Source organism: Salmo salar, chromosome ssa20, assembly GCF_905237065.1.
Source record: "Salmo salar chromosome ssa20, Ssal_v3.1, whole genome shotgun sequence".
NCBI classification, from domain to species: Eukaryota; Metazoa; Chordata; class Actinopteri; order Salmoniformes; family Salmonidae; genus Salmo; species Salmo salar.
Window position 1 is genome coordinate 60,336,503 of NC_059461.1, and position 139,997 is coordinate 60,476,499.

Sequence of the window (139,997 nt, forward strand, 5' to 3'; positions counted from 1 at the left end):
GAGAGAGAGAGAGAGAGAGAGAGAGAGAGAGAGAGAGAGAGAGAGAGAGAGAGGAATCCTGCAGCCTGCTCTAACAGATGCAGCTCTCAGTCAGTCTGGCTGGCTGGTGATGATATAAGAGCAGAGTTATCTGAAGAATGATATGGTTATTTAATTCAACAGCCTGAGGCAAGCTATTAGAACATCCAGCTTCTTCCATAAACACAACACTGATTCAGGAGGAACACAGATAACAGAAAAAAACAACTGTTCTGTCAGGGTCCGTGCACAGAACAGTTAGGGTAGGGACATCCCAAGGACCCCAGATAGCACTGAACATTCTGTCAGGGTACGCACCATGGATACACTGTCTGCAAACCTACACACATTTCGCAAATACTCTAAAACAGCCGTGTTTTCTATATCAATATGACATATTTATGAACAGGCTATAGGCCTATAATACAACTGGGGGTGGCAAGAAGTGACCTGATTGCTGACTTGTTTCCCCCCTGGATCTGAACATTGTTTCCCCCTGCTCAACCCTTCATCTGGTCTTCAATCCTTCATCTGGGCCTCAAACCTTCATCTAGGGCCTCAACCCTTCATCTGGTCCTCAACCCTTCATCTGGGCCTCAACCCTTCATCTGGTACTCAAACCTTCATTTCGGCCTCAGTCGGAAGAGACGTGGATGGACGGGTGAGGAAAGTGCGCATGGAGAGTGGATCGGACACAGGATGTGACCTGTTGGACTTGCACTTGCCTCTGGATGACCGTGGAAGAATTGTCAATAGGCTAACTGAAATGTTTTGTTTTGTTGTTTTAAGAGCAACTCTTGATATTCTTGCTGTAATGAAAAGCGCTATACAAATTAAATATATAATTATTACAATGACCGGTCATTCGTTCCATACCAAATAAATATTATAAACTCAATGTGGAGCAAAAGTAGTAGGCCTACATATACTGAACAAAAATATAAACGCAACATGCAACATTTTCAAAGATTTTATTGAGCTACAGTTCATATAAGGAAATCAGTCAATTGAAACTGTCAAGGCTGTGGGTACTGGTGAAAGGAGTCAGGCGCAGGAGAGCTGAGACGCGTGGACAAGGTATTTAATACAAGAAAAAACACCAGTATAAACACAATACTGTGGCGCTGGAAAAATACCGGTACCACGAAATAAACGGGCGTAATAACAAAACCCGGTGTAACGGGCGTCGTATAGAGGGGACCAAAACGCAGCGTGTTGAGTGCTCATTATGATATTTATTAACTCAAAAATACTAAAGACAAAATAACAAGAGGCAAACGATCAGAAATACAGTTCTGTCAGGTACAAAGACTAAACAGAAAATAACTGCCCACCAACACAGGTGGAAAAAAAACCCTACTTAAATATGATCTCCAATCAGAGGCAATGAGGACCAGCTGCCTCCAATTGGAGATCAACCCCAAAAAAACATCATAGAAATAGAAAAACTAGAACTTAAACATAGAAATAGAAAACATAGAAAAACACAAAACACCCCCTGTCACGCCCTGACCTACTCTACCATAGAAAATTACATCTTACTATGGTCAGGACGTGACACCCGGTAACAATATACCAGCCGTCAGATACAGCCTTACAATAAAACAAACACGCACACAAACATGGGGGAAACAGAGGGTTAAATAATGAACATGTAATGGGGGAATTGAAACCAGGTGTGTAAAAAACAAAGACAAAACAAATGGAAAATGAAAAGTGGATCGGTGATGGCTAGAAGGCCGGTGACGTCGACCGCCGAACGAACAAGGAGAGGGACCGACTCCGGCGGAAGTCGTGACAGAAACAAATTAATTAGGCCCTAATCTATAGATTTCACATGAGTGGGAATACAGATATGCATCTATTGATCACAGATACCTTCAAAAAAACAGTGGCGGGATGGATAAGAAAACCAGTCAGTATCGGGTGTGACCACAATTTGCCTCATGCAGCGAGACACATCTCCTTTGCATAGAGTTGATCAGGATATTGATTGTGGCCTGTGGAATGTTGTCCCACTCCTCTTCAATGGCTGAGCAAAGTTACTGGATATTGGCGGAACCTGGAACACGCTGTCGTACACGTCGATCCGGAGCATCTCAAACATGCACAATGGGTGACATGTCTGGTGAGTATGCAGGCCATGGAAGAACTGGGACATTTTCAGCTTCCAGGAATTGTTTACAGATCCTTGTGACATGGGGCCGTGCATTATGCTTAAACATGAGATGATGGCAGCAGATGAGTGGCATGACAATGGGCCTCAGGATCTCTTCACAGTATCTCTGTGCATTCCAATTGCCATTGGTAAAATGCAATTTTATTAGTTTTCCAAAGCTTATGCCTGCCCGTACCATAACCCCACCGCCACCATAGGGCACTCTGTTCACAACGTTGACATTAGCAAAACGCTCACCCACACAACCCATACACGTGGTCTGCTGTTGTGAGACTGGTTGGACATACTGCCAAATTCTCTAAAACGACGTCGGAAGCGGCTTATGGTAGAGAAATGAACATTAAATTTGCTGGCAACAGCTCCAGTGGACATTCCTGCAGTCTGCATGCCAACTGCACGCTCCCTCAAAACTTGACACATCTGTGGCATTTTGTTGTGACAAAACTGCACATTTTAGAGTGGCCTTTTATTGTCCCCAGCACAAGGCCCACTTGTGTAATGATCATGCTGTTTAATCAGCTTCTTGATATGCCACACCTCTCAAGTGGATGGATTATGTTGGCAAATGAGAAATGTTCACTAAAAAGGGCTGTAAACAAATTTGTGCACAGAATTTGAGAGAAATAAGCTTTTTGTGTGTATTTCAGCTCGTGAAACATGGGACCAACACTTTACATGTTGTGTTTATATTTTTGTACAGTGTAAATCTCCAGAGGCATACCTACCAAGAGAAGCTGAAGATGTGTAGCTCTGTCTGATAGCGTAAGTCTCTTTCTCACCCATTACAGGCTGTCATCATGAGTAAGGTTGAGAAACGATTTGTTAGCACCATCTAATGGCCAAGCCCATTCGTTACTGTGGGTGAGAAATAGTAGGCTATTGTTAGAGATGGGGTTCCCAAGTGTAACCCAGGTGACCTACAAATTGATCTAATTTAATGTATTATCCCCAAAGGGGAACTTTGTCTGGGACAAAGAGAGACATCATCTGGTGTGCATCATCTGATTTTAACCAGTTATGAGTAGGCATTGCCCGCTATTGTTTTGCAGACAGAGATGCAATGAGTCAAAACGATTCCTTCTCAAATTTCTGATAGAATACAATAAAGAAAATCATAATCCTAATATTTATAATATGAACTTGTAGGAAACAGAAGGGACAGACATACAGCACCAGTAAGAAGTTTGGACACACGTACTCATTCTTTGGACACTGTGCTAACAAACCTCCAAACGAGCTTCAACGCCATACAACACTCCTTCCGTGGCGTCAAACTGCTTTAAATGCTAATAAAACTAAATGCATGCTCTTCAACCGATTGCTGTCCGCACCCTCCCGCCCGACTAGCGTCACTACTCTGGACGGTTCTGACCTAGAATATGTGGACAACTACAAATACCTGGGTGTCTGTTTAGACTGTAAACTCTCCTTCCAGACTCACATTAAGCATCTCGAATCGGTTTCCATTTCGCAACTAAACATCCTTCCCTCATGCTGCCAAACATACCCTCGTAAAACGAACTATCCTACCGATCCTTGACTTCGGCGATGTCGTTTACAAAATAGCCTCCAACACGAATTGCAAAAATCCCTGAAGCTGGAGTCTTATGTCCCTCTCTAACTTCAAGCATCAACTGTCAGAGCAGTTTACCGATCACTGTACCTGTACACAGCCAATCTGTAAATAGCACACCCGACTACCTCATCACCATATTATTACTTACCCTTTTTCTCTTTTGCACCCCAGTATCTCTACTTGCATATCATCATCTGCACATCTTTCACTCCAGTGTTAATGCTAAATTGTAATTATTTCACCTCTATGGCCTATTTATTGCCTATCTCCCTACTCTTCTACATTTGCACACACTGTACATAGATTTTTCTATTGTGTTATTGTCTGTACGTTTGTTCATGTGTAACTCTGTGTTGTTGTTTTTGTCGCACTGCTTTGCTTTATCTTGGCCAGGTCGCAGTTGTAAATGAGAACTTGTTCTCAACTGGCCTACCTGGTTAAATAAAGGTGAAATAAATAAAATAAAAAATTCAATCGTTTTTCTTTATTTTTTCTACATTGTAGAATAATAGTGAATACATCAAAACTATGAAATAACACATATGGAGTCATGTAGTAACCAAAGGTGTTAAGCAAATCAAAATATATTTTATATTTGAGATTCTACAAAGTAGCCACCCTTTGCCTTTATGACAGCTTTGCACACTCTTGGCATTCTCAACCAGCTTCATGAGGTGGTCACCTGGAATGCATTTCAATTAACAGGTATGCCTTGTTAAACGTTAATTTGTGGAATTTCTTTCCTTCTTAATGCGTTTGGGCCAATCAGTTGTGTTGTGACAAGGTAGGGTTGGTATACAGAAGGTAGCCCTATTTGGTAAAAGACCAATTCCATATTATGGCAAGAACTGCTCAAATAAGCAAAGAGAAATGACAGTCCATCACTATTTTAAGACATGAAGGTCAGTCAATCTGGAATATTTCAACAATTTTGAAAGTTTTTTCAAGTGCAGTCGCAAAAACTATCAAGCGCTATGATGAAACTGGCTCTCATGAGGACCGCCACAGGAAAGGAAGACCCAGAGTTACCTCTGCTGCAGAGGATAAGTTCATTAGTTACCAGCCTCAGAAATTGCAGCCCAAATAAATGCTTCAGAGTTCAAGTAACAGACACATCTCAACATAAACTGTTCAGAGGAGACTGCGTGAATCAGGCCTTCATGGTCGAATTGCTGCAAAGAAACCACTACAAAAGGACATCAATACAAAGAATAAACTTGCTTGGGCAATGGACATTAGACCGGTGGAAATCCGTCCTTTGGTCTGATGAGTCCAAATTAGAGATTTTTGGTTCCAACCGCCTGTGTCTTTGTGAGACGCAGAGTAGATGAACGGATGATCTCCGCATGTGTGGCTTCACCATGAAGCATGGAGGTGTGATGGTGTGGGGGGGTGCTTTGCTGGTGACACTGTCAGTGATTTATTTTCAATTCAAGGCATTCTGCTGTGATACGCCATCCTATCTGGTTTGCGCTTAGTGGGACTATCATTTGTTTTTCAACAGGACAATGACCCAAAACACACCTCCAGGCTGTGTAAGGGCTATTTGACCAAGAAGGAGAGTGATGGAGTGCTGCATCAGATGACCTGGGCTCCACAATCACCCAACCTCAACCAAATTGAGATGGTTTGGGATGAGTTGGACCGCGGAGTGAAGGAAAACCAACAAGTGCTCAGCATATGTGGGAACTCATTCAAGACTGTTGGAAAAGTATTCTAGGGGACTACCTCATGAAGCTGGTTGAGAGAATGCCAAAAGTGTACAAAGCTGTCATAAAGGCTGTCATGGGGTGGCAGGTAGTGTAGTGGTTAGAGTGTTGGGCCAGTAACCGGAAGGTTGCTAGATCAAATCCCTGAGCTGACAAGGTAAAAATCTGTTGTTCTGTCCCTGTTCCTAGGCTGTCATTGTAAATAAGAATTTGTTCTTAACTGACTTGCCTAGTTAAATTGAAAAAAGGCAGGTACTTTGAAGAATCTCAGACATGTTTAACACTTTTTGGTTACTACATGATTCCATATGTGTTATTTCATAGTTTTGATGTCTTCACTATTATTCTACAATGTAGAACATAGTAAAAATAAAGAAAAACCCTTGAATGAGTAGGTGTCCAAACTTTTGACTGGTACTGTACATCTGTATTATCCAGGGGGGGAGGGGACATGGAGGAAGACATGAGTCCGTTAAATCTAAACCAGCTTCAGATTGGATTATACAGGGTTGTATACATTGTACAATTTTTTTTTTTTTAATCTCTGAAATTATGTTCTGAAATAGTTTCTTAAAAGTACACCAAAGAAAAAGAAAATGTAACATTGAAAGCAATAAAACAACATGTGCACAAATGAAATAAGACAAAGTATTGATCAGAAAACATAAAGCCCACTTAAATGATCAGTAGTCATCAGGTTAAGCATTACAGGGCAGTACAGGGCATTAAGCCTAATTTACACCCTACGCAAGCATGCAACACAAGCAATTAGAAATTTGCGTTCTTGCATTGCGTGCATGCGTAGAGTATACAGTTCACATTGAGTTAGAGATTAGAACACCTCCTTTATAATGAACGTTTGACCAACATGTTTCTGATGTTCGTCTGTTCATGTGTTTTAAGGTCTGGAGCCACGGTGGACATAGCACTCAGAGGCACTGAGGCACGCAATGAGACACATCAATGATGGGCCAGATCGGGTGTCTGTTGTTCAGAAGCTAACAGACACCAGTATGACGGTAACGTTGTCGGCACATCCTCTCCTCACTGCCTCGTTGGCCAGTCTCTGACATGCTGCTTCATAGTGGCCCTCTTCCTCAGTCTGTCCCTCCTTCTTCTCAACACTCCCATTCTGAAAATACCCGCAAAACAGTGTCACACACCACAGCAAACACACATCCTGTGAGCTCTTTTTTCCATAAACACACATTGTGAGCATGATGTATACCTGCAAGATGTTGAGAATGTATTTAACAGCTTCCTCTGCAGAGAACACTTTAAACAGACCATCACAGCCCAGGATAATGAACCTGAGAGAGAGAAAAAGAGAAAGAGAGTTCACCCATCACTCCTCCAACAAATTCAGTTAGCTTTTCCAAGCCCATGTCATGTCAGTTCAGTGACTACTTCAAGGAAGAAAATGCATTTACAAAGTATTGGAACAGGGCTCGGCTGGGAGTACCTGGCATAGTGTTACCGGTCATTGGTTGAAACCGTACATGTCTTACCGATCATTGGTTGAAAGAGTCAGTGTCTTACCTGTCATTGGGTGTAAGCTGACAGCGCCTGAGGTCAGGTGTGGATATGACTCCAATGCGTTTGTACTGTCCATCACCTATAGACCTGGACACTTCCAGCACCCCAAGGACTCGCCCATCCCTGCAGCAACATTCACAGTAGCAACCATGGATAAAGAGTTGATTAAATAGTTATTCCTCCTCACAGAGCAGGTCAAGGACATCATTAGTACTTATCAAAGATTATTTTTGTTGTTGATGTTGTTTTCCAGGCACAGATCTACAGAGAAAAGATATGAAAGCCCAGTACCTCACGGTGCCCCCCGCCCGCTGGATCCTCATGCGCTCCTCGTAGATGGTGGGGTTGTGTTCCTTACTGAGCGCCAGAGTGACACACTTCCTATCTCCGCCCTGCATTTTCTGTTCCATCCGACAGAGAACCGCCTACAGAGACACAATGTTACAGGTGAGGAAATTTACTACAACGCAACAGAATAAAAAAAGCAGCTTCCTTTGGCAATATCATCATTGATGATGGTTAAATAAACAGGTTAAAACTAAGGTTACTATAAAATTGCACCCTATACCCTAGTCCATTACTTTAGCCCAGGGCCAATAGGGCACTGGTCAAAAGTGGTGCACTATATACGGAATATGTGAGCAGAGCAGCACCTTACCCTGCTGTCTCCCAGGTTGGCTACATACACCATGTCATCCACCACTAACATACAGGTGGCTGTAGAGCCATCCTTCCAGGCAGGCTTCCTGTGGGACCAGACCAAACACAGTGTACACATCGCTTCATACATTCATGTAGAACAGATTAGCTCATCAATTTATAAGGCTTCTAAAATACTCCCAAATGGCACCCTATCCCCTACATAGTGCACTACTTTTGATCAGGGCCCATTTGAGATACACAGCTATGTAGGGAATAGGTTGTAATTTGGGACTTAACCATAGTAATGCACAGACATTCAAAGCACTTACTAGACATCCGTGTTGCCTCCCACAATGTTTCATTGTTCCGGCTTAACACGTCTGTACGTAATAGAATGTCAGTCTGGTAAAGAGGAACTACGTCACTACCTACATCACTTCCTTATCCGCTTGAATAAAATACCAAATAGTAGCTAGCAAGATGGAGATCACAGATTTTTTATGAGTGCATTTTGCAAGTGGCTAGTTTACATCAACTACCAACTCACTGAAACCACAAACTTTGGTTTTGAATAATGACGTTCTGGCATGTTTGCCTCGTGATTTGTTGGGAGAGTTGTCTGTCTGAAGAGGACCCACCCCATATTTTTTTTTCTTCCCTTATCGTAGTTACCAAGAGAGTGCGTCATATCTACCAGAACCTAGTCACTGCTGTTGCCTAGTGTCGAGTTTACAAGACTAAGCACTTACTGGCTGGAGGCTTTTTTCAGGAAGTCTTCATCTGTTTGTCGGAAGGTGTCTAGTAGGCACTTCTTCACGAGTTTGTCCAGGTTCTCAGTTTCTACTGTGGGAGGAGACACACAATATGCATGAGGAATTGATGAATCTTCTAGAATATTGTGAAGAGATAATACCACGAGAAATGAAAGCCACGTTTTTTGAGGATGAATAGGCATGTGATCTGAGTCCTTTTTTAACCAGGCAAGTCAGTTAAGAACAAATTCTTATTTACAATGACAGCCTACCCCGGCCAAACCCAGACAACGCGGAGCCAATTGCACACCGCCCTATGGGACTCCTAAACACAGCTGGTTGTGATACAGCCTGGCATCGAACCAGGGTCTGTAGTGATGCCTCTAACACTGAGATGCAGTGCCTTAGACCGCTGCGCCACTCAGGAGCCAAATCTCAAGAATTAACTGATGTACACTGCTCAAAAAAATAAAGGGAACACTTAAACAACACAATGTAACTCCAAGTCAATCACATTTCTGTGAAATCAAACTGTCCACTTAGGAAGCAACACTGATTGACAATAAATTTCACATGCTGTTGTGCAAATGGAATAGACAACAGGTGGAAATTATAGGCAATAAGCAAGACACCCCCAATAAAGGAGTGGTTCTGCAGGTGGGGACTACAGACCACTTCTCAGTTCCTATGCTTCCTGGCTGATGTTTTGGTCACTTTTGAATGTTGGCGGTGTTTTCACTCTAGTGGTAGCATGAGATGGAGTCTACAACCCACACAAGTGGCTCAGGTAGTGCAGCTCATCCAGGATGGCACATCAATGCGAGCTGTGGCAAGAAGGTTTGCTGTGTCTGTCAGCGTAGTGTCCAGAGCATGGAGGCGCTACCAGGAGACAGGCTAGTACATCAGGAGACGTGGAGGAGGCCGTAGGAGGTCAACAACCCAGCAGCAGGACCGCTACCTCCGCCTTTGTGCAAGGAGGAGCAGGAGGAGCACTGCCAGAGCCCTGCAAAATGACCTCCAGCAGGCCACAAATGTGCATGTGTCTGCTTAAACGGTCAGAAACAGACTCCATGAGGGTGGTATGAGGGCCCGACGTCCACAGGTGGGGGTTGTGCTTACAGCCCAACACCGTGCAGGACGTTTGGCATTTGCCAGAGAACACCAAGATTGGCAAATTCGCCACTGGCGCCCTGTGCTCTTCACAGATGAAAGCAGGTTCACACAGCACGTGACAGACGTGACAGAGTCTGGAGACGCCGTGTTGAACGTTCTGCTGCCTGAAACATCCTCCAGCATGACCGGTTTGGCGGTGGATCAGTCATGGTGTGGGGTGGCATTTCTTTGGGGGGCCGCACAGCCCTCCATGTGCTCGCCAGAGGTAGCCTGACTGCCATTAGGTACCGTGATGAGATCCTCAAACCCCTTGTGAGACCATATGCTGGTGCGGTTGGCCCTGGGTTCCTCCTAATGCAAGACAATGCTAGACCTCATGTGGCTGGAGTGTGTCAGCAGTTCCAGCAAGAGGAAGGCATTGATGCTATGGACTGGCCCGCCCATTCCCCAGACCTGAATCCAATTGAGCACATCTGGGACATCATGTCTCACTCCATCCACCAACGCCACGTTGCACCACAGACTGTCCAGGAGTTGGCGGATGCTTTAGTCCAGGTCTGGGAGGAGATCCCTCAGGAGACCATCCGCCACCTCATCAGGAGCATGCCCAGGCGTTGTAGGGAGGTCATACAGGCACGTGGAGGCCACACACACTACTGAGCCTCATTTTGACTTGTTTTAAGGACATTACATCAAAGTTGGATCAGCCTGTAGTGTGGTTTTCCACTTTAATTTTGAGTGTGACTCCAAATCCAGACCTCCATGGGTTGATAAATTGGATTTCCATTGATTATTTTTGTGTGATTTTGTTGTCAGCACATTCAACTATGTAAAGGAAAAAGCATTTAATAAGATTATTTCTTTCATTCAGATCTAGGATATGTTGTTTAAGTGTTCCCTTTATTTTTTTGAGCAGTGTATATTGAATATGTGAAGAGATAACACAACAAATAAATCCAGCCCAGTATTTTGACAGTGAAGAGGGGATCTGAGTCTCTCCATTCACCTTTAGGGAACTTCAGGGCCAGAGTGTGGTGAAGATGTTCTGCAGCGAAGCGAGAGGCTCTAGCTCCTCCATGGCCGTCGAACACAGCGAAGTAGGCCAGACGAGACCTTCAACACAGACAGTAGTGTACGTCACTTCACTGGAGCACACCATCACACCTTCCAGGTCCTAACAGACTGACACTCCCCTATGTTAGAGAGAAGGGGACTTAGGATGTCTCCCAAAATACATATTCTTACCTATATAGTGCACTACTTTTGAAGCCCTATGAAGGTCTGGTCAAAAGTAGGACACTACATATGACTGGCAATAGGGTGCACTTTGGGACTCATCCTGACACTCCCCTGCGTCAGAGAGGGGACTTACACTGTAGCTGGAAGGATGGACAGGCAGGTTTTCATGTCAGATAGGAGAATGTGAGCATCCTGCATCTCCTCTCTCTCTCCCCTCCGAGCAGCTACATACCCCTTCAGTATAGGCACACCTGGGGACACAGAGAGTGATCACTTTCACTCAGAGATTGATCATCTGGGGACACAGAGTGATCTCTCAGAGCTAGTAGTAACTCCAGACACAGACAGACAAGACAGACAAACATAAAATAAGTGACATACTGCACATTCATGTGGAAATGTCGAAAACCTTTACAAACTTTCTTTTCTTCTAGTTTTTGTTCTTCCACCACCTCATCATCATCAGGTGCCTCTCTTTTCCTCTTGGCCCCCCTGTCTTCCAGGGGTGATGGACATGTCTTCTGTACCGAGGCTTCACCTGATGCAGGTCGAACCGGGACAGACAATGAAGGGAAAAGATAATATTCAGTCATCCACTGCTAACTGTCAACTACCCAGCTTAGCTGTAACAGTTTAGCTGTTCCAGCTTAGCTAACAAGTAACGTTTGATAGCTAGTCGGGAAACCCACTGCACTGGGCCTATTAAATTAATGACTAGCTATTCTTATAAAAAATTAACTGTTAGATGATATTTGTTCAGGTAACGTTAGCTCGATAGACAGAGAGAGCAACCAAATCTGTCTCTTTGCTAGATAGCAGTTGGCTAGCTAACGTCACATAATTGGCTAATGTAATGTTAGCAAACACGTTATAGCAGAGGCTGGGTTAGCATTAGCAAGCTAACGTTATTTGATTACGACACCATGAAACATGTTAAATGTGTAATTCATGAAACGTGTTTAATGTGACATATCAAGTTATCTACCTGCGGTTTGGGTTGGTTCTGGAAGATCGTCGAATAAATCCATATTGAAGAAGGCGCTTTCGCTGGTTTGCTGCTTCTGACTTCATTCAGGGGCGCTCACAAATAGTATTTAGCTTATGAACAACATTAGCAACATTAGCACATCTCCATTATTTAATCGTGACGTATTTTCAAAAAGTTAGCCTATTTTCTATGAAAATGTAGCTAATTAGCTAGTCTGATATGTATATGGTCAAATTAACATTTTTTTTTTAACTTTTCTAATTACAGAAAACATCACAGTTATTACTTCAAATATGATCATGTTTTACAGTGACTTTATGTCAGCGTTGGTGGTATAGTGGTGAGCATAGCTGCCTTCCAAGCAGTTGACCCGGGTTCGATTCCCGGCCAACGCAAGTCGTTTTGTAATACTGTCTGATCCCGCATTCTATGTGAAAGCATTTTGACTATAAGCTATATACAAACCATGACATTTTTTTCCCCAAACAATAACCGGCACAAAAGTGCCAACAATGTAACATTGAATGAAGATGTTCAAAAAGGGTTGTAATGTAGCCTTCAACCCACCTGGCGACGCCCGAAGATTTTGGTCTCTAGTCGAACTCGGAAGCTATGTCAAGCCTTGCTGTAATAGCATCACGGCAGCACGGTTAAGACATCCGGTTTTCGTATTATGCCTTCAAAATAAATGTCCGCGGTGAAAACTATGTGTATGATACAAAATCAATATTTTTTGCATAGTGCATAATGTTAAAATGATGTAAAAAAAAAAGGTATAACAACATGGGGTGAAATTTTTTACCAAAGAGAATTACTACATTATATACGACAAATAATATTATGAAGTGGAGTACATTGAGAAATGGTTGGAGATTAAGTAAATGATTGTAAAGAACATACAGTAGTAATAGCCTACCAGTAAAACACAAAATATAGGCCTAAATTGACCATTTAAAAAAAATGACCATTATTTTGATTGTATGATTATTGTTCATTTACTGCTGCTATTGTTCAAGGGTGCAATTTAGAAATGTAATGTTTAAGAAAAGTCTTAGTTTATATTTGTTGTGTTGCACGAACAAATTGCACTTCACAGAAAAAACTACCGATTGTGTGTCCATAAAACCATTGTCCAGTTTACTCACTAGTGTTCATCCCTATTATACAAAAAAAAATAATTTGAACAAAAAGCTAGATCATAGGAAGTGTTGCTGCACTTTTACCCGTGTCAGATAGGTTTGAATGGAGTAACTGGACACTATGGCACAAATATAGCACTGTACAGGCAAAATGATCGATTGTGTGTCCATAAAACCAGGGTCCAGTCTACTCACTGTCCCTAGAATACAAATCAGGTGCTCATCAGCATTGGGATAATATAGGTCATTTACAGGTATGCCAATCAGTTAACACCCCATCCACTGATCACATTGTTGTCCCCCACGATGAAATCGGGGAGGGGACTGTGGTCTGTCTCCGTCCATTCGTTAGTCAGATGCAATATTTTAGACAGCATTGTTCAATCTTCGCTAACGAGAACCAAGAGGGGCCTAGCTTCCTCCTTCATGACTGGGAAAGGCCTCAATTCTAGGCCGTAGAAAATCCTACATCCATCTCATTAGATCAGAACAGGATGGATCAACAATGATTCATATTACTTGCATCCTAAAAAAAGACTAGTTGTGTTTTGCTGCAGAACACACTTACATTATGTGTCTACCCATATGATGTAGAGCATTGTCAGGTTATTAGATGTATAAGCTTCAGTAACAAAATAACACCATGGTTGTTACAACACTTTAAACAGATACTTTTTGTGTACAATATGTTTGTCTTGACTCCACACTGGTAAGTTAACTTATGTAAATTAGACAGTCACAGAGGATTTTCTTCTGAATAACTGGTCAGGGCATAGCACTTTCCATTCAGCTTCAGGCAACTTTAATGTAAGGCTTGATCACACCTGTAATGACTACTTCTATCCATCACACCCATTGTTGCTTATCCATTGTATCAGTTCATACAGTGCCTTCAGAAAGTATTCAGGCCCATTGACTTTTTCTACATTTTGTTACGTTACAGCCTTATTCTAAAATGTATTAAATTGTTTTTTCCCCCTCATCAATCTACATACAATACCCCATAATGATAAAGCAAAAACAGGTTTTTAGAAAGGTTTGGCACACATGTATTTGGGGAGTTTCTCCCATTCTTCTCTGCAGATCCACTCAAGCTCTGTCAGGTTGGATGGGGAGCGTCACTACACAGCTATTTTCAGGTCTCTCCAGAGATGTTCGATCGGGTTCAAGTCTAGGCTCTGGCTGGGCCACTCAAGGACATTGAGAGACTTGTCCCGAAGCCATTCCTGCGTTGTCTTGGCTGTGTGCTTAGGGTTGTTATCCTGTTGGAAGGGGAACCTTCACCCCAGTCTGAGGTCCTGAGCACTATGGAGCAGGTTTTCATCAAGGAGCTCTCTGTACTTTGCTCCGTTCATCTTTGCCTCAATCCTGACTAGTCTCCCAGTCCCTGCAGCTGAAAAACTTCTCCACAACATGATGCTGCCACCACAATGCTTCATCATAGGGGTGGTGCCAGGTTTCCTCCAGACGTGATGCTTGGCTTTCAGGCCAAAGAGCTCAATCTTGGCTACATCAGATCAGAGAATCTTGTTTCTCGTGGTCTGAGAGTTTTTAGGTGCCACACTGTGTCGAGATAGCCTCGGCCTACGCTACTGCTGAAATGTGCTGAATTAATTGAGGAACATGATAATGCTCTGAAGTTATGAATGGCCTGTTTTGAAATTCACAACAATGTCATTGGTGATCAAAGTTAGGCCTACTCTATTATTACTTAATATCAGTGTCACTTGCTGTGAAATCTTTACATGATGGTGCAGCCTCAATGTGGCCCAGCGATAATCTCAGCTCGTTACCTGTATAAAAGACACCTGGGAGCCAGAAATCTTTGAGAGGGGGTGAAATAATTATTTCCCTCATTAAAATGCAAATCAAATTTATAACATTTTTGAGATGCATTTTTCTGGATATTTTTGTTGTTATTCTGTCTCTCACTGTTCAAATAAACCTACCATTAAAATTATAGACTGATCATTTCTTTGTCAGTGGGCAAACGTACAAAATCAGCAGGGCGATCAAATACTTTTCCCCCCCACTGTACCATTTCATACGGTGGCATTCATTTGAGAAAATTTTGATTGCATTTGACAAGAGGAAGTGAACAACCACTTTGTATAGCAGCTAAAAGAAAATAAAACTAATTGCTGTGAAAAGTATTTCAGATGTTTATTTGAAAAGTATTTACATTTAGGAATGTATGTATTCATCCTAGCTTGTTATGGTCTTCAAAATGGATATAATGAATGTACATCTGTGGTGCCTGATGCACATCTGTTAACCCCCCCGCACAAATGAACAGTCTGATCTGGAGGTACACATCCTGGGGAGAACGGTCAAAAGCAGTGCACTATATAGTGAGTAGGGTGTCATTTGGGACTCAGTGTCCTTCTGTGTGAGTACCGGAGACCAGTATATTCTGACAGAATGGGTTTAGGTTAGAATAGGCCAGATGAGGAGGAATTGTCCTCAGTACTGGAAACTTCTCTTGGTCTGAATGTCATCAAGGATTTGCTGCAGCTCCTCATCCTCAAACCGACCCTCCACACTGCAAAGATAACAAACAGGTTTCAGAACAAAACAGCACAACTACTGTCACTAAATGTATAATTAAATGTAACATTTATTTAACTAGGCAAGTCAGTTAAGAACAAATTCTTATTTACAATGACAGCCTACCAGGGAGCAGTGGGTTAACTGCCTTGTTCAGGGGCAGAACGACAGATTTTTACCTTGTCAGCTCGGGGATTTTATCCAGCCACCTTTCAGTTCCTGGCCAAATGCTCTAACCACGAGGCTACCTGCCACACAGTTTGGTTATACCAAACGCTTAAGCCCGATTTCCTGATCAAGAGCCGACTGCTACCCAATCAGAGACAAGGTTTAGAGTCTGGGTTAGAGCAGGGGTTTCTAAAGTTTTTCACTCAGGCCCTCCTTCCAGCATTGGGGAACATCCCGTGCCCCCCTGCGTAGGCACCACATCTACTTCTATGGGCACAAGCTCTGTTCATGGCACAAACTGTTCACAACCCTCTTGTTGGCAGAGAGAACATGTTGAAGGTTTAAAGCTTAATTCCTGCAATTGTACATATTTTGTCATGGGGTGCAAAGAAAATGTTGCTGTTTTAAAGCACATTTTCTTCAAATTCTTTAGATTTTTCCCTGTATAATGTGTATTCATGTGATATGAGTGACAAACATTACAACAAGATATTTAGGCAAAAAACATGCTTTAAAAAGTTAACTGACATGGGATAGTTGATCTGGACATTCTTGACAAGTTAAAAATGGCTCTCTAAGGTATGCAATGACTGACATGACAAGAGGAACTGATGATACACTACCCAACTTCAAAATGACACCTTGTGCACCTTCTAGAGTAAGTTGAAAGCCGGACTGAACCCCCTGGCAGTTTGGGAACCACTGGTTTAGAGGGCTGAGTATGATGATAAGTGAGGAGACAGTAACAGCAGGTCTTACCTAGGGATGAGGGCTTTGGCCTCCTCTGCTGCTTCTGGACAAAGGTTGGCCAAACTGGCTAACTCAAACTTATGCAGTTTCTTCTGCAAGAGCAAGCTGTGGGATACAGGACAATAATTTCAGTCAACATGAAAAGTTAATGAAAACATTCACCACCATATAAATGTACATTGAATTTTATAAGGTATTGACATTTGTTTTTGGTTGTGATCGTGACAACAGTTACACTGACCTGCGAACACTGGCGATAGTTTCTCTGTTTTTGAACCGGCTGAAACGTGCAGTATAATTCAGAGTTTTCATGAAGACCTCAGATAGCTCTTGTTCGTCCTCTGCACTCTCGTTCTGCTGCTTGCGATGCTCCAGAAGCATGTGTACCTCAGAGTTTAGAAGCGTTTCCGCATTCTCGAACTCTGAAGAAGGCAGGGGAGGGGTGGGTTTTAATTAAGCAATAAGGCCTGCGGGGGTGTGGAATATGGTCAATATACCACGGCTAAGGGCAGTAAAAATACCCGTAAGGGCTGTATCCAGGCACTCTGTGTCTGGACAGAGCCCTTACGGGTATTTTTACTGCTCTAATTATGTTGATAACCAGTTTATAATAGCAATAAGGCTCCTCTGGGTTGGTAATTTATTGCCAATATACCAGGCTATGGGCTGTGTACAGGCACTCCGCGTTGCGTCTTGATGAAGAACAGCCCTTAGCCATGGTATATTGGCAAATGAATCACCAACCTCTTGAGGAGCCTTACTGCTATTGTAAAAACTGGTTACCAACGTAATTAGAGCAGTAAGAATACAACTGGTATACGGTCTGATATACCAGAATTCAGGGCTCAAACCACACAGTTTATGATGTGGAATATAGTTAGATAGCTACCTTGGTACCTTAAGTGAAGCGTTATATTCAATCTAGTTAACATAAATACATTTGGATACGAACCTTTGGGAAAAAGTAGCTGAGAAGCGTCCTCCTCGATATCTCCGACAGTTGTTGTTGAACCGCCACTGGACGCCATGCTGCTTGTCACAGTGAATGAACTAGCCTTCCTAGCTGCGGGTACAGTTTTAAAAAATTGATAAAAAAAGAAACAGCTGGTATCCAGTTGCTTGTTCTGAACCAAAAATGTCGTATATCGGCGCCTTATAATTGTTTGCACAATTGTTTCGGCATTACAAAAACATTAGCAAGACGAATCTCCAAATTCAGCCAGGAAGGAAGGTGCTAGCCGAAAAAAAAATAATGTGTACCAATCAGCGTCTCGTCAGAAACAGAAAAAAAGTACTTCTGGGTCACGGAATTTCAGAGACTTTCAAAATAAAAGTCCCCCAACGTAATAGCAGAAAGGTGTCAAAAACCTGTATTGTTCATGATATAACAAATAATTGTCTAAACATTAACAATGATAAATATTTGTTCATATTTAAGTGACATTGGGGTTTTAAAACATGTTCAAAGGTCAAATAAATGACCCCAATGCGAATCAATGTACATATATTACATATTGGTTTATAGATTAAAAACTATTCTGGGTGCGACACAAAGTATTGCAGCGAATACTCAGTAGGGTCTGTAGAATGTATAGGCTATTTTATCTCACTTGGTGCTTTCAAGACAACTTGGAGTTTCGACTTGGAATTCCGAGTTGAAAGACCTCTCAAAACTATTTTTCCCAATCTGAGCTCGTTTTTTCCCCGAGTTCCCAGTTGTCGTTAAGGCGGCGACTGATGCTAGACATGTTCAGGACATGTCCGATACACAAAAACACAGACACACACGCAGCAGCAGCAAACCAACAGGATGAATCTGACGTGCTTGTCATGAGATAGTGAGTCACGTAGTAGATACTCAATTCCACCTTAGAACCAGTTTCACTTTCATACACAGCTCGAGACTAGACAGAACTTCATCGGGTAAGCGTAACAAATAGTTTGCGCAATACCATTATTGCCTGTAATGTAATAGAAAAGTAGAGTAGGACAATGATGTCCTCAGTTTATACGACCGTATAGCCTATTGACATAGGTCTGCTGTATTCTTTCTAAAACTATTCATTTGAAACGGCCAAAAACCTAAAAGGGTTCTTCAGCTGTCCCCATATGAGAACCTTTTTGGTTCCAGTTAGAACCCTTTTGGGTTGTACGTAGAACCCTTTCCACAGAGGGTTCTACATGGAACCCAAAAGAGTTCTACCTGAAACCAAAAAGGGTTATCCTATGGGGACAGCGGAATAACCCTTTTGGAACCATTTTTTTCTAATAGTGTTGGATTGCAGGAAATTTGCTTCTGGACCAGAGTCAGGAATATAAATATATAAGTATGTGAAGGGTGTGTATTGACAGTATGTGAATATAAAATGTGTGTACATCAGTAGTTGTATAGGACGAGCCATAGAATACATTACAGTTGAAGTCGGAAGTTTACATACACCTTAGCCAAATACATTTAAACTCAGTTTTTCACAATTCCTGACGTGTAATCCTAGTAAAAATGACCCGTTTTAGGTCAGTTAGGATCACCACTTTATTTTAAGAATGTGAAATGTCAGAATAATAGTAGATTGATTTATTTCAGATTTTATTTCTTTCATCACATTCCCAGTGGGTCAGAAGTTTACATACTCTCAATTAGTATTTGGTAGCATTGTCTTTAAATTGTTTATCTTGGGTCAAATGTTTCGGGTAGCCCCCCACAAGCTTTCCACAAAAAGTTGGGTGAATTTTGGCCCATTCCTCCTGACAGAGCTGGTGTAACTGTGTCTGGTTTGTAGGCCTCCTCACTCACACACGTTTTCAGTTCTGCCCACAAATTTTCTATAGGGTTGAGGTCAGGGCTTTGTGATGGCCACTCCAATACCTTGACTTTGTTGTCCTTAAGCCATTTTTGCCACAACTTTGGAAGTATGCTTGGGGTCATTGTCCATTTGGAAGACCCATTTGCGACCAAGCTTTAACTTCCTGACTGATGTCTTGAGATGTTGCTTCAATATATTCACATAATTTTTCATCCTCATGATGCCATCTATTTTGTGAAGTGCACCAGTCCCTCCTGCAGCAAAGCACCCCACAACATGATGCTGCCACCCCTGTGCTTCATGGTTGGGATGGTGTTCTTCAGCTTGCAAGCCTCCGCCTTTTTCCTCCAAACATAACGATGGTCATTATGGCCAAACAAATCTATTTTTGTTTCATCAGACCAGAGGACATTTCTCCAAAAAGTCCGATCTTTGTCCCCATGTGAAGTTGCAAACCATAATCGGGCTTTTTTATGGCGCTTTTGGAGCAGTGGCTTCTTCCTTGCTGAGCGGCCTTTCAGGTTATGTCGATATAGGACTCGTTTTACTGTGAATATAGATACTTTTGTACCTGTTTCCTCCAGCATCTTCACAAGGTCCTTTGCTGTTGTTCTGGGATTGTTCTGGGATTGATTTGCACTTTTCACACCAAAGTGCGTTCATCTCTAGGAGACAGAACGCGTCTCCTTCCTGAGCGGTATATTGACTGCGTGATCCCATGGTGTTTATACTTGCATACTATTGTTTGTACAGATGAACGTGATACCTTCAGGCGTTTGGAAAGGATGAACCAGACTTGTGGAGGTTTTGGCTGAGTTATTTTGATTTTCCCATGTTGTCAAGCAAAGAGACAGTGAGTTTGAAGGTAGGCCTTGAAATACATCCACAGGTACACCTCCAATTGACTCAAATGATGTCAATTAGCCTATCAGAAGCTTTTAAAGCCATGACATCATTTTGTGGAATTTTCCAAGCTGTTTGAAAGGCACAGTCAACTTAGTGGTTGTAAACTTCTGACCCACTGGAATTGTGATCCAGTGAATTATAAGTGAAATAATCTGTCTGTAAACAATTGTTGGAAAAATTACTTGTCATGCACAAAGTAGATGTCCTACCCGACTTGCCAAAACTATAGTTTGTTAATTAACAAGAAATTTGTGGAGTGGTTGAAAAACAAGTTTTAATGACTCCAACCTAAGTGTATGTAAACTTCCGACTTCAACTGTATATACTTACAGTGCCATTCGGAAAGTATTCAGACCCCTTGACTTTTTCCACATTTTGTTAGCCTTATTCTAAATGGATTAAATAAATCAATTTCCTCAGCAATCTACACACAATACCCAAAGCAAAAGCAAAGCAAAAAGAGGTAGAGAAATTTTAGCAAATATATTAAAAATAAAAAACAGAAATACCTTATTTACATATGTATTCAGACCCTTTGCTATGAGACTCGAAATTGAGCTCAGGTGCATCGATCCCCCTTATACAACTTGATTGGAGTCCACCTATGGTAAATTCAATTGATTGGACATGATTTGGAAAGGCACACACCTGTCTATATAAGGTCCCACGGTTGACAATGCATGTCAGAGCAAAAACCGAACTATGAGGTCGAAGGAATTGTCCGTAGAGCTTCGAAACAGGATTGTGTCAAGGCACAGATCTGGGGAAGGGTACCAAAACATTTCTGCAGCATTGAAGGTCCCTAAGAACACAGTGGGCCCCATCATTCTTAAATAGAAGAAGTTTGGAACCACCAAAACTCTTCCTAGAGCTGGCTGCCCCCGGCTAAACTGAGCAATCGGGCTAGAAGGGCCTTGTTCACGGAAGTGACCAAGAACCCGATGGTCACTCTGACAGAGCTCTAGAGTTCCTCTGTGGAGATGGGAAAACCTTCCAGAAGGACAACCATCTCTGCAGTACTCCCCCAATCAGGCCTTTATGATAGAGTGGCCAGACAGAAGCCACTCCTTAGTACAGGGCATATGATAGCCTGCTTGGAGTTTGCCAAAAGGCATCTAAAGACTCTCAGACCATGAGATACCAAGATCGAACTCTTTGGCCTGAATGCCAAGTGCCACGTCTGGAGAAAACCTGGCACCATCCCTACGGTGAAGCATGGTGGTGGCAGCAGCATCATGCTGTGGGGATATTTTTCAGCGGCAGGGACTGTTCTCCCTGTTACCATCTCGAAGGTGGAGACAGTACAGGTGCATCAAAGCTGGGACCGAGCGACTGACAACGCAGGAGTGGCTTTGAGACAAGTCTCAATGTCCTTGAGTGGCCTAGCCAGAGCCCGGACTTGAACCCGATCATCCGTGGCTCAGGTGGCTGAGGTACTTGATAATCTTCTCAGCCTTCCTGTGACATCGGGTGCTGTAGATGTCCTGGAGGGCTGACAATGTGCTCCCGAGAATGCATTGGGCTGACCGCACCACCGTCTTGAGAGACCTGCGGTTGTGTGCAGTGCATTTTAAGTACCCTTGCTGTGATATTTCCCGACAGAATCCTCTCAATGGTTCATCTGTAGAAGTTTGTGAGGATCTTAGGGGCCTAGGAAAAATGTTCAGCCTCCTGAGGTTGAAGACGCATTGTTGCGCCTTCTTCACCACACTGTCGGTGTGAAGGGACCATTTCAAGTCCTCAGTGATGTGCACACAGAGGAACTTGAAGCTTTTGACCTTCTCCACTGTGGCCCTGTCAGTGTGGATGGGGGCATGCTCTCTCTGCTGTCTGCTGGAGTCCACAATCAGCTCCTTAGTTTTGTTGACGTTGAGGCAGAGGTTAGTTTCCATGGCAGCCAGGGCTCTCATCTCCCTGTTGTGTCGTCAGCAAACTTGATGATTGATTTGGAGATGTGCGTGGCCACACAGTCATGGGTGAACAAGGAGTACAGGAGGGGGCTGAGCATCCACCCCTGTGGGGCCCCCATGTTGAGGATCAGCTTGGTAGAGGTCGAACTGTCAGGAAGTCTAGGACACACTTGGACAGGGAGGGGTTCAGACCCAGGGTCCTGAGCTTAGTGATGAGCTTGAAGGCTGAGCTGTAGTCCATGAACAGCATTCTTACAAAGGTATTCCTCTTGTCCAGGTGGGATAGGGCCGTGTGCAGTGCAATGGCGATTGCATCATCTGTAGATCTGTTGGGGCGGTATGCAAATTCTAGTGGGTTTAGGGTGTCGGGTAAGGTGGAGGTGATCCTTAACCATTCTCTCAAAGCACTTCATGATGACAGAAGATAGTAATTTAGTTCAGTTACCTTCGCTTTCTTGGGTACAGGAACAATGGTGGACATCTTGATGCAAGCTGGGACAACATACAGGGATAAGGAGAGATTTAATATGTCCGTAAACACTCCAGCCAGCTGGTTTGCACATGCTATGATGATGCGGCACACAGTCCTTGTGAGCGGTGGGGGCTCACATCGTCGAAGTGGGCGATGAAAGTGTTTAGCTTGTCCGGGAGCGAAGCGTCACTGTCCCCGACTTGGCTGGCTTTCCCTACCACATGCGTATCATATCCGAGCCGTTGAATTGCGACTCCACTTTTTCCATGTACTGTTGTTTTGCCTCATTGATTGCCTTACGGAGGTCATAGCCTGTTTGTTTGTACATGTCCATGTCCCCAGTCACCTTGCCGTGGTTAAATACGGAGGTTTGTGCTTTCAGTTTTGTGCGAATGCTGCCATCTATCCATGGTTTTTGGTTTGGATAAGTTCTAATCGTCACTGTAGGAACAGAACATTTCCCTGTTCGAGTGATCAAAATAGTCTTGAAGCTTCCTGCTTAAGTTTCTGCCTTTAGGCGGGGAGGAGCAGCATGGAGGTGTGATCTGATTTGCCAAAGGGAGGGCGGGGGAGGGCCTTGTAACCGCCCCGGAAGGGAAAGTAACAATGGTCAAGCATGTTCTCCCCGCGTGTAGCACAGGAAATTTTCCTCTGATTTTCTTTATTAACGTCCCCAGCTACAATAAATGCGGCCTCAGATATGCGGTTTCTAGTTTGCACAAAGTCCAGTATAGTTCCTTGAGAGCCATCACAATGTCGGGCTTGTGGGGGAATATACACGACAATAACCGAAGAGAATTCTCTCGGGAGGTAATGCAGTGGGCATTTGATGTAAGATCTTGAGTGGATGGCTGAGCCTGGAGTCTGAGTCTGGAGAAAGAGAGAGTTGAGCTGACCAACAGCTCACACGGTTGTGTGTGTGGCAGCCAGCCTAACGCCGCGTTCACGGCATGTCGGGAACTCTTAAATACGACCCACCTACTAGGAAACATGGGTATGATCTCTGGACCCTGATCCTTCCCACATGCTGAACTCAGACTTCATACACCACTGAAAATTGCAACAAACATGGCAATTTACTAAGAACAGTAAACCATGCCACACATAGCATGTCCAGATCTAGGAATAGGACATAGGAATGGTTTACATGCCACAGTATCTTACCTCCTCTTTTTTTGTATTGAATTTACAGAATACTAACTTCTTGAAACTCATGGAACCATGAGTCGCAGAAAGACAAGCAAAAATGGCTCTCACGCTGACAGCTCAGCCTTAAAGAGCCCACCGAAACAAAGGTATATCATCAAAGGTTCCACCCTAAATCCCTCTAATGGCTCAGGGGACTCAGGAACCAGCAGAGCGACGGCCAGCCAGGCCAGGGAAGCAGGAGCAAATACAGACACACGTTATGCCAAGAAGAACATCCCTACTGTCAGATATCATCCTGACATCGCACAGAAGAGACCTGAGGCTCATCAGCATAGTCATAGCCCTGACAAGAGCAGTCAGGTCAGGGGTAAGCCTGTGGTCTCTCCCCCCAGGACCAATCAGGATCAAATAAAATCGAATAAAATCAGCAGAGCCATGGCCAGCCAGGCCAGGGGAGCAGGAGAAAAGACCACAGACACACGTTATGCCAAAAGGAACATCCCTACTGTCAGATATCATCCTGACATCGCAGAGAAGAGAGCTGAGGCCCATCAGCATAGTCATAGCCCTGACAAGAGCAGTCAGGTCAGGGGTAAGCCTGTGGTCTCTCCCCCCAGGACCAACCAAGTTGGGGGGAGCTCCATGGTCTCTCCCCTCAGGCCCAAAGCACTGCCCCTGGGATTAGGTCAGAAAGTAGAGGTGGAGGCGGTGGAGCTCCAGACCCGGGGCCAGAGAGAGAACCCCAGCTGGTTCTCCTGGCGTCAGAACCGAATCACAGCGTCGGTCGCTCACCGACTCGCCCATAGCCGCTTCGTTACTGGCAAGAGCACGACCCCGCCGGCTTCCTACCTGGCCGCCATCACAGGCCGCGGCGCCAACGTCAAAACCCGCGCCATGACCTGGGGCATTGAGCGGGAAGCCGAGGCCGTGTGGAGGTACCATCTACTTTAATTGTTCTGCGATTGTTTTTAAATATTGTATTAAATGTTGTATTCTGTGGCTGTAATAAAGTACAATCTCATCTCATTTTATCTCAGATATCAGAGCCTGAAGAGCAAGGCCCTGGGCCGGGCGGTGAGGGTGCAGGAGTGTGGCTTGTTCATCGACCCCCAGCGCCCCTGGCTAGCAGGCAGTCCTGATGGCATTGTAGAGGACCAACGGACCGGCCAACGGCTGCTCTGCCTAGAGGTCAAGTGTCCCTACAAGCACCGTCAGAACACTGTAGCCCAGGCCTGTAGAGAGGACCCAGCCTTCTGCCTGACAATACAGGACCAGGGGGAGGAGGGGGGACAGGTTAGTTAAGACATGTTGTATCATTGTACCCCCTGACTTGGGCTATACCAAGCTTTATTTCTTTTTTGTTCAAGCATACTATCATAATAAAGGTATTTTAATTATATTTAGAGTGCCTTGCCTTGGTCCCCCTTGTTTTTGATGACCAGTTAACCCCTTAACCAAAGAGCACCTTCAATCTATAAAGATCTACCTACTTGTGTATTCTAGCAGCACTTCCCAATTCTTCTTTTCTCTACAGGTGAGGTACCATCTGAAGCCAGACCACAGCTATTTCACCCAGATCCAGTGCCAGCTGGCGGTGACAGGGTTAACCCAGGCTGACCTAGTGGTGTTCACCCTGAAGGAAACAGCCATCGTCCCTGTGACCTTTGACCCTCTGTTCTGGGACGACACCCTGGCCAAGCTGGAGATGTTCTACACCGATGCTGTCCTGCCCTACATCAGAGACGTACCAGATATGAGGCCGGTGGAGTAGCTAGCATGCCTGGACACTGTGGTAGAACCATGTGGCTAGCTGGTTCAGGATGTGACTAGCTGGTTCAGGATATCAGATATGGAAGTCCCGAGACAAACTGTAGTTGTGTCTGTGGTAAAGGACTGGTCTGGGTTGTGTCTGTGGTAAAGGACTGGTCTGGGTTGTGTCTGTGGTAAAGGACTGGTCTGGGTTGTGTCTGTGGTAAAGGACTGGTCTGGGTTGTGTCTGTGGTAAAGGACTGGTCTGGGTTGTGTCTGTGGTAAAGGACTGGTCTGGGTTGTGTCTGTGGTAAAGGACTGGTCTGGGTTGTGTCTGTGGTAAAGGACTGGTCTGGGTTGTGTCTGTGGTAAAGGACTGGTCTGGGTTGTGTCTGTGGTAAAGGACTGGTCTGGGTTGTGTCTGTGGTAAAAGGCTATGGCGACTGCAGGCTTGGAGATTTTAACCTATTACTTTACTGTCAAATATTTGAATGTAAATAAACCATGCCTGCCTTACGACATCTCAGATACCTGGAGCTGATTTCATGTGAGCAGAGATCATCCTATTACTGAACAAAACTATAAACACAACATGCAACAATTTAAAATATTTTACTGATTTTATAGAAGGAAATCTGTCAATTTAAATAAATTATTAGGGCCTAATCTATGGATTTAACATGACTGGGCAGGGGTACTGCTATGGGTGGGCATAGGCCCACCCACTTGGGAGCCAGGTCCACCCACTGGGCTGCTGTGGTTACACGTGGTCTGCAGTTGAGGCCAGTTGGACATACTGCCAAATGATCTAAAATGACGTTGGAGGCGGCTTATGGTAGATAAATGAACATTAATTTCTCTGGCAACAGCTCTGGTGGACATTCCTGCAGTCAGCATGCCAACTGCACGCTCCCTCAAAACTTGAGATATCTATGACATTGTGTTGTGTGACAAACCTCACATTTTAGAGAGTGGTCTTTTATTGTCCCCAGCACCTAGTGCACCTGTGTAATGATAATGCTGTTTAATCAGTTTCTTGATAGGTGGTTGGATTATCTTGGCAAAGGAGAAATGCTCACCAACAGGGATATGAACAAATATGAGAGAAATAAGCTTTTTGTGCATATGGAAAGTTTCTAGGATATTTTATTGAATCTCATGAAACATGGGACCAACACTTTACATGTTGCGTTTATATTTTTGTTCAGTATACATGATCAACAGTAGTGTGGCAGCTGATAGGAAGTTGTGCTGGAGATCGGTTGTTTAAATAGGCACTGGAAGAATACTTGCTTAATAATGGTGATGCTTTTTAAATTTATTGAACCTTTATTGAACTAGGCAAGTCAGTTAAGAACAAATTCTTATTTACAATTGTGCCACCCTATGGGACTCCCAATCACAGCTGGATGGGATGCCATCTGGACTCGAACCAGGGACTGCAGTGATGCCTCTTGCACTGAGATGCAGTGTCTTAGACTGCTGCGCCACTCGGGAGCCTTGCTCCATTAAAACCAGACAAAACCATATCTGGTCTGGTGACTGATGTTGTGTAGAATATGTAAACAGTACAGAACACCGATGAGACTAATGAGTTAGTTCTTTACCTTTATTACTACATGTGTCACATATAAGATATAATAAACAACTCTAAAAAGCAAACTATTTACATCTTACTAAAGGTTTACCATCTGATATACACTGAGTGTACAAAACATTATGAACACCTGCTCTTTCCATGACAGACTGACCTGGTGAATCTAGATGAAAGCTATGATTCCTTATGGATGTCACTTGTCAAATCCACTTCAATCAGTGTAGATGAAGGGGAGGAGACAGGTTAAAGAAGGATTTTTAAGCCTTGAGACATCTCAAACATGGATTGTGTATGTGTGCCATTCAGAGGGTAAATGGGAAAGAAAATATTGAAGTGCCTTTGAACAGGGTATGGTAGTAGGTGCCAGGCACACCGGTTTGTGTCAAGAACTGCAAGCTGCTGGGTTTTTCACGCTCAACAGTTTTCAGTGTGTATCAAGAATGGCCCACTACCCAAAGGCCATCAGCCAACTTGACACAACAGTGGGAAGCATTGGAGTCAACATGGGCCAGCATCCCTGTGGATCGCTTTCAACACCTTGTAGAGTCCATGTCATGACTCGACTGTTCTGAGGGCAAAAGGGTGAGAGGGTGCAACTCAGTATTAGGAAGGTGTTCCTAATGCTTTGCACACTCAGTGTACATATATAACATGTTTGGAAGAGAGGCAGGCATCCACTGGCAGTGTATAATAATACAACTGAGTCAGAAAGTTGAAGGCGTGACAATCTTATACATCAAATGGCAACAACTGTGGAAATAACTGAAAATGCATATTTTGAGAAAGTAGTCCCCAGAAACCTGTCCATGGGTCTCAAATGGCACCCTATTCCCTACATAGTATGGTACTAAGTAGTGAATTGAACATACTAGTATAGATGAGCCAAGGCAAGCCCTTAGGTTCAGTGATGCACAAATGAAGAGATGGGTGGAAGGAGGGAGTAATGAGTGGGTGGCAGAATGGAGGGGTGGGGGTAAATGAGATTAGCATGTGAGAAGATGTTATGTTCTCACCACAACAGTAACAGCAGACCGTTACCAAACACATTCCTCTTTCACCCCTGCCCTCACTCCATCCCCCCAATCCCTCTTTTTCACTCTCCTGTAGCCCCTCATTCCTTCCTGAGTAGACATGATTGTCTGTGAATGCATGGACATTGTACTGTTCTGGGGAGAGTGATAGGATCTTACAATGCCTGGATAGGTATTAAGTATCAGCTAGCCACATCATATGTTATAACAATCTGGTGCCGATGGCACAGTTGATGTGGCACGCAACCATTGGCTGATGAATGTAACATCTGAGCAGGGGAACACAACCATGGCTTGGTTGCTGATGGCAGTGTCCTGGGTCGTGTTCATTAGGCACAAAATGGAAGAAAAAGGACCGAAACAGGGAGGACTACCTGGACTTGTCCAATAACAGAAGTTAATTTACTTTTTCTGTGTCTTACTGAACACAACCCTGGTGGCGGTTTTTGCAGAGCGACAAAATCGACCAGCATAGAACTTGATGCTCAATAGTGGTCATCGTCCCAAATGGCACCCTATTCCCTACATAGGGCTCTGGTCAAAAGTAGTTCACTATATAGGATACCTAAGTCAGTTGCACAACTGAATGCATTCAACTGAAATGTGTCTTCTGCATTTAACCCAACCCCTCTGAATCAGAGTGGTGCGGGGGGCTGCCTTAATTGACATCAACAGCGCCCGGGGAGCAGTTGTTGTTTGGGGTTGCTACATAGCTGAAGGGCAGAACAGCAGATTTTTACACCTTGGGGATTCAAACCAGTGACCTTTCGGTTACTGGCCCAATGCTCTAAACCACTAGGCTACCTACTGCCAATTGGGACGCAGCCAATGAACCAGCTGGTGCCATCTAGTCTTTAGTCGCTGAAGCGTTTGCGGGGGGCGATCCGCGCCCGGTTGGAGCGTCTGATGTTGGTCTTGGTATCTCGGCAGGGCTGGCAGATGAAGACTTCAGGAACATGGGTGCGGCGGATCTTAGCGCAGGACAGGTGCACCCAGGTGCCACACTCACTACACTCTATCATGGGCCGACCCGCGAATGGCTTCAGGCAGAAACAGGTGATCAGGTCCCACGAGTCATCCTCATCTGAGAAAAGAGAGAAATAGAAGAGAGACGTAATATTAAACACAGTCTCTGTTTTAAACTATCAATGATGGCTGTAGATAGTGATGAGGTAATGAGTGAGCTGTGTCCAAAACTGCACCCTGTTCCCTATTACATTTGACCAGAGCCCTACTAGGGTCCTGGTCAAAAGTAGTTCACTATATAGGGAAAATGGGCCCTGGTCAAAATGTATGCAAAGGACAGCGTGCCATTTGGGATGCTTCTTTAGTCTCAGGTGGGGTTCCTCTACTCACCCTCCATCTTGCGGTTGTCTGCAGACGTGTCCTCTCCATCGCTCCCTCCATGGTCCCGGTCCTGGTCGGGGCTGCTGCCCTCCTCTGTGTGGTAGCCTGTCTCTTGGTCTTCAGCTAGCTGACCTCTCAACCTCCTGTCCATCACCATCCTCAGGATATCTGACCTCTGACCCCTGTCTATGCCTCCTTCACTCCCAGACCCCTCCCAGCTCTCCTGCGACCCCTTCTCTTCCTTTCTTCTCTTTTTTTCTCTGTCTCCCGGCCTGTGAGGACTGCTCCTCTCCGTCTCACAGCTTGTCATTGTCATGTCAACTGGCTGCTCTGTCACTTCCTGTTCCAGTTCTTCACTTCCTTTCTTCTGAGGGGTTGTAGCATCGCTCGTCTTCCCAGCCGACCCGTTGGGGTCTGGTGTGTCTGTCTGACCGTTGTTGGTCTTGTTCCTGTGGTCAGACAGAGAGCTGCTGGGGGTGGCTTCAGGGAAGAGTTGAGTCAGGGAAGATTGGGGAAGTTTACAGTCATGGTCACGTTTGGGATCCGTCAGATGATGTGTTTTGTTGTCAGTAGGACAGCTGTTGTGGTTGGTCCATCCAGACTGGGGCTGGTGCTGCTCATGGATCTCTGGCGTTCTGTTGACCGTTGATCTAGGGGCAGCCTGTTTCGTATTGGGAGACTTCTTGGCACTTCCTCCTCTAGGCTTCTTCTCCCCCTGACCAGGCCCAACTGGCTTCTTATCTGACCTCCTCTTCACCTCCTTCCCTTCCTCCTTCTGGCTCCGAGCAGAGGAGCCACAGTCTGAGGTAGGAGAGGTCTGGTAGGCCCATGGACTGGTACTGTGGCTGGTGCTGCAGGGGTTGTTGTCCCTGGGCTTGCTCTCACTACACCACCACTCCTACAGGGGGATACATCACCATGGAAAAACAACAGCAGAACTGGAGCCATCATTCAACAGAAATATACTGAACAAAAAATATAAAAACGGAACATGCAACAATTTAAACGATTTTACTGAGTTACAGTTCATATAAGGAAATCAGTCAATTGAAATAAATTCATTAGGCCCTAATCTATGGATTTCACATGACTGGGCATACAGATATGCATCTGTTGGTCACTGATACCTTAAAAAAAAAGGTAGGGGCGTGGATCAGAAAACCAGCTAGTATCTGGTGTGAGCACCATTTGCCTCATGCAGCGCAACACATCTCCTTCACATAGAGTTGATTGTGGCCTATGGAATGTTGTCCCACTCCTCTTCAATGGCTGTGCGAAGTTTCTGGATATTGGTGGGAACTGGAACACACTGTCATACACGTCGACCCAGATCATCCAAAACGTGATCAATGGGTGAGAATGCTGGCCATACTGGGACATTTTCAGCTTCCAGTAATTGTGTACAGATCCCTGCGACATGGGGCTGTGCATTATCATGTTGAAACAGGTGATGGCGCCGGTTGGACTTACTGCCAAATTCCCTAAAACAACGTTGGAGGGGGTTTATGGTAGAGAAATTAACATTGAATTCTCTGGCAACAGCTCTGGTGGACATTCCTGCAGTCAGCATGCCAATTGCATGCTCCCTCCAAAACTTGATGTGGCATTGTATTGTATGACAAAACTGCTCATTTTAGAGTGGCCTTCATTGTCTCCAGCACAAGGTGCACCTGTGTAATGATCATGCTGTTTAATCAGCTTCTTGATATGCCACACCTGTTAGGTTGTTTGGATTATCTTGGCAAAGGAGAAATGCTCACTAACAGGGATGTAAACAAATTTGTGTACAACATTTTGGGGATCTTTTATTTCAGCTCCTGAAACATGGCACCAACACTTTACATGTGGCGATTAGATTTTTTTTCAATGTAGAAACAATAAGACCTCAATTAATTACAAGAGCAATTTGGTGTTAATAAGCTACATCTCAGTCTTACTTGAACAGGAGAAAACGGTGTTTTATCAACCTACCTCTGTTTGATAGGGGATGTATCCAGCATAGGCCAACACAAAGGTGCAAAACTGGTTGAAGTCTTCCACAGTGCGTTTTCTCTTTCTCTGCGGAAACAAACAAACACCTTGTTAATATAGACCATTAATAACCACATAACATGTGCCGAGTGCCTCCAATCCATGCAACTGGCCCGTAGCGCCGGGTAGGCAGAGTGTGCACATTTGAGACCATTCCATTGGTCTTGAAAGCAAACTCCGTCTACTCGGTGCACCCAGCGAGCTGAAACAAACGCACCTAAGTGCAATAGTAAACTGCGTGAGCCAAAGCGCAGGAGGCGCTGTCACACCGACCATCCAACCAGTTGTAGGCTAGCCTACACTTCGTTCTGTCGACAACATCAAGACAGTTATGTAACAAACAAACCAGCTGTGTGAAAGCAGGCATCATAGTAATGATACAACGATAGCCAACTGATTTAGAACGTCAGGGCCCACGCCTTCTAAAATGTAAACGTTATTAACCTAGATACATGGTGGGACTGACCCGGTGTGGCCAAGAGAGAATCCTATACTGCAAAAACAGCTATATATCCTAGAAGTGATCAAGCTCAACCAAAACTAGAAAAGTACATTACCTGAAGAAAATGTGGTGTGGTTGTTAGCTTGTTTTAAAGTATTTGTGGTTGTGAAATAAGTTATAGTAGTGGTAGTGACTGCAGTAGTAATGATAGTGAATGGTTATAGTTAAAAATGTAGGTAGATGGAAAGATTGATTGATAGGATAAGATATGATAGCCTGAACATGTGAAAGTTGGTTTGGCGGCTCTAGCTTGATCGGTTAAAGAATTACTGTTTGTGGGATAGTTTACGCAAATGTTTATAGCTAATCAAGATTTTTTTTTTTATGAAATGAGGATAGCCTGAACATTATAAAGTTGGTTTGGCGTGTCTAGCTTGATCGGTTAAAGAATTACTGTTTGTGGGATAGTTTATAGCTAATCAATATATTAGTTTTTTTAATGATTTTTTTTTTAAGGAAATGAGGATAGCCTGAACATTATAAAGTTGGTTTGGCGTGTCTAGCTTGAACAGTTCAAGAGTTGCTGTTGGTGAGTTTTTTTATGCTAATTTATAGACATTTATGTAGCTATAGTTGATAAAGATTTTAAAGAATTTTAAAATCAGGATAGCCTGAACATTTTAAAGTTGGTCTTATAGCTTAATTGGCTAAGGAGCAGGACCATTTTGAATAGCTACCTCTGTAGTCCTATGGTTCTCATTCAAACCCATGTTCATTTATGCAAATCTTAAATGGTTATAGGTGAAAAAGTATCAATATGAAACAAAAAATATATATGTTTAGGAAGGTCATAAAAAACATGATGCATTTATTTCAAAAGAACAGAATAGCATGTTTTGAATTGTATTCATCTGTGCTTTATAGCAGATGCTATGAAATCAACTTGTTCATTTAGCAGACTTATATTCCCTTGCCCTACCACAGTCAACACATATTTTACAGTAAAAATGTAATGGAAACAAGAAAGGATATTTATTGCTGATTGTCGCCAGTACTCACATGAGGAATGCACCGGTATGGAGCCTCAGTTATTCTAGGAAAAAGTCATACTTTGAAACAGACAATCTGCGCAATTTGTAGAGTTGTTTGGCAAAAATAGGTTAATTAAAAACCTTGGAATCTGCTCTTTCCGACATGGTATAGCAATCAAAACGACTCCCCTGCATGGACCTCTGTAGACTGAAATGGAAGTGCTATTTCATAAGCTCCGGTCCCTTCTTTTCCAATGCATTGGTGCATTTGTCATCAGCCTCTTCATAATCAATTGATAACATTGTCACCCATCAGACTATTGGCAATTTAATATTTATTATTATAATATGTTTGAAATTAGTTTCAATATAGTTTAGGTGTAGTTTGGACAGGCTAGAAGGGCAGTCAATTGTTGTCTTAGTCAGAAAATACACTATAATCTTATTTTAGTATTTACAGTCTATGCACCTTTGGATCAATCAATACATTTTCTGTCTAATTACAATTTACATTTGGTGTCCTGAGGTTTCTTATGACCCAATACATTGCTAAATGTATTGTTTATTATGGAATATTTACACAATTGAAATAACAACTGACCATTCTAGTAGTTATGGATTTCAAGCGCGCTGACTGTTAATAATTAATTTTGATTTAACAAGGCAAGTCAGTTAAGAACAAAATCTTATTTTCAAAGACGGCCTTGGAACACTGGGTTAAACTGCCTTCGTTCAGGAGCAGAGCAGAATTGTTTTAACCTTGTCAGCTCGGGGATTCGATCTCGCAACCTTTCGCTCTAACCACCAGGCTACCTTCCGCCCCTTAGCAGTTTAAGCGCTAGAGCGAGTGGAATAATAATAACAATATGAGTATATAAGACATCTAGAGTAGTGCTTTGAAAGAACCCACAACTTCAGGCTAAGATTGTCAAAATAAACTTTGAAAAGGCCTGACACTGGAATGACAAAATGGACAGCCCTTCAAAAACGTGTAGCCAAATAGCCTACAACGCATGAAAATGTAGCCTAGCCCAAGAAAGTCTCGCGAATATTGCATAGACCTGTGTTGATATACATAGCCTATTGCAACACTGTCGCAACTTGCGACTCGATTGGACATTATGTATAACTTAATAGCAACATTGTATCGGAGTGTGTAACGCCGGGGCTAATGGGGGAGGGGAGGAAACGAGGGCTGAAACAGACTGTAGGTGCACCTAGAACAGAAACACTGTAATGAAGCCGGTCTCGATGGTTTCTCGGAGCGCCAAAGGTAGACTAGTCGTCATTTCAACAAGACAACTGTTCGTGTATAGGCTGGCTAGCCGTATTGTCATCATCATCCCATCCGAGATTTGACAGTCAGGAAAAAAAATCAACTTCATGTCTGTCTCTACACCGGGGTCGTCTGCATAGGAAGTGATCAACGCATAACGAGACAAACACTGTTCCCAAAATCAATCAAATAATCCTCTACTGTCCTTAAAAGTAATTGTATCTAAAGATGGCGACGAAGATGTAATTTCATCGTAACATGATTGCTGGGCGGTCACCAGAGAAACATGACAGTGGGTTAGACTGTTGAAGTAGGCTAGTAAAATGTAACCTTCGCTTCTCCAAATAGTTTCTCTAAATTAGAGAGCTTGATCAGATGGCATCCTAGTCTACTCATGGATCAAATTTTTCATTAGCATAAAGTTGCGATTGTAAATCAATGAGTGCCAAATATTTCAGCGACACAATAGAATTCCTCCTGACATGGCTTCTGTAGTCTAGCCTAGGCTAAACACACTCGATGCAGCGCAGGAAAAAAATAAGTTGTGTCAACGTTTTCTGGACACTCAATAAACTACTGGTCACATTTCACACGAAATGCAAATAAAAGAGCATCCATCGTCGTCGATGCTTTTTCCACTGACCATCATTTAAAGGTGTTTGATTCATTCGGCAACGCGGAAAGAACATTGTCGTATCCAAGTCGCGCGCCCTGGACACGCCACAACAAGCTTGTAACCTCCACGGAAACTTGTTTGTTCTTACCACTTTGGAAAACAATGTAGGCTAATAAACCATACATACCTGGGTTAACATTGTTGTAGGTCTCTGTAAATCAAATGCAAACACAATGCTGAGGGTGAGGTCTTGTCCTCCTTGCTCGGCTGTAGCCTTGTCCTGATGATCTTCAATCGATGAAATTGGGTATTTTAGGAAATCAAATCTCGATGTTCTAGTTACAGCAACACGTTCGTTACAACAGACAACATTTAGCTACTAGACATGCTAACATTGTCAGCAACGATGTTGTTTGATTCACAAAATGTTTAATGATAAACCATTGAACAGCTGTCCTAGAATGCAGACTAAGAGCGAAAATGTACTGTTCTTTGGTAGTCTCTCTACGGACAATTGTCTTTGTCGCTGCCGCGCAAGCTGTCCTATGATATAAAAAGCAACGAAAAGTACACTGACTCGTGACGGTGGGAGATCGGCGAAACGATCACATTCTATTAGTGACATCAGTCCCCGTAGCAGGACAGGACCGCTTCAACGCAAAAGAGGAGGGTAACTCCCGTTTCGTAGATGGTTGAACGAATACTATCTAGTATAAGGAATATGCGTTATAAATTGGAGCACAATATTATAATACTATAACACATTTGCATGACGCAACTAAAAATAAAACGTACTACAAATAGCGTATCCTTTGTGGAACACCCCTGTCCAGTCAGATGGTTGAGTCCGTCCGTCATCTAGTAAGACACTGAACAGTAGGATATATTATCATATCTCCCGCGAAAAGTCGGCAACTGATCATGGAGCACAGGTGCCCTCATTTAAAAAAAGTAATAATATTTCACCTTTATTTAACCAGGTAGGCTAGTTGAGAACAAGTTGTCATTTGCAACTGCGACCTGGCCAAGATAAAGCATAGCAGTTCGGCACATACAACAACACAGAGTTACACATGGAATAAACAAAACATACAGTCAATAATACAGTAGAACAAAATAAAACAAAAAGTCTATATACAGTGAGTGCAAATGAGGTAAGTTAAGGAAATAAATAGGCCATGGTGGCGAAGTAATTACAATATAGCAATTAAACACTGGAATGGTAGATGTGCAGAAGATGAATGTGCAAGTAGAGATACTGGGGTGCAAAGGAGCAAGATAAATAAATAAATACAGTATGGGGATGAGGTAGGTAGATAGATGGGCTGTTTACAGATGGGCTATGTACAGGGGCAGTGATCTGTGAGCTGCTCTGACAGCTGGTGCTTAAAGCTAGTGAGGGAGATATGAGTCTCCAGCTTCAGAGATTTTTGCAGTTCGTTCCAGTCATTGGCAGCAGAGAACTGGAAGGAAAGGCAGCCAAAGGAGGAATTTGCTTTGGGGGTGACCAGTGAGATATTCCTGCTGGAGCGCATGCTATGAGTGGGTGCTGCTATGGTGACCAGTGAGCTGAGATAAGGCAGGGCTTTACCTAGCAAAGACTTATAGATGACCTGTAGCCAGTTGGTTTGGCGACGAGTATGAAGCGAGGGCCAACCAACGAGAGCGTACAGGTCGCAATGGTGGGTAGTGTATGGGGCTTTGGTGCCAAAACGGATGGCACTGTGATAGACTGCATCCAATTTACTGAGTAGTGTTGGAGGCTATTTTATAGATGACGTCACCGAAGTCGAGGATCGGTAGGATGGTCAGTTTTACGAGGGTGTGTTGGCAGCATGAGTGAAGGATGCTTTGTTGCGATATAGGAAGCCGATTCTAGATTTAATTTTGGATTGGAGATGCTTAATGTGAGTCTGGAAGGAGAGTTTACAGTCTAACCAGACACCCAGGTATTTGTAGTTGTCCAAGTCAGAGCCGTCCAGAGTAGTGATGCTGGACGTGCGAGCAGGTGCAGGCAGTGATCGATTGAATAGCATGCATTTAGTTTTACTGGCGTTTAAGAGCAGTTGGAGGCCACGGAAGGAGAGTTGTATGGCATTGAAGCTCATCTGGAGGTTAGTTAACACAGTGTCCAAAGAGGGGCCAGAAGTATACAGAATGGTGTCGTCTGCGTAGAGGTGGATCAGAGAATCACCAGCAGCAAGAGCAACATCATTGATGTATACAGAGAAGAGAGTCGGCCCGAGAATTGAACCCTGTGGCACACCCATAGAGACTGCCAGAGGTCCGGACAACAGGCCCTCCGATTTGACACACTGAACTCTATCAGAGAAGTAGTTGGTAAACCAGGTAAGGCAATCATTTGAGAAACCAAGGCTGTCGAGCCTGCCAATAAGAATGTTGAAGTTGCATGTTTTTAACTTTGAAAAAGTCACTATGTGAGCCATGTAAAATCATAATTTCATTATGTTTATGTCAAATGGTTAGCCTTCTGCGCAAGTATTTACAAATATTTCTAAATTACAACATGATGTTTGGCTAGACAAGCCTACTCTGGCACAAAAACATTCCATAGTCTACCAGTAGAGGGTGCTGTAACACTTGTTACCTGGGACAGTAGGCTCTCACTGTCTCACTTTTAAATAGTGAAGGCAGGCCCAGTCCACTTACACTGAAAATAAAGACAGAAAACCTGCACACAGAAAAATGCCATTCTAGAGTTCTTTAATAGATCCTGCCCGCAATAGATGACACGTCAACTGTCTTGGTCAGGTGATCAGACATGTCCAGAAACAACCAAGACAAGTCTGTGGGTCAGAAGACTCAGAAACCTCTACTGTTACTTTGAACCCAAATAGCATTCTTGAGAATAGAAAATGTTAAATAAATATAACAAAATGTGATAAAACTAATAAATACTTGAGATATGACTCAACATAATTTCTTTCATTGATGCGGAGTGCAACTTTTAGTCCCAGTGTGTATATGTGTGTGTTACGTGTCCCTCCCCAGGGGTCTCTGTATCTGCTGAAGCTTATGACCTGAGTGAAACTCTGTCCTTGGTGTCACTTCCCCCCACTCGCCCCACCCACTGTGGTACACCTGAACTTCATCAGTGATCTCATCAGGCGAGTAGTCTCCTCCCAGGATGTAGAGTCGTTTGGCCACGCCCACGGCGCCTGACCCCCCCCCCCCCGCCACACACACGTCTCCGGGACAGAAATTGTACACCTAGACAGAACACAGGAATCAGACTGGTCAGGTGTGGCAAGTTGGTGTTTCGTAAAATTGTTGTTAAGTTTGTTTTAATGACAAAGTCCTAATGTCCTGTATCTATGTCAATAGGACCTGCCTGATTAAATGAAGGATAAAGAAATACAAAGACTTATAGATGGAGACATCCATCAATCAAATACTCATTCAATCAATCAGTCAATCAAGCAACAAGTCAATCGACAAGTCAGTCACCTTATACGTAGATAAGTCACATAGGAGTAGTGTTGACAGACACAGCCTTGACCAAGGTGCCATGGAAAAACTGACCAAACTCTGCCACCAGGTGGCTCTACTGGTCAGAGACGACATCGTAGCGCAGGAAACAGTCCAGCGAAGGGTTGACGGACTCCGATATCTCCACTGATGACTTCAATGTCTAGATGATACAGCCGCACGCACTGGCTTCTGGGTAATATGAGGCCACGGGGAGGGTTAGAGGTATGTGTGTGTGTATGTGTGTGGGGGTTTCTGTATTTTGTGTGCGTGTGTCTGTGTGTATTTGTGTATGTGTGTGTCCCTTACCTGGGTAGTAGATAGCTGTGGGCAAAGGGCTGACGGAGGTCCAGGTGATGACCTCACTGCCACCTCCTCACTGGGCACGCTCAGACTGTCCGAACCCATACATACCTCCAGCACACCCACCTGGGAGGACAGGAAGTAGATCAGTGTTTCCCACCATTAGTATTTAAAAGCAATCCAATGCTTTTAAATCCTTCAGGGGGAGTGGACCCATGCACAATTTTACATGGCTCACATGTAGTGACTTTCTCAAAGCTAAAAGGAGTAACTATCTACTTCAGTGTTTCCCAATGCTGGTCCTGGGGACCCAGAGGGGTGTATTTGCTCTAGCACTAACACACCTGATTCAACTTGATGATGAGTTGATATGTTGATTCAAGTGTGCTAGTGCTAGGGCCCATTTATTTCAATGAGTCTCAATAAATTACAATGGGAACCTATCATAGTGGCTCCTCACAGGTGTAACAGTGTAGGTTCCGTCCCTCTCTTCGCCCCAACCCGGGCTCGAACCCTACTTCAAGTCTCAGAGCGAGTGACGTCACCGATTGAAACGCTATTAGCGCGCACCACCGCTAACTAACTAGCCATTTCACATCGGTTACACAGGCATATCCAGGAAGTCTGGAGTCATTGAGTAGGCGTGAAAGTTCTGAACTACAAACTCATTGGCCCGCTGGAGGAGGGAGGCGGAACCGTATCCCTCCGTGAGGGCCAATAGCATCAGGCAGTTGGAGAGCTCCAGGGTTTCAATCAGGAGCACAGACACCTGGGAAACAGAACACCAGTCAATATATCAACATCACCTCTGAAGTTTCTGTATAGATTTGACATACAGTATGTATCTGACCCAGATCTAGGATTTATTCCAAATGGCACCATATTCCCTTTATAGTGCAATACATTTGACCATGGCCCATAGGGCTTTGGTCAAAAGTAGGGCATAGTGTAGGGTGTAATTTGGGTTACCCCTGATGGGTTACCCCTCCCTCCAGTGGTGTGGGGGCTGTGCTTTGGCAAAGTGGGTGGGGTTATATCCTACCTGTTTGGCCCTGTCCGGGGGCTTCATCGGATGGGGCCACAGTGTCTCCTGACCCCTCCTTTCTTTGCCTCCAGTATTTATGCTGCAGTAGTTTATGTGTCGGGGGCCTAGGGTCAGTCTGTCACATCTGGAGTATTTCTCTTGTCTTTTCCGGTGTCCTGTGTGAATTTAAATATGCTCTCTCCGGAGGACCTGAGCCCTAGGACCATGCCTCAGGACTACATTTTAAATTTAAGTCATTTAGCAGACGCTCTTATCCAGAGTGACTTACAGTAGTGAATGCATACATTTCATACATTTTTTCTCCGTACTGGTCCCCCAACCCTGGCGTTGCAAACACCATGCTCTACCAACTGAGCCACACGGGACCTGGCTTGATGACTCCTTGCTGTCCCAGTCCACCTGGCCGTGCTGCTGCTCCAGTTCCAACTGTTCTGCCTGCGGCTATGGAACCCTGACCTGTTCACCGGACGTGCTACCTGTCCCAGACCTTCTGTCCCAGACCTGCTGGAACCCTGACCTGTTCACCGGACGTGCTACCTGTCCCAGACCTGCTGTTTTCAACTTTCTAGAGACAGCAGGAGCGGTAGAGATACTCTCAAAGATCGGCTATGAAAAAGCCAACTGACACTTACTCTTGTGTTGCTGACTTGTTGCACCCTCGACAACTACTATGATTATTATTATTTGACCATGCTGGTCATTTATGAACATTTGAACATCTTGGCCATGTGCTGTTATAATCTCCACTCGGCACAGCCAGAAGAGGACTGGCCACCCCTCATAGCCTGGTTCCTCTCTAGGTTTCTTCCTAGGTTTTGGCCTTTCTAGGGAGTTTTTCCTAGCCACCGTGCTTCTACACCTGCATTGCTTGCTGTTTGGGGTTTTAGGCTGAGTTTCTGTACAGCACTTTGAGATATCAGCTGATGTAAGAAGGGCTATATAAATACATTTGATTTGATTTGATTTGCTGTATTGTACCTGTAGGAAAGAGATGAGCTGGAACAGCATGTCTACGTTTTCGTGGGTGACGACCATCTCTCCAGAGTGAAATAAGTCCAGGTAGCAGCGTACGGCAGGTTACCCAGGGTTAACATCCCATCCCCACACTCACGCATTTTCAACTCAAACATGGCCCTGCAGACAGAGAACCGTTAGAGCAAACACACACGCACGCACACACACACCAACCTGAAGATGTTGCTGCAGGCTGCCAGGACACAGGGGAAGGTCTGTTCCTGGACTGTTACAGTGAAGTCAAACAGCAGGCCTCTCTCTCTGAATGATCTGAGCATGCCCAGTAACTGCTGGCTGTGAGCCTCCGGCACACACAGCTCAGACCTGTGATCCAGAATATAGGGAATACTGTAGGGAACATAGTCGGTTCCCACGGACTGGGAGTCGGATCCCTCAGACCGTGGGTCCATGATCGCTCCAGAGCCCGGGACAGAATCACAAAAACTTTATTATCAGTTTTATGTTCTAAAGTTGTATATTATGCAAACTAGGGGCATCAACTGAATGAGAAGAGGAGGACAGGTAGAGGATGATGAGGTGGAGGAGGAGAGAAGGAAGAGGAGAGGAGGAGGAGGAATGGCTTTGATAGCAGCAGTGAGTCTATTTAGTTATTAAGTGGGGATCTTCAACGATCATTCTCACAATGGCACATTGGTAGTAGTCAGGGCTGGGTTTGATTAAAACCCTGGATGAGAGACCAAACGCATAGCTGTAGATGAATCAACTGTCCAGTAGGAGGTTCTACCCAGCCTTAACCATGGAATCTCATACCTGAACTTTTATTTACAAATACTGTATTTCTCTAATAGTAATTGTCATTGTTTTTAAAACACAATGTGAAACCTATAAGAAAAACATGTATTTTTTAGAGGTTACATTCTCAGAACATAATTCATACATTTTGTCTCAAATATGTCTTACCATTTCTTTGTAGGAAATGCACCACAATCATGTATTCAATTGTGTATGTCATATAAGTAACACATATACAAATACACCACTGCCATATAAGGAAAAACATACAACATCTTACTAGAGCCTTATTAGATGACTTGGATTTTTGTACAAATAATGTTCTTCTGCCATTCAAGATTCTTATTTGATTTTCATGATTATTTTCCATATGGGGCCTGTGCAAGCTCTATAGCCTAGCAGTCTATGTATAGATCATTCCTGTGGAGCTGGTTAGACAGTTTAGGATTCAGGGAGAGAGATGGAAGATTGATTGACAGAGGGAGAGGGGTAAGAAAAACATTTGCATGCAGTCTACCTTATTATATCTCAGGTCTCTATATCTGTGAACACACGGAGGTTGTGTCTACGTGTCAGTTATTATTTGTCCCAAAGCAGATCAGTAGCATTGCTTCCGTACCTTGTTTAGCATCATAGATGGAGTGAATCACAAAGCAGACTATTAGTTCGCTAACTGCTTATAATAAAGTATTTGACGAGCACTACCTCGGGAAAAGCAACGTTTTTTTGTCCATAGATTTGATCAGCTGATCAGATCCGATGTTTGTTAACAATGTTGTGCGCGTGCTACTAACGGTTTCAGCACCACGGACAGCTCTCTACCCTACCGGAAAAGCGAAGCCACGCGAGGACATGAAGTGAAAAATACTCAACGTGCGACCTCATTCCAAGAATGAAGTATTTCAACTGTCTATGTTTTTTGTTTTGTTGTCTCATTGTATTATTATTTAATCAGGTAATGTTTCACGCATTGAGCCCTGCAGTTAACATAGAAAATGTCTATCTTCATGTGAAAATATCTTGCTTAATTGGGTTTATGTTTGATATCATGAAGACTCACTCATTAAATTGACACACCCCACAATGAATGTGGAATAAAACATGTATTTATTATTTCTCCTGCCAAGTCAACTAGTGGAGAAATATTACAACTAATACAAAACACCTATACTGTACATACAGTTGAAGTCGGAAGTTTACATACACCTTAGCCAAATACATTTAAACTCAGTTTTTCACAATTCCTGACATTTAATCCTAGTAAAAATTCCCTGTCTTAGGTCAGTTACGATCACCACTTTATTTTAAGAATGTGAAATGTCAGAATAATACTAGAGAGAATTATTTATTTCAGCTTTTATTTCTTTCATCACATTCCCAGTGGGTCAGAAGTATACACACACTCAATTCGTATTCTGTAACATTGCCTTTAAATTGCTTAACTTGGGTCAAACATTTCGGGTAGCCTTCCACAAGCTTCCCACAATAAGTTGGGTGAATTTTGGCTCCTGACAGAGCTGGTGTAACTGAGTCAGGTTTGTAGGCCTCCTTGCTCGCACACACTTTTTCAGTTCTGCCCACAAATGTTCTATAGGATTGAGGTCAGGGCTTTGTGATGGCCACTCCAATACCTTGACTTTGTTGGCCTTAAGCCATTTTGCCACAACTTTGGAAGTATGCTTGGGGTCATTGTCCATTTGGAAGACCCATTTGTGACCAAGCTTTAACTTCCTGACTGATGTCTTGAGATGTTGCTTTAATATATACACATCATTTTCCATCCTCATAATGCCATCTATTTTGAGAAGTGCACCAGTCCCTCCTACAGCAAAGCACCCCCACAACATGATGCTGCCACCCCGTGCTTCACCTCCCCCTTTTTCCTCCAAACATAACAATGGTCATTATGGCCAAACAGTTCTATTTTTGTTTCATCAGACCAGAGGACATTTCTCCAGAAAGTGCGATCTTTGTCCCCATGTGCAGTTGCAAACGGTAGTCTGGCTTTTTTATGGCGGTTTTGGAGCAGTGGCTTCTTCCTTGCTGAGCGGCCTTTCAGGTTATGTCGATATAGGACTCTTTTTACTGTGGATATAGATACCTTTGTACTCGTTTCCTCCAGCATCTTCACAAGGTCCTTTGCTGTTGTTCTGGGATTGATGTGCACTTTACTCACCAAAGTACGTTCATCTCTAGGAGACAGAACGCGTCTCCTTCCTGAGCGGTATGATGACTGCGTGGTCCGATGGTGTTTATACTTGCGTGCTATTGTTTGTACAGATGAACGTGGTACCTTCAGGTGTTTGGAAATTGCTCCCAGGGATGAACCAGACTTGTAGAGGTCTACCATTTTTTTCTGAGGTCTTGGCTGATTTCCCCATGATGTCAAGCAAAGAGGCACTGAGCTGGAAGGTAGGCCTTGAAATACATCCACAGATACACCTCCAATTGACTCAAATGATGTCAATTAGCCTATCAGATGCTTCTAAAGCCATAACATCCTTTTCTGGAATTTTCCAAGCTGTTTAAAGGCACAGTCAACTCAGTGTATGTAAACTTCTGACCCACTGGAATGGTGATACATAAGTGAAATAATCTGTCTGTAAACAATTGTTGGAAAAATTACTTGTGTCATGCACAAAGTAGATGTCCTAACCGACTTGCCAAAACTATAGTTTGTTAACAAGAAATTTGTGGAGTGGTTGAAAAACAAGTTTTAATGACTTCAACCTAAGTGTATGTAAACTTCCGACTTCAACTGTACACCGGTGAGTCTGTAGATCTGTTAGAATGGTAAGAATGAAATAAAGGAGACAAGGAGATGAGCAGCTATAGACTCTCGCCTAGTAGATCAGATCACATCTTGGTACTCCGTCCCCCCGCCGGTACTTCCTCATTCTGTGTTCTCTGATTCCATGATACCCCTGGGCATTCACCCTCTTCCTCTTCCTGCTCCTCCAAGACCGCCACCACCACTTCTTCATTGATGATGTCATCAAGGTTGTCATAGCCACCCTCCTCCCAGCCCACAGAGGGGGTGATGGGGTCGGCAGGGTTAGGGGTCGTTGCCACAGCGTTGAAGGAGACAAAGCCCACCAGGATGATCACCAGAGACACAATGTACAGACCTGAGAACTACACACACACCAGATGAGCTATATGAGGCCATAGTAGATTACACGTTAACAACAGTCATCAATACACTGAACAGGGACACGGTGACCAGGGGATTTCTCTGCAGGACTAAGATGTTTTAAGATAAGGTCAGCTGTGTCCTGTGATCAGGACAGCTCTACCTCTGTTTCTGGGTACTGATCTTATCACTACTGTCTCCTTGATCTCATAGAGATTAGATTCGACAAGTTTGACAGAGATTACAGCGAGTACAGTCATTGTTTAGCAGCAATCAATCTATCATCCATCTATGGAGTCATCAAATCATTGATTAACTCATCTCTTTATCTGTTCAGAAACACAATCACTAACTGTCAAATGGCTCAACCTACTGTACCCCCTATCCTCAGTGTTTCTGTTGTGTGTGTGTACTAACCGTGTATTGAAAGAGAAACAGGCCACAGAAGAGGCTGAGGAGGTCTGCAGTGAGCAGGGAGAGGTTGACTGCTGTAGCACTTGTCTTCTTGACCACTATGGGCATACAGCTGTACAGGGTGTACATACACAGGCCATAGGCAGCAAACAGCAGGCCTGGGGAGAGAAGAAGTATACATTATAAAATGAACATGCTATACTATACAGTGTTGATCCTTGTTTTCGCAGAGTATGAACGACAACAGCATTTCTAATATGTTTAACTTGGCTCTCTTATCACTCCTAAGGTGCATCTGTCTTTTTAATATTTTATTATGTGTTCTTATCTGAATATTATTGATCCTTGTCTTGTGTTTTGTAATCATTGATTATGCTTGTGGTGATTAAACAATTTCCCAAGTTGGAATCAACAGAGTGCTACTACTCTACTCTCTCTACTCATTCATACAGCTGTTCTGGGTGTAGTCAGAGAACAATAGGCCTGAACAGAAAACACATACAGTCATTATACAGGGCAGAAAGTATTATTAACAAGGAAGATCAACTGTTGCAGCTCCCATAAAACCCAAGATAAAGAGCAGCAAAGAGCAGTATGTGGAAACTGTACTTCTGCAAGCTAACGCAGCATACATTCTGTACTCTCTGTAACCTTGCCACCAAAAACATCTGTAACCACCACCATGTCTGTAACCCTAAGAGAGAGTTAATAACCGGTGCCCTGGGGTGGTCTAGTCGTTTACACTACCGAATCTGCGGACCCACAACTACTTTGTAACAAATCCTCTCCTTACTTTCTTTCTTCTACACTGTCCTGTCTCTTTAATAAAAAAACTAACAAAAATGTCAACAAATATACAGGTAACTGCCAAAATAAAGGAAGCACCAACATAAAGTGTCTTAATAGGGCGTTGGGTCACCACGAGCTGCCACAACATCTTCAGTGCACCTTGGCATAGATTCTACAAGTGTCTGGTACTATATTGGAGGGATGCAACACCACTCCTCCATTCCTCCAGAAATGCCATAATTTGGTGTTTTGTTGATGGTGGTGGAAAACGCTGTCTTAGGCGCTGCTCCAGAATCTCCCATAAGTGTTCAATTGTGTTGATCTGGTGACTGAGACACACACACTTTACACCCCCTATGCACCTTTGAGACCCCTCCTTTAAAGTCACTGAGTTCTCTTCTTCCAGTCATGGTAGCCAAAATAATGTGCAACTGGGCATTTTATACATGACCCTAAGCATGATGGGATGTTAGTTGCTTAATTAACTCAGGAACCACACCTGTGTGGAAGTACCTGCTTTCAATATACTATGAATCCCTCATTTACTCAAGAGTTTATTTTATTTAGCCAGTTACTTGTATATTTTGTTTTATGTGGTACTAACCGATTCTCCAGTCCCATTGGATGTTTGCCACGTTGTTATGCTCCAGAACACCCCTGTAGGAACACAGTAGACCACTCAAATCAACCACATTCCCATTCTACTACCTTCTCCCCGAACATGTACACTCAACACACATCCACACGCATGCGCACACACACGTAAACACACACACTTACAGCTGTATGCCACTGATGAGTGTGCCGAACAGGCCGACCATGCCTAGGAACTCTACACTGCTGAGGTGTTTGACGGTGTACTCCTGACACAAGTTAGACACAGCATATAGGCTGGCACTGAGTAGGACCAAGCCATCACCTAGCAGAACGTCTGAGGCTAGGAGAGAGGGAGGAGAGGAGCGAGATAGGAGAGGAGGATGAGGAAAGAGGTGAGGTTAAGATGTTACTATTTAGAACTGAGAGATTGAATGAAATAATTAATGAATTAACGTAGTGGGTTCTTACTGGATCCCAAGTCTCGTCCAGCCAGTAGGTCAGCTCCCACCATGGCCCCCACCCCCAGCAGACAGACACACACAGATACGTAGTGGACGGGTCTGTAGCATGTCTTCAGGAACCAGCAGGAGAGTATCATCAACACAGGGATCACAAAACAGTCCAGCAGCTGGAAGACGGAGAGACACACCAGAATAGTCACATACATTGACATAACTCAGCACACACACGCATACACACATGCATGCCTGCAGGCATGCAAACTCGCACACACACAAAAACATACAGACATATACACACACCCTCTCGAAGTTCTGACCTGTATACTGGTGAGTGTAGTGTACTGGTAAGCTTTAACCACTGTGTAGTTAGCCTCGACGTCCACCAAGCCTACTAGGAGATACTTCCACCACCTTTTCTTTAAAATCTGAAACATATTGCCATTACCTACAGTACGTTAGGAGAAGGTAGCCTGGAGGTTATGGCACTGCTACACAATTATAACATTTTATATTCACAAGTGTACTATTCTGATGAGGAGCGCCCTGGGGTGGTGTGTGTGAGAGAGAGACTACCTGTTCTTCAGAACAGCACGTTGGTGTGCGTGAGTGTGTGTGTACCTGTTCTGAACAGCAGAGCAGTGGTGTAGGTGAGGCAGAGCAGTGCGTAGCTCATAAAGCTCTGGAACATGGGCGCGTCCACGTGGTAGTCTGAAGCCAGGTACTGGGATGTTACTGCTGTGCCACACATGAGAACAGCCAAACCCTGACCCATGGCTACTGTCTTCACCAGCTGCCTGTTAGGACAAAGCATGAGTGAAGCACAAATTCAGCAACTCTGGAAGACAGTAGACGTTGATAAAGCTGCGTCTTTATTGGTAAAACCAACATGTTTCGGCCCTATAGTCTTCAAAAGGGTTTTATCTCAACTCAGTCCAGGCATCTGTATGGTAGCCGCCAGGGACATTCACAACTACTGGACAGTGGACACCCTCCATTCTTGGACATTGATAGATCTCCACTATGTCACTATCTGTCCGACATGGCACCGTATTCCCTATATAGTGCTCTACTTTCGATCAGAGCCCATAGGGAGCTGGTTAAAAGTAGTGCACTATATAAAGGATAGGTTGCCATATGGGATGCAGATAATCACTGATATAACATCTCTCTCCCTCCAGTTGAGTTTTCTCTCCCCACAGACTCACCATGTAAACACTTCTTTAGGGTTGAACTTCAGAAGCTTCCGGATAATAAGGCATTTTCTATCATAATTATTTCTGGGATCTGTAGCTATAATCCCCTCTGGGTCCTTCTCAGCCATGTTGTGTCGCTGTAACAGTGGGGTCCTGGGATGGGGAATACACTGCTGTGTGCCGCCTGTCCTGGGGCTTTTAAATGTCTACTGTGCTGCCTGGGCTGAATGATTAACAGTGTTCTCTAATCAAAGTGCAAAGACTACTTAGTGTTTTCAGATGATAGGTGTTATAGTAGTGATGAAAGTGTGTGGTACAAAGTGGGTGAAAATGGGTGTGTGAAACTGTGGGAGGGGGTTGGGGGGTATTTAGATAAGTGATTACTTCATTTCAGCCAGGTAATTACTCCACCCAAGGAAGGAAAGGCTTGAATGAATAAAGACAGGAAATAAGAGGAAGGAGGAAGGCTGTGTGGATTCAAACAGGGCACATATCCCTTCTCTATGTTACTTGCTTGTCTCCATTGTCACATAGCTACTGTACATACCATGCACTGACCTTTAATAGAACTCAGTGGTTCCATGGCAGTCAAGCCCATGGCAGCTAAGTTTAGCACTGGCCCAGCCCAGGCAACTGTGGCCTGCTGTATTTACTTTCCAACACCGGCAATATCCTAGTTGGTGCAGTGTCTTATGTGCATCTAGTAGACAAAGAGCAGCTCATAAAAAGAGCAGTTAAAATGTCATGACACAATACTGTAAACTGGACAAATATCTAGCCTTTTTCTCTGTTTATTTTTAAGTCGGAAACTACGTTACCTAATTCCCTCCAACCACACTCTCGCGAGACTGCGCGAGGAGGGCACAAGTTGGAGGAAACATGGCGACGTCTAATTTGTTAAAGGTAAGAGCCTCTTCACTTCAAGATTTTACCTGGATTTGAACACGTAATTATGCGCCCGATGCCCATAGTCTGGATGTAAATAAGTTCATGAATGAGTTAAAAACAAACCCGACCACGAACAGTGTTTGACATTTTTGTTGTTGTTGTTGCATTTAAGGCAACAGAAAGGTCTCTCTTGCTAGTTAGCTAGCAAGGGATGCTAAGACAATTTAGCTAGCCAGCCATCTGGCTAACGTGCAATACAGTTGTCACCGGCATAAGCATTTCGTCTTTTAAATTGATAGTTAATCAATAATATAATTCACAGTTCATTGTAGTAACGGTTGTCTGTCCACGTCAAACTGTAAGAGAATATACAGAAGGCTTGTGCAGGTGGTGGAACAATCAGCTGAATTGGCAAGCTAACATTACATTAGTTCTGTTTGTCAGTTCTCCAGCACAGCAAACTGTACATACAGTCTTGACTGTTATAGATTGATCGGAGTTGGGTACAACTACACTGTTGACAATTTAGTCTGCAGCTTAGGTTTTAGTAGAAGCAGGATTTATTTTAGCGCACACAGTCTTGACTGCTACAGATTGATAAGAGTTGGGTGCAATTACACTGTTCTCTGTAGCTAAGGTTTTAGTTGAAGCCGGATTTATTTTAGCGAACTAAACCATTGTAACGTTATGTTTTAAAGGAATAGAATAGAAAACTACTATTAAACATACAATTTGGTTCAGAACAGCGTCAGTCGCAAGTTACTGGGTAATGGCTTAGTAAGTAGGAACAGTGTTGTTTGTTCTCGTCTGTTTCCAGAATGATTGACTCTAGATACTGGGTAGTGTGGTCGTGACTAGTGTCATCTCTGCAGAGTGAAGGCTCTCTGTAGTCTGAGATACTAAGTAACAGATAGTAAAAGTAATTGTTTCAGTTTCTTCCCAGAATAATGTCCCATTGCAGTTTGACAGTAGTTGTAGTGAGTACTGGGTCATATTCACTAGGCACGAAATAGAAGCAAACAGAGAGTGACTACTTGAAATTGTCCACATAGAAATGCTTGTTTTCCTTTTCTGTTGCCAAACATTTTCCACCGTGTGTACTAATGAATACGACCCTGAGTAGTAACAGTATAGTTGTAGTGAGTTGTAACAGTAGTATCATCTCCCTCCAGAATAAAGGCTCCTTGCAGTTTGAGGACAAGTGGGACTTGATGAGGCCCATCGTTCTCAAGCTGCTGAGACAGGAGGCTGTCACCAAGCAGCAGTGGTTCGACCTCTTCTCGTAAGATGCACACACTGCATCACACCACACCAAACTGCACAGAAGAAACACACACACATACTGCACCGCACACACACAGAAACCCTACGCTTGTTATTGTGTGTTGCAGAGATGTCCATGCTGTGTGTCTGTGGGATGATAAGGGCCCAGCTAAGATCCACCAGGCGCTCAAAGAAGACATCCTAGACTTCATTAAACAAGCTCAGAACGTAAGTGGAACAGTGGGTTACAGGGGAAGGGTTTCAGTAATGGTTGAAATCCCATTTGAGGTTGGAATGTGCCATTCTTCGCACACATACACACACACCTTTCCAGTACAGTGATAACAGTTGTCGGCAAGAGGCTGACCCTTAAACCCCTGAATCCTGACCTCTACCTATGCAAGCTGTCTCTCACCTAACTTCTGACCTGTGTTTCCATGGCAGCGTGTTTTGAGTCACCAGGATGACACAGCGTTACTGAAGGCCTACATTGTGGAGTGGAGGAAGTTTTTCACGCAGTGTGACATCCTGCCCAAACCCTTCTGTCAGCTGGAGATCACACTGATGGGGAAGCAGGGCAGCAACAAGAAGTCTAACGTTGAGGACAGCATCGTACGCAAGGTGAGGAGAGGGGAATGAGGGAGAGGAGGAAGGAGAGAGGCAGGGCAGCAGCAATGAGTCTAATGTAGAGTACAGCATCGTACGCTGGGAGGGGAGAGATGGACAGTGCTCTTCTTTTTGATGGTATGCATCAACTGTCTTGTCCTGCTTTTTCTCTCTCGCTCTCTCTCTTATTTATATATATATATATATTTATTTATTTATTAGAGGTCGGCGATTAATCAGAATGGCCGATTAATTAGGGCCGATTTCAAGTTTTCATAACAATCGGTAATCTGCATTTCTGGACACCGATCATGGCCGATTAAATTACACTCCACTACCTGTTATGCGAGTGCGGCAAGGAGCCAAGGTAAGGTGCTAGCTAGCATTAAACGTATCTTATAAAAAACAATCAATCTTAACATAATCACTAGTTAACTACACATGGTTGATGATATTACTAGTTTATCTAGCTTGTCCTGCGTTGCATATAATCGATGCGGTGCCTGTTAATTTATCATTGAATCACAGCCTACTTCACCAAATGGGTGATTTAACAAGCGCATTCGCGAAAAAAGATCTGTCGTTGCACCAATGTGTACCTAACCATAAACATCAACACCTTTCTTAAAATCAATACACAAGTATTTTTAAATCTGCATATTTAGTTAATATTGCCTGCTAACATGAATTTCTTTTAACTAGGGCAATTGTGCCACTTCTCTTGTGTTCTGTGCAACAGAGTCGGGGTATATGCAGCAGTTTGGGCCTCCTGGCTCATTGCGAACTGTGTGAAGACTATTTCTTCCTAACAAAGACAGCCAACTTCGCCAAACGGAGGATGATTTAACAAAAGCGCATTTGCGAAAAAAAAAAAAAAGCACAATCGTTGCACGAATGTACATAACCATAAACATCAATGCCTTTCTTGAAATCAATACACAGAAGTATATTTTTTTTAAACCTGCATATTTAGTTAAAAGAAATTCATGTTAGCAGGCAATAATAAACTGGGGAAATTGTTCACTTCTCTTACGTTCATTGCATGCAGAGTCAGGGTATATGCAACAGTTTGGGCCGCCTGGCTCGTTGCGAACTAATTTGTCCGAATTTTACGTAATTATGACATACCATTGAAGGTTGTGCAATGTAACAGCAATATTTAGACTTATGGATGCCACCCGTTAGATAAAATACGGAATGGTTCCATATTTCACGAAAGAATAAACGTTTTGTTTTCAAAATGATAGTTTCTGGATTTGACCATATTAATGACCTAAGGCTCGTATTTCTGTGTGTTATTATAATTAAGTCTATGATTTGATAGAGCAGTCTGACTGAGTGGTGGTAGGTAGCAGCAGGCTCGTAAGCATTCATTCAAACAGCACTTTACTGCGTTTGCCTGTAGCTCTTCGCAATGCTTCAAGCATTGTGCTGTTTATGACTTCAAGCCTATCAACTCCCGAGAAAAGGCTGGCTATACTAAAGTACCTATTAGAACATCCAATAGTCAAAGGTATATGAAATACAAATGGTATAGAGAGAAATAGTCCTGTAATAACTACAACCTAAATCTTCTTACCTGGGAATATTGAAGACTCATGTTAAAAGGAACCACCAGCTTTCATATGTTCTCATGTTCTGAGCAAGGAACTTAAACGTTAGCTTTTTTACATGGTACATATTGCACTTTTACTTCTCTAACACTTTGTTTTTGCATTATTTAAACCAAATTGAACATGTTTCATTATTTATTTGAGACTAAATTGATTTTATTGATGTATTATATTAAGTTAAAATAAAAGTGTTCATTGTTCATTCAGTATTGTTGTAATTGTCATTATTACAAATATATATATAAAAACCGTCCGATTAATCGGCAGAGACTTTTTTGGGCCCCCAATAATCGGTATCAGTATTGGCGTTGAAAAATAATAATCGGTCGACCTCTAATATGGTTTTTAGAGTGAAGTACATCGGAAAAAAAGCAAAAGAAAACTGCAAGACTGAAGAGGAGAAAAAACAAGCAACAAACAAAGAAGATAGGCTTTTGAAAAATAACTATTTTTCATAAAATTGTAGTTATCTTAGCTAGCTGAATTGTTTACCAGTTGCTAAGCAGTTGCTAGGGACTCTTTTGGAAGAAGCTAGCTAGCTAGCTAACGAAGAACAACAAAGAATATCTAGTTAACAGAAGAAAAGAAAGAGAAAATCAGGACAGAAGAAAAAGGATATCAAAGTGAAACAGTTCTCTAAAGACACAAGAGACAATAATACAAGAAACAACACTTCTGTAGCTTGTCAACTATGTGTCTGTCTATCCCTGTTCTCTCCCCTCTGCACAGGCCATACAAACGCTTCACACCGCGTGGCCGCTGCCACTCTAACCTGGTGGTCCCAGCGCGCACGACCCACGTGGAGTTCCAGGTCTCCGGCAGCCTCTGGAACTGCCGGTCTGCAGCCAACAAGGCTGAGTTCATCTCAGCCTATGCTACCCTCCAGTCCCTAGACTTCCTGGCGCTGACGGAAACATGGATTACCACAGATAACACTGCTACTCCTACTGCTCTCTCTTCGTCTGCCCCCGTGTTCTCGCATACCCCTAGAGCATCGAGCCAGCGGGGTGGTGGCACTGGAATCCTCATCTCTCCCAAGTGGACATTCTCTCTTTCTCCCCTGACCCATCTGTCTATCTCCTCATTTGAATTCCATGCTGTCACAGTTACCAGCCCTTTCAAGCTTAACATCCTTATCATTTATCGCCCTCCAGGTTCCCTTGGAGAGTTCATCAATGAGCTTGACGCCTTGATAAGTTCCTTTCCTGAAGATGGCTCACCTCTGACAGTTCTGGGTGACTTTAACCTCCCCACGTCTACCTTTGACTCATTCCTCTCTGCCTCCTTCTTTCCACTCCTCTCCTCTTTTGACCTCACCCTCTCACCTTCCCCCCCTACTCACAAGGCAGGCAATACGCTTGACCTCATCTTTACTAGATGCTGTTCTTCCACTAATCTCATTGCAACTCCCCTCCAAATCTCCGACTACTACCTTGTATCCTTTTCCCTCTTGCTCTCATCCAACACTTCTCACTCTGCCCCTACTCGGATGGTATTGCGCCGTCCCAACCTTCGCTCTCTCTCTCTCCCGCTACTCTCTCCTCTTCCATCCTATCATCTCTTCCCTCTGCTCAAACCTTCTCCAACCTATCTCCTGATTCTGCCTCCTCAACCCTCCTCTCCTCCCTTTCTGCATCCTTTGACTCTCTATGTCCCCTATCCTCCAGGCCGGCTCGGTCCTCCCCTCCTGCTCCGTGGCTCGACGACTCACTACGAGCTCACAGAACAGGGCTCCGGGCAGCCGAGCGGAAATGGAGGAAAACTCGCCTCCCTGCGGACCTGGCATCCTTTCACTCCCTCCTCTCTACATTCTCCTCTTCTGTCTCTGCTGCTAAAGCCACTTTCTACCACTCTAAATTCCAAGCATCTGCCTCTAACCCTAGGAAGCTCTTTGCTACCTTCTCCTCCCTCCTGAATCCTCCTCGCCCTCCCCCCCTCCTCCCTCTCTGCGGATGACTTCGTCAACCATTTTGAAAAGGTTGACGATATCCGATCCTCGTTTGCTAAGTCAAACGACACCGCTGATCCTGCTCACACTGCCCTACCCTGTGCTTTGACCTCTTTCTCCCCTCTCTCTCCAGATGAAATCTCGCGTCTTGTGACGGCCGGCCGCCCAACAACCTGCCCACTTGACCCTATCCCCTCCTCTCTTCTCCAGACCATTTCCGGAGACCTTCTCCCCTACCTCACCTCGCTCATCAACTCATCCTTGACCTCTGGCTACGTCCCTTCCGTCTTCAAGAGAGCGAGAGTTGCACCCCTTCTGAAAAAACCTACACTCGATCCCTCCGATGTCAACAACTACAGACCAGTATCCCTTCTTTCTTTTCTCTCCAAAACTCTTGAAAGTGCCGTCCTTGGCCAGCTCTCCTGCTATCTCTCTCAGAATGACCTTCTTGATCCTAATCAGTCAGGTTTCAAGACTGGGCATTCAACTGAGACTGCTCTTCTCTGTGTCACGGAGGCTCTCCGCACTGCTAAAGCTAACTCTCTCTCCTCTGCTCTCATCCTTCTAGACCTATCTGCTGCCTTTGATACTGTGAACCATCACATCCCCCTCTCCACCCTCTCCGAGTTGGGCATCTCCGGCGCGGCCCACGCTTGGATTGCGTCCTACCTGACAGGTCGCTCCTACCAGGTGGCGTGGCGAGAATCTGTCTCCGCACCATGCGCTCTCACCACTGGTGTCCCCCAGGGCTCTGTTCTAGGCCCTCTCCTATCTAGGGTCTCTCCTATCATTGCTATGCAGACGACACACAATTAATCTTCTCCTTTCCCCCTTCTGATAACCAGGCGGCGAATCGCATCTCTGCATGTCTGTCAGACATATCAGTGTGGATGACAGATCACCACCTCAAGCTGAACCTCGGGGAAGGACTGCCCGTTCCATGATCTCGCCATCACGGTTGACAACTCCCTTGTGTCCTCCTCCCAGAGTGCTAAGAACCTTGGCGTGATCCTGGACAACACCCTGTCGTTCTCCACTAACATCAAGGCGGTGACCCGATCCTGTAGGTTCATGCTCTACAACATTCGCAGAGTACGACCCTGCCTCACACAGGAAGCGGCGCAGGTCCTAATCCAGGCACTTGTCATCTCCCGTCTGGATTACTGCAACTCGCTGTTGGCTGGGCTCCCTGCCTGTGCCATTAAACCCCTACAACTCATCCAGAACGCCGCAGCCCGTCTGGTGTTCAACCTTCCCAAGTTCTCTCACGTCACCCCGCTCCTCCGCTCTCTCCACTGGCTTCCAGTTGAAGCTCGCATCCGCTACAAGACCATGGTGATTGCCTCCATACCTTCAGGCTCTGATCAGGCCCTACACCCAAACAAGGGCACTGCGTTCATCCACCTCTGGCCTGCTGGCCCCCCTACCTCTGAGGAAGCACAGTTCCCGCTCAGCCCAGTCAAAACTGTTCGCTGCTCTGGCACCCCAATGGTGGAACAAGCTCCCTCACGACGCCAGGACAGCGGAGTCAATCACCACCTTCCGGAGACACCTGAAACCCCACCTCTTTAAGGAATACCTAGGATAGGATAAAGTAATCCTTCTAACCCCCCCTCCCCCTTAAAAGATTTAGATGCACTATTGTAAAGTGGTTGTTCCACTGGATATCATAAGGTGAATGCACCAATTTGTAAGTCGCTCTGGATAAGAGCGTCTGCTAAATGACTTAAATGTAATGTAATGTAATATATATATATCCCCCTCTGCCTCTCCTCTAGTTGATGTTGGACACATGGAACGAGTCAATCTTCTCCAACATAAAGAGCCGTCTTCAGGACAGTGCTATGAAGCTGGTTCACGCTGAGAGGCTGGGAGAGGCTTTTGACTCCCAGTTGGTTATAGGAGTACGAGAATCATACGGTAGGACATATACACCCTGAGTGGCTAACATCCACACATTTTATATGGGAAGTTTTTGTGAAGTATGGTATGTTTTTGGTATTTTGACAAAGTGTGTGTGTGTGTGTGTGTGTGTGTGTGTGTGTGTGTGTGTGTGTGTGTGTGTGTGTGTGTGTGTGTGTGTGTGTGTGTGTGTGTGTGTGTGTGTGTGTGTGTGTGTGTGTGTGTGTAGTCAACCTGTGCTCTAACCCTGAAGACAAGCTCCAGATCTACAGAGATAACTTTGAGAAGGCCTACCTGGACTCAACTGAGAGGTTCTACAGAACACAGGCCCCATCATACCTACAGCAGAACGGAGTCCAGAACTACATGAAATATGTAAGGACTGCGCTCTATGTGTGTGTTGTGACAATGACTCTCAGTGAGTGTGTATACATTCACTGACTGTGCGTGTGTCTTGCAGGCAGACACAAAGCTAAGAGAAGAGGAGAAGAGGGCAGTTCGATACCTTGAGACTCGTCGTGAATGTAACTCTGTCCAAGCTGTGAGTTGACGGTTTACCCAGGAGGCTGTATATACTGGTTTAAACTCATATTCACAGTCAAGAGATGATGATGTAGATGTCATGTAGACCAATATTAGTCTCTGTTGTCTCTCTCCAGCTGATGGAATGTTGTGTGAACGCTCTGGTGACGTCGTTTAAAGAAACCATCCTGGCCGAATGTCCCGGCATGATCAAACGCAACGAGACAGACAGTGAGTAACATGTTACGTTACTACTGTTACCCACCAACCTTGGGACCGGTTGTAGAAGAGGGTCCTTCTTTGTGTGACGTTAATGTCCTTCACCCTGCAGAGCTCCACCTGATGTTTTCCCTGATGGATAAAGTTCCTAGTGGGATAGAGCCCATGCTGAAAGACCTGGAGGATCACATCATGAATGCTGGGCTGGCTGATATGGTGGCTGCTGCAGAGACTATCACTTCTGTATGTACACACACACACAGACACAGAGCCATGTCTTACTATGCTTGTGAAGACTTTTTGGGGACCAACAATTAATTCCCGTTTAAAATCCTATTTTCCTTAACCCCTAACCCTAAACCCTAACCCTCATTTTAACCCTAAGTCTAAACTGTCCTCACTTCTCTGAATTTTAGTTGGTTTACTATTCTTGTGAGGACTTCTGGTACTAGTAAGTGTAGTAAAGCATGTATATACACACACACACACTCACTCAAAATCTATCTGTATGTTTGTCTTTTTATTCCGGTGTGTAGGACTCTGAGAAGTACGTGGAGCAGCTGCTGACGTTGTTTAACCGTTTCAGTAAACTGGTGAAGGAGGCTTTTCAGGATGACCCTCGATTCCTCACCGCCAGAGACAAGGTAAACACATACACATACAGTACCAGTCAGAAGTTTGGACACACCTACTCATTCAGGGGTTATTCTTTATTTTTACTATGTTCTACATTGTAGAATAATAGTGAAGACATCAAAACTATGAAATAACACATATGGAATCATGTAGTAACCAAAAAGTGTTAAACAAGTATATTTGAGATTCTTCAAAGTAGCCACCCTTTGCCTTGATGACAGCTTTGCACACTCTTGGCATTCTCTCAATCAGCTTCACCTGGAATGCTTTTCAACAGTCTTGAAGGAATTCCCAATTATACTGAACACTTATTGGCTGCTTTTCCTTCACTCTGCGGTCCAACACTTCCCAAACCATCTCAATTGGGTTTAGGTCGGGTGATTGTTGAGGTCAGGTCATCTGATGCAGCACTCCATCACTTTCCTTCTTGGTCAAATAGCCCTAACACAGCCTGGAGGTGCGTTGTGTCATTGTCCTGTTGAAAAACAAATTTATACTAAGCGCATACCAGATTGGATGGCATATCCCTGTAGAATGCTGTTGTAGCCATGCTGGTTAAGTGTGCCTTGAATTCTAAATAAATCGCTGACAGTGTCACCAGCAAAGCACCATCACACCACCTCCTCCATGCTTCTTGGTGGGAACTACACATGTGGAGATCATCCGTTCACCTACTCTGCATCTCACAAAGACTCTGCGGTTGGAACCAAAAATCTCACATTTGGACTCATCAGACCAAAGGACGGATTTCCACCAGTCTAATGTCCATTGCTCATGTTCCTTGACCTAAGCAAGTCCCTTCTTCTTATTGGTATCCTTTAGTATTGGTTTCTTTGCAGCAATTCGACCATGAAAGCCTGATTCATGCAGTCTCCGCTGAGCAGTTTATGTTGAGATGTGTCTGTTACTTGAACTCTGTGAAGCATTTATTTGGGCTGCAATTTCTGAGGCTGGTAACTCTAATGAACTTATCCTCTGCAGCAGAGTTAACTCTGGGTCTTCCTTTCCTGTGGCGGTCCTCATGAGAGCCAGTTTCATCATAGTGCTTGATGGTTTTTGCGACAGCACTTGAAGAAACTTTCAAAGTTCTTGAAATATTCCCCAATGAATGACGTTCATGTCTTAAAGTAATGATGGGCTGTCGTTTCTCTTTGCTTATTTCAGCTGTTCTTACCATAATATGGACTTAGTCTTATTTGGTAAAAGTCCATCTTCTATATACCACCCCTACCTTGTTACAACACAACTGATTGGCTCTGTTAGGTTCTAAATATCAGAGTAAGAAATCGACGGACACTATGAAAGCTCCAACCAATTTTATTCACCCATTGTGTCAATACAGCTACATAAGACAAAGACATAGTTCCACCAGTGGTGGTATATATACACCCCAATTTGGGGTGGAATCTCCTCCTTCTCTCTGAACATTACATCTTTGTTGCTAGGAAAATTAAGTACAGGAAATTAAGTGATACAGGCAATAAACTGTTCCTTCTCCCTTAATCTGACCTGACCCCCTTCCTCACTAATCCACAGCTCTCCACCCTTATCAGTGCCTGCCAACATGTGATCGTCTTCCCGTCACTCAGTACATTCCAAGCTTAACTACATCCACCATATCCATTCCTCCTACAGATACCCATTAACTTCTGGTGTAGACCCTAGACTATGGCACCCCTTATGTCTCTAGTATAACTGATGACTAATAATATTCAAAGTTTAGAAATCCGAAACCATCAGCTCAAACGCATTAAGACGGACAGAAATTCCACAAAATTAACTTTTAACAAGGCACACCTGTTAATTGAAATGCATTCCAGGTGACAACCTCATGAAGCTGGTTGAGAGAATGCAAAGAGTGTGCAAAGCTGTCATCAAGGTAAAGGGTGGCTACTTTAAGAATATAAAATATAGTTTGATTTGTTTAACACTTTTTTGGTTAGTAAATGATTCCATATGTGTTTTTTCATAGTTTTGATGTCTTCACTATTATTCTACAATGTAAAAAAAAAAAAAAAACCTTGAAAGAGCAGGTGTGTCCAAATGTTTGACTGGCACTGTACATGCATACAGCGAGAGAAAAGGGGGTGAAGGGAGGAGACGGAGGGGTGGAAAGAAGGGGGGATGGAGGAGAAAAAAGGGGGATGAGAGGGCAGAGACATTAAGCGAGAGAAAAGGGTTGAAGAGAGCCGATGAATGGAGGGGTAGAGAGAAAAGGGGGATGGACGGAGGAGGAGAAAAAAAGGGGGGGTAGCGGGAGGTTTGACAGTTCTGTATTTCTCTTCAGGCCTACAAAGCTGTGGTGAACGATGCCACCATCTTTAAACTGGAGCTGCCCCTCAAACAGAAAGGGTGAGACAAACCTGGGTTGTATGTTTATATTATATTTACATTTACATTTTATTATATTCCTTGGTTATGGGTCAATATGGCTGCTAGTCCACCCATCACGGAATATGAGCTGCATCCTGATTCTTCACCCTTTTCCTGAGGGGTGCATTTTCACACTCCACATCATGGATTTAAAAGCATATGATTTGTGTAAGCATTGGCTGGAGGAAAGTGTGCACATGTAGACTTCAGAAAAGGGGTGGAGAATTGGGACGCAGCCAGACTTGGATGTGGAGGCCTGTTCTAGTAATTAGATTTCTATGTGTACTATTAATCTGTGTGTGTGTGTCTTTACAGGGTAGGTCTGAAGACCCAGCCAGAGTCGAAGTGTCCAGAGCTGCTAGCTAACTACTGTGACATGCTGCTGAGGAAAACCACCCTGAGCAAGAAACTCACGTCAGAGGAGATAGAACTCAAACTCAAAGAAGTGGTGAGACTCTCCCCAAGTACTGTAGAATGAGCCCTGATTCTCAAGCATTGTATTGGTGTAAGCACTGGCTGTTGTGAAATCCATGACAGGAAGTGTGCACTTTCAGAGAAGGGTGTAGAAATTGGATGCATCCATAGTCTTCTATCCTGCCCCCCCCCCCACCTCTTCTAGTTGTTGAAGTATGTTCAGAACAAGGATGTGTTCTCTCTCCCTCCCTCCCTTCTCTCTCTAGTTGCTGGTATTGAAGTATGTTCAGAATAAGGATGTGTTCTCTCTCCCTCCCTCCCTTCTCTCTCTAGTTGCTGGTATTGAAGTATGTTCAGAATAAGGATGTGATCTCTGTCCCTCCCTCCCTTCTCTCTCTAGTTGCTGGTATTGAAGTATGTTCAGAACAAGGATGTGTTCTCTGTCCCTCCCTCCCTTCTCTCTCTAGTTGCTGGTATTGAAGTATGTTCAGAATAAGGATGTGTTCTCTGTCCCTCCCTCCCTTCTCTCCCTAGTTGCTGGTATTGAAGTATGTTCAGAATAAGGACGTGTTCTCTGTCCCTCCCTCCCTTCTCTCTCTAGTTGCTGGTATTGAAGTATGTTCAGAATAAAGATGTGTTTATGAGGTACCATAAAGCCCACCTGACCAGAAGACTGATCCTGGACATCTCAGCCGACAGTGAAATAGAAGAGAACATGGTGGAGTGGCTCAGGGTATGAACAAACACACACACACACTCTTTCTCCCTCTCTCTCTTTATCCCCTTTTGATTGAGTTTTTTCCCCTGGGTCTGCCTGTGTGTGTAGGAGGTGGGGATGCCTGCAGACTATGTGAATAAGCTGGCGAGGATGTTCCAGGACATTAAAGTATCGGATGATCTCAACCAGGTCTTCAAGGAGATGCACAAACACAACAAGCTGGCTTTACCAGGTAACGAACACTAAGACCTATGGCCTGAGCTTGTGTGATTACTAACCATAGCCACAATACTCCACCAGCTGGTGTACCATAGTAATACACAAATGATCTCTTTCCCTCTCTCTGAGCCTCTGCCTCTTTTTCTGTCTCTCTCTCTCCAGCTGACAGTGTGAATATAAAGATCCTGAATGCGGGGGCGTGGTCGAGGAGCAGTGAGAAGGTGTTTGTGTCTCTGCCTACTGAGCTGGAGGATCTGATCCCAGAGGTAGAAGACTTCTACAAGAGGAACCACAGCGGGAGGAAACTGCACTGGCATCATCTCATGTCCAATGGCATCGTGAGTGGAAGATGCGAGCACACACACACACACACACACACACACACACACACACACACACACACACACACACACACACACACACACACACACACACACAGTAGTTTTTCCATGGATTATATTTCTATCACCTCATGTCCAACGGCATAGTGATCCCCCTCCTCTCCCCTGTTTGTGTGTGGGGGGGTGTGTGTGTGTGTGTGTGTGTGTGTGTGTGTGTGTGTGTGTGTGTGTGTGTTTAGATCACCTTCAAGAACGAAATGGGTCATTATGACCTGGAGGTCACGACCTTTCAGCTGGCTGTCCTATTTGCCTGGAACCAGCGGCCGCGGGAGCGAATCAGCTTCGAGAACCTTAAATTGGCCACCGAGCTGCCCGATGCTGAGCTACGACGCACACTCTGGGTAACACACACACACACACACACACACACAAACAGACTCTGGGTACTTTATACACACACACACTCACACTCTCTGGGATTGAAAAATGAAAGTACACACACCAATATAAACCCAATTCATACACAGAGAAGAGACAGAGAACAAACGAATGACCTCTCCTTTTTCTCTCCCTCTCTCTGCTGTCTCCTCTCTGTCTCTAGTCTCTGGTAGCGTTCCCTAAGCTGAAGAGACAGGTGTTGTCCTATGAGCCTTCAGTCTCCTCCCCTAAAGACTTCACAGACAGCACCCTGTTCTACGTCAACCAGGACTTCTCTCTCATGTACATAGCTTTGAACCCACAACATTGTGTTAGCCCCCTGACCTTAATAAAGGCATTGAATGCACCTGGGGTTGCTAAACTCTGGTAACTTTCCCCAAATTCTCAGATTTTCAAAGAAGTACTAATTGGAGCATTCCAGATTTCCCTGCTTATTCCATCCTGAACCCAGGAATCTTCCCACAGGGATTTCTTGAAAAGCTGGGATTTTTGGGAAAGATGGCAGTTTTTTGCAACCTTAATTGCACCTCACTTCAACCGCTGTTGGCTTACCATGTTGATTCATGCTCTATCTAGTTCATGTAACTGTATGTATTGTAACTCATTATTCATTTTGGGGAAGTTTGAATGTTGATGAAAGCTTTGTTGTCATGGTTTCCTGCTGAGGACCAGGATGGAATGTTGAGGAGCAGTTTCAGGTCTGATGGCTGATCGGATATTGAGTTCTTTAGTCTCTCTGTTTCTCAGTAAAAACTCCAAGGTCCAGAAAAGGGGCAAGATTAATCTGATTGGTCGACTGCAGCTGACCACAGAGCGAATGAGAGAGGAGGAGAATGAGGGCATCGTCCAGCTGAGAATATTAAGAACCCAGGTAACGTTACACATTGAAAGGTCCAACTTGAGGAACCTGAAGTTTCAGCACTTTTTTCCCCCCAAAGACTTTAATGGAGCACTACTGCCTTCCACCCTGCAAGGTTTTATCAATCATAACAATACCAGTTGAATGTGTGCCGCGACATTGAGTAAAGATATAATGCTGTACGTTGTTTGACCCACCCACCCCCCTCCAGGAGGCCATCATCCAGATTATGAAGATGAGGAAGAGGATCAGTAACGCCCAGCTACAGACGGAACTGGTAGAGATCCTCAAGAACATGTTCCTGCCCCAGAAGAAGATGATCAAGGAACAGATCGAGTGGCTCATCGAACACAAATACATCAAACGGGACGAGACAGACATCAACACCTTTATCTACATGGCATAGAACCCCTTTACCTGGACTGGAACCACCTACCTACCGCTTGACCTGGCTGGACCCTCGCTGCTGCAGGAGGAAGAAATGCAGTAAGAGGAGGGAGGAGTGGTTGTTTCAGAAGAAGAGGAAGGAGAATATCTCTGCGGTCGGGGGGGGGTTGGTTGGTTGGCTGTATGAGATAGATGGTGTAGTCTTCAGACTGTGGTGCCCCTCAGGGTCCAGGAGGAGAAGGACAGGAGGACAGTGGGGCTGACTGACAGTCTCAGTATCACAGTAGAGACATTATTAAATAAATAAACTCTCCCTGCCTTACCCTCCTTACGCAGTCCGCACAGAGACAGACAGAAGGACTAACGGACTAGTAGTCTATATCATTATGGAGTAGACACAGAGAGGAGTGTATTTTGCCAAATGTACTGTGTGTGTATATGTGTGTCTGCACCTTGACAGCTTGTTGCTCTGTGGAAGCCTTGCAATCATCTGAGGACCCATCGCGCGTGTGTGCGTGTCTCACTTTCCTCCAGCTCCACCCCCCCAACTGCCACACCCCTCAGAGAAGATCATAACTCCTCACATATCAGCCAGTCGCTGGGTGAGAACAAACGAGAACATCAGCACTTTTCTGTGTTTCAGTGTCTCTGAATGGCTTTATATATCAATTTCATTCTACTTTTCAATGCTCATCATTATTTTTATGAACACTTGTGTGTTGTGTGTATCGCTTGTTAAATGCTGCACAGCGTCATCCAATCGATCAAAGTCACAAAGCTCTCTAGCGATCTTTGATTCTTCTCTCTCCCCCACCTATAGCCAGTGCAGGACAGGACATGACAGGTGTATTATTGTCAGACCATGAGGGGGTGTCATGACTGGTCATGACCCAGGTTTCTTCCCAAATGCCACCCTATTCCCTAGGTACTGCATTACTTTTGACCAGAGCTCTATGGGGTAAAAAAGTTGTTTATGTTCCCTATATAGGAAAAAAATCTATATTCCCTACTAAGGAAAAAATATTTGATATCCTATATATGGAATGGGGTGCCCCAGTAAAATCCCTCCAGTGCAATAGCTAGCCCCTCCTACTAGAGCACTTCCTGTGATGAGGTCATGTTGCTAAAGCAACGGCACTGCAGTGTTGCTATTAATGTACCCTACCCACAACCTTTTACAGAAGACTGTGTGTTGCAGTATGATATGAGTGGGGAGGAGGGAGGGGTGAGGATAGAAGAGAAAAAAAAATGATGTGTTGCGGTCGTATGGGGCTGACTTGTTTATTTATTTCATTTTTATCAGAATGTGGTTTGTTTGTATGCTAGTGTTTGATAAATAGGTCCGGTCTGTAGCGGGCTACTAGGTGTACATAGCCACTTATTGATTTGGAGTAATGTTAAATGATTAAATGTATGAGATGACTTAATAACACTATCCCGCTTTCACTCTTTTTAGTTTGAGTTTTGTAGTGGGATATTACAGTGCGCCCCAAATGGCACCCTATTCCCTATATAGTGCACCACTTTTGACGGCTCTGGTCAAAAGTTGTGCACTATGTAGGGAATATGGTGCCATTTGGGATGCAACCTAGGTGTCAATGTCCTCTTTTTTTCTCACTCTGATTTTAATGCAACCACATTGGAATCAATTTAGACACCTCAAGACAAAGTGATTGTCAGATGATGGAAACATTACTTGGGATTTAGCAGTTATGAATTGTTTGATCATGATGTCATGGCTTTACTTCATCCTACCATGTTTAATTCATACACACTACATACCTACGCAGCACCGTATAGTCCACCATTCTACAGTGGAGGACACCTAAGAGAAATACACTTACACACAATGACTATTGACTGAACAGTTAATAGTTTATTCTACTGGGTAATGTCATGTGTGGATAACTCTACTACCTGTCAACTGGCAATAAGAGGCTCTCCTCCACGTGAACTAGTTACATTTCTCAATCGACTTTAGAACAGTTACTCTGAAGGATATCTATCTTTGTGAATAAAAAGTGTGTGTTTATCATTATTGACAGTTTATGCGGTGATATCGTCCACTGAATGACATTGTGTCCAGCAGGCCCAGGTTTTAGTAACGTTCTTTTTCATGTCTTCCTTCCCTGGTATCTGACATTAGTGGTTACGCATCACTGCTGTAGTTGTTGCATCAAAACAACTTGGAGAAGAAGCCTTTGTCCCAAGTGACACCCTATTTCCTATTTAGTGCACTACTTTTGAACAAGGCCCATAGGGCTCTGGTCAAAAGTAGTGCAGTATATAAGGAATAAGGTGTCATTTGGGACGTATGCAAAGTGTTATTACATTTTAGTAATTCAGCAGACACTCAATTTGCGCATTCTTAAGATATGTTAGAGTAATGTACTTAATGTAACTCAGTCTGATACACTTAGCTATTCTCTAGATTTTAGCCATGTTCAACAATGTTTTAAGATGACACAACTTAGGTCACTTTGAGTAACAACAAATAAACAGTATTAAACTATGACAAACTCAATTTTTGTTGTAACAATTCATGTATTTCTCTGCACAGAAATGTCAGATAGAGCAACTCTTATTGTGCTATGAGACTGACATCTTGCTTCAGTTTAATGTGTTTAAGTGTGTTTGTGATGATTGTAAACAGATGGGTAATCATAAGACACGTATCTCTTCCTCTCCTTCCCTACTTGCATATCTGGAGCCTTGAAAAACGATGTTTTATCGATCATAACATTACCAGATGAATGTGTCCCTACTTTGAGTAAAGATATAATGCTGTACATTGTTTGAATGGGAGTATTCTGGCTGTTGGGCTCAACTACTTAGATGTGCTGCATTATTATTATTTTTTTGTTTGTGACTTTTGGCTTTTTTTGGGGTATAATTTATTTCCTGGCAAATAAAAACTGTACTGTAAAGAGAGAGTCAGTCATCTCCACTGCTCTTGGTTTCCTTTGTCTTCTGATGTTTGTCTATTGGTGACTGTGAAATCACCTCCCCAGTCAGCCTATTGTGTGTATTGAAATTCATATTGCAGCTTTACCTAAGGATTGGGGATCAATTAAATGGTGTATCAGTCTACTCAATACCCAATATATTTCTTTCCCAACGTACTCTTCTAAGTTATCAGACTCCTAAACATCCACGCAGTATTGTTTTTCCATGGGAATAGTGTTCAATGCACATAGGTTGACAATAAATGTGGCTCAATTCACAGTTGTTTCGGAGACCCGCAATAAGAGCTACAACGCTAATGTTCTCTGGGTGTCACTAAGTAGACTGATACCCCATGTCATTGATCCACAATCCATAGGTAAGGCTGTACAGTGAAATAATTATGCCCCCAATGCAATTCTAAAGTATAACACATCCAGTGTGATTTAAAGATTTTGGTCAAATTAACAAATTAACAACCTCGTTTAGCATGATCTATTCAATTACGGCATAATTCTACATTTGTATTCATTTGCATCACTATCAATGACATACTTTTATTTTGAAGGCTAACCGCAAAGTCCACTATTGTGGCTAATCCTTATTGTGGCTAGCTTCACATAGATGGGTCCGACTTCCATTAATCAAATTAGAACTGCTTTATAAATTCGGGTTATTTTAGATGATGACACCAGATTATGTCGTTTTGCTGTGTTTTTGGGGAAGAGCATTGTTTGGATCCTTGAGCAGGCTAGCTTTCTTTTATGTCCAGCACTGTAGGCGCGCGAGACAACTTTACCAGCAACATAGCATACGTATCGATTAATCAAATCAAAATATATTGGTCACATACACATGGTTAGCAGATGTTAATGCGAGTGTAGCGAAATGCTTGTGCTTCTAGTTCCGACCATGCAGTAATATCTCACAAGTAATCTAACAATTTCACAACAGCTACCTTATACACACAAGTGTAAAGGAATGAATAAGAATATGTACATATAAATATATGAATGAGCGATGGCCGAACGGCATAGGCAAGATGCAGTAGATGGTATAGAGTACAGTTTAAACATATGAGATGAGTAATGTATGGTATGTAAACATTATATAAAGTGCCATTGTTTAAAGTGACTAGTGATACATTTATTACATCCCATTTTTAATGATTAAAGTGGCTAGAGATTTGAGTCAGTATGTTGGCAGCTGCCACTCAATGTTAGTGATGGCTGTTTAACAGTCTGATGGCCTTGAGATAGAAGCTGTTTTTCAGTCTCGGTCCCAGCTTTGAATCGTTGTGACATGTGAAATACGAGTAATAGTGTAAACAATGTGTAATAACTACGTACAAAACATAATGAACGGGTCAAATTATTATGTGACGTGCAGTCATATTCGGGTCCTGACTGGTCAACAACCTTATTTGACACGTTAAAAATACTGTTATTTGACGTCTGTTTTGACACGCAAAAATACCTCACACTGTAGGGACATGTGGGAAAGAGATAAGGTGAGAAACAGGCAGAAGACCTGAGGTATTCGTCATTTCTGGTAGAGGGAGGAAGGGGGCGTTTTATTTACACCTAATCGTTAGTTATTTTATATTTCTTACCAATTTCATGCGTTCGATATTATTTTAAATCAAGTACGGTAAAATACATATTCTAATAATTCGACCTGTAATTTGATTTATTTCCATAGCTAGTACGACTCAATCGCGCATCCCTTGAAATCATGTGGTACGTTCCATACCTCTCTGTTGCCCCGGAAGAAAGCAGTTTGATTTTACCACTTGGAAAGTGATCAGCTCGCGAGGTTGCAACCGTAAAAGTACATTATCTACTCGCATAAAAGAAACACAACTCTTGGAATCCAAGGTTTGCATAAAATATTCACATACTTTTAATATCCAAAACTGTGTTGTAAACCCCCCTTGGGTGGATGCACTGACGTAAACCTGTGGCAAATATTTAGTTAGCTACGTTAGCCAACAACGGCTAAATATGTTTTCTGACTTGTTGAGAAACTAAGTTGACTAACGTTAGCATTTCAGCAAATCGTTTCCATTGTTTTGGTCGAATTCGATTGATCTCTTTACCCAATGTATTCTAGCTAACCTTAGCTAGACATGCTAGTTAAATACAGCCTTCTTCGCTGGTCCCACGTATTCGACTATGTTCGCTTTTGAACGTCATCATGACAGAAATAAACTGCGAACTGGCTAGCTAAAGTAGCTGGCTGTTAGCTACCCGCGTTAGTTGGCTAGGTAGCTAGCTTACATTTTTCGTTAACTCGAGCTAGCTAGCTATCTTTCTTGATAACAACAAAAAAGCAGAGCCCCAGTCGTGTGTGTATTGGTGTAATCTTCATGCAGATAATTACTTTTGTGATTAAGATTATTAATCATATGTATAGTCCTGATTCAGCCAGATCAAGATAATGTTGTTTGCTTCACTAAGCTAGCTAACTTACTAACGTTAGTAGGTAATTGATTGCCAAATAACGTTGATCCGGTAATTTTACATTTGAAACTCTGCATCGTTGGGAAAGGTTCGTAAACAAGCATTTCGCTGTGAAGTCTACACCTGTTGTATTTGGCTCGTGTGATGAATTACATTTTATTTCGAAAAGCAATGCATGTTGTGGGCTACCTGTCTAGTTAGCCTTTGCAATCGCAGTTAAGTTGGCTACCTGCTAGCTAACGTTAGTACTCTGACAATATTTCCTATGACAGGTCTAGCCTATCTTTTTTAAATTGGATTTAATAACAACCGTTATAACGTACTTTGGTATTGTATTATAGTTCATATTTAGACAATCTATCTAGCTAGTTACCCAGTGAAGTGGGTTTATGAATGTTTCGCATCGTTCGGCATTACGGTGACGCAGTTATTCTGACCAGCGTTGTTAAACGTTAGTTAGCACCTACAACAATAATTGGGAGAAACTCCTGCATGTGTGTCGATGCATATCGTTATTTGTTGTAGTTCTGTGTACGTTAACTGGGTAACTAACGTTAGCTAACTATTAGAGTAGTGATCATTGATATGTCTGCTGTCTGTACATAAAATAATCCGGTAGAAATGTAACTTTAGATAACTAGACTATCAAAGTAACTTGGATGAAATCTGGCCGCTAGCTCTGATTTGACAATATCCAGTTATTTCACGTTTGTTTATCAGCTTCTAACAGAAAGGTCCACAGGTCTCGAGAAGCCAAGGGGGGTATACCCATCTACCCAGTGGTGTAGTGGGGGCTATGCGCAGTATACTCACTTTTTTTCAGTGGACATTGCCTACATTTTCTGATGTGGTTTAAGCATTGTTGTGGACTTAGAGCATTCCATTTTGGCTGGTCAGCTCTCCCTTCCAGTCTCTAGAGCCTTGTTACCCTTTGGATGGTGGACCATTTTTGATACACACAGGAAACTGTTGAGCGTGAAAAACCCAGCAGTGGAGGCCGTTTATATAAACCTGTGCACCTGAAACCTACTAAAATACCACGTTCAAAGGTACTTAAATCTTTTGTCTTGCCCATTCACCCTTTGAATGACACATACACAATCCACGTCTCAATTGTTTCAAGGCTTACAAAATCTTCTTTAGCCTGTCTCCTCCCTTTCATCTACACTGATTGAAGTGGATTTAACAAGTGACATCAATAAGGGATCATATCCTGGATTCACTTGGTCAGTCATGGAAAGAGCAGGTGTTCTTACTATTTTGTACACTCAATGTATTCACATGTCCGCCGCACACAGCCTAGTTTCAGCAAGAGCACGGCTCTAAACTGGTTGTCGCATGGAGCATCTCACAAAATAACGACATCAGTAGCTGGTAGGGTAGGTAGGAAAGACGTTTCAATTCAGGATATCTACTAGTAAATGCTAACTAACGAAACAATGGGTATGCAAACCAGGTATTGAAAAAGTTTTTTCTGAAGTCCTGGTTAAATCTTTGCCATGTGCAATTCAGCCATCATGCGCTGTTTGAATGAACATTTCTGAAGCCTTTCCTAAAAAGTCTACCCAATTAAATGTTGACTGCAAAGTACGCCTACCTGGCAGAATGATATCTATGATTTGTATCAATCGTGAGGGCATTTGTTTTGCAAACTCTGACATCGCATGTACTGTACTGTAGGCCTACATTGTATGTACAGGAACACCGCTAGTGAAATGGTCCCTTGCTAGGTGCACAATTTAATTAAAGGGCAACTACACCCTCCCCCAAAATATGATTTGATATTCCCAGACCTCATAAATGGTGTCCTGGTGTGGTTTAAGCATTGTTGTAGACTTGGAACATCCAATTTTGGTTTTTCTATCAATAATTGTGATTTTGAGAGTGAATCTTTGAGAGGAAAACTCATAAACTATTGGAAAACATTGAATTTTCAGCACAGTGCGCCTTTCCTTTTAGATAATTAGAGTATACCCACTTCTCCAGACACCACTGCAGCTACTGTCTATTGAATGGGCTAAGGTCCGCATAACTTATGGACCAGATAGCAGCTAGCCAATTAACAATGCATGTATTGGATGAGATCTGTTTGTTTAGACGAGGTAGCTGCTTCCATATACAGCCAATTGGCTAACATTAAACATAGGAGTTATCTGATCTGTGGTTTACGCCTTGTCTGGCGCACAACCGCGAAAACAACTTACACAAGACGAAGCTAGCTTGCCAGTATGTTAGCTAGTATGTCATCTCTCCCTCCCGCTCTCTCTGTCTGTTGCTGTAGGATAGTACACAGTGTTCGTACTGGCTGAGGAGACAGACCTACAGACGGTATCACAGACACTGGACAGATTTGTAAGTTAACAGACTCATGAGTGAACTATTGGGATAACCCAGTACTGTAGCTAGATAGCTAGTTGAGCCACTGCCAGAGCAGGGGCATTCTGGGAGTTGATTAGCTATGTGATGTGACCATACTGTGTTGTCTTTATGTATGCTCTATAATGTTATGGTACTATGTAGTTCATCACCTCAAGTCTCACTGTAAACTGTGTTTTTATTATAGAATCTTATAGATTTGAATGGACAAGGAGACCAGAAATACATAGGTACTTCTCCTATATACTATCTGTAAATAGTATACTGTTTATGGTATGGCTCTCAGCTCGGTGAGCTGACAGACTCTGTGTGTGTGTGTGTGTGTGTGTGTGTGTGTGTGTGTGTGTGTGTGTGTGTGTGTGTGTGTGTGTGTGTGTGTGTGTGTGTGTGTGTGTGTGGACCCAGCCCAGCTAGTTAACCCGTGTGGAAACTCTGCGATGCCTGTGAAGAAAAAGAGGAAGTCTTCAGGGTCAGATGACCCGGGACTCAGGAAGTGTAAAATCACCTGGTGAGGAACCCTTCCTCATCCGTCACCTCTCCTGCTTCTCACCTCTCCTGCTTCTCACCTCTCCTGCTCCTCACCACTTCTCCCACCATCCTTCACTATTGGATGTTTGGTATTTTTCCTCCACCCCCGACACACACCCCATTTCATGATTCCAACCCCTTAACCTGCTGTATTTAGAGCTGTAGTGGAACTCTGCCTCGCCCAACCGTTCTACTGTAGACCTTCCTTCTCCTCACCCATTCCACTGTGTGTGTGTGTTGCAGCTGCTGCTTGCTGGCTTTGCTCTGTGCAGTGAGCCTTGCTGCTTGACTGGGGAACTCAACACTCAGCACATATTTGTCCCCTTATGCAGCACAGACTTCAGTCAGTCCACAGGAAAGGAGAGGGGGGAGGCGTGTGTGTGACACTGAATATCCTAAGAACTCCTCTCATGCATGTGTCTGAGTCTGTTTAGTGACTGTGTTCTATCTCGTCTGGTGTAGTTTCTGACTGTGTTCTATCTCGTCTGGTGTAGTTTCTGACTGTGTTCTATCTCGTCTGGTGTAGTTTCTGACTGTGTTCTATCTCGTCTGGTGTAGTTTCTGACTGTGTTCTATCTCGTCTGGTGTAGTTTCTGACTGTGTTCTATCTCGTCTGGTGTAGTTTCTGACTGTGTTCTATCTCGTCTGGTGTAGTTTCTGACTGTGTTCTATCCCGTGTGGTGTAGTTTCTGACTGTTCTATCCTGTGTGTTGTAGTTTCTGCAGACCCCAGGCTCCAGGCCGGTTGATCAGCCCAGAGGACCAGTTCTCCAATAAGAAATGTCTGGCATGGTTCTACGAGTACACAGGTACAGTGCCTTCAGAAAGTATCCATGCCTAGTTAAAGGTTAAATAAAAATTCCACATTTTGTTATGTTACAGCCTGAATTCAAAATTGATGAACTATATTTTTTTCTCACCCATCTACACACAATACACCATAATGACTAAGTGAAAACATGTTTTTAGAAATATTAGCAAATTTATTGAAAATGAAATATCTAATTTACATAACTATTCACACCCCTGAGTCAATACGTTAGACAATCACCTTTGGCAGCGATTACAGCCATGAGCAATGTTCTCTCTCCAAGTAGGCTTCTGTTGCTATTTGTTCATAATGTAGGCCTATCAGAGTGGTCTACCATAATAAGCAATGGAGAAAATGCATCCCATAACATGTTAACATGGAAATAGCTGTTCTATCATGCAGCCAATGTGTGGTGTTCAATGTAGGCCTACATTCCATAAAACTTAAATAAAATAAAAACTACTTATAAGGATGGACAGTAACCTGTTTATCCGCTTGTCCTTCAGACAAGATGACTGAAAATGTTGTGGTGTTTGATGCAAGAAACCACTTTATTCCCTTACCATTATTATAGAGAATCAGACAAATTATGCTACCCTCTGCCTATTTGCTACTTAGGTTATTCAAGCCTGTCTCAAAATACGACACTGCCCCTTTAAGACAGAAAAAAAGCTCTTTACCCTACTTGCTTTTCAAAGATGTCTAGAAAAGCACACGTTTTGTGCTCTTACAGGAAGCAACCACTCCCTCACTGCTGACTAGAAATTAGCTATAACTGGGCTAAAACTGACTTACTAACAAATGTACACATATGGCTACATGCAGCTCTTGCTTTGATCTCAAAACAAGCATCTACTCCCGACCACTTATGCTGTAAACACAGTTCAAAGTGAATGGAACAGCTCCATATATGGCAACGATCTATTTGCATATAGGGATACTGCAGCTCTGATTGGCTATGGCGCACCAGTCTGTGTAGAGTATGGGCCTGAGTCATGCTTGTCAATGCAATAGAACTCTGTGCTCTACCTACAAGAAAATGTCTTACATAGTTCGTTTTGTTTCAGTATATTGCGTTGATTCGATCACAATTCGCACAGTAGAGGGAAACGTTGAAATAGTTAACTAAAGGGGAAAATTTCAATCTCGTGCTTCTCTGCGTGGGGGGAGCTGCGAGTCTGCACGCAGTTTAGAGGGAACATTGTCTGAGTCTTTCTGGTTAAGTCTCTAAAAGTTTTGCACACCTGGATTGTACAATATTTGCACATTCTTTTTTAAATTCTTAAAACTCTGTCAAGTTGGTTGTTAATTATTGCTATACAGCCATTTTCAAATCTTGCCATAGATTTTGAGCCAATTTAAGTCAAAACAAACTAGGCCACTTTGGAACATTCAATGTCATCTTGTTAAGCAACTCCAGTATATATTTGGCCTTGTGTTTTAGGTTACTGTCCTTCTGAAAGGTGCATTTTTCTCCCAGTGTCTGTTGGAAATCAGACTGAACCAGATTTTCCTCTAGGCGTTTGCCTGTGCTTAGCTCTATTCTGTTTCTTTTTATCCTAAAAAAAACTCCCTAGTCCTTGACGATGACAAGCAGTACTACATAGAGCCATGACTACATGGAACTCTATTCCACATCAAATAAGTGACGCAAGCACTAAAATTAGATTTTAAAAAACAATAAAAAAAACACCTTATGGAACAGCGGGGACTGAAGCAACACAAACATTGGCACAGACACATGCATATACACACGATAACATATGCACTATACATGGATTTACTACTGTAGATATGTGGTAGTGGTGGAGTAGGGGCCCGAGGGCACACAGTGTATTGTGAAATCTGTGAATGTATTGTAATGTTTTTTTAAATTGTATAAACTGCCTTATTTTTCTGGACCCCAGGAAGAGTAGGTGCTGCCTTGGCAGTAGCTAATGGGGATCCATAATAAATACAAATACCCATAACATGATGCAGCCACCACCATGCTTAAATATATGAAGACTGGTACTCAGTGATGTGTTGGATTTGCACCACACATAATGCTTTGTATTCAGGACATAGTTTATTTCTTTGCCAAATTCTTTGCAGTTTTACTTTTGTGCCTAATTGCAAACAGGATGCATGTTTTGGAATATTGTTTATTCTGTACATGCATCCTTCTTTTTACTTTGTCATTTAGGTTAGTATTGTAGAGTAACTACAATGTTGTTGATCCATCCTCAGTTTTCTCCTTTCAAAACCAACCATTAAACTCTGTAACTGTTTTAAAGGCACCATTGGCCTCATGGTGAAATCCCTGAGCGGTTTCCTTCCTCTCCAGCAACTGAGTTGGGAAGGACGCCTGTATCTTTGTAGTGACTGAGTGTATTGATACACCATTCAACGTGTAATTAATAATGTCACCATTCTCAAAAGGGATTTTCGATGTCTGCTTTAGTTTAGTTTTACCCATCTACCAATAGATGCCCTTTGCGAGGCATTGGAAAACGTCCTTGGTCTTTGTGGTTGAATCTGTTTTAAATTTACTGCTCGACTGAGGGACTTTACAGGTAATTGTATGTGTGAGGTACAGAGATGAGGTGGTCATTCAAAAGTAATGTTAAACACTATTATTGCACAGAGTGAGTCCATGCAACGTATTATGTTACTTATTAAGGATAGTGGTACTCCTGAACTTTATTTAGGCTTGCCATAACAAAGGGGTTGAATACTTATTGACTCAAGACATTTCAGCTTTTCATTTTTCATTCATTTGTAAAAATGTCTAAAAACATAATTCCACTTTGACATTATGGGACATTATGGGACACAGCTCAATTTAATCGATTTTAAATTCAGGCTGTAACACAAAAAAAGTGGGAATAAGTCAAGGGGTGTGAATACTTTCTGAAGGCACTGTATGTCATGATGATCATAGATGGCCTATTAACGTGGATACACACTCAGAACTCTTTTTAAATTGCAAGGAACTCAAGCTGATTATTGGTCACTAAGTATTGAGTCATTTATACCATTTTGTGTGTGTTTTTGTACATGCTTCCTGTGTACCAGGTCCAGATGAGGTGTTGGGTCCAGAGGGGATGGAGAAGTTCTGTGAAGACATTGGAGTGGAACCAGAAAACGTTAGTCTTCCTCGTCTTTTCTCTTCATCCATCCATCGTTGATAATTATGATGTATGTTCTCTCTCCATCTCTCTCTTTTTCAGATAATCATGTTAGTTATAGCCTGGAAACTAGAAGCGCCAAATATGGGATTTTTCACTAAGGAGGAGTGGCTTAAGGGAATGACTCTACTACAGTGAGTAACCTTGATTTACCACATCACATGTCTATGTTTCTGATGCTTCTCACTTTATAGGTGTGACTGGGAAACCGTCTGTGTTAGTGACACTACACCCCCCCCCCCCCTATAGGTGTGACTGCATAGAGAGGTTACAGGGGAAACTGGACTACCTGCGCAATCATCTCAACGACACGATCATCTTTAAAAACATCTACAGATACGCCTTCGACTTTGCCAGAGTGAGTCCTCAATCACTGGTTCACAGCCAGGAAATGGTTTGACCTCCTGAGGAGAGGGTCTGGTTGCATTTGGAAAGTATTCAGACCCCTTAACCTTTTCCACATTTTGTTACGTTACAGCCTTATTTTAAAATTGATTAAATGCCCCCCCCCCCCATCAATATAGACACAATACCCTGTAAAGATCAAGAAAAAACTGGATTTTAGAAATGTTTGCAAATTTATAAAAAACTGGAATCACATTTACTTAAGTACTTTGATGGTCCTGAGTGCTCTAGAGCAGGTTTTCATCAAGGATCTCTGTACTTTGCTCCGTTCATCTTTCCCTCGATCCTGACTAGTCTCTCAGTCCCTGCCGCTGGAAAAACATCCATACAGCATGATGCTGCCACCACCATGCTTCACCGTAGGGATGGTGGCAGGTTTCCTCCAGATGGGATGCTTGGCATTCAGGCCAAAGAGTAAAATCTTGGTTTCATCAGACTAGAGAATCTTGTTTCTCATGGTCTGAGAGTCCTTTAGGTGCCTTTTGGCAAACTCCAAGTGGGCTGTTATGTTCCTTTTACTGAGGAGTGGCTTCCCTCTGGCCACTACCATAAGGGCCTAATTGGTGGAGTGCTGCAGAGATGGTTGTCCTTCTGGAAGGTTCTCCCATCTCCACAGAGGAACTCTGGAACTATGTTAGAGTGACCATCGGGTTCTTGGTCACCTACCTGACCAAGGCCCTTCTCCCCCGGTTGCTCAGTTTGGCCGGGCGGCCAGTCCTGGGGTCTGAGTCTCTTCACGGGGGGCTCTGGGTGTTCAGGGGGCTGGCAGTAGCAGCAGTCATGATGGTGTTGCAGCCAGCTCTAGGAAGAGTCTTGGTGGTTCCAAACTTCTTCCATTTAATAATGATGGAGGCCACTGTGTTCTTGGAGACCTTCAATCCTACAGACATTTTTTGGTACCCTTCCCCAGGTCTGTGCCTCTACACAATCCTGTCTCGGAGGTCTACGGACAATTCCTTCGACCTCATGGCTTGGTTTTTGCTCTCATATAGAGCCTTTCCAAATCATCCCCAATCAATTGAATTTACCACAGGTGGACTCCAATCAAGTTGTAAAAACATCTCAAGGATGATCAATGGAAACAGGATGCACCTGAGCTCAATTTCGAATCTCATAGCAAAGGGCTGAATACTTATTATGTAAGTAAGGTATTTCTGTTTTTTATTAATACATTTGCAAAAAAAAATCAAAAACCTGTTTTCCCTTTGTCATAATGGGGTATTGTGTGTAGATTGATGAGGGAAAAACGTATTTTAATCAAAAGGCTGTAACGTAACAAAATGTGGAAAAAGTCGAGGTCTGAATACTTTCCGAATGCATACATTATCTCATCCTCTTTATCATCTCTCTTACCCCTCCCTCTAACTCTCTCTGTTCTCTCCCCTTCTCCCCCAGGATAAGGACCAGAGGAGTCTGGACATGGACACAGCTAAGTCCATGCTAGCGTTGCTACTGGGGAGAACGTGGCCACTCTTCCCTGTCTTCAACCAGTTTCTGGAGGTAACACACACCCTGTGTTGAACACAGCTGTGTGGTTCCTGCACTGACTCGTTCCTAATATCCATCTCCTTTCTCCTCCCCCTGTCTCCTCTCTCTGTCCTCCCCCTATCCCCGCTCCTCTACTGTCTCTTCCTCTATTTTCTCTCCTCCCTTGCAGCAGTCCAAGTACAAGGTGATGAATAAGGACCAGTGGTATAACGTCTTAGAGTTCAGTCGTACAGTCAGCACAGACCTCAGTAACTATGACGAGGATGGAGCCTGTGAGTACGTACACACACACTAAATCATACAAAAACACACACACGAAAAAACACACACAGTCCCTCTCACACTAACACTACTCTCTCTCTGTAGGGCCGGTGTTATTGGATGAGTTTGTGGAGTGGCAGAAAGCTCGACTGGCAGCGTTATAGCTGAGGACACATTCGCCAAACCGCAGGAGGAAAGCGAGAGTGTGAAAGAGAGAAGCACACATGAAGATGTTCTCCCTCCGTTTGAAATATACAGAAACGGCACACACACTATACAGAGACGGCACGCACACACCTTCTATGGACTGTGCACACACACCCATACGGTGTCACGGAGCGTACATACACTTCCAGTGACGGCCTCTGTGCTTAGTGTGCCAAACAGTGAAGTCCTTTCTCTCTCTCTCTCTCTCTCTCTGAAGATTCTTTTTCAGTGTTAATTTAAACAAGTTCAACAAGAAGAAAACAAACAAAAAGCTAAACAAAAGGGGGAACTATTTTTCATATATATTGCATCTGTGGCCACAGTTCTCTAGCCATTGTTGTTAAGCTCAACTGGGGAATTTTTTTGGTTTCCTTGAACATTTTTTCCATTCATTTGAGTCTTACCTTGTTTATAGTATGTTTTCAGAACAAGAATAAAGAATGGAATTCAACCAAATATACTGGGCTGTGATTGGTACGACCAAATGAATCTTGTTTACCAGACACTTGCTCGCTGCTCATAGGGCCTGATGGATCAACATGTCAAACGTGGCCTTCGTTAAAGGGCCAACGCAGATGTTTTTATATCGATATCAAATCTTTTCTTGTTAACAATGAAGTAACTTAATGTGATTGTTTTGAATGAAAATGCTCATAAAGAAACAGGACTTAGCAAATACCAATTTCTCAAGCAAGAATTTTGCTAGGTCTGTCTGGAAGTGGTCTGAGTGGGGAGGAGAAGACTATGTTATTGGCCGAGAGGTTTGGAACTCGTATTGGTCCATTAACAAATAGTGATGTCACCAGACAGGCCAAAACTCCATCCCACCAAAACAGGTGGTCTTTTCAAACAGCTCTTGCACTAAAAATACATTATCAGAATTTTCACAGTATTACTCCAGCCTCAGTATGGGAATATACACAGTGTAGAAAGCATTAGGAAACTGTCCTAATATTGAGTTGCACTCCCCCCTTTTGCCCTCAGAACAGCCTCAATTTGTCGGGCATGGACTCTACAAGGTGTTGAAAGCATGCCACAGGGATGCTGGCTCGTGTTGACTCCAATGTTTCCCACAGTTGTGTCAAGTTGGCTGGATGTCCTTTGGGAGGTGGACTCATTCTTCATGCACATGGGAAACTCTTGAGCGTGGAAAAACCCAGCAGCGTTAGTTCTTGACAATCAAACTGGTGCGCCTGGCCCCTACTACCATCTTTTGTCTTGCCCATTCATCCTCTGAATGGCACACATACACAATCCATGTCTCAAGGCTTAATAATCCTTCTTTAAACTGTCTCCTCCCCTTCATCTACACTGATTTGAAGTGAATTTAACAAGTGACATCAATAAGGGCTCATAGACTGACCAGGTGAATCCAGGTGAAAACTATGACATGGAAAGAGCAGGCGTTTCCAATGTTTTGTACACTCAGTATCTATAAAACACAGGGAAATCACATTTTTTTAAAAACTGCCCTGGGCCTTTAACCCAATAGAAAGAACACGAAAAAGTCCCGAGCCAATAGCCATCGGCTTTATATTTAATCAATCACTTCCCTCTGAACACTTCCTCACATAGTGTACTTCTAATTTGGAGCCCTGTCTTGTAGTCGTGTGATTCACTAAGATCAAATAATGATGAAATACATTTTTTTGCTCACTCCTACATAGGCCAGACTATAGATGGTATTCCAGGCTTATTAGAGCTTTGCACAATTATAACCTGGGGACAAGGTTAGAACCATATACACTGGGACTAACACAATCATCCAAAGTTAACATGTATTTTTAATGTTTTATTTCCAATTACTTTTACAAAATATTAATGGAATCCGCTGGATTTGATGACAAGTCAAAATCTTAAATTTGTCTGGGAATTTGTGATTGAGTAAATGTTTTACAATGGAGTGAAATGGCAAGGCACTATCTGTTAAAGTTCTCCAGTAAGAAACACTCATTTTTGTTTTCTGTTCCAAACCATTTTGGTACGGTGTGTCTGTATGCTCTATTGAACATGACCCTGATCTTTCTGCTTAGGGGCTGCATTTATCAAGACTAGGAGGGCTGATCTAGAAACAGTTTTGCCTTTTAATTCGTAATGATTAAGATTTATATGAACCGGTCAGGATGGGATAATTTATCAGCAGCCATACGCTTTATGAATACAGGCCCAGATCTTGTATGTCACATCTCAAGTTGAAAGACTGGTTTCTCCTGGCCCTGGGATGGACTGGCTGTGTCCCTTTCGTCAGGGTCTGAGTCCTGGGGGTCGGAGTCTCTACCCGGGGGGCTCTGGGTGTCGAGGGGGCCGGCGCTGGCAGCAGCCATGATGGTGTTGAGCCTGGTGAGGGACAGCGAGCACTGCTTGGCCCAGGGGGCGGGGGATAAGTACTGTTCTCTTCATGACATTTTCCCCCTGAAGCCTCTCTGAGTTTTGGCCGGTGGAGATGGGCTGACTTTATCCATGATAATGCTTGTCGTCGAGGCAGAGTCATCCTCTTGTTCCACATCCTGCCGGAATGCCACGCTGACTGTTTCACCATGGTTACGACGTTCCTGTCCTAGCGACCGCACCCAATTCACACACCTTAGGAGTGCTGGTAAAATGTATCTGTATTTATTGTTGATGATGTTTAAATGGAAAGTTCAGAGTTTTACAACTAGACTACTTTCACTCTGAAAGCAGTCTATGGGCCAAGAGAAACTAATGCATGGTTCGGTTTTATTTAAACAATAACAAAAATTTCAGAAAACCATGATTTAGTTTCTCCTGGCCTATATTCTACTTTCAGGATGAGGAACCATCTAACATGAAGTAAAATACTGAACAGTTTAATAAATATTTAATATAGGTAGATAAAGTCCAGTAGACTCCTGCTTAGAGCTCCAGAGCTGAACCCCACCAGGAACGTCACCACTACTGATGCCGTCACCGCCTCCACAAACACACCGTCAGAAACCATGGGACTGCTGGCACTCCTGAGGGAGGTAAAGAGTGAATGCATGGCTGAGTCCCAAATGGCACCCTATTATATAGTGCACTACTGTATTAACACAACATGGATGCCTTACAACAGTACTTACAGCAGGTAGGATGAGTGTAGTTTGTCCTCCGGTCAGTAGGAGGCAGTAGTACAGGCTGCTGTGGTGAGGAGAGGCAATGTGGATCTGCAGGCTACCATCTTGTTGCATAGTAACCACATCTTTCTGGTTGGCATGAAGACTGCTGTTCAGGACCTGACCGAATGGGGTCTGCCAGTACTGGACCCCTCCTACACACACACCAGTATAACAGGTGTACGGGGACGTTCCAAAAAGGTAGTCTTTTTTTGTGTGTTATCTCACCTGCATGTGTTGTGTTCATGCAGTGCAGTGTGAGGCTCCTCCCTTTGTGAACTCTGACCCTGGAGGTGTAGCTTAGGGTTAGACTGACCACGCCCATACAGAGTGCTGAGCCGATCAGCAGATAGCCCAGAATTCTCCCCATCCCCACCACTCTACACACACACACACACACACCCACAGAGGAAGGATAATGTTTCCCAGAGGACCCATGTTGAGTAACATGTTTTTATATTCCACAGAAAAATAATAAAGCAATCAACCAATCAAGTATCTGACATGCATTCTCTTGGCATACTCCTTCATTAAAACACACAGGCTGAATAAGTAATAGCCTTGTGAGAAAAATTATATTTCAATACATTGCTCCTCATCACAATATCATTATGACTTACTGTGTAGTTTGTTCTAAGTGTATCTCCTTAAACAACAAAGCGTCTTCATTTAAACTAACACGTTAGATGTTTCATGTCCATCTCTCCCGTTGTCTGATGTGAATGTTGTCTTTCTTCAGTTCAGTAAAGTGCAGTTTCTCACATGACTTTTCATATGTCCGGTGACTCCAGTCCCTTAGTGTTAAACATTAATGACACAGCGCGACAGACAGACACTTCGCCACCTCGGTCACGGCCACTGGCTTTACCTGGCAGTACATTACGCTGCTGTCCTTTTACCCGGTGGCCACAGGTGGGCGCTGCAGTGCTGTAAATAGCGGAGACGTGAAAAACAAACTGTAACCTTATGCCGATTAAATTAAATTGTATTGGTGACATACACATGGTTAGCAGATGTTATTGCGAGTATAGTGAAATTGCTTGTGCTTCTAGTTCCCGACAGTGCAGCAATATCTAACAAGTAATCTAACAATTCCACAGCAACTACCCAATACACACAAATCTAAATAAAGGGATGGAATAAGGATATGTACATATAAATATATGGATGGGCCATGACCGACCGGCATAGATGAGATGCAATAGATGGTATAAAATACAGTATATACATCTGGGATGAGTAGCGCAAGATATGTAAACATCAATATTAAAGTGGCATTAATAAAGTGACTAGTGATCAATCTCTTAGAGTGGCCAATGATTTCAAGTCTGTATGTAGGCAGCAGCCTCTCTGTGTTAGTGATGTCTGTTTAACAGTCTTGAGATAGAAGCTATTTTTCAGTCTCTCGGTCCCAGCTTTGATGCACCTGTATTGACCTCGCCTTCTGGATGGTAGCGGGGTGAACAGGCAGTGGCTCAGGTGGTTGTTGGCCTTGATGATCTTTTTTTCCTTTCTGTGACATCGGGTGCTGTAGGTGTCCTGGAGGGTAGGTAGTTTGCCCCCGGTGATGCGTTGTGCAGACTGCACCCCCCTCTGGAGAGCCCTGCGGTTGTGGGCGGTACAGCTGCCGTACCAGGCGGTGATACAGCCCGACAGGATGCACTCAATTGTGCATCTGTAGAAGTTTGTGAGGGTTTTAGGTGACAAGCCAAATTTCTTCAGCCTCCTGAGGTTGAAGAGGCGCTGTTGCGCCTTCTTCACCACACTGTCGGTGTGGGTAGACCATTTCAGTTTGTCTGTGATGCGTGCGCCGAGGAACATGAAACCTTCCACCTTCTCCACTGCTGTCCCGTCGATGTGGATAGGGGGGTGCTCCTTCTGCTGTTCCCTGAAGTCCACGATCATCTCCATTGTTTTGTTGATGTTGAGTGGGAGGTTGTTTTCCTGACACCACACTCCGAGTGCCCTCACCTCCTCTCTATAGGCTGTCTCGTTGTTGTTGGTGATCAGGCCTAATACTGTTGTGTCGTCTGCAAACTTGATGATCGAGTTGGAGATGTGCATGGCCACGCAGTCATGGGTGAACAGGGAGTACAGGAGGGGGCTGAGCATGCACCCTTTTGGTGCCCCAGTGTTGAGGATCAGCGAAGTGGAGATGTTATTTCCTACCTTCACCACCTGGGAGCGGCCTGTCAGGAAGTCCAGGACCCAATTGCACAAGGTGGGTTTTAGACCCAGGGCCTCAAGCTTAATGATGAGCTTGGAGGGTACTGTGGTGTTGAATGCTGAGCTGTAGTCAAAGAACAGCATTCTTACATAGGTATTCCTCTTGTCCAGATGGGATAGGGCAGTGTGATGGCGATTGCATCATCTGTGGACTTATTGGGGCGGTATGCAAATTGCAGTGGGTCTAGGGTGACAGGTAAGATGGAGGTGATATGATCCTTGACGAGTCCCTCAAAGCACTTCATGATGACAGAAGTGAGTGCTACGGGGCGATAGTCATTCAGTTCAGTTACCTTTGCCTTCTTGGATACAGGAACAATGGTGGCCATCTTGAAGCATGTGGGGACAGCAGACTGGGATAGGAAAAGTGTTACATTGTTTCCAGACTGGCAAATTGATTGATCTGCTGCATACTGGCTGCAATTTGATTTGTTCACACAGGCAGCCTAATTCTTTAATTGTTTCCACTAATTGTTCTTTTGACCGATCACATCAGATCTTTTCACATTAGAGCTTTTTCAGATCTGATTGGCCAAGAGACCAATTAGTGAAAATATCAGAATTGGGCTGCCTGTGTGAACGCAGCCTAAACGCATGCCACTGTGCCATCAGACAGACATCTTCGAAAATATTGTACACCAACATTATATCTTTCTTTGTGTGTTTTGAACCGAATTAGATCTAATTCTGGAGAAAAATAAAATATTGAGTTGCGAAGTTGCTTTAGTTACAATTCTTTATGAAGAGTAAGGTGAGGAGTTTTGCCCAGAATCGAAAGATAATTATAAACTGGATGGTTCGAGCCCTGAATGCTGAATGGCTGACAGCCGTGGTATATCAGACCATATACCATTTATTTGTATAATCTAATTACGTTGGTAACCAGTTTATAATAGCAATAAGGCACCTGGGGGGTTTGTGATATATGGCCAATATACCAAGGCTAAGGGCTGTGTCCAGGCACTCCGCGTCGCAAGTAAGAACAGCCCATGGTATATTGGCCATATACCACACCCCCTCGTGCCTTATTGCTTAAACATCACACTTTTTTTAATGACAAGGCAGAAGTAGACTACTGTTTGAAAATTAGCTGAAATAGGCACTTTCCAAAAGAGACGTGGATTTATTCTCAAATGGTTTATGTGAAAATCAGTAGTCTCCAATTAACATTTTCAATAGCTTTGATTCAACTTGATCATGTCATTGGAGCAGTAGGTCTAGTCGACACTAAAATAGACCACATGTTTCTGATCAACATGATCAGGGAACAGGAGTAGCTAGAGCTCAGCCCTCCCCTGTGTGTGAGAGAGAAAAAGAGAGTGAGATAGAGACTGCAAGCGAGCCCTGAGGAGCTCGTGCATCAGAAGAGCAGCCTCCGAACAGGGGGTCTCACCGACTGAAGCCCCAGTAGTACCGGAGAGAAACGAATACGTCACCGAGGGAGTCAACTCTTCCAAGGTAAACTAGCCCAAATTAAAGCAGCCAGTCGGTTTTACGGAAATGTATGACGATGAATGAACTTATTTAAACTTTTGTAGAGCATAGCCTACAGCAATTATGCATATGTTTGTCTCTGTGTGAATGTATTTCAACTTTTCTAGAGCATACGATTTTACCAACTGCTAGCCAAGTTAAATTATATTCCACCATGTAGTCCTACTTCACATCAACGGAGTTGAGCGAAGACGAGAGTGAAGAAGCGAGTGGGAGCGCGGAAGTTACATAATATTTTTTTTTAAATAAAAAAACGACTTATTTCAACACCCACAAAAATAGCCCACATTTACACAGGACAAAAGCAGTATTAAAAACAAATATAGGCATATATATATATATATATATATATATATATTTATTTATTTATTTATGCGATGACGGAGCCCACACTAGATGTAGCGCAACTCCGTTGATGTGAAGTACACTACATCGTGGATTTGAGTTTTACTTGGCTACCAACTGCTGTGTCTTCAGCAAGTATAAAACACGTTTTGACGTTAGTTCAGTTCAATAGTCTACTATCTACTTGTGGGTGTGGTTGATATGCTTAGTTTACTCGCTGGAAAGCAGAATATACACTTTCTTTCCCCCCAGCAGCTGCAGTCTGTAAAATGTGTTTAGACTTACTGAGCAGAGCTACTACCTTTGTCCCAGGCTGTGGAGGTCTGTTATGAATCCTGACTTTCTCTCTCCATCCCCACCTCATTTCTCCTCAGTACAAGTTCTAAAGCCTGATGAGTCATGTAGGACTCAACTATTCAGTGCAGTCCTATACTCTTGAGTATAGTAAATGGGGACTGAACTGTGAACAGCGACGGTTGTAGTATAGTTTGTCTCTGTCATTTCAGTCTGTACCATGTCACACCCTCCGCTAACATTGGGTTGGTGTTGTGGTTAGAGTAGCTAGCAGATTGTTACAGACTAATGTGACGCTCGCTCCATTATTTTTTTATTTATTTAACTAGGCAAGTCAGTTAAGAACAAATTGTTATTTAAAATGACGGCCTGGCAAAAGGCCTCCAGCAGGGATGGGTGCTGGGATTAAAAATAAATAAAATATAAACATAGGACAAAACACACTTCACGACAAGAGAGACAACACTACATAAAGAGAGACCTAAGATGGCAACAACAAAACATGACAACAACATGGTACAAACATTATTGGGCACAGACAACATCACAAGGGGCAAGAAGGTAGAGACAACAATACAGCCTTGGGCTCCCGAGTGGCGCAGTGGTCACTACAGACCCTGGTTCGATTCCAGGCTGCATCAAAACCCGCCGTGATTGGGAGTCCCATAGGGCAGCCCACAATTGGCCCAGCGTCGTCCAGGTTAGGCCTTCATTGTAAATTTGAATTTGTTCTTAACTGACTTGCCTAGTTAAATAAAAATTAAATAAATAAAAGTGTGCAAAGCTGTCATCAAGGCAAAGGGTGGCTACTTTGAAGAATCTAAAATCTAAAATATATTTTGATTTGTTTAACACTTTTGGTTACTACATGATTCCATATGTGTTCTTTCATAGTTTTGATGTCTTCACTATTATTCTACACTGTAGAAAATAGTCAAAATAAAGTAGGTGTGTCCAAACTTTTGACTGGTACTGTAAGTACTTTACACCACTGCCTAAAGGACTCTCAGACCATGATAAACAAGATTCTGTGGTCTGATGAAACCAAGATTGAACTCTTTGGCCTGAATGCCAAGCGTCACGTCTGGAGGAAACCTGGCACCATCCCTACGGTGAAGAATGGTGGTGGCAGCATCATACTGTGGAGATGTTTTTCAGCGGCAGGGACTGGGAGACTAGTCAGGATCAAGGGAAAGATGAATGGAGCAAAGTACAGAAAGATCCTTGATGAAAACCTGCTCCAGAGCGCTCAGGACCTCAGACTGGGGCGAAGGTTCACCTTCCAACAGGACAATGACCCTAATCACAGCCAAGACAAACACAGGAGTGGCTTCAGGACAACTCTCTGAATGTCCTTGAGTGGCTTAGCCAGAGCCCGGACTCGAACCCGATCGCACATCTCTGGAGAAACCTAAAAATAGCTGTGCAGCGACGCTCCCCGTCCAACTGACAGAGCTTGAGAGGATCTGCAGAGAAGAATGTGAGAAACTCACCAAATATAGGTGTGCCAAGCTTGTAGCGTCACACCCAAGAAGACTCGAGGCTGTAATCTCTGTCAAAGGTGCTTCAACAAAGTACTTGGTAAAGGGTCTGAATACTTATGTAGATGTGATATTTCACTTTTACATTTTTTTTTTATAAACCTGTTTTTGTTTTGTCATAATGGGGTATTGGGTGTAGATTGAGGGGGGAAAAACAACAACAATTTAATACATTTTAGAATAAGGCTGTAATGTAATAAAATGTTATGTCAAGGGGTCTGAATATTTTCCAAATGCACTGTACAAAGAGTGAGAGAGTGATACATGATGAGTGTGGGATAGACATGGAATAAACAAAACATACAGTCAATAATATAGTAGAACAAAAGAAAACAGTCTATATACAGTGAGTGCAAATGAGGTAAGATAAGGCAATAAATAGGCCATGGTGGCGAAGTAATTACAATATAGCAATTAAACACTGGAATGGTAGATGTGCAAAAGATGAATGTGCAAGTAGAGATACTGGGGTGCAAAGGAGCAAGATGAATAAATAAATACAGTATGGGGATGAGGTAGGTAGATAGATGGGCTGTTTACAGATGGGCAATGTACAGGTGCAGTGATCTGTGAGCTGCTCTGACAGCTTGTGCTTAAAGCTAGTGAGGGTGATATGAGTCTCCAGCTTCAGAGATTTTTGCAGTTCGTTCCAGTCATTGGCAGCAGAGAATTGGAAGGAAAGGCGACCAAAGGAGGAATTGGCTTTGGGGGTGACCAGAGAGATATACCTGCTGGAGCGCGTGCTACGAGTGGGTGAAGCTATGGTGACCGGTGAGCTGAGATAAGGCGGGGCTTTACCTAGCAGAGACTTGTAGATAACCTGTAGCCAGTGGGTTTGGCGACGAGTATGAAGCGAGGGCCAACCAACGAGAGCGTACAGGTCGCAGTGGTGGGTAGTGTATGGGGCTTTGGTGACAAAACGGATGGCACTGTGATAGACTGCATCCAATTTGTTGAGTAGAGTGTTGGAGGCTATTTTATAGATACCATTGCCGAAGTCGAGGATCGGTAGGATGGTCAGTTTTACGAGGGTATGTTTGGCAGCATGAGTGAAGGATGCTTTGTTGCAAAATAGGAAGCCGATTCTAGATTTAATTTTGGATTGGAGATGCTTAATGTGAGTCTGGAAGGAGAGTTTACAGTCTTACCAGACACCTAGGTATTTGTAGTTGTCCACATATTCTAAGTCAGAGCCGTCCAGAGTAGTGATGCTGGACGGGTGGGCAGGTGCGGGCAGTGGTCGATTGAATAGCATGCATTTAGTTTTACCTGCGTTTAAGAGCAGTTGGAGGCCACGGAAGGAGAGTTGTATGGCATTGAAGCTCGTCTGGAGGTTAGTTAACACACTGTGCAAAGAGGGGCCAGAAGTATTCAGAATGATGTCGTCTGCGAAGAGGTGGATCAGAGAATCGCCAGCAGCAAGAGCGACATCATTGATGTATACAGAGAAGAGATTTGCCCGAGAAATGAGCCCTGTGGCACCCCCATAGAGACTGCCAGAGGTCCAGACAACAGGCCCTCCGATTTGACACACTGAACTCTATCAGAGAAGTAGTTGGTAAACCAGGCGAGGCAATCATTTGAGAAACCAAGGCTGTCGAGTCTGCCAATAAGAATGTGGTGATTGACAGAGTCGAAAGCCTTGGCCAGGTTGATGAATACGGTTGTACAGTAATGTCTCTTATCGATGGTGGTTATGATGTCGTTTAGTACCTTGAGCGTGGCTGAGGTGCACCCATGACCAGCTCGGAAACCAGATTGCATAGCGGAGAAGGTACGGTGGGATTCAAAATGGTCGGTAATCTGTTTGTTAACTTGGCTTTCGAAGACCTTAGAAAGACAGGGTAGGAAAGATATAGGTCTGTAGCAGTTTGGGTCTAGGGGTTGCAACAATTTCGGCAGATACATTTAGAAAGAGAGGGTCCAGATTGTCTAGCCCAGCTGATTTGTAGGGGTCCAGATTTTGCAGCTCTTTCAGAACATCAGCTATCTGGATTTGGGTGAAGGAGAAATGGTGGGGGGCTTTGGCGGGTTGCTGTGGAGGGTGCCGGGCAGTTGACCAGGGTAGGGGTAGCCAGGTGGAAAACATGGCCAGCCGTAGAGAAATGCTTATTGAAATTCTCAATTATAGTGGATATATCGGTGGTAAGTGTTTCCTAGCCTCAGAGCAGTGGGCAGCTGGGAGGAGGTGCTCTTATTCTCCATGGACTTTACAGTGTCCCAGAACATTTTTGAGTGTACTACAGGATGCAAATTTCTGTTAGGAAAGCTAAGGCTAGCTTTTCAAACTGCCTGTGTATATTTGTTCCTAACTTCCCTGAAAAGTTGCATATCACAGGGGCTATTTGATGCTAATGCAGAATGCCACAGGATGTTTTTGTGCTGGTCAAGGGCAGACAGGTCTGGAGTGAACCAAGGACTATATCTATTCCTAGTTCTACATTTTTTTGAATGGGGCATGCTTATTTAAGATGGTGAGGAAGGCACTTTTAAAGAATAACCAGGCATCCTCTACTGACGGGATGAGGTTAATGTCATTCCAGGATACCCCGGCCGGGTTGATTAGAAAGGCCTGCTCGCAGAAGTGTTGTAGGGAGCGTTTGACAGTGATGAGGGGTGGTCGTTTGGTTGCAGACCCATTACGGATGCAGGCAATGAGGCTGAGATCTTGATTGAAAACAGCAGAGGTGTATTTGGAGGGCGAGTTAGTTAGGATGAGGGTGCCCGTGTTTACGGATTTGGGGTTGTACCTGGTAGGTTCATTGATCATTTGTGTGAGATTGAGGGAATCAAGCTTAGATTGTAAGATGGCCGGGGTGTTAAGCATGTCCCAGTTTAGGTCACCTAGTAGCACGAGCTCAGACAATAGATGGGGGGCAATAAATTCACATATGGTGTCGAGGGCACAGCTGGGGGCAGAGGGGGGTCTTTAGCAAGCGGCAACAGTGAGAGACTTGTTTCTGGAAAGGTGAATTTTTAGAAGTAGAAGCTTGAATTGTTTGGGTACAGACCTGGATAGTAAGACAGAACTCTGCAGGATATCTTTGCAGTAGATTGCAACACCGCCCCCTTTGGCAGTTCTATCTTGGCGGAAAATGTTATAGTTAGGGATGGAGATTTCAGAGTTTTTGGTGGTTTTCCTAAGCCAGGATTCAGACACGGCTAAGACATCCGGGTTGGCAGAGTGTGCTAAAGCAGTGAGTAAAACAAACTTAGGGAGTAGGCTTCTAATGTTAACATGCATGAAACCAAGGCTTTTATGGTTACAGAAGTCAACAAATGAGCGCACCTGGCACTGCAGGACCTGGATTAACCTCTACATCACCAGAGGACAGAGGAGAAGTAGGATAAGGGTACAGCTAAAGGTTATACGAACTGGCCGTCTAGCACGTTCGGAACAGAGAGTAAAAGGAGTTGACTGAACTGCATACAGTATTCCTGTAGTGAGTGAATGAATTACATTTTATTTTTGTGTCAAATCACCAGTTGGCAAACCCATTGTTTATGGGATTAATTGACACAGAAACAAACTTTACAATAATTGACTGTGATAATTCAGTGATAATTCTTCTTCCGGTGGTCTCTGCAGTGTGCATCACATAAAATGTTTTTTTAAATAACGATACAATTCTATACATAATAATAATTAAGGTTATCCAAACTATTAGTGTATACTGAACAAAAATATAAACGCAACATTTTCAAAGATTTTACTGAATGTGGAGGTCCTGGTCTGGCATAGTTACACGTATTCTATGGTTGTGATGCCGGTTGGACGTACCGCCAAATTCTCTAAAACGACGTTTGAGGCGGCTTATGGTAGAGAAATTAACATAAGATTCTCTGGCAACAGCTCTGGTGGACATTCCTGCAGTCAGCATGCCAATTGCGCACTTCCTTAAACTTGAGACATCTGTTGCATTGTGTTGTGTGACAAAGCTGCACCTGTGTAATGATCATGCTGTTGAATCAGCTACTTGATATGCCACACCTGTCTGGTGGATGGATTATCTTGGTAAAGGAGAAATGCTCACTTAGAGGGATGTAAACAAATTTTATTTCAGCTAATGAAATATGGGACCAACACTTTATATGTTGCGTTTATATTTTTGTTCAGTGTACTTCTAGCTGTTGTGAACCGACCACTCCCTTCACCCCGCTCCTTGTCTATGGTAAACTCTGTGTGTGTGTGTGTGTGTGTGTGTGGTGTGTGTTCTCTCTCTAACACTAACATGATTACACTGCCTGGCTACATCCCATAAGCATTTCCATGACTACAAGAGAGTCCTGCTGACTGTCTGACCAGTGAACAGCAGCAATTTGTGTGTTTAGCAGACAGACTCAATGGTAAAAAACTTCAGACTTTAAAAGCCCACTATGCTAAAAGGTCTGGTAACCTCTGATCTAACATTGGAGTTGGAGCTGGTTACTCCCAGTGATCCATTGGTAAACTGTCACGTGACTGGAGACTAATGTTGTTATGGTGTGACGTGCTGTGTGTGTTGAAAAAGAGGATATCCTTGAACAACGGTGGTTCTTTTTCTCTACTTTCAATGGGAGGAGTCAGTGTAGAAGAGATAATGGGTCTCTGTCACTCTCACACACATCCTTCTCTCGTTTTCCCTCTTCTGGGCATAAATCTGATAATAGACTCCCCACCAGAAAAATGTAGCCTTTAAGCTACGGTAACTACCATTCACAGGCTACTGAGGGGATAATGGCCTGAACGGAGTGAATGAAATGGCACCAAACATATGGAAACCATGTTTAATTTATTTGATAACATTCTTCTCTAGCCATTACCACGAGCCCGTCCTCCCCAATTAAGGTGCCACCAACCTCCTGTGCTACCATTACCAATATCAGTTTTTTTTCTGGATCAAAAGTGGCTTAGGTGGTCGGCGTGGCAATGGAAGCTAATATCCAGCCATTCTATGCATTTCCCCATGACTAATGCAGTGTTCTTTTGTTCAAACATAATAGCAAAATCAATACTGCTAAATTCATTGTTTTTAATTCTCCCTGATTATCTAGCTTTTATGTAGGGGACTGTTAGTTCTCTCTTATTTATATAATTATAACATTATAGGTCCGTTATAATTTCTACATGCTTTGTCTGGTTTTAGTCGTTTAAGTTTACACTAAAAGTGTTTTTCCATCCTGAAAATATCATTTTTTTACACTATTTGGACTTGTTTGTCTGTAACTGTGTGTGTTCCAGGGAGATGGTTGTGTCGTATGAGAACCAGTGTTTTGCTGATGTGTTCCAGCAGGGTGATGGTGGTGCCATTTGAAGGCCAGGGCTACTCCTCCCTGCGTAAGAAGTGCCAGCAGCGTCGGGTCCTGTTTGAAGACTCTGTGTTTCCGGCTACGGACCAGTCTCTGTTCTACAAGACCAACAGCATAGGAACCATCACCTGGAAGAGACCTAAGGTACCACACACTGACGGGAGGGGTGTGTGTGTGTGGGGGGGGGGGAGTTAAAGGGCAATTCTGCCACTTTTCAACCTTCATATTCATCCTCTTCAGCACCAAACCAGTGTCTACATGATGTGAAACTGGTGTGTTTCTATGATCTGTGGTTAAAAAGAGAAGAAAGGTCCTAAGAAAAAAGCTGTCACCACAGGGTAGGATTAAAAGTCAAAAACAGTGATGTTCAAAACAAAGAGTTTCTAACCAGAGTGAGGGTATTTTCTTGTTCCCCACATCACCGCGATTCTCATAGTGTTTGAAAATCACAGTTTTGAAGAGTCCATGTTATCACAGATTATTTTCATGACTGCCTTCACCCATAACTGTCGGTTACATGGTTATACAGTAATTGTGCCAGCCCTAGAGTTAAAGTGTTTGAATAAGCATCCGACTGAGAGTTTGTTTATTATCTCACGGATTTTCAGATAGAGTGGGGGGGGGAATTAGAGGATGAAATGTTCCTCTCTATGAACCCTTCAAACAGTGTGTGGGTACATTAATATCAGGTGACCAGTAGGAGAGGTAGTAGTTAAGATCAGGTGACCAGTATGTTATCACTGCCGATAGATGGAAACACTATTGCAACACACATATATATATATATGAGAGAGAGAGAGAGAGAGAGAGAGAGAGAGAGAGAGAGAGAGAGAGAGAGAGAGAGAGAGAGAGAGAGAGAGAGAGAGAGAGAGAGAGAGAGAGAGAGAGAGAGAGAGAGAGAGAGAGAGAGAGAGAGAGAGAGAGAGAGAGAGAGAGAGAGAGAGAGAGAGAGAGAGAGAGAGAGAGAGAGAGAGAGAGAGAGAGAGAGAGAGAGAGAGAGAGAGAGAGAGAGAGAGAGAGAGATGTTACAGTACATCCCGCTCCCATGATATGTTCTACTTTCTTTATACTCTGCTATTATTCTACAGCTATGGTTACAGTATAATTGTCCAGGTAAGGGAGGGTGTAACAGCAGGACTGGTTGGACCAGTAAATAAAGCCGTGGTGTAAAGGTATTACTCATAGATAATATATCTATTGTATTCCTGTTTTTCCTCCAGCCTTGCTCCAACACAGCAGCTGATCAAGCCCAAGGCAAAAGGTTACTTCTCACCCAGTGAGATTCCTCAGGAGGGCCCCTGGCTCAGAGAAAACGCGGGTAGGGTGTGGTGGTGTGTGGTTAGAGCAGCGAACCATGGAAAGGGTTGAGAAAAGAGCCACCCTACAGTGTGTTAGACTTACTGATCTTCTTTGGGAGTGTACCAGAGGTTTTTATCACCAATGTCTTTCACAAGACCTCTGATCCCCCAGTTAACCTCTAGTTATAGCAGTGTCTAGTACAGTCCCAAATAGTAGCTTAGTGTGGTCAGGCCTGCTTCTCCTCTTCCTCCTCTGGTCCTGCTCCAGGGCCTACATCACCACCCCAGCCTGGTACTGTCCTCCTTGGGCTGGGCAGTGTACCATATTTCACGATATACCGGTATTGATGCACAGACTGGTTTGGGTTTTTACTATACCTTCTATAATGGTATTTGATTGTTTGGTTTGTTAAATGTGATACACCTGGTGCACCGTCCATTTTTATGGTTTACTTTGCTACTTGAGTCATATCTCTCAGCTCTCTTCTCTCTCTCTCATGCCACTTTCCACACAGACCTAGCCCCGCCCTCTGTCACTCAAGGAGCACATTTCTTGTTCCTCAACCACGAGACACTTGTGTTCAGTCTGCATGGTCAATGCAGCACATGCAACAATGTTGATGACAACGATGCTATTTTCACTTTGCTTCTTATTATAAATCAACTAGTGTTCTATAATTACACTATTAGTTTGTGTTTCTTACATCTGCCAACAGCAAGTTTGTATTTTCTTAGCAAGTTGGGCCTAAATCTTGTTAGCCACTAATGCAAATCACTAGCTAGCTAATAAACACTGTACTGAGTCAGAGCAAACGTAATTAGCTATACAGCCTGATAATAACAGTGATGGTGTAGACCTAATCAGCATGTATCTTCTAAATCAAAGAGGAATACGCAAAGCAAAAATGTTTGCTACATGAAGTAGCTAAGAGAAAACATTCAATGTAGCTAAAGATTATAGGGTCCCCTAGGAAACACTTATCAACACTTTGGTTCCTAGCCTGTCACAATATCACCTTCCTGGCATTTTCATTCATTATCATGTCAAACAACACTGTATTCAAAGTTCCCACTATTATATTCTAACTATAGAATTAGAATAATCATTATTTCCATGATTCCAACAGTTCACCCAAGTGTTTTGCTGTAAATCGCAAGTCAATTCGCAATTGCAACATTTGTTAAAAAATAAGGTCTAGATTGTTTGCCCATATCGTGCAGCCCTGCGTTGCAGTGTGGAAATGATCTCAAATGACTGCCGGAAATGGATGAAAATGCAGAAAATTATTCTTGGTTCAATTGAACAGTATAAAACAATCAGAATGGAGAAAGACTTGTTGAAATCACTTAGAATATATGTGTTGCCACCCTAGGATCACTCACTACTCATAAAGCAAATGTACTTTTATTATTCAAAAACTAAAAATACAGTAAAAAATTAAAATACTGTTATATGATATTTTGGCCATATCGCCCTGCCCTATGTCCTACCACACGTTGCCCAGAGAGGCTGCTCTCTGCTGGGGCTGAGGGATGGAGCGGGTGGAGAAGGGACTTAATGATCTGTGGTTCTAGAGGTCCCTAGTGGCACCTATGTTCCCATTTGGGCCCTGGTCGTAGTTAGCGCACTATATAGGGTGCAAGTTGAGACGCACCCAGACTGTTGGGAAACCCTCCCTTCACCCCAGCCTGCCATTAGTGGTCAGCTCAGAGAGAGCAGCACAGCCACATAAAACACTCTCTGAGTGCCATTAATTAACAAGGATAGAGTGATGGATGGATGGACGGAGGAGAGGAAGAGATCTTTATCACTAATGGTTCTCTTGGTTTCTACTCAGATGCATCTCATAAACTTGTTCTTTTGACTGTTGATTTAGAATTGAATTTTAATTGGGGAAAGGGAGGGTTAGCCTAATATCCTTGTCATTTCTCTTGTTTGCACCCCCCCTCTTTCTCTCTCTGCTTCTGTCCCTCTCTCTCTCTCTCTCCCACCCTCCCCTCTGTGTGTTAATCCCATGTTATCCCCTCCTCCCTTCATTTCATTTAAATGTACAATTTGATACAAATGCATGCACTCAGACTGCACTGAACTCTAATTCACATGAAACATTCCTTAGTATTGTAAATCTAGCTTTAACCCCAAGTTGTCTCTTCTCTATAGGAGCTGTGTGATAACCCCATGTTGTCTCTTCTCTATAGGAGCTGTGTGATAACCCCATGTTGTCTCTTCTCTATAGGAGCTGTGTGATAACCCCATGTTGTCTCTTCTCTATAGGAGCTGTGTGATAACCCCATGTTGTCTCTTCTCTATAGGAGCTGTGTGATAACCCCATGTTGTCTCTTCTCTATAGGAGCTGTGTGATAACCCCATGTTGTCTCTTCTCTATAGGAGCTGTGTGATAACCCCATGTTGTCTCTTCTCTATAGGAGCTGTGTGATAACCCCATGTTGTCTCTTCTCTATAGGAGCTGTGTGATAACCCCATGTTGTCTCTTCTCTATAGGAGCTGTGTGATAACCCCATGTTGTCTCTTCTCTATAGGAGCTGTGTGATAACCCCATGTTGTCTCTTCTCTATAGGAGCTGTGTGATAACCCCATGTTGTCTCTTCTCTATAGGAGCTGTGTGATAACCCCATGTTGTCTCTTCTCTATAGGAGCTGTGTGATAACCCCATGTTGTCTCTTCTCTATAGGAGCTGTGTGATAACCCCATGTTGTCTCTTCTCTATAGGAGCTGTGTGATAACCCCATGTTGTCTCTTCTCTATAGGAGCTGTGTGATAACCCCATGTTGTCTCTTCTCTATAGGAGCTGTGTGATAACCCCAAGTTGTTTGTGAATGGTATCAGTGCTCATGACCTCCTCCAGGGCCAGCTGGGGAACTGTTGGTTCGTAGCTGCATGCTCCTCCCTGGCATCCAGAGAAGCTCTGTGGCAAAAGGTAAGACTCCCTGGCCGTGTGCATGTAGTGTGTTTGTTTGTCTTGGGTGTGTGACAAGCATGCACACACACACTCACACACACACTCACACGGAATGACTTGGAGTTTATTATCATTTCCGACTCCTATTTGGAGGAGTGGCTTGTGTTTGTTTTTGTGTTCGTGTGTGTGTGGTGGTGTGGCCCTTCTGAGATGGCAGTGTGTGTTTTTGTGTTCGTGTGTGTGTGGTGGTGTGGCCCTTCTGAGATGGCAGTGTGTGTTTTTGTGTTCGTGTGTGTGTGGTGGTGTGGCCCTTCTGAGATGGCAGTGTGTGTTTTTGTGTTCGTGTGTGTGTGGTGGTGTGGCCCTTCTGAGATGGCAGTGTGTGTTTTTGTGTTCGTGTGTGTGTGGTGGTGTGGCCCTTCTGAGATGGCAGTGTGTGTTTTTGTGTTCGTGTGTGTGTGGTGGTGTGGCCCTTCTGAGATGGCAGTGTGTGTTTTTGTGTTCGTGTGTGTGTGGTGGTGTGGCCCTTCTGAGATGGCAGTGTGTGTTTTTGTGTTCGTGTGTGTGTGGTGGTGTGGCCCTTCTGAGATGGCAGTGTGTGTTTTTGTGTTCGTGTGTGTGTGTGGTGGTGTGGCCCTTCTGAGATGGCAGTGTGTGTTTTTGTCTTTGTGTGTGTGTGGTGGTGTGGCCCTTCTGAGATGGCAGTGTGTGTTTTTGTGTTCGTGTGTGTGGTGGTGTGGCCCTTCTGAGATGGCAGTGTGTGTTTTTGTGTTCGTGTGTGTGGTGGTGTGGCCCTTCTGAGATGGCAGTGTGTGTTTTTGTGTTCGGTGTGTGTGGTGGTGTGGCCCTTCTGAGATGGCAGTGTGTGTTTTTGTGTTCGTGTGTGTGGTGGTGTGGCCCTTCTGAGATGGCAGTGTGTGTTTTTTGAATCATTTGCATTAGTCCCACTGGTCTCAACTTTTTGTGTTCAACTTTCCTCCACTTTCCACCAGCCTCTTACCCCTGGCCTCTTACCCCTGGCTCCTTACCGCTGGCTCCATACCGCTGGCTCCATACCGCTGGCTCCATACCGCTGGCTCCATACCGCTGGCTCCTTACCCCTGGCTCCTTACCCCTGGCTCCTTACCCCTGGCTCCATACCCCTGGCTCCATACCCCTGGCTCCATACCCCTGGCTCCATACCCCTGGCTCCATACCCCTGGCTCCATACCCCTGGCTCCTTACCCCTGGCTCCTTACCCCTGGCTCCTTATCCCTGGCTCCTTACCCCTGGCTCCATACCCCTGGCTCCATACCCCTGGCTCCATACCCCTGGCTCCATACCCCTGGCTCCATACCCCTGGCTCCTAGTGTGAAGGACGTCACTGTGTTGCTAACAGGTTCACCTTCTCCATTGTCCCTGTCTGTGCAATGGCTCAAAATAGTAGTCCTTTGCTTCACAAGCACACATGGCTGCCCTGCTTGACAATGAAAAGGTACCAATTGGGCAGCGCCATTGGCGATATTTCAAGCTGTGGACTGATGTTACTGGCATGATATAACTCCGTACCCCTACCTCACTAAACCATCACATTACAGAGAGGGCTCTGATCTTTCATCTGAAACAACTGAGCAGGTTTATTATGTTTCTCCATTTCCTGAACAACAGAGGGTCTGTCACTGAGACAACAGCTGCTGTTGGGTTGGAGAGCATATTTCACCCCAGAGACAGAGCTGGCAGGAGAGTGCTAAACACACCGGTCTGATGAAGACTTCTAAGCATTTTCTGTTCATTTCCCGGATGATTCTACATGTTGAAGTGCGACTGTTAGTCGACAACCAGAAGGTGATCTACTGCACACAACCAACGTTCATTATGGTGCGTCTTCGTCTTAATGCAGGCTCTCTGGAGAAAGCTCTGTCCTTGAGCTGGGACTGTTGACCAACCTAGTGTCCGGTACTGTGTTAGTCCGCTGAGCTAAAGCCTCAGGCAAGGTTACTTGTCCTAACTAAACTACCTCTGTTACACCTGCACCATCATGACTGTTATTGTTAGCTCCCAGGGAATACATAATTGTTGTTATGTGTGTGTGTGTGTGTGTGTGTGTGTGTGTGTGTGTGTGTGTGTGTGTGTGTGTGTGTGTGTGTGTGTGTGTGTGTGTGTGTGTGTGTGTGTGTGGATTAATTAATGGTTGTTTAGTCCCGGTGTTTAACGACATGTTCTATCAAGAGTCAGTAACGATGTGTTCTAGAAGCAGCTCGTTAACACAGAGATGGTATTATTAATTGGACCAAACTGTACCTTCCTACTCTCCCCTCTACCCCAACACACACGCACACTGTTATTAATCCACAGGGAGGCTGCTGCTATAATGTATGTGCTCCGGATCACTCTCATTAACACACTATTTCTCTCGCTCTCGCTCTCTCTCTGTCTTTGTCTGTCTGTCTGTGTCTCTCTGTCTCTGTCTCTCTCTGTCTTTGTCTGTTTGTCTGTGTGTCTCTCCCTGTCTCTCTCTGTCTCTCTCTGTCTCTGTCTGTCCGTCTGTCTGTCTCTCTAAAGTGTTACTTTTGCCTTCTGGTATGTAGTCTACCATTTGTGTGTGTGAGAGAGGGAGGGAAAGTGTGTGTGTATTGATTTCCCTATGAATGAACAGCAACCGTAGCTACTGTAGCTACTGTAGCCTGAGGCTAAGCCATGTCTATCCTGTCCCCTGTCCATTAACACAAACACAGCAGGACAGAGTACCTACAGCTGTCCCCTGCCCTGTCCATTAACACAAACACAGCTGGACAGAGTACCTACAGCTGTCCCCTGCCCTGTCCATTAACACAAACACAGCAGAACAGAGTACCTACAGCTGTCCCCTGCCCTGTCCATTAACACAAACACAGCAGAACAGAGTACCTACAGCTGTCCCCTGTCCATTAACACAAACACAGCAGGACAGAGTACCTACAGCTGTCCCCTGCCCTGCCCTGTCCATTAACACAAACACAGCAGGACAGAGTACCTACAGCTGTCCCCTGCCCTGTCCATTAAAACAAACACAGCAGGACAGAGTACCTACAGCTGTCCCCTGCCCTGTCCATTAACACAAACACAGCAGAACAGACTACCTACAGCTGTCCCCTGCCCCCCTGCCCATTAACACAAACACAGCAGAACAGAGTACCTACAGCTGTCCCCTGCCCTGTCCATTAACACAAACACAGCAGGACAGAGTACCTACAGCTGTCCCCTGCCCTGTCCATTAACAGAAACACAGCAGAACAGAGTACCTACAGCTGTCCCCTGTCCATTAACACAAACACAGCAGGACAGAGTACCTACAGCTGTCCCCTGCCCTGCCCTGTCCATTAACACAAACACAGCAGGACAGAGTACCTACAGCTGTCCCCTGCCCTGTCCATTAACACAAACACGGCAGGACAGAGTACCTACAGCTGTCCCCTGCCCTGCCCTGTCCATTAACACAAACACAGCAGGACAGAGTACCTACAGCTGTCCCCTGCCCTGTCCATTAACACAAACACAGCAGGACAGAGTACCTACAGCTGTCCCCTGCCCTGTCCATTAACACAAACACAGCAGGACAGAGTACCTACAGCTGTCCCCTGCCCTGTACATTAACACAAACACAGCAGGACAGAGTACCTACAGCTGTCCCCTGCCCTGTCCATTAACACAAACACAGCAGAACAGAGTACCTACAGCTCTTTATTGGACAGCAGTAGAGGACATGGCCAGTTTACAGTATATTGTTGTGATATTTCATGCAAAGTGAATATGGTTGGAGTTACATTGCAGCATTGGTTCTCTAATATTTCCTATAAAGAAGGATCAGAACAAGCTATTCATATCATTCAGGTTTTCAATATAAATGTACAGTTAACTGCCAAAATGTACAGCTAACTGCCAAAATAAAAGAAACACTTGAGTAAATATGGGATTAATAAGTATATTAATTGAGTTAATTAAGCAATTAAGATCATACTTAGTCATGTATGAATTCTGGAGCGACTGAGACAGCGTTTTCCACCACCATCAACAAAACACCAAATTATAGAATTTCTTGTTGAAGAATGGTGTTGCATCCCTCCAATAGAGTTCCAGACACTTGTAGAATCTATGTCAAGGTTCATTGAAGCTGTGCTGGCCTCTCGTGGTGACCCAACGCCCTATTAAGACCTTTATGTTGGTGTTTCCTTTATTTTGGTAGTTACCTATATCTATAGTTTGTGATTTTGCAGCCTACTGTGTAACTACTTTACCTTCAAAACATGGTTTCTAGCAGCTTGTTGACTGACATGCATAGATAGAAAGCTAGATAGATGCTCAGGAAGGAAGTACATATGCACACACAGATGAGAGATGGGACTCAGTGTGTGTGGGCGGGGGGCATAGGGAGAGGAGTGTAGACTGGTCCAACCTAGACTGGCTGTAGTAGAAGGCATTTCCTTAGAATGGAGAGATGGAGACTAGAGGAGTAGAGGGAAGAGGAAGCAGTTAAACGGGGAAGAGGAAGCAGTTAAAGGGATACTTCGGGATTTTGGGAATGAGGCCCTTTATCTACTTCCCCAGAGTCGGATGAACTTGTGGTTACAATTTGTATGTCTCTGTGTCCAGTATGAAGGAAGTTAGATGTAGTTTCACGAGCCAGTGCTAACTAATGTTACCCATAGACTTCCAGTCATTGCCCAAAATTTAGTTCGCATTGGCTCGCAAAACTACCTCTATCTTCCTTCATACTTTACACAGAAAAGTACACACTTTGGTATCCAGAGGGCCTCATTGCCAAAATCCAGAAGTATCCTTTAAGGTTTGTAGGTCAGGCCTGATTGAACTCCATGGAGATGCTGACCTTGTCAGCCTCCGCCCCCTCCTTGAAGGCAAGCAGGAAGTACATGACCTTGCGGACCTTTGCCAGCTCCGCGATTCGCTCCCCAAACTCCTGGATGTCCGCCTCCAGACACTTGAGGGGCGAGTCCTCCGGGTCACCAGCGTTCCGCCAGAATGTTCCGACGGGTTCAAGAAGCTGCCGGGTCATCAGGTGTGTGAGGTCAGGGGTCCAGAGCTGGGAGATCCCTGTGACGGTCACTCTGCCATGACCAATCAGAGACACCGCCCAGTGGACGAACGTCAGCTTCTGATTGGAGAAGTCCAGACGGTAAATGGCCTCGTGGGGGAGGAGCAACCGCTCCCCCTCCTGTCGCTTCTGACCGCTCCGCTGCAGGGACTGGACACGCAGCTGCATTACCTAGTAACAATAATAACCATATTAATAATGTAATCATAATATAGTAATACTATAATATAACCGCACTTTTGCCCACTCTGCTGCAGAGACTGGACACACCTGCGAATCACATTGTAGAATAATAATACTTTTTATAATAGTAGAACTATAATATGCTGGACATACTGGATACTCAGACGCAGATACCATTCAGTACAAGTCGACTCCTGAAAACTGTCCATGCATTTGTCAGTAAATAGGCTACTTTGTTTTTTTTTACCCCCTTTTCTCCCCAATTTCATTGAATCCAATTGGTAGTTAGTCTTGTCTCATCACTGCAACTCCCATACGGACTCGAGGGAGGCGAAGGTCGAGAGCCGTGCGTCCCCCAAAACACGACCCAGCCAAGCCGCACTGCTTCTTGACACAACGCCCACTTAATCTGGAAGCCTGCAGCACCAATGTGTCGAAGGAAACACCGTGGACCTGGCGACCGTGTCAGTGTGCACTGCACCCGGCCTGCCACAGGAGTCACTAGAGCGCGATGGAACAAGGACATCCCTGCCGGCCAAACCCTCCCCTAACCCAGACGACGCTGGGCCAATTGTGCGCCGCCCCATGGGTCTCCCGGTCGCGGCTGGCTGTGACAGAGACGGGACTCGAATCCAGAATTTCTAGTGGCACAGCTAGCAACTGCGATGCAGTGCCTTAGACCACTGCGCCACTCAGGTGGCCCCAGATAAGCACATATTTAAGACAGTACCAAACTACTACACATAGCAGAAGCCAATTTTGAATTTTGCATGTCTACTTGAAAATACGTTTTTCTAAAGTGACTTACGGTGAAGGCATTATTACATCATTGCTCAGTATATCTGACCCATGCAAGAATCAAACTTGCAACCAACTGAACCATCGATTGTGCTATTTCAACCACCAACCTCATCTTAACCACATCTCAACCTCATCTCAACCATGTGAACAGTCTTACCTCAGTGAGAGAAGTGTCCTCTGCAAAGCGTAGCTCCATGGCTGAGCCAGATGAGGGGGCCACGGCCGGGTCTGTGCCTGTCTGAGAGCTCATCTTTCTCTGATGGGGAGGGAACGAGGCCTGCCTGTCTGTCTGGATGGATATCTGTTTCTGTCTGTGTGTCTGTGTCTGCAGATAGTTTCGCTCTGTTCCTCTCCCCCTCTGTCTCTTATGCCATCTCTTTCCCCTCCCTTTCCCAGAGGGTAATATGGTTGAGTTGGTTCTCTGGTTGGGACTATTGATTGTGTGGCATGTACAGTGAGGAAGGGATGGAGAACAGAAGTGAGGAGGGGGAGGAGGGAGTGTGGTGGCGCTAGGCAACAGGAAGTGATGACATCAGAAGAGGAACCAGGGATTTTCCTGAGAGCTTCTGAGAGCTGGTTGGTCATAGCTGGATGGGCTGGTTATTAATATTCCCAAATGCTTGCTGGCTAGCTGGCTGGCTGTGTGTGTGTGTGTGTGTGTGTGTGTGTGTGGTGTGTACATTTTGGTTTGGTTGTTATGATGCACTAGGTGGTTACTTGTTTAAGTTAGCTGTGATTTTTCAGATTTGTATTGAGCAGATAGTGAGAGAGACTGGTAGTGGGGAAATTTGGAGAGAGATTGTATCAAAGGGCAGTTGGACGGATTTGAAGCCATGACCATACTAAAGACGTGTGCCGGAGGCTGCAGCATTGCCTCTAGACCAGCCAGGCCATGCAGCTCTGACGTGTTCTGAGCATCTTATCTCCCTCCCAGGTGATCCCGGACCATAAGGACCAGGAATGGGATGAGCACAAGCCGGAATCTTATGCCGGAATTTTCCACTTCCGCTTCTGGCGCTTTGGAGAATGGGTGGATGTTGTCATCGACGACCGGTTGCCCACTTCGAACGGCAACTTGGTGTATTGTCACTCCAATGACAGTAACGAGTTCTGGAGCGCCCTGGCAGAGAAGGCCTACGCCAAGTTAGTACTATAGATGGACTGTTGTGTTTGTGTAGGACTGTGTTGCTTTTGCTGAGGTGTGTGTGTGTGTGTGTGTGTGTGTGTGTAGGATGTATGGGTGTTATGAGGCATTGGACGGGGGCAACACAGCGGATGCGTTGGTGGATTTTACGGGTGGCGTCTCGGAGCCCTTGGACCTACTGGAGGAAGGGTTGAGTACGGACAAGGAGAAACGCTCAGTGCTGTTCGACAGAGTCCTCAAGGTCCACAACAGAGGAGGCCTCATCAGCGCCTCCATACGGGTATAACACACACAGATGCGCGCACACACACACACACACACACACACACACACACACCTAGAATCCTAACCCTTCACCACTCCCTGCAGGCGGCCAGTTCAGCAGAGATGGAGGCTCGTCTGGCCTGTGGTCTGGTGAAGGGTCATGCCTATGCTGTGACAGATGTTAGAAAGGTCCGGCTGGGCCACGGCCTCATGGCTTACTTCAAGTCCGACAAACTCACAATGATACGACTCCGAAACCCCTGGGGAGAGAAAGAGTGGAACGGTGCCTGGAGCGACAGGTAGGTTTTAAAATGTTTGTTATTTACCTTTAGTTATACAACAAGTCCTATTGAGGTCAGAAGACCTCTTTCATAAGGAAGACCTGGCCTGGTAGTGGGGGAGAAGAGTATGTGCAGAGGCGTCAATTGGGAATGACAGCCGCCATATCCTAGCTAGCTCAACACCAACAATTTAAAATAGGCTACGAAAATCATTCAAATCCCGAATTAAAAGGCAAATGCACTTTAGTGGCGTTAACCTTCTGACTTTAGGACCATGCGGATACCTGGGAGCGGGAGGGAACGCAATTTGTATGGCTGGTTGGCTTTATGGAGAGCAGAAGGCAGACATTTTACGTGCCCCCAACCGATTGTGTTTTTTGTTCGTTTATCTGCGTTGTATTTTTTTACTCATTTTGTACATAATGGTGCCGCTCCTGTCTCTTATGGCTGAAAGAACTTCTAGACATCAGGACTGCGAATACTCACCAGGGACTAGCAGAATCCTTTGTCTTCTTTCACGACTCTGACGAGCCCGAGGCGGAGGATATACGGCTCCCTCAGGAACAGGCCTCGACCCCCTTGATCTGCGTGAAGAGGAGGCGGAGAAAGAGAGGCAGGAGAGCAGGCTGCCTTCTGAGAATTCGAAGGCGATCGAATAAACCCCCACTTCCCTCAATTCTGCTAGCAAACGTGCCATCTTTGGACAATAAAATCGACGAGTTACTGGGAAGATTAAACTACCAACGGGACATAAAAACTGTAACATCTTATGCTTCATAGAGTTGTGGCTGAACGACAACAATATCAACATACAGCTGGCTGGTTATATGATGTACCGGCAGGATCAAACAGCTGCGTCTGGTAAGACAAGGGGCGGCGGACTATGTATTTTTGTAAATAACAGTTGGTGCACTATATCTAAGGAAATATTGAGCTATTGCTACCCTGAGGTTGAGTATATCATGATAAGATGTAGACCACACTACCTACCGAGAGAGTTCTCATCTGTATTCTTCATAGCTGTTTACATACCACCTCAGTCAGAGGTTGGCACTAAGATAGCATTGAAAGAGCTGTATTCCGCCATAAGCAAACAAGAAAACTTGTGGTCCCCGGCTCCTAGTAGCCGGGGACTTAAATACAGGGAAACTTAAATCAGTTTTACCAAATTTCTATCAGCATGTTAAATGTGCAACCAGAGGGAAAAGAACTCTGGACCACCTATACTCCACACACAGAGACGCATACAAAGCTCTCCCTCGCCCTCCATTTGGCAAATCTGACCATAATTCCATCCTGATTCCTGGTTACAAGCAAAAATTAAAGCACGAAGCACCAGTGACTCGATCAATAATAAAGTGGTCAGATAGTGACCGTACGTAAATACCCCAACCAGAAGCCATGGATTACAGGCAGCATCCGCACCGAGCTAAAGTCTAGAGCTGCCGCTTTCAAGGAGCGGGAATCTAACCCGGAAGCTTATAAGAAATCCCGCTATGCCCTCCAATGAACCATCAAACAGGCAAAGTGTTAATACAGGACTAAGATCGAGTCATACTACACCGGCTCTGACGCTAGTCAGATGTGGCAGGACTTGCAAACCATTACAGACTACAAAGGGAAGCACAGCCGAGAGCTGCCCAGTGACACAAGCCTACCAGACGAGCTAAACTACTTCTATGCTCGCTTCGAGGCAAATAACACTGAAACATGCATGAGAGCACCAACTGTACCGGAATACTGTGTGATCACGCTCTCCGCAGCCGATGTAAGATCTTTAGACAGGTCAACATTCACAAGGCCGCAGGGCCAGACTGATTACCAGGACGTGTACCGCAAGCATGCGCTGACCAACTAGCAAGTGTCTTCGCATTTTCAAAAACTCTCCCTGTCTGAGTCTGTAATACCAACATGTTTTAAGCAGACCACCATAGTGCCTGTGTCCAAGAACACTAAGGTAACCTGCCTAAATGACTACCGACCCGTAGCACTCACGTCTGTAGCCATGAAGTGCTTTGAAAGGCTGGTCAAGGCTCACATCAACACCATCATCCCAGAAACCCAAGGACACTCCAATTTGCATACCGCCCCAACAGATCTCCAGATGATGCAATCTCTATTGCACTCCACATTGCCCTTTCCCACCTGGACAAAAGGAACACCTATGTGAGAATGCTATTCGTTGACTACAGCTCAGCGTTCAACACCATAGTGCCCTCAAAGCTCATCAATAAGCTAAGGACCCTGGGACTAAACACCTCCCTCTGCAACTGGATCCTGGACTTCCTGACTGGCCGCCCCCAGGTGGTAAGGGTAGGTAACAACACATCCGCCACGCGGATCCTCAACACAGGGGCCCCTCAGGGGTGTGTGCTCAGCCCCCTCCTGTACTCCCTGTTCACTCATGACTGCACGACTCCAACACCACCATTCAATTTGCAGATGACACAACAGTGGTAGGGCTGATCACCAACAACAACGAGACACCCTATAGGGAGGAGGTCAGAGACCTGGCCATGTGGTGCCAGGACAACAACCTCTCCCTCAACTTGATCAAGACAAAGGAGATGATTGTGGACTACAGGAAAAAGAGGACCGAGCATGCCCCCATTCTCATCGATGGGGCTGTAGTGGAGCAGGTTAAGAGCTTCAAGTTCCTTGGTGTCCACATCACCAACAAACTAACATGGTCCAAGCACACCAATACAGTCGTGAAGCGGGCACGACAAAACCTATTCCCCCTCAGGAGACTAAAAAGATTTGGCATGGGTCCTCAGATCCTCAAAAGGCTCTACAGCTGCACCATCCTGACTGGTTGCATCACTGCCTGGTATGGCAACTGTTTGGCCTCAGACCGCAAGGCACTACAGAGGGTAGTGGGAACGGCCCAGTACATCACTGGGGCCAAGCTTCCTGCCATCCAGGACCTCTATACCAGGCGGTGTCAGAGGAAGAAAAGGACACCAGCCACCCTAGTCATAGACTGTTCTCTCTGCTACCGCACGGCACGCGGTACCGGAGAGCCAAGTCTAGGTCCACGAGGCTTCTAAACAGCTTCTACCCCCAAGCTATAAGACTCCTGAACATCTAGTCAAATGGCTACCCAGACTATTTGCATTGCCCCCCCCCGGCCCCCATACTACCTCCACTAACCGGTGCCCCCGCACATTGACTCTGTACCGGCACCCTCCTGTATATATTGTTATTTTTTACTGCTGCTCTTTAATTACTTTGCGAGTGAAACCTCTCGCTTTGCCTCTTCCTCTCTGTGGAAAGCACATCGATGCATTTGCAGGGAACAGCGTGACTTTTTTCAACACAGAACTGGAGACCGCTGTAGTAGATGGCTTTGGCTCGGTAACTGCTGTTTGACTTGACATGAAACTAAACTAGAGTTGTAATCCTGGTACTGAGCTAGTGCGTAGCAGGCAGCTAATACTGGAGTAAATGTTGCTTTTTTTCTGCTCTCCAAATAGAATTTTACAGTTTTAAATTGTGTAGAAATCAGTAAATGAGCTTCCATATATAGTTTTTTTAAATACCCCCAGATGGGGGGGTGTGTGTATATTGACCAGTTCCTGACTCACTGCTCCCTCTGCTGGTGGAGAGAGGTATTGTTGGCCAACAGGGAACAGATCTTTAGCACAGATTGATGGTTCATTCCTCTTAGAATGTTTGTTTAATTTACAGTTTTAAATTGTATCATAGGAAAATTCCCAAAATGATCTCGGCACCAAAAGGTCTAGGGGAAACTCCATGTGAGCCGCTGTTGATGTCCATGTCTCAGAACCTTGACTCCTCTACTGTATCAGTTCTGTTCTGGTAGCATTATTTCACACAGAACACCCTTCAGAGAAACACTGAGCGATAGAGAACCACTCTGCAACAACTACTCTCTTTCCTCTCTCTCTCTCCTCTCTCCTCTCTCTCCTCTCTTCCTCTCTCCTCTCTCCTCTCTCCTCTCTCTCTCTTTCCTCTCTCCTCTCTTTCCTCTCTCCTCTCTCCTCTCTTTCCTCTCTCCTCTCTCTCTCTTTCCTCTCTCTCTCTCCTCTCTCCTCTCTTTCCTCTCTCCTCTCTCTCTCTCTCCTCTCTCCTCTCTTTCCTCTCTCCTCTCTCCTCTCTCTCTCTCTCCTCTCTCCCTCTCTTTCCTCTCTCCTCTCTCCTCTCTCTCTCAGCTCAGAGGAGTGGGGGAAGGTGAGTAAGAGTGAAAGAGAGAAGATCGGAGTGATTGTGCAGGACGATGGAGAATTTTGGTGAGTTCTAACCTATGACCTCTAGCCATGACCCCTAACCTTTCCTCCACACGGCTGAGAAAATGGATGGCCATAGGATGAAGCTTGATGACTTCCCTTTTCCTGCCCCCCCCCTCCCCCTCAATCCCCACCCAGGATGACATTTGATGACTTCTGTCAGTACTTCAGTGATTTGATCATGTGTCGTCTGATCAACACTTCCTACCTGTCTCTCCACAAGACCTGGGAGGAGGGCTCTCTAAAGGGTGCCTGGCGCAACCATGACAACCCGCTTTGCAACCGCGCCGGGGGCTGCACCAACAACAAACACACTTTCATACAGAACCCACAGGTAGGGGTAGGGATGGGGGGAGGGTGTGTGTGTGTGTGTGTGTGTGTGTGTGTGTGTGTGTGTGTGTGTGTGTGTGTGTGTGTGTGTGTGTGTGTGTGTGTGTGTGTGTGTGTGTGTTAATTTATAGGACGTGTGTGTGTGTGTGTGTGTGTGTGTGTGTGTCTCCCTGCAGTATGTGTTCAACGTGAAGAAGCCAGAGGATGAGGTGCTGGTATGTCTACAGCAGACAGACAAGAGAGCCAGACCTAAAGAGGGGAAGGGAGAAAACCTGGCTATAGGCTTCGAGATACACCGGGTGAGAAGTGTGTGTGTGTGAGTCTTATTAATGTGTTCATTAAAATGAATGTGTGTGAAAGTCTTATTAATGTGTTCATTCAAATTATTGTGTGTGTGTAGGTGGAGTTGAACAGGCAGTACCGTATGCACACTCGGCAGCAGAAGGTGTGTGGGAGTGTGTACATCAACTCCAGGTGTGTGTTCCTACGCTGTTCCCTGAAGGAGGGTCGTTACGTTGTCATACCCACAACCTTTGACCCCGCTCTGGAAGGAGACCTCTTGTTACGCATCTTCACTGACGTCCCCGCTGACTGCAGGTACTCACTCACTCACTCACTCACTCACTCACTCACTCACTCACTCACTCACTCACTCACTCACTCACTCACTCACTCACTCTCCTCATTATCTTGCCCTCTCTCTCCCCCCCATAGAGAGTTAACCCTAGATCAGCCAGCCCCGACGTGTTGGTCAGGACTGTGTGGCTTCCCTTCCCTGGTCACTCAGATTCATGTCCACAGAGCAGATGGACTGGCTGGACAAGACTCTGATGGAGGTATACAAACCTTTCTTCTCTCCCCTCTCTGTCCGTTCCCTTTTCTTCTCTGGTCTGGTCCTTTTCCTATCTTCTCCTCTCTTCTCCTACTGACAGTCTGTATGTGTGTTGCAGCGTCAGACCCATATGTGATCATTCGTTGTGAGGGGGAGAAGGTTCGTTCTGCGGTCTATAAAAACACCCGCAGCCCAACCTTTGACACCAAGGCTCTATTCTACAGGAAGAGAACTAACCAGCCTATACTGATAGAGGTGAGGAGACTGGGCTGGGGGGGTGGAGTTAAAGTAGAGTGAACATTTGGGTTGTTTCAATAAGTAACCGTTCTCTCAATTAAAGTCAGTACAACTTTATTCATCCTCCAGGTGTATAACCACAACGTGTTGATGGATTCCTTCCTGGGTCAGGTCAGTTTGACCTCTGACCCCGGCGACCCCCAGCAGGTTACCGTCCACCTGAGGGACAAGGGTAATCACCAAGACAACGACCTCCCAGGCACGCTCACCGTCTCCATGGTGACCAGCAACATTCTCACTAACATCTGACTAACCATCAATCAATCACCAATCTATCAATCAGTGCCTTACTCCCTCCGTCCAATATGAGAGAAGAGCGAAACAGGTGCCAGTAACAGAGTATATGATTGGTCAAGAGGTCCCCTCTGTTTCTGTATGTGCTGGAACTGGCAGTATACATGATTACATTGTTCAATATGAACATCATCACTATATGTACTGTATACACTAACTATATGTTTACAGTTTATGTATCTTTAAAGTTGTATTGTTTTGCCAAAGATTTGATCATAAATATCAATTAATTTGCCATAAACCTTATCTGTTGAGGGACCAAAGTTAGGATTCCAGACTGTATTGTGTTGGTTTTTACTGAGTGTAGTACTAGCCCTGACCACATGGGGGCAACAGAGGACATTTAATCTCCTTTCTCATCTAATAACCACTTTAACTTGTGCATTACAGACATATAAATACTTGTTGAGTATTTCAGCTGTATATGTTGTCCTGTTTACATTTTATTTACATGGTTTAGTTTTACATTTCAGTCAGCTTTGTTCTAGTCTATCTCAAGTAGCTGAGTTGGTTCTGGGTGCTGAGAGTTGCTACGGACATTTTTATTCTTTAGGGGAGACATTGTTGAAGTTATTTTTGTTAATAACTATAATTAAACGTAAAAAAAAAGAGATTTCTGTCAGTTGCTCTACTTTTATATCATGTTGATTTTTCCAGCGGGATGCCCAATAACAGACAGACAGACAGACAGACAGACAGACAGACAGACAGACAGACAGACAGACAGACAGACAGACAGACAGACAGACAGACAGACAGACAGACAGACAAGATTCACTAGAGGAGAAGAGAGATTAAGCTACAGTTTCTAACCAACACTGCCACTCTTACATTCGACTCTTTACTCAAACACTCAACTCCTCCCTTCATTCCCTTCTTTCTCATTCCCATATTACTCTATCATATTGTATTACCTCCAGTTACTACAGTGCCATGTAGATCATGTTTCAAATCATATCACATTTATCTATAACATTCTCGCCATCATGAGGACTTCCTAACACTGTAATAAGTGTCATAAACAGTTATAATGCCAGTCATAATGCCATGGTGGTGGGTCCTTGTTAGAGAAGGGCTAGTTCATCTGAGCAGGCTTGTTTCTTATCTTTATAAGTAAACGTTTATGATATTTTAATGTACCGCAGGGTGATTTAAAGGCTATCTAATGATTTTGTTTTATACTTCTCTGTTTATTTCTATTTAAACCTGTTGGCTGGTTTCAATCAAATGTTTACTGTAATAAATAGTTAAAACACTGTCTGTCTGCTGCCGGGTCATTCTGTGTTCCGTCCTCCATTTTATCTAGTGTGTGTGGTCCCATTACTCAGCAGAACTCTCTCTCGATAGAGTCCACTATCAACCATGCTGTGTAGAGCGAGAGAGAGAGTGTCTGACTGTGTGTGCTGTTAGGGTCAGTGAGGTGTGAGGAACACCGATCAATGTGTCTTTCAGAACAGCCTGACCTTTATTACAGCAACACCAATAGAAGAGATGGGCTCTCTGTTTCTATATGTGAAGCAATGCATTCTCTCTGTGTGCATGTTGAATGTGTGTGTGACCTCCGCTATGTTGTTCCTCACTGCCCCCCACTGGGTTTCCTGCCCCCCCGTCTCTCCCTCTCTCCCTCCCTCTATCGCTCTCTCTCTCCCTCCCTCTATCGCTCTCTCCCCAGTAACTCTAATTGGGATCAGTGGCAGTGAATGAGCTGGTGTGTCACAGCTAATACCTTCATAGAGAGAGAGAGCAGGAGCAAGGGAGTCACTAGTACCTCTACTGTGCAGCAGGTGTCTGACCACCCACTAGGAGAGAGAGAGAGAGATTCAGGAAGCCCCTCTCTTTCTCCGTCCTGCCTTCATCCATCCACCCACTGCATTCTGTGGACTTATCTGAGTGAACATAGACCTGGGACACCCATCCGGAACGAGAGAGAGAGGGGTATAGAAAGAGGACTGTACACAGTGGTAAGAACATACACAGTCAGGAGGCTTAAAGAAGCACGGAGGCTTTGGCTCTTAAAGCTACTTTTTGCTAACGTCTCCCTCGTGTGGTATGTGTGTTACAAGGCTTCTTTTTGTTGTTTGTCCAGATGACATGTGGGAGAGTGTGTTAGTACAATATGTTGCTCTATATCTGACTCTAGTCCTAGTATGTGGTTTCAGGGTGTTCACATGGAGAAACAGTAATGATTAACTAACCATTGAATCATAGGCAGACCTGCCTTGTGTGTGTGTGTGTGTGTGTGTAAGCAGAGCTGATAGAGCCCTCTTTAGCTACTTCCTGTATGTACTGTATCACATTTAGAGCATCCTGCCTGCTCCGGGTTGTGGATACTGACTAGTTGCAGAGAGAGACTCTCTACCATCTCTCCTGTCCATCCTTCAACTCGCACAGATACTGTTGCTTTATCAGCTGTTCGAAATGATAAAAAAATATGTTTTTCTCCTGCAGCAGCTTAGATGAATGTTCAGATGACATTCAGATAACATGTAATGTGCTTATAGGCTGTGCTGTTTCTACAGTCAATAAACTACAGTTACATTACTACCTCAGAGGGTTAACTCCACCGGCACAGTGCAGTGGGTACTGTATCTGCCTAAGAACTCAGTAACACTTTTCACTTTGATCTGTAGCAACAGGAAGCCTTTATATGCATGACATAAAGAATGCAATTTACACGAATGCAACATATCACTACTCTAAGTAAGGTGTTACCCTTACCTCTATTGGCACAGTGGGTAGCGAGCCTTGGTCAGAAATGATTAAGGAATTCTGAGTTTCTGGTTCGACCCCAGAGTTAATTACCCCCCAACTTAGCTACAGGAGTTTAAATCAGAGGTTTTACGTCGCCATGAACTCCTTCCATTAGTCTTATTGTGAGCAGATCCTGGCTAATCATTATACACCCTCTATACATCTCTGTCTCTCTCTGTCTCTCTCGCTCGCTCTCTTCTACCAGTTGATTGGTTTATCAGTCTGACAGTTTTGGTGTGGCGTGAGAGTGTTGATTAGAATTTAGTTTGAATGGGGGCAATGGGGGTTAGCCTAATATCCTGTATCCTTTTTCTTGTTGTGCATCTCTCTCTGTCTGTCTCCCTCTGTGTCTCTCCCTCCCTGTTGGGTTATTTCAGGAGGTATAGGGTCTTAGGGCGGCAGTATGTACAGCTGAGGGCGGGTTCAATGTACTTTTAAATGGGTTTCTGGAATGTATATTGCAATGTATTATACTGTGCAGTGTGATTGGGTTTGGCGGTATCCACTAGTGGGTGGGATGAGGTAATATGGTGTTTTTAGTGTACTGACGAGGGCCCAGAGTCAGTCCCTTTGTCTCTCTTCCCCTCTGACCTATAAAACTCTAAAAGTCTGTGTCCTCGCTAGTGGAGGCGATGGAATTACAGACAGGCTGTTTCTCAGAAGCCCACACTCAGGTGATCAACAACAACGACTGGCGTCGCTCAGAGAATGAAGGGAAAGGATTATATCTCCTTTCCTTCTGTCTCTCCTTCTGTCTCTCTAATTTTATTTTCATCTCTGTCTTTCTCTCCTCCCTCCCTCTCTTTCTCTCTCTGTTCTGTTCTGTGTGTGTGTGTGTGTGTGTGTGTGTGTGTGTGTGTGTGTGTGTGTGTGTGTGTGTGTATTTGTACAAGAAGCAGTATATATTCATGTTTTCCAGAATTGCTGTTCTATATCTGTTTTCATATTCAAACACGTACATACACACAACTTACGCTAGGTCTCCCTGGCTGCAACCTTTGTCCCAGACCTCTGCTGTGGTAATTAGATGCTAAAATATTGATGGAGAGTCGTTACCCTTCCTAATCCTACCGCACGTGTTTGTGTGTGTGTTTATGTGTGTGTTCCCATCAATGGTTTAATCAGAGAGGCTTGGGGGCACAGAGCTGACATCTATTTACTGCAGGAAATTAACCAATAAATGGCGTTTTCCTGTCTCCCCCAAACATCACTCCCCTCCCCCTAAACCTCACTCTTTCTCTCCCCCAGCTTTCCCTATGTCCCCCAAACATCCCTTCCTCTCCCCAACCCAACCCTTCCCGTCTCACCCCTCCCCCCACACCTTCCTCTCTCCTCCTAACCCTCATTGTCTCCCCCAAAATTCCCTCCCCCCTCCCCCAACTCCCTGTCTCCTCCTACTGTGTGTGTGTAGCAGGAAGGGTGTGTCAACAGCTTAAACTAAAGTATAATTAGGGGGATGAATAATTGACTAGGTCTAAAACACAGTGGCAGAGGTGGGAATGAGTCTAGGACACTGGTCGAGTCATGGAGGACCTGTGAGGGGTGTGTGTAGGTGGATGAAGGATGGGGTGGTGTGTGTGTTTTATGCAGTGAGAATGTACATTGAATTTGTGTGAGTGGCCAACTTCAATACAAAAGCAGTTTCAGTAACCTTAATTGATATTCAAATGAGAATGTTGTTGGTCATTTTCCAGAGCAGCCGACTGACTGACTGGCTGTGTCCCAAATGGCACCCTATTCCCTATAAATTGAAATACTTTTGACCAGAACCCTATGGGCCCTGGTCAAAAGTATTGCACTGCATTGGTGTCATTTGGGACACAGCCTCTGTTACTCACTTTGTCATTGACTTGATGGCTAGCTGCTAACAAGATCCTTTCTCTCTGTCTCTCCTCTCTCCCTGTCTCTCCTCTCTCTCTGTCTCTCCTCTCTCTCTGTCTCTCCTCTCTCCCTGTCTCTCCTCTCTCTCTGTCTCTCCTCTCTCTCTGTCTCTCCTCTCTCCCTGTCTCTCCTCTCTCGCTGTCTCTCCTCTCTCTCTGTCTCTCCTCTCTCTGTCTCTCCTCTCTCTCTGTCTCTCCTCTCTCTCTGTCTCTCCTCTCTCTGCCTCTCCTCTCTCTCTGCCTCTCTTCTCTCTGCCTCTCCTCTCCCTGTCTCTCCTCTCTCGCTGTCTCTCCTCTCTCTCTGTCTCTCCTCTCTCTGTCTCTCCTCTCTCTCTGTCTCTCCTCTCGCTCTGTCTCTCCTCTCTCTCTGCCTCTCCTCTCTGCTTCTCCTCTCTATCTGTCTCTCCTCTCTCTCTGCCTCTCCTATCTCTCTGCCTCTCTTCTCTCTGCCTCTCCTCTCTCTCTGCCTCTCTTCTCTATCTGTCTCTCCTCTCTCTGTCTCTCCTCTCTCTCTGTCTCTCCTCTCTCCCTGTCTCTCCTCTCGCTCTGTCTCTCCTCTCTCTGTCTCTCTATCTGCCTCTCCTCTCTATCTGTCTCTCCTCTCTCTCTGTCTCTCCTCTCTCTCTGTCTCTCCTCTCTCTCTGTCTCTCCTCTCTCTCTGTCTCTCTATCTGCCTCTCCTCTCTATCTGTCTCTCCTCTCTCTCTGTCTTTCCTCTCTATCTGTCTCTCCTCTCTCTCTGTCTCTCCTCTCTATCTGTCTCTCTATCTGCCTCTTCTCTCTATCTGTCTCTCCTCTCTCTCTGTCTCTCCTCTCTCTCTGTCTCTCCTCTCTCTGTCTCTCCTCTCTCCCTGTCTCTCCTCTCTCTCTGTCTCTCTATCTGTCTCTCCTCTCTATCTGTCTCTCCTCTCTCTCTGTCTCTCCTCTCTATCTGTCTCTCCTCTCTCTCTGTCTCTCCTCTCTCTCTGTCTCTCTATCTGTCTCTCCTCTCTCTCTGTCTCTCCTCTCTCTCTGCCTCTCCTCTCTATCTGCCTCTCCTCTCTATCTGCCTCTCCTCTCTATCTGTCTCTCCTCTCTCTGTCTCTCCTCTCTCTCTGTCTCTCCTCTCTCTCTGCCTCTCCTCTCTATCTGCCTCTCCTCTCTATCTGCCTCTCCTCTCTATCTGCCTCTCCTCTCTATCTGCCTCTCCTCTCTCTCTGTCTCTCCTCTCTATCTGCCTCTCCTCTCTATCTGTCTCTCCTCTCTATCTGTCTCTCCTCTCTCTGTCTCTCCTCTCTCTCTGTCTCTCCTCTCTCTCTGCCTCTCCTCTCTATCTGCCTCTCCTCTCTATCTGCCTCTCCTCTCTATCTGTCTCTCCTCTCTCTGTCTCTCCTCTCTCTCTGTCTCTCCTCTCTCTCTGTCTCAGGGTGGACACGTGGAGACGTCTGATGTCCAAGCATAAGCTCAGAAACCAGAGTCATGGTCATTCTGCAGCAGGTAAACACACACACACACACACACACACTGACTCACTCACTCACTCACTCACTCAATCTTTCAAGTATGTTTCTGAGGCGAACAACACAGCCGCTTTTCTGCTCCATTACAGGAGTGTCAGGTGTGTGTGAATGTGTGCTTGAATGTGCATAGTGTGTGTGTGTGTGTCTCGGTCTTCTTGATGTCCAGTAAATGTGGTGTTCGACTCGTCAGCCTTTCTGATCGTCTAATCACCCCTGACAATGGCTCCTCTTTAGCTGAACAGGCCCCTTCACAGACTCACACACACAACTCTCAGCAGAGAACCAGAGAGAGAGAGAAAGAGAAGGGGTGGGGAGCCAGTGGCAGCGGGAAGGAGAGGAGTCTGTGGAGAAAGTTGAGCAGGTCTACAGAGGGTTGGGAGATTCTCAGACAGGCAGAAGCCCAGAAGAAGAAGCTAAAATTGTCTAACAGTGAAGTTCTGAGAGTCTTGTGAAGAGATCAACAGGAGGCCACGCTAGCAGCCAGAGGAATGTTGCTGAAAGAGGGACAGATGGAACACACACCCTGATATGAGTTTACCATGGCGCGATTAGCGATGACTTCAGCAGAGCCTTGGCCAACCGAAGGCTGGGACAGCAGTGTCCGTCGCCTCAGCTACATATGCCCCACCCTCATACAGGTAACCATAACTACCCTCATGCAGGTACTGTTACCATGGACACAGTAGCCATCAGACCTGGGTCAAGCACTGTCAAAAACTGGCAGTTAGCACTCTTGTGACTATTCAAGCTAAACCAAGCTCAGCTAGTCACAACTTAATGGTGCCAGGTGTAGTATATGTTGTAGTTTATGGTGACAGTGTGTTGTCACCATGATGACAGTGTGCTAGTTCAGTGGTGTTGTTGTTGTCGTGTTCTGCTCACATTCCTCCCTGATGAGAGACTGGCATCCATTCATCTCTCTCTCATGACCAAACACAATAGAGAGGACAGGGGGGAGAAGCAGTGTGTGTGTGTGTGTGTGTGTGTGTGTGTGTGTGTGTGTGTGTGTGTGTGTGTGTGTGTGTGTGTGTGTGTGTGTGTGTGTGTGTGTGTGTGTGTGTGTGTGTGTGTGTGTGTGTGTGTGCGCATGCGTGTGTGTGTGTGTGTGGCTGGTAACTAATGAGTGTGAGAGTGATCACTCTGTACAGGGGGTGTTGGGGGGCTGCTTACACATGAGTATGGTATCTGCATTGAGAGAGGGTGGTGTGTGTGTGTGTGTGTGTGTGTGTGTGTGTGTGTGTGTGTGTTAGACTGGCAATAAAAGTGTTAGAAGTGTGTGCTGGATGTCTTGTTGAGTGTTTTTAGATGATTTATACTATGTTAATTGTTAATTGAAGCAGAAAGTAGAGGGCTGGCTGGATTTATTGACCAGTGTTGATTGGTGTCAAGTGTCTGTTCAATCAGCCAATCAATAGCTTTCGCTGTGACCTTTGACTATCTAAATGCAAATGAGCTGAAGTCTCATTGCCTGCGTAAATCAGCTATTATCGTGACATCACACGGGTTGCATTCCAAATAGCACCTTATTCCCTTTACTGTGCACTATTCTATACTGAACTATTCTATACCGAACTATTCTATACTGAACTATTCTATACTGAACTATTCTATACTGAACTATTCTATACTGAACAAAAATGTTAGTTGCTGATTGCATGTTAATGAGCTGAAATAAAAGATCCCAGAAATTGTCCATACTCACAAAAAGCTTATTTGTCTCAAATTTTATGCACACGTGTTTACATCCCTGTTAGTAAGAAATGTATCCTTTGTCAAAATAATCCATCCACCTGACAGTTGTGGCATATCAAGTAGCTGATTAAACAGCATGATCATTAAACAGGTGCAGCTTTGTCACACAACACAATGCCACAGATGTCTCAAGTTATGAGGGAGCGTGCAATTGGCATGCTGACTGCAGGAATGTCCACCAGAGCTGTTGCCAGAGAATTTTATGTTCATTTCTCTACCATAAGCCGCCTCAAACGTCGTTTTAGAGAATTTGACAGTACGTCCAACTGGCCTCACAGCCGCAGACATCACGTGTAACCACGCCAGCCCAGGACCTCCACATCCGGCTTTTTCACCTGCAGGATTGTCAGGGGGGTGTTGGGGGTGGGTGCTGAGGAGTATTTATGTCTGTAATAAAGCCCTTTTGTGGGGATTTTTTTTGTTCTGATTGGCTGGGCCTGGCCTATGCCCTACCAGGCCCACCCATGACCGCGCCTCTGGGAAATCCATAGATTAGGGCCTAATGAATTTACTTAAATTGACTGATTTCCTTATATGCAAAATCTTTGAAATTTTTGCATGTTGCGTTTATATTTTTGTTCAGTATAATTTTGACAAGAGCCCCAATGGGAACTGGTCAAACGTAGTACACTTGGGAATATGGTACCATTTGGGACGTAGATAGTGACTCTTGGCTTCGAAGTTTACACCCTAAAAATACATGTAGTGGTTTGGACCAATGTTAATCTGGTCATTGTTTATGCTGGAGTTAATTGCTTATGCTGGAACTGTTTATGCTGGAACTTATGCTGGAACTGTCCAACAAGCTTTCTCTGCCCTTAACCTTGTTCTGAACACCTCCAAAACAAAGGTCATGTGGTTTGGTAAGAAGAATGCCCCTCGCCCACAGGTGTGATTACTATCTCTGACGGTTTAGAGCTTGAAGTAATCACCTCATACAAGTACTTGGGAGTATGACTAGACGGTACACTGTCCTTCTCTCAGCACATATCAAAGCTGCAGGCTAAAGTTAAATCTAGACTTCGTTTCCTCTATCGTAATCGCTCATCTTTCACCCCAGCTGCCAAACTAACCCTGATTCAGATGACCATCCTACCTATGCTATATTACGGAGACATAATTTATAGATCGGCAGGGAAGAGTGCTATCGAACAACTAGATGTTCTTTACCATTCGGCCATCAGATTTGCCACCAATGCTCCTTATAGGACACATCACTACGCTCTATACTCCTCTGTAAACTCGCCATTTCTGTATACCCATCGCTAGACGTTGATGTTTATATATAAAACCCTCTTAGGCCTCAGTCCCCACTATCTGAGATATCTACTGCAGCCCTCATCCTCCACATACAACACCGGTTCTGCCAGTCACATTCTGTTAAAGGTTCTGAAAGCCCACACATCCCTGGGTCGCTCCTCTTTCCAGTTCCCTGCAGCTAGCGACTGGAATGAGCTGCAAAAAAACACTCAAACTGGACAGTTGTATCTCCATCTCTTCATTCAAAGACTCAATCATGGACACTCTTACTGACAGTTGTGGCTGCTTTGCGTGATGTATTGTTGTCTCTACCTTCTTGCCCTTTGTGCTCTTGTCTGTGCACAATAATGTTTGTACCATGTTTTGTGCCGCTACCATGTTGGTCTCTCTTTATGTAGTGTTGTGTTGCGACTCTTGTCGTGATGTGTGTTTTGTCCTATATTTATTTTGGATTTTATTATTTTTAATCTCAGCCCCAATCCCCCCTGTAGGCCTTTTGCCTTTTGGTAGGCTGTCATTGTAAATAAGAATTTGTTCTTAACTGACTTGCCTAGTTAAATAAAGGTTCAATTTTAAAAAGTAAAACATTATCATAGTCATATGAGCTGTGGTTTGGGGTGTAATACTTACTGAAAACCACTGGAGGCCAGGATGGTACCGGGTCTTCTCTGGAGGGTGGGTCTGTAAGGGGTAGGAAAGGGTTGTTTTGTGTCTCCTCTCCTCGCCTTGTGTGTTTGTCTGTGTTTGTTATGGTTAGTATGTGTTTCTAATAACAGCAGCCACATCTCTCAGTGAATTATTGACTGGACTGGAGAGAAGGGGGTAGCTGCAGCTCAATATGGCTACCGGAGTATTTGCGAGTGGGTGTGTCGAAAGGAAAGTAGTAGGCATGTGGAAAGGAGTGGGTGTGTCTAAAGGAAGATAGTGGCGTCTGGAAAGGAGTGGGTGTGTCTAAAGGAAGATAGTGACCGTGTGGAAAGGAGTGGGTGTGTCTAAAGGAAGATAGTGACCGTGTGGAAAGGAGTGGGTGTGTCTAAAGGAAGATAGTGACCGTGTGGAAAGGAGTGGGTGTGTCTAAAGGAAGATAGTGGCGTGTGGAAAGGAGTGGGTGTGTCTAAAGGAAGATAGTGGCGTGTGGAAAGGAGTGGGTGTGTCTAAAGGAAGATAGTGGCGTGTGGAAAGGAGTGGGTGTGTCTAAAGGAAGATAGTGGAGTGTGGAAAGGAGTGGGTGTGTCTAAAGCAAGATAGTGGAGTGTGGAAAGGAGTGGGTGTGTCTAAAGGAAGATAGTGGCGTGTGGAAAGGAATGGGTGTGTCTAAAGGAAGATAGTGGCGTGTGGAAAGGAGTGGGTGTGTCTAAAGCGCTCTGCTATAGGTTACATGTTTTTTATTGAACAGTGTTTTTTTCTCTTCTGTTTCTCTTCTGTTTGAACTTCTATTTTAAAGCTGACAATCGTTTATTTTTTATTAAAAGTACTGATGATGTACTGTTGCTTCATGCGTTGTATGCCTGTGCTTACTGTGACTGTCACCCTGATACTAGGTAACTATTGTACTTCCCATGCCGTTGTCAGACAGTAGTGCTTGTCAAGCTGGAGCGAAGGGCACAATGTCCTGGTGTTGTTGCTCTTCATGCCCTCCCCATTGAGAGTAGTATGTGCATGTATCAAGGTGACATCTAGAAGGGTATCAATTTTAGTTCATGTAGGCCACAATCCTGCTTGAAATAAAATCATGGTATGGAAAAAAAATGCCATTATTCCTACTGTGTATCTGTCATGAGAATTTTCAATCCCAATGATGATAACTAACAATCATTTAAGCTTTGACCAATCCCCGAGGTTTGTAAGACCCTGGGTTTAATAATAATTAGGCAAAGACTCATCTTATGCAAAAGGTCCGTACAGTTTATTCAGAGAATGTTCTGAAGACAAGAATGCAAAGACATGTCATTTTATAACTCTCACCCACACCTATAACTCTCACCCCACAGTCCTCATTCCTCGTTTATCACTACCAAGCTGGCCGTTCTATCCTCCCGAGATTAGAGGGACCTTGACGGGGCTCCCTTTCCTGTCTACGCATACAGTTTGATGCATCCGTAAACACGGGCACCCTCATAGATATCATCCTGACCAACCTGCCTCCCAAACACACCTCTGCTGTCTTCAACCAGGTTCTCAGCGATCACTGCCTCATTGCCTACGTCCGTAATGGGTCTGCGGTCAAACGACCACCCCTCATCACTGTCAAACGCTCCCTAAAACACTTCAGCGAGCAGGCCTTTCTAATCGACCTGGCCCGGGTATCCAGGAAGGACATTGACCTCATTCTGTCAGTAGAGGATGCCTGGTTATTCTTTAAAAGTGCTTTCCTCGCCATCTTAAATAAGCATGCCCCATTCAAGAAATGTAGAACCAGGAACAGATATAGCCCTTTGTTCACTCCAGACCTGACTGCCCTTGACCAGCACAAAAACATCCTGTGGCGTATTGCATTAGCATCGAATAGCCCCCGCGATATGCACATTTTCAGGGAAGTTAGGAACCAATATACACAGGCAGTTACGAAAGCAAAGGCTAGCTTTTTCAAACAGAAATTTGCATCCTGTAACACAAACTCCAAAATGTTCTGGGACACTGGAGAATCCATGGAGAATGAGAAACACTGTCACCACTGATAAATCCACGATAATTGAGAATTTCAATAAGCATTTCTCTACAGCTGGCCATGCTTTCCACCTGGCGACCCGTACCCCGGTCAACAGCCCTGCACCCCCCACAGCAACTTGCCCAAGGCTCCCCCATTTCTCCTTCACCCAAATCCAGATAGCCTTTGTTCTGAAAGAGCTCCAAAATCTGGACCCCTACAAATCAGCCGGGCTAGACAATCTGGACCCTCTCATTTTAAAATTATCCGCTGCAATTGTTGCAACCCCTATTTCTAGCCTGTTCAACCTCTCTTTCATATCGTCTGAGATCCCCAAAGATTGGAAAGCTGCAGCGGTCATCCCCCTCTTGAAAGCGGGAGACACTCTAGATCCAAACTGTTACAGACCTATATCTATCCTACCCTGCCTTTCCAAGGTCTTCGAAAGCCAAGTTAACAAACAGACCACCGACCATTTCGAAGCTCACCGTACCTTCTCCGCTATGCAATCTGGTTTCCGAGCTGGTCATGGGTGCACTTCAGCCACGCTCAAGGTCCTAAACGATATCATAACCGCCATCGATAAGAAACAATACTGTGCAGCTGTTTTCATCGACCTGGCCAAGGCTTTCGACTCTGTCAATCACCACATTCTTATCGGTAGACTCAACAGCCTTGGTTTCTCAAATGACTGCCTCGCCTGGTTCACCAACTACTTCTCAGACAGAGTTCAGTGTGTCAAATCGGAGGGCCTGTTGTCCGGACCTCTGGCAGTCTCTATGGGGGTGCCACAGGGTTCAATTCTCGGGCCGACTCTTTTCTCTGTATACATCAATGATGTCGCTCTTGCTGCTGGTGATTCTCTTCTTTGGACACTGTGTTAACTAACATCCAGACGAGCTTAAATGCCATACTACTCTCCTTCCGTGGCCTCCAACTGCTCTTAAATGCAAGTAAAACTAAATGCATGCTCTTCAACCGATCACTGCCCGCCAGTCCAGCATCACTACTCTGGACGGTTCTGACTTAGAATATGTGGACAACTACAAATACCTAGGTGTCTGGTTAGACTGTAAACTCTCCTTCCAGACTCACATTAAGCATCTCCAATCCAAAATTAAATCTAGAATCGGCTTCCTATTTTGCAACAAATCATCCTTCACTCATGCTGCCAAACATACCCTCGTATTACTGACTATCCTTCCGATCCATGACTTCGGCGATGTCATTTACAAAATAGCCTCCAACACTCTACTCAGCAAATTGGATGCAGTCTATCACAGTGCCATCCGTTTTGTCACCAAAGCCCCATATACTACCCACCACTGCAACCTGTATGCTTTCGTTGGCTGGCCCTTGCTTCCTATTCGTCGGCAAACCCACTGGCTCCAGGTCATCTATAAGTCTTTGCTAGGTAAAGCCCCACCTTATCTCAGCTCACTGGTCACCATAGCAGCACCCACCCATAGCACGCGCTCCAGCAGGTATATTTCACTGGTCACCCCCAAAGCCAACACCTGCTTTGGCCACCTTTCCTTCTAGTTCTCTGCTGCCAATGACTGGAACAAATTGCAAAAATCACTGAAGCTGGAGACTCATATCTCCCTCTCTAATTTTAAGCACCAACTGTCAGAGCAGCTCACAGATCACTGCACCTGTACATAGCCCATCTGTAAATAGCCCATCCAACTACCTCATCCCCATACTGTTATTTTATTTTTGCTCCTTTGCACCCCAGTATCTCTACATGCATGTTAATCTTCTGCACATCTATCACTCCAGTGTTTAATTGCTAAATTGTAATTATTTCGCAACTATGGCCTATTTATTGCCTTACCTCCCTTATCTTACCTCATTTGCACACACTGTATATAGACTTTTCTATTGTGTTATTGACTGTGTGTTTGTTATTCCATGTGTAACTCTGTGTTGTTGTTTGTGTCACACTGCTTTGCTTTATCTTGGCCAGGTCGCAGTTGTAAATGAGAACTTGTTCTCAACTGGCCTACCTGGTTAAATAAAGGTGAAATAAAATAATTTAAAAAATAAGTTCGATAAATCCAATTTATGCACCACACAGAACGCACTGCAACTGTCTCTGCATATAGCAAGGCTAACGCAGCGTTCCGTTGGAAATGAATGTAATTCTGGTGTACCAAAATGCAATGACACTCTCGGTACGATCGAGGTGTAAGGTCGGCAGGAATCTCCATACAACACTGGTGCACTGGTCGCAGGCATATTGACTCATCATGCAGCCCAATCAGCTACGCAAAATGGTATTAAGTTGATACTAATCTGCCCAATAAGCTGATTCGCTTTCCATACACCCATTGCTTTCGACACACCCACTTGCCCATACTCCGGTTGCCATATTGGGCTGCAGCTACCCATACTTGGGACTGGGAAGAGAGCGGGACGCCTGCGTCATGTGACTAGATGGCGAATGTCCTCACAGTGTGACCGTCAACTCTGACGCTACATCATCGTCACGCCGCACACCGTCCCCTATCGTGCCCGTGTCCAATCCTGATACCTGTCCCAGGTGCTGCCCAGGTCCCAGGTGCTCTGTGGTTAAGTTGGTAAAGATAGAATTCAAGAGGCTCTTGATGTGTTTTATATTGTTGTTGTGGCTGTTCCCCTTCAATCGTTACAATGTCCATCTCAAAGCTACAGAAAGACTCAACCCTGATGCTGAATAGAATTTAATAGAATTGTCCCACATTAATATTACTGTTGCTATCCTACTCAGTAGAGGTGTGTGGGTAAATTCACAGGGGAAGCCAAGCCAGGAAAAAAAATGCCATATTACAGCCTATGTGTTGTGATAATTGCTTAGTTCATATGCCTTGCGACCGTGATATACAGGCCTAAGGCCAAGCATAAGAAGACACCGTGGCAGAATAAATTCAACAACACTTGTGTTCCATCACAAAACCGGAGAGCAACATCTGTCCAGTGAAGTCCTCAAAACTAACAAACCGTTAGTTACATGACCTACAGCATGGACAAGTTAATATTTCCAACATTTTCGGAGAACTAAACAACTATTGATTTAGAACCACAGAGAGTTACTGCAAATCACAAAGAAAACAGCAGCTGCCTCCACTATTTCAGCACCATTTCAACTTCAACATTTCGACATCATCAAATCATGTATGCTTAGTCTAAGACAGTAACAACTAAAATATACCAAAAATGATTTAGTCCAATCAACGTAAGTTAAATATGATGTGGCTGTCCCTGCTACTGGTGCGTGTGTGAGTGTGTTGACTCACCCTACTTGTAGAGCGATGCCAATGCCATCCTCCTCTCTTCCATGTTGCCAAAACTGCCTATGACTCTTTCATACCGTAACCCTGGTTCTCTGATAGCATGAGTGAGGTATTTCACTTATGGAATACTCCCCCAGCGTATTCGTCAGAAGCCTTTATTACACTACGTAGGTCAGCAGGAGACTGAAGACCCTTACTTGCATAGGCCAAAGTGGTACCCCCACTATCCAGTGGGAGAGGCGCTGTTTAGTGAGCACTTTACCCGTCTAAGGTTTCGCCCAGGAAACAAACAACTGATCACAGGTGGTAAGGTTAGGCAACAACACATCTGCCACGCTGATCCTCAACACCGGGTCCCCTCAGGGGTGCGTTTTTAGTCCCCTCCTTTACTCCCTGTTCACCCATGACTGCGTGGCCAAGCACGACTCCAACACCATTATTAAGGTTGCTGACTTAACAGTGGTAGATCTGATCACCAACAACGATGAGACAGCCTATAGGGAGGAGGTCAGAGACCTGGCAGTGTGGTGCCAGGACAACAACCTCTCCCTCAATGTGAGCAAGACAAAGGAGATGATTGTGGACTACAGGAAAGGAGGGCCGAACAGGCCCCCATTAACATCGACGGGGCTGTAGTGGACCCTGTCGAGAGCTTCAAGTTCCTTGGTGTCCATATCACCAACAAACTATCAAGGGGGCACGACAACAGCTTTTCCTCCTCAGGAGCCTGAAAAGATTTGGCATGGGTACCCAGATCCTCAAAAAGTTCTGCAGCTGCACCATCGAGAGCATCCTGACCGGTTGCATCACCGCTTGGTGAGGGTAGCTACAGAGGGTAGTATGTACGGCCCCATACATCTCTGGGGCCAAGATTCCTGCCATCCAGGACCTATATACTAGGCGATGTCAGAGGAGGACCCAAAAAATTGTCAAAGACTCCAGTCACCCAAGTCATAGACTGTTCTCTCTGCAATCGCATGGCAAGCGTTACCGTAGCGCCAAGTCTAGGTCCAAAAAGCTTTTTAACAGCTTCCCAAGTTATAAGACTGCTGAACAATTAATCAAATGGCCACCCAGACTATTTACATTGACCCCCCCCCCCCTTGTTTTTACACCGCTGCTACTCGCTGTTTATTATCTATGCATAGTCACTTTACCCCTACCTACATATTTTTTACCCCCTTTTCTCCCCAATTTCGTGGTATCCAATTGGTAGTTAGTCTTGTCTCATCGCTGCAACTCCCGTATGGACTCGGGAGAGGCGAAGGTCGAGAGCCGCGCGTCCTCCGAAACACAACCCAACCAAGTCGCACTGCTTCTTGACACAATGCCCACTTAACCCGGAAGCCAGCCGCACCAATGTGTCGGAGGAAACACCGTACACCTGGCAACCGTGTCAGTGTGCACTGCGCTCGGCCCACCACAGGAGTCGCTAGTGCGCGATGGAACAAGGACAACCCTGCCGGCCAAACCCTCCCCTAACCCGGATGACGCTGGGCCAATTGTGCACCGCCCCATGGGTCTCCAGGTTGCGGCCGGCTGCGACAGAGCCTGGAGTCGAACGCAGAATCTTTAGTGGCACAGCTAGCACTGCTATTCAGTGCCTTAAACCACTGCGCCACTCGGGAGGCCCTTCCCCTACCTACATCTACAAATTACCTCGACTAACCTGTACCGCCGCACATTGACTCGATACCGGTACCCCCTGTAAATAGCCTCGTTATTGTTATGTAATTTTATTGTGTTACTTTTTATTTTATTTTTTACTTTAGTTTATTTTATTTAGTAAATATTTTCTTTAATCTATTTCTTGAACTGCATTGTTGGTTAGGGGCTTGTAAATAAGCATTTCACGGTATGGTCTACACTTGTTGTATTCGGCGCATGTGACAAATAACATTTGATTTGATTTTCTAAACCTCTTAGTCCTCTCCATGTAGATGTGCAAAGCGCAAACTGGGCACAACATAATCAACCTTTGATGTTTCGGAGAGGAACACGGTGGGGGATAAAAACTGTCCACTCAAGGGGAAGACACATCAAAGATGGGTTAATAACCTTGGGAATCAAGGCGGGGTTAGGCCGCAATGATACTCTATCATTACTGGGTGTAAACTGTGCACATGACGAGTGCACTGAGAGTGCATGAATGTCACTTACACTCTTGGTGGAGGCCAGTCTTAGTAATAGTCTTAATTGAAAGCATCTTAAGACCCACCTGATCCAGGGGCTCAAAAGGCTGATGGCATAGAGCATCCAAAACAACTGATAAGTCCCATGACAGGGCAAGATGTTTGGACACCGGACGCAAACGACGTGTTCTCTTCATAAAATGGGTTACAAGGGGGTGTCGTGCTCCCAAAACCCACATGACAAGCCGTAATAGCTTCCAGATATACCTTAACAGTAGAAAAAGCCTTTCCTTTCTCTAATAATTCCTGTGAAACGACAGGATTACTGGGACAGAGCACTGGAAGGACTCTGTCTGTGACTTAGTGCACCGTTCCTCAAACACGAGGCATTTACAATCATAAAGGGACCTGGTGGATCAGCACTCTGAATAGTCAAAATTACATTTTGCAGAAGCCCGGCAGTGTACAAGTAGAACCGTTCACGGGCCAGGCCCAGAATACCAACAGTTCTGGGTGAGGAGGAAAAATCTCCCTGCGCGCTTGGCACGGTAGGTCCCGACGCAAAGGTCCCCACATCCTGTTCACTGTTCTGCCCTCGTAGGTCACACACCAACCTGAGAGAGATACCTCCGTTGTGATAATTGTTCTGGCTTAAACAGTGCCCATCTAGACACCCTGTGACAGAAACGTTGGGTGTCTCCAGGAGTGCAGTGCCACCGTGCAATCTATGGAGATCTGTACACACTGATGTTTGTGGCGTATTGGGCTCAGACCTAGTGAAGAGACCCAGTGTTGAAACCCTCTCATATTCAATCGTCCTAATGGAATGACTACTAAAGCCGATGCCATCAAACCTTGCAGCCTCAGGCATGTTTTGAAAGAGACCAGGTTCCCTCTGCGAAACAGTACTAGGCAAGTCTGGAATATTCTTATAAGTTCCACTGAGAGGTGAGCTTTGAATGATACCAAATCTAACGTTAGACCTAGGAAAGAGATTGTCTGCATGGGAATCAGAATGCTATTTACTGTGTTTATTCTGAAACCTAGTAATGTCAGGTGTTCCAAGAGCAGCTGACTGTGTTCTAAGACATTCTGTCATGATTGAGCGTACAGCAGCCAATCGTCTATGTATGTCATCAGCCAAATGCCCCTCTCCCTGGTACACTTTGTAAAAACCCGAGGTGAAAGTGAGAGGCCGAAAGGGAGGACCAGAAATTCATAGATTACGCCTTAAAAGCAAATCTTCGAAATTTCCTGTGAGGAGGGTATATTGAGATGTGAAAGTAAACGTCCTTCAGGTCAACGGATACGAAGCAATCGCCTGGGTGCACAGAATGTAGCAGAGCAGTGTATGTCAACATTCTGAACGTGCACTTTCTCATGTGCATGTTCAAGATCTAGGATCGGGCGTATGCCGCCCCCCTTTTTTAGAACCAGGAAAAATCTTGAGTAAAAACAGCTTTGTTCGGGAGGAACAATTCTTATTGCCCTGTTCCCAATTAGCGATGTGATTTCCTCCCGGAGGACCATCGCTGATTCCCCCCGAGCATGAGTATGTTTGATTATTTTGAATCGAGGCGGGGTGACAGCGAATTGTAGTCTGTATCTCTTGTCTATCGTGCCCTGTAACCAATTTGACACTGTATGCCCGCCAGTTCTCTCTCCTCTCCGAGAGAGGGATGACGGGGCTTTCCCCCACAGATTGTGCAACATCACCCTCTGTTGGGGGGAGGGTGTACGACAGTCCTCGACGCACTGCACATGCTCGGCTGGCCCCACCAGGAGAGTGCTCATGTGGCCTATCAAGAGCGGTTGTTCCCTCTGGTGGCGTTATAGAGAGGCACCCTGTTTGTTTTGATTTTGTGAGAAACAACATGTCTGACTGCACCCTTGGCCTGTAGCCTGGTTGTGCTAGTGGTAACATTTTTAATGTGAACTGACATTGGGGAGTGTTTGTGAGACAAGAGGTAGGAGCATCAACCTGAACATTGTCTCTTCTCCTCTTTGGGCTGTACTGGGGTGCCTGGGAACTTGCACCCTGGAACAGGATTGGTGGAGGAGATGGAACGGCGCTTGGAGGAGGCCCGTTCTCGCCTCTCTGATTATGGGGACATCGCTTCTTCCTCATTACCCCCTGGGTGGGGATAGGGACCGGATGGCTCCTTGGGCCATGGGTGGGAAGGGAGGCTTCTTAGACCAGGGTCCTTTAGGGTCCAAAGTTCTGGGGGGCTGGGCGTCTGGGGATCTTAAAGGTTGAGGGAGTTCGAACTGATGCAGGTTGGGCGAAGGTGCGGCGGGGCACCGGGGAGGCACTGGGCTGTATCTTCCTGGAAGACAGAGTTGGAGGACTTCACCCTCCCTCTTCTTCTCCTCGCACCGTTTCTGCATCTTCTCAATGGTGGGACTGAAAATACCTTTAGGGTCTACTGGAGCATCCAGGATCTTCAGTTTCTCACTGTCAGACACAGTGGATAGACTGAACCATTGCGCACTCTCCTGGGATATCATGAGCCCCATTGCTCTTCCTGACGCCTGGACAATAGCTTTAAGCAGATGCAGGTTGAGGTCTGTGTCAATGCAGATCTCATCCCATAGACCCGGCTCTGGTGTGACCGCTAGCTCCTCCTGTAGCTCTAGCTCCTCCTATAGCTCAGCTTGGTATGCCGAGAGCATGGAGTCAGTGCTGAAAGCCCTCATCGCTGTGGCGACCAACCTGTAGACCTTCTCTGTTACGGAGGACTGGAAGCGCTTGTACTTGGTTGGTAAAGTGGGGTCAGTCGAGGTCATGGAGGACTTCTGGTTTGGGTGTAGATGGGAAGCTACCAGGGTTCAATGGGGGGCATGTGGGCAAGCCCAATCCCTTCCATGTCAACACAGTTCAACACTGACCCACCTTGGACAAGGTTCTTGGAGGAGAAATGTGTACTCCGGGTATGGGTAACCTCATCCAGGAATTCTGGGAAGACTGGTAGTAAGTGCCTGGCTGCCCATTTGGCTTTGGGTAGCCTCTTACCCTCGTAGCGGAACATAGTGGTCTCTGCTACTGCATTGGGCCAGGGAATCACCAGTTTATCCACAGCGTGTTTGCACACGTCCTACAGGTCAAAACCGATAGCTGGTGGGGATGGCACCCTGCCTGCATCTCCGGTTTTGGATTCCCCGGCAGGAGGCTTGGTGGCCTGGCCTGAGGGGATGAAGGAGTCTTCGTCTCCATCCAATGATTTCGAAAGGAGGCTGTCGGAAAACCACATGGAGTCGTTGTCGTCTCCTATCAGGAAACCCGGCAGGGAGGCCGCGATGTCATTGCTGGAGTCGAGCTGGTCACCCCAGCTAGCGCAAGCCATTGCTCCAGGATTCTCTGTGGGGATATCCACCTCTGATTAGTCATTTTGGATACCAGCCCCCGTGTTAGGATTCTGTTGACTCAGGCTAGCTTGGCATGCTAGCCTGCAACGGAGACTCTTCACAGTGAAGAGGGCACAGTGTGGACATGAGCCGGGGGAGGCTTACGCTTCCTAAATATGTTGCAGCCCAAGGCAAGTGGATCACACTGAGTGGGTGTCCTTGGCTGATATCTTGTTTCCACAGGAGAAGATTAATGCCGGGAGCTTCTCCTTGTTTAGAGTGGGAGATGCTTTTGTCGCCATAGCTTGGATGCTATTGTGGTGAAAATTCTACACAGGGACACTCAAAGTCAATCTTAAATGAATCATCCTTCAATATCAGTGCGCTGAAGAGGTTTGTGGTGGAAATTCTAAAGAAGAGAGAGACTGTAGATACTTCTAACAACAACTTTATTATAAGATTTGTAAAAATGGAGCAATCAACAATCACTCAAATAGTTCCAAGTTAAAAGCCCAACAAACAGAGATGGCTTTCAGCTTTTATAAATCAAATCAAATTTCTAAAGCCATTCTTACATCAGCTGATATCTCAAAGTGCTGTACAGAAACCCAGCCTAAAACCCCAAACAGCAAGCAATGCAGGTGTAGAAGCACGGTGGCTAGAAAAAACTCCCTAGAAAGGTCAGAACCTAGGTGGAGATTATAACAGAACATGGCCAAAATGTTAAAATGTTCATAGATGACCAGCAGGGTCAAATAATAATAATCACAGTGGTTGTCGAGGGTGCAACAGGTCAGCACCTCAGGAGTAAATGTCAGTTGGCTTTTCATAGCCGATCATTCAGAGTATCTCTACCGCTCCTGCTGTCTCTAGAGAATTGAAAACAGTAGGTCTGGGACAGGTAGCACGTCTGGTAAACAGGTCAGGGTTCCATAGCCGCAGGCAGAACAGTTGAAACTGGAGCAGCAGCACGGCCAGTTGGACTGGGGACAGCAAGGAGTCATCAGGCCAGGTAGTCCTGAGGCATGGTCCTAGGGTTCAGGTCCTCCAAGAGAGAGAAATTTACATTTACATTTACATTTAAGTCATTTAGCAGACGCTCTTATCCAGAGTGACTTAAAAATTGGTGCATTCACCTTATAATATCCAGTGGAACAACCACTTTACAATAGTGCATCTAAATCTTTTAAGGGGGGGGTTAGAAGGATTACTTTATCCTATCCCAGGTATTCCTTAAAGAGATGGGGTTTCAGGTGTCTCCGGAAGGTGGTGATTGACTCCGCTGTCCTGGCGTCGTGAGGGAGCTTGTTCCACCATTGGGGTGCCAGAGCAGCGAACAGTTTTGACTGGGCTGAGCGGGAACTGTGCTTCCTCAGAGGTAGGGAGGCGAGCAGGCCAGAGGTGGATGAACACAGTGCCCTTGTTTGGGTGTAGGGCCTGATCAGAGCCTGAAGGTACGGAGGTGCCGTTCCCTTCACAGCTCCATAGGCAAGCACCATGGTCTTGTAGTGGATGTGAGCTTCGACTGGAAGCCAGTGGAGAGAGCGGAGGAGCGGGGTGACGTGAGAGAACTTGGGAAGGTTGAACACCAGACGGGCTGCGGCGTTCTGGATGAGTTGTAGGGGTTTAATGGCACAAGCAGGGAGCCCAGCCAACAACGAGTTGCAGTAATCCAGACGGGAGATGACAAGTGCCTGGATTAGGACCTGCGCCGCTTCCTGTGTGAGGCAGGGTCGTACTCTGCGAATGTTGTAGAGCATGAACCTACAGGATCGGGTCACCGCCTTGATGTTAGTGGAGAACGACAGGGTGTTGTCCAGGGTCACTCCAAGGCTCTTAGCACTCTGGGAGGAGGACACAAGGGAGTTGTCAACCGTGATGGCGAGATCATGGAATGGGCAGTCCTTCCCCGGGAGGAAGAGCAGCTCCGTCTTGCCGAGGTTCAGCTTGAGGTGGTGATCCGTCATCCACACTGATATGTCTGCCAGACATGCAGAGATGCGATTCGCCACCTGGTTGTCAGAAGGGGGGAAAGGAGAAGATTAATTGTGTGTCATCTGCATAGCAATGATATGAGAGACCATGTGAGGATATGACAGAGCCAAGTGACTTGGTGTATAGCGAGAATAAGAGAGGGCCTAGAACAGAGCCCTGGGGGACACCAGTGGTGAGAGCACGTGGTGCGGAGACAGATTCTCGCCACGCCACCTGGTAGGAGCGACCTGTCAGGTAGGACGCAATCCAAGCGTGGGCCGCGCCGGAGATGCCCAGGTCGGAGAGGGTGGAGAGGAGGATCTGATGGTTCACAGTATCAAAGGCAGCAGATAGGTCTAGAAGGATGAGAGCAGAGGAGAGAGAGTTAGCTTTAGCAGTGCGGAGAGCCTCCGTGACACAGAGAAGAGCAGTCTCAGTTGAATGCCCAGTCTTGAAACCTGACTGATTAGGATCAAGAAGGTCATTCTGAGAGAGATAGCAAGAGAGCTGGCCAAGGACGGCACGTTCAAGAGTTTTGGAGAGAAAGGAAAGAAGGGATACTGGTCTGTAGTTGTTGACATCGGAGGGATCGAGTGTAGGTTTTTTCAGAAGGGGTGCAACTCTCGCTCTCTTGAAGACGGAAGGGACGTAGCCAGCGGTCAAGGATGAGTTGATGAGCGAGGTGAGGTAGGGGAGAAGGTCTCCGGAAATGGTCTGGAGAAGAGAGGAGGGGATAGGGTCAAGTGGGCAGGTTGTTGGGCGGCCGGCCGTCACAAGACGCGAGATTTCATCTGGAGAGAGAGGGGAGAAAGAGGTCAAAGCACAGGGTAGGGCAGTGTGAGCAGGACCAGCGGTGTCGTTTGACTTAGCTAACGAGGATCGGATGTCGTCAACCTTCTTTTCAAAATGGTTGACGAAGTCATCCGCAGAGAGGGAGGAGGGGGGGGAGGGGGAGGAGGATTCAGGAGGGAGGAGAAGGTAGCAAAGAGCTTCCTAGGGTTAGAGGCAGATGCTTGGAGTTTAGAGTGGTAGAAAGTGGCTTTAGCAGCAGAGACAGAAGAGAAAAATGTAGAGAGGAGGGAGTGAAAGGATGCCAGGTCCGCCGGGAGGCGAGTTTTCCTCCATTTCTGCTCGGCTGCCCGGAGCCCTGTTCTGTGAGCTCGCAGTGAGTCGTCGAGCCACGGAGCAGGAGGGGAGGACCGAGCCGGCCTGGAGGATAGGGGACAGAGGAAATCAAAGGATGCAGAGAGGGAGGAGAGGAGGGTTGAGGAGGCAGAATCAGGAGATAGGTTGGAGAAGGTTTGAGCAGAGGGAAGAGATGATAGGATGGAAGAGGAGAGAGTAGCGGGAGAGAGAGAGCGAAGGTTGGGACGGCGCAATACCATCCGAGTAGGGGCAGAGTGAGAAGTGTTGGATGAGAGCGAGAGGGAAAAGGATACAAGGTAGTGGTCGGAGACTTGGAGGGGAGTTGCAATGAGATTAGTGGAAGAACAGCATCTAGTAAAGATGAGGTCAAGCGTATTGCCTGCCTTGTGAGTAGGGGGGGAAGGTGAGAGGATGAGGTCGAAAGAGGAGAGGAGTGGAAAGAAGGAGGCAGAGAGGAATGAGTCAAAGGTAGACGTGGGGAGGTTAAAGTCACCCAGAACTGTGAGAGGTGAGCCATCCTCAGGAAAGGAACTTATCAAGGCGTCAAGCTCATTGATGAACTCTCCAAGGGAACCTGGAGGGCGATAAATGATAAGGATGTTAAGCTTGAAAGGGCTGGTAACTGTGACAGCATGGAATTCAAATGAGGAGATAGACAGATGGGTCAGGGGAGAAAGAGAGAATGTCCACTTGGGAGAGATGAGGATTCCAGTGCCACCACCCCGCTGGCTCGATGCTCTAGGGGTATGCGAGAACACGTAGGCAGACGAGGAGAGAGCAGTAGGAGTAGCAGTGTTATCTGTGGTAATCCATGTTTCCGTCAGCGCCAGGAAGTCTAGGGACTGGAGGGTAGCATAGGCTGAGATGAACTCAGCCTTGTTGGCCGCAGACCGGCAGTTCCAGAGGCTGCCGGAGACCTGGATCTCCACGTGGGTCGTGCGCGCTGGGACCACCAGGTTAGAGTGGCAGCGGCCACGCGGTGTGGAGCGTTTGTATGGCCAGTGCAGAGGGGAGAGAACAGGGATAGACAGACACATAGTAGACAAGCTACAGAAGAGGCTACGCTAATGCAAAGGAGATTGGAATGACAAGTGGACTACACGTCTCGAATGTTCAGAAAGTTAAGCTTACGTTGCAAAAATCTTATTGACTAAAATGACGAAAATGATACAGTACTGCTGGCTGGTGGAGTAGGCTAGCTAGCAGTGGCTGCGTTGTTGACTTTGAACGTGTAGCTGGCTAGGTAACCTCGATAGTTTCAGTACTACCCCTTGTCATGATACAAAGCAACTTTGTAGCTAGCTAGCTAACATAACACTAATCAAGACGTTCCTTGTAACGTATTTAGTTTCTACAATGCTGCTCGTGGTAATAGTTGGCTGGGTTAGGAAAAATGGCGTCGCGGGGGACGGAAATAGCTGGCTAGCTGACCTCGATGGCTGGCTAGCTGACCTCGGTAATTACTAAACTACACAATTATCAAGCTATGACAAAGACAACTAAGTAGCTATCTAGCTAACACTGCACTAGTCAAATCGTTCCGTTGTAAAGTATTAGTATCTACAGCGCTGCTAGTCGGTAACGGTTGGCTAGCTAGCAGTGGGTTAATGATGACTAGGTGTGTTGACTAAAACTGGCGCCGCGTCGCGGCTGGCTAGCTCACCTCGATAATTACTCAAACTACACAATTATCTTAGATACAGAGACAGCAAAGACAACTATGTAGCTGGCTAACTAACACTAACACCACACTAATCAAGTCGTTACGTTGTAATGTAATAGTTTCTGCAGTGCTGCTATTCGGTAGAAGTTGGCTAGCTAGCAGTGATGACTAGCTAGCTAGCAGCTAGCAGTGTTGACTACGTTAGGAGGACGAAGATAGCTAGCCTCGATATTTACTCTAATTACTCTAAACTACACAATTATCTTTGATACAAAGACGGCTATGTAGCTAGCTAAGAAGAATTGCTCAGATCAAACAAATCAAGCCGTTGTAATGTAGTGAGGTGTAATATTACCTGTGGAGCGAAGCGTAGTGCGACTAAGAAAGAAAGAAAGAAAGAAAGAAAGAAAGAAAGAAAGAAAGAAAGAAAGAAAGAAAGAAAGAAAGAAAGAAAGAAAGAAAGAAAGAAAGAAAGAAAGAAAGAGAATTAGAGAGAGCATACTTAAATTCACTCAGGTCACCGGATAAGACAGGAGAAGTATTCCAGATATAACAGACTGACCCTAGCCTTCGACACATAAACTACTGCAGCATAAATACTGGAGGCTGAGACAGGAGGGGTTGGGAGACACTGTAGCCCCATCCGACGATACCCCATGGACAGGGCCAAACAGGCAGGATATAACCCCACCCACTTTGCCAAAGTATGTCCCCACACCACTAGAGGGATACCTTCAACCACCAACTTACCATACTGAGACAAGGCCGAGTATAGCCCACAAAGATCTCCGCCACGGCACAACCCAAGGGGGGGCGCCAATCCAGACAGGAAGATCACGTCAGTGACTCAACCCACTCAAGTGATGCACCCCTCCTAGGGACGGCATGGAAGAGCACCAGTAAGCCAGTGACTCAGACTCTGTAATAGGGCTAGTGGCAGAGAATCCCAGTGGAGAGAGGGGAACCGGCCAGGCAGAGACAGCAAGGGCGGTTCGTTGCTCCAGTGCCTTTCCATTCACCTTCACACTCCTGGGCCAGACTACACTCAATCATAGGACCTACTGAAGAGATGAGTCTTCAATAAAGACTTAAAGTTTGAGACCGAGTCTGAGTCTCTCACATGGGTAGGCAGACCATTCCATAAAAATTGAGCTCTATAGGAGAAAGCCCCTCCTCCAGCTGTTTGCTTAGAAATTCTAGGAACAATAAGGAGGCCTGCGTCTTGTGACCGTAGCGTACATGTAGGTATGTACGGCAGGACCAAATCTGAAACATAGGTATGAGCAAGCCCATGTAATGCTTTGTAGGTTAGCAGTAAAATCTTGAAATCAGCCCTTACCTTAACAGGAAACCAGTGTAGAGAGGCTAGCACTGGAGTAATATGATACATTTTTTGAGGTTCTATTCAAGATTCTAGCACCTGTGTTTAGAACTAACTGAAGTTTATTTAGTGCTTTATCCAGGTAGCCGGAAAGTAGAGCATTGCAGTAGTCTAACCTAGAAGTGACAAAAGCATGAATACATTTTTCTGCATCATTTTTGGACAGAAAGTTTCAGATTTTTGCATTGTTACGTAGATGGAAAAAAGCTGTCCTTGAACAGTCTTGATACGTTCGTCAAAAGAGAGATCAGGGTCCAGAGTAACACCGAGGTCCTTCACAGTTTTATTTGAGACGACTGTACAACCATCAAGATTAATTGTCAGATTCAACAGAAGATCTCTTTGTTTCTTGGGACCTAGAACAAGCATCTCTGTTTTGTCCAAGTTTAAAAGTAGAACATTTGCAGCCATCAACTTCCTTATGTCTGAAACACAGGCTTCCAGCGAGGGCAATTTTGGGGCTTCACCATGTTTCATTGAAATGTACAGCTGTGTGTCATCCGCATAGCAGTGAAAGTTAACAATATGTTTCCGAATGACATCACTAAGAGGTAAAATATATAGTGAAAACAATAGTGGTCCTAAAACTGAACCTTGAGGAACACCAAAATTGACAGTTGATTTGTCAGAGGACAAACCATCCACAGAGACAAACTGATATCTTTCCGACAGATAAGATCTAAACCAGGCCAGAACTTGTCAATGTAGACAAATTTGGGTTTCCAATCTCTCCAAAAGAATGTGGTGATCGATGGTATCAAAAGCAGCACTAAGGTCTAGGAGCAGGAGGACAGATGCAGAGCCTTGGTCTGACGCCATTAAAAGGTCATTTACCACCTTCACAAGTGCAGTCTCAGTGTTATGATGAGGTCTAAAACCATACTGAAGCGTTTTGAAAAACATTGTTTGTCTTCAGGAAGGCAGTGAGTTGCTGCGCAACAGCTTTTTCAAAATGTTTTGAGAGGAATGGGAGATTCGATATAGGCCGATAGTTTTTTATATTTTCTGGGTCAAGGTTTGGCTTTTTCAAGAGAGGCTTTATTACTGCCACTTTTAGTGAGTTTGGTACACGTCCGGTGGATAGAGAGCCGTTTATTATGTTGAACATAGGAGGGCCAAGCATAGGAAGCAGCTCTTTCAGTAGTTTAGTTGGAATAGGGTCCAGTATGCAGCTTGAAGGTTTAGAGACCATGATTATTTTCAGAATTGTGTCAAGGGATATAGTACTAAAACACTTGAGTATCTCCCTTTATCCTAGGTCCTGGCAGAGTTGTGTAGATTCAGGACAACTGAGCTTTGGAGGAATACGCAGATTTAAAGAGGAGTCCATAATTTGCTTTCTAATGATCATGATCTTTTCCTCAAAGAAGTTCATGAATTTATCACTGCTGAAGTGAAAGCCATCCTCTTTTGGGGAATGCTACTTTTTAGTTAGCTTTGCGACAGTATCAAAAATAAATGTTGTATTGTTCTTATTTTCCTCAATTAATTAGGAAATATAGTATGATTTTATAGAAAGTACAACCTCTTTTGTCTATGTGGCAGTTTAGCAAATGTGTTGAAACAGGGGCGAAACATGGTGTGTAAAGTTAATTAGCTTGTCTGTGCAGATTAAAAAAGCTGACATTGCCATGATTGTCTGTTCCTTCTTGCAAGTTTCCACACAGCTAAATTCCTGTAGATTGTGACAACAGGATGTCACATACTGCGGTCGCATCCAGACGTCTCTTATCTGTATGCCCAGACTTGACAGTCACACAAAACAAGCCTGCATCAGCAAAAAAAAAAAAACACTAACATATAACAATGGACAATTCTCTAAGTAAAAACAGCATAGTATGTCTAAATGTAATTCATTTTCCACCGTAGGTTCCAACTAACTCAATGCACCAAGTATACATGTCGATCAGGAGCTCCACCCGGGGCAGTCCCGTTCGTTCTCTTATATACAAACAAGTTACATTTGCTTCCTTCATGTGACCGACCAATACTGGGTCATGAATGTGACAGACCAATACCTCACAAGGCTTCTTCTCTCTAACCTGAGGCTTTGAAACTGAGATATCCCTTTCTCAAAACAAGGTTGTGGGCGTACTGCTAAATTGCAGATACTGATAGTGAGGATTCATTCACATGCATAAACACAAAAATTGATTATTAGAAAAGCACAAACATAAAAATGTCCATCACACTATGTTTTTAGCTATCGGAAAAATAGCCAATAATTAGTGGGTTATCTCCGAAAATGGCACTCGGTGTGATGGCCGGATACCATGTCCGAAAAGACAGATTATAAAAGATAGCTTGTAAAAAACTTTTCTTGTCGAAGTAAAACCACAAAACCTAGCTAGCGTGGTGGCTAACGACTAGTCACTGTTTGGATAAAGCTAACTTGGTCATGAAACGAGTTAGCCGTGTCACATCTCCACCCGTTCCTCCCTCAAATAATTTTCCTCTTACTATGGTGAAGGAAAAGTAAACTTGCCATCACTGCACACTGAGTGAGTTGTAAGCTCACGTCTGTGGACAATTTAGCTAATTCCGGAATTTTATTTTAATTTTATTTCACCTTTATTTAACCAGGTAGGCCAGTTAAGAACAAGTTCTCATTTACAACTGCGACCTGGCCAAGAAAAGCAGTGCGACAAAAACAACAACACATAGTTACACATGGGATAAACAAACGTACAGTCAATAACACAATAGAAAATCTATATACAGTGTGTGCAAATGTAGTAAGATTAGGGAGGTAAGGCAATAAATAGGCCACAGTGGTGAAATAATTACAATTTAGCATTAACACTGGAGTGATAGATGTGCAGAGGATGATGTGCAAGTAGAGATACTGGGGTGCAAAAAAAATAACAATATGGGGATGAGGTAGTTGGGTGGGTTATTTACAGATGGGCTGTGTACAGGTGCAGTGATCTGTGAGCTGCTCTGACAGTTGGTGCTTATAGTTAGTTATGGAGATATGAGTCTCCAGCTTCAGTGACTTTGCAATTAGTTCCAGTCATTGACAGTAGAGAACTGGATTGAAAGGTGGCCAAAGCAGGTGTTGGCTTTGGGGATGACCAGTGAAATATACCTGCTGGAGCGCGTGCTACGGGTGCGTGTTGCTATG

At 44.6% G+C, this 139,997-nt stretch overlaps 10 protein-coding genes and 1 non-coding gene across 29 annotated transcripts in view; 6 read left to right on the forward strand and 5 right to left on the reverse strand.

Annotated features, from left to right (window-relative positions):
* Positions 1-5,887: 5,887 nt before the first annotated feature.
* Positions 5,888-12,415, reverse strand: ilkap (integrin-linked kinase-associated serine/threonine phosphatase). 4 transcript variants are annotated; one of them, XM_014162617.2, is made up of 11 exons: positions 12,320-12,415; positions 11,750-11,862; positions 11,174-11,302; positions 10,898-11,015; positions 10,532-10,638; positions 8,410-8,503; positions 7,677-7,764; positions 7,310-7,443; positions 7,022-7,141; positions 6,711-6,792; positions 5,888-6,614 (listed from the first exon to the last, which is right to left on the reverse strand). In XM_014162617.2, exons 2-11 carry the CDS (start codon positions 11,790-11,792, stop codon positions 6,474-6,476), a joined length of 1,056 nt encoding a protein of 351 aa, XP_014018092.2. In that variant the 5' UTR covers positions 11,793-11,862; positions 12,320-12,415; the 3' UTR covers positions 5,888-6,473. The 4 variants fall into 4 exon arrangements, with proteins under 4 accessions (XP_014018092.2, XP_014018093.2, XP_014018094.2 ...); XM_014162618.2 differs by having other exon boundaries at positions 8,410-8,500; positions 11,750-12,398; XM_014162619.2 differs by having other exon boundaries at positions 11,180-11,302; positions 11,750-12,397.
* On the forward strand, positions 12,076-12,147 carry trnag-ucc (transfer RNA glycine (anticodon UCC)). Its single transcript has one exon. It is a non-coding gene; the product is annotated as a tRNA-Gly (tRNA).
* A 2,619-nt stretch (positions 12,416-15,034) lies between the features above and the next one.
* On the reverse strand, positions 15,035-17,617 carry rpb4 (DNA-directed RNA polymerase II subunit RPB4). The gene is given in 4 exon segments (NM_001146543.1): positions 15,035-15,433; positions 16,366-16,461; positions 16,598-16,778; positions 17,309-17,617. Coding segments are annotated over 4 exon segments (432 nt in total). The 5' UTR covers positions 17,385-17,617; the 3' UTR covers positions 15,035-15,354.
* Positions 17,618-18,158: 541 nt separating this feature from the next.
* LOC106580984 (uncharacterized) lies at positions 18,159-25,867 on the forward strand. The gene is made up of 4 exons (XM_014162615.2): positions 18,159-18,279; positions 23,641-24,532; positions 24,635-24,890; positions 25,132-25,867. The coding sequence occupies exons 2-4, from the start codon at positions 23,670-23,672 to the stop codon at positions 25,366-25,368; spliced, it is 1,356 nt and encodes a 451-aa protein (XP_014018090.2). The 5' UTR covers positions 18,159-18,279; positions 23,641-23,669; the 3' UTR covers positions 25,369-25,867.
* A 1,070-nt stretch (positions 25,868-26,937) lies between these two features.
* On the reverse strand, positions 26,938-35,436 carry LOC106581019 (PHD finger protein 13). Its single transcript, XM_014162678.2, has 4 exons — positions 34,905-35,436; positions 31,293-31,379; positions 29,331-30,219; positions 26,938-29,058 (listed from the first exon to the last, which is right to left on the reverse strand). The coding sequence occupies exons 1-4, from the start codon at positions 34,914-34,916 to the stop codon at positions 28,829-28,831; spliced, it is 1,218 nt and encodes a 405-aa protein (XP_014018153.1). The 5' UTR covers positions 34,917-35,436; the 3' UTR covers positions 26,938-28,828.
* An 8,541-nt stretch (positions 35,437-43,977) lies between these two features.
* Positions 43,978-48,408, reverse strand: LOC106581018 (solute carrier family 35 member F2). The gene is made up of 8 exons (XM_014162675.2): positions 47,921-48,408; positions 47,334-47,509; positions 47,033-47,160; positions 46,723-46,882; positions 46,438-46,594; positions 46,262-46,314; positions 44,872-45,026; positions 43,978-44,456 (listed from the first exon to the last, which is right to left on the reverse strand). Exons 1-8 carry the CDS (start codon positions 48,034-48,036, stop codon positions 44,178-44,180), a joined length of 1,224 nt encoding a protein of 407 aa, XP_014018150.1. The 5' UTR covers positions 48,037-48,408; the 3' UTR covers positions 43,978-44,177.
* Positions 48,409-48,571: 163 nt separating this feature from the next.
* On the forward strand, positions 48,572-66,187 carry LOC106581017 (cullin-5). 3 transcript variants are annotated; one of them, XM_014162673.2, is made up of 19 exons: positions 48,572-48,811; positions 49,969-50,078; positions 50,188-50,287; positions 50,504-50,680; positions 56,005-56,146; positions 56,358-56,503; positions 56,589-56,669; positions 56,788-56,881; positions 56,982-57,112; positions 57,406-57,513; positions 59,793-59,857; positions 60,194-60,326; positions 60,894-61,025; positions 61,119-61,242; positions 61,392-61,567; positions 61,810-61,971; positions 62,172-62,290; positions 62,756-62,879; positions 63,079-66,187. In XM_014162673.2, the coding sequence occupies exons 1-19, from the start codon at positions 48,788-48,790 to the stop codon at positions 63,271-63,273; spliced, it is 2,343 nt and encodes a 780-aa protein (XP_014018148.1). In that variant the 5' UTR covers positions 48,572-48,787; the 3' UTR covers positions 63,274-66,187. The 3 variants fall into 3 exon arrangements, with proteins under 3 accessions (XP_014018148.1, XP_014018149.1, XP_045559664.1); XM_014162674.2 differs by having other exon boundaries at positions 48,797-48,854; XM_045703708.1 differs by lacking the exons at positions 48,572-48,811; positions 49,969-50,078; positions 50,188-50,287; positions 50,504-50,680 and adding an exon at positions 55,802-55,820.
* Positions 66,188-67,775: 1,588 nt separating this feature from the next.
* dcnl5 (DCN1-like protein 5) lies at positions 67,776-78,360 on the forward strand. 10 transcript variants are annotated; one of them, XM_014162599.2, is made up of 11 exons: positions 67,776-68,074; positions 70,941-71,011; positions 71,223-71,265; positions 71,441-71,543; positions 72,280-72,371; positions 75,431-75,501; positions 75,586-75,677; positions 75,793-75,901; positions 77,344-77,448; positions 77,606-77,708; positions 77,803-78,360. In XM_014162599.2, the coding sequence occupies exons 4-11, from the start codon at positions 71,473-71,475 to the stop codon at positions 77,859-77,861; spliced, it is 702 nt and encodes a 233-aa protein (XP_014018074.1). In that variant the 5' UTR covers positions 67,776-68,074; positions 70,941-71,011; positions 71,223-71,265; positions 71,441-71,472; the 3' UTR covers positions 77,862-78,360.
* Positions 78,361-84,381: 6,021 nt separating this feature from the next.
* On the forward strand, positions 84,382-111,425 carry LOC106581014 (calpain-5). Of its 5 annotated transcripts, none has more exons than XM_045703709.1 (13): positions 84,382-84,701; positions 92,139-92,350; positions 96,312-96,443; positions 103,412-103,620; positions 103,709-103,901; positions 103,991-104,184; positions 108,342-108,419; positions 108,555-108,750; positions 108,923-109,045; positions 109,147-109,343; positions 109,461-109,582; positions 109,697-109,833; positions 109,945-111,425. In XM_045703709.1, exons 2-13 carry the CDS (start codon positions 92,156-92,158, stop codon positions 110,122-110,124), a joined length of 1,956 nt encoding a protein of 651 aa, XP_045559665.1. In that variant the 5' UTR covers positions 84,382-84,701; positions 92,139-92,155; the 3' UTR covers positions 110,125-111,425. The 5 variants fall into 5 exon arrangements, with proteins under 5 accessions (XP_045559665.1, XP_045559668.1, XP_014018145.1 ...); XM_014162670.2 differs by having other exon boundaries at positions 84,384-84,701; positions 92,191-92,350; XM_014162669.2 differs by having other exon boundaries at positions 84,385-84,701; positions 92,188-92,350.
* On the reverse strand, positions 100,584-102,885 carry LOC106581015 (olfactory marker protein-like). The gene is made up of 2 exons (XM_014162671.2): positions 102,635-102,885; positions 100,584-101,664 (listed from the first exon to the last, which is right to left on the reverse strand). Exons 1-2 carry the CDS (start codon positions 102,725-102,727, stop codon positions 101,236-101,238), a joined length of 522 nt encoding a protein of 173 aa, XP_014018146.1. The 5' UTR covers positions 102,728-102,885; the 3' UTR covers positions 100,584-101,235.
* A 440-nt stretch (positions 111,426-111,865) lies between the features above and the next one.
* LOC106581013 (unconventional myosin-VIIa) overlaps positions 111,866-139,997 on the forward strand; it is a 75,397-nt gene continuing 47,265 nt past the window's right edge. The window contains exons 1-2 of the mRNA XM_045703715.1: positions 111,866-112,130; positions 116,205-116,275. Of these exons, the coding sequence (XP_045559671.1) occupies positions 116,258-116,275 (18 nt within the window). The 5' untranslated portion in view covers positions 111,866-112,130; positions 116,205-116,257. The remainder of the gene's footprint in view (positions 112,131-116,204; positions 116,276-139,997) is intronic.

What these genes read in the sequence shown, in the direction of transcription:
- ilkap (XM_014162617.2), bottom strand. Translation starts at nt 11,792, where the DNA reads ATGGATTTATTCGACGATCTTCCAGAACCAACCCAAACCGCAG. An exon ending in AGAACCAACCCAAACCGCAG is followed by an intron (nt 11,303 to 11,749) that starts GTAGATAACTTG and finishes GACCTGCATCAG; the next exon opens with GTGAAGCCTCGGTACAGAAG. An exon ending in GGCCCTGAAGTTCCCTAAAG is followed by an intron (nt 8,504 to 10,531) that starts GTGAATGGAGAG and finishes CTCCTCCCACAG; the next exon opens with TAGAAACTGAGAACCTGGAC.
- LOC106580984 (XM_014162615.2), top strand. Translation starts at nt 23,670, where the DNA reads ATGAGTCGCAGAAAGACAAGCAAAAATGGCTCTCACGCTGACAGCTCA. An exon ending in GAAGCCGAGGCCGTGTGGAG is followed by an intron (nt 24,533 to 24,634) that starts GTACCATCTACT and finishes ATTTTATCTCAG; the next exon opens with ATATCAGAGCCTGAAGAGCA. An exon ending in AGGGGGAGGAGGGGGGACAG is followed by an intron (nt 24,891 to 25,131) that starts GTTAGTTAAGAC and finishes TTTTCTCTACAG; the next exon opens with GTGAGGTACCATCTGAAGCC.
- LOC106581019 (XM_014162678.2), bottom strand. An exon ending in ACATCCCCTATCAAACAGAG is followed by an intron (nt 30,220 to 31,292) that starts GTAGGTTGATAA and finishes ATCCCCCTGTAG; the next exon opens with GAGTGGTGGTGTAGTGAGAG. An exon ending in AGACAACCGCAAGATGGAGG is followed by an intron (nt 29,059 to 29,330) that starts GTGAGTAGAGGA and finishes CTCTTTTCTCAG; the next exon opens with ATGAGGATGACTCGTGGGAC.
- LOC106581018 (XM_014162675.2), bottom strand. Translation starts at nt 48,036, where the DNA reads ATGGCTGAGAAGGACCCAGAGGGGATTATAGCTACAGATCCCAGAAAT. An exon ending in CCAATGGGACTGGAGAATCG is followed by an intron (nt 45,027 to 46,261) that starts GTTAGTACCACA and finishes TTCTCTCCCCAG; the next exon opens with GCCTGCTGTTTGCTGCCTAT. An exon ending in TGTTTCTCTTTCAATACACG is followed by an intron (nt 44,457 to 44,871) that starts GTTAGTACACAC and finishes GTGTGTGTGTAG; the next exon opens with TTCTCAGGTCTGTACATTGT.
- LOC106581017 (XM_014162673.2), top strand. Translation starts at nt 48,788, where the DNA reads ATGGCGACGTCTAATTTGTTAAAG. An exon ending in AGGACAGCATCGTACGCAAG is followed by an intron (nt 50,681 to 56,004) that starts GTGAGGAGAGGG and finishes CCTCTCCTCTAG; the next exon opens with TTGATGTTGGACACATGGAA. An exon ending in AATGTAACTCTGTCCAAGCT is followed by an intron (nt 56,670 to 56,787) that starts GTGAGTTGACGG and finishes GTCTCTCTCCAG; the next exon opens with CTGATGGAATGTTGTGTGAA.
- dcnl5 (XM_014162599.2), top strand. Translation starts at nt 71,473, where the DNA reads ATGCCTGTGAAGAAAAAGAGGAAGTCTTCAGGGTCAGATGACCCGGGA. An exon ending in ATGGTTCTACGAGTACACAG is followed by an intron (nt 72,372 to 75,430) that starts GTACAGTGCCTT and finishes CCTGTGTACCAG; the next exon opens with GTCCAGATGAGGTGTTGGGT. An exon ending in TTGGAGTGGAACCAGAAAAC is followed by an intron (nt 75,502 to 75,585) that starts GTTAGTCTTCCT and finishes TCTCTTTTTCAG; the next exon opens with ATAATCATGTTAGTTATAGC.
- LOC106581014 (XM_045703709.1), top strand. Translation starts at nt 92,156, where the DNA reads ATGAGAACCAGTGTTTTGCTGATGTGTTCCAGCAGGGTGATGGTGGTG. An exon ending in GAGAAGCTCTGTGGCAAAAG is followed by an intron (nt 96,444 to 103,411) that starts GTAAGACTCCCT and finishes TCTCCCTCCCAG; the next exon opens with GTGATCCCGGACCATAAGGA. An exon ending in AACGGTGCCTGGAGCGACAG is followed by an intron (nt 104,185 to 108,341) that starts GTAGGTTTTAAA and finishes TCTCTCTCTCAG; the next exon opens with CTCAGAGGAGTGGGGGAAGG.
- LOC106581015 (XM_014162671.2), bottom strand. Translation starts at nt 102,727, where the DNA reads ATGAGCTCTCAGACAGGCACAGACCCGGCCGTGGCCCCCTCATCTGGC. An exon ending in AGGACACTTCTCTCACTGAG is followed by an intron (nt 101,665 to 102,634) that starts GTAAGACTGTTC and finishes TATTGTTACTAG; the next exon opens with GTAATGCAGCTGCGTGTCCA.